We start from the raw sequence: 126008 nt of genomic DNA, 5'->3' as shown, positions 1-126008 counted from the left end.
ACAGGTTCAGCAGTGGCAAAGCCTAGGCTGATTCTTCTGGAAGGGTCAACCCCAATGGATTTCTGGATAGCTCATGGATTAGTATGTCCCCTTTATATAGAAAATCACACTATGAAAAGCCAGTGTACTTAACGGAAATAGAGTGTTGGAAATTATACAAAGTTTAACATTTTTTAAATGTAACTTTAGTCAGGTTAGTTCGCCTTTGTCCAGGGGAAAAGGGAATTGAAGTTTCTTCTCAAATGACTGTTTCACTGGGTGAAAACGGATGAGTTTAACACCTACATAGATTGGGAAGGGCAAGCAGGCGCAGATAGCAGCAGATAGGCAACCTTCAGTTAACGTTAAGGAACATCAACCATCAACCCCAGACACTGCCCCCTGGCATGGTTGGAGAGACCTGGTCTGGACAATATGGATAAGAGAGCCAAGAAATGAGGACCAAGTTAGCCTCAGAGGTAAAGAAATCTGTAAACAATAGGAAACCAAATGCTAAGAACTGCATAACTTGGGACTGATGCACATTGAACCAATGAATTTCTATGAGTTTGTGTAAAATATGGGGAAAATCTAGTAATCTGGTATGTCTCATGGAATGATTTTCTCTGCACATCTGGGCAATGTGTGGGTGAAATTTTTTCTGTTGCACATTCTGGCCAGAATCACAGAAGGTCTGGGTTGGAAAAGACCTTCAAGATCATCAAGTCCAACCCATGCCCTAACACCTCAACTAGATCATGGCATTGAGTGCCACATCCAGTCTTTTTTAAAGTCATCCAGGGATGGTGACTCCACCACCTCCCCGGGAAGACCATTCCAGTACTTTATCCTGCTTTCCGTGAAAAACGTTTTCCTAATGTCCAACCTATATTTTCCTTGATGCAGCCTGAGACTGCGTCCTCTCATTCTGTCAGTTGCTGCCTGGAGAAACAGACCAGCCTCAGCTGTCTACAACCACCATTCAGGAAGTTGGAGAAAGTGATAAGGTCACCTTTGAGTCTCCTTTCTCCAGGCTAAACAACCCCAGCTCCCTTAGTTGTTCCTCACAGGGATTTTGTTCCAAGCCCTTCCATCAGCCTTGTTGCCCTCCTCTGGATGCACTCAAGCATCTCAACGTCCTTCCTAAACTGAGGGGCTGGAACTGGACACAGCACTCGAGGTGTGCCCTGACCAGTGCCGAGTACAGGGGAAGAATGACCTCCCTGCTCCTGCTGGCCACACCATTCCTGATCCAGGCCAGGTGCCATTGGCCTTCTTGGCCACCTGGGCACACTGCTGGCTCATGTTCAGCCGGCTGCTGACCAGTACCCCAGGTCCCTTTCTGTCCAGGCACTGTCCAGCCACACCGTCCCCAGCCTATAACATTGCAGGGGGTTATTGTGGCCAAAACACAGGACTCGGCTCTTGGACTTATTAAATTTCATCTCATTAGACTCTGCTCATCCATGCGAGTGTTCCAGATCTCTGCAGAGCCCTCCTACCTTCCAACAGATCAACACATGCTCCCAGTGTCATCTGTAAATTTACTAATGAAAGATTCAATACCCTCATCCATGTCATCAGTAAAAATATTGAACAGAGCTGGCCCCAGCACAGACCCCTGAGGGACACCACTGGTGCCTGGCCCCAGCTGGATGCAGCACCGTTCACCACCACACTCTGGGCCCGGCCATCCAGCCAGTTCCTAACCCAGCACAGAGTGCTCCTGTCCAAGCCACGGGCTGCCAGCTTAGCCAGGAGAGTGCTGTGGGAGACAGTGTCAAAAGCCTTGCTGAGGTCCAAATAGACAACATCCACAGCCCTTGCTGCATCCACCAGGCGGGTCATCTGGTCATAAAAGGAGATCAGGTTGGTCAAACATGACCTACCCTTCCTAAACCCATACTGGCCGGGTCTGAGACCCTGGCCATCCTGTAAATTCTGTGTGATGATACTCAGTATAAACTGTTCCATTATCTTGCCAGGTACTGAGGTCAGGCTGACTGGTCTATAATTGCTAGGATCCTCCCTCCCACCCTTTTGTGAATGAGTGTCACATTGGCCAGTTTACAGTCATCTGGAACCTCGCCAGTGAGTCAAGACTAGTGGTAAATGATGGAGAGTGGCTTCACAAGCTCATCTGCCAGCTCCCTCATCACCCTGGGATGGATCCCAGGATGGATCTGGGCCCATAGATTTATGAAAATCCAAGCATCTCAGCAGTTCCCTGACTGCCTCCTCTTGGATAATGGGGGGATCATTCTACTCCTTGACACCATCAACCAACCCAAGAGAACAGTTTCCTTGAAGGCAAGTTGTCATCTCACTAAAAACTGAGGCAAAGAAAGCATTAAGCGCTTCTGCCTTCTCCTCATCTGCAATTACTAAGTTCCTTCCCTCATCCAATAAAGAACAAAGGTTGGCCTTACCTTTCCTTTTACCATTAATATATTTGTAGAAACAATTTTTGTTATGCTTTACAGAAGTCACCATTTTAAGTTCCGACTGAGCTTCGGCCTCTCTAAAGTAATGCCTTGACTCTCTAACACTAAAAATGGCTGTCGGAGAGTTTTTTGTTTTGCTGCAGTTTCGATGATGCGTTCATCCTTTCTATTTGACCTGAATTCTGAGGGTGTCAGCGGGTATGGAGGTCCTACTGAATTCTTCAAGCAGCCATAATCCTTTGAAGGACCCTTCTGTAAAATGAGTTCTTCTGTCTGAGTCCACTGCCTTCACAATTCCATGTTCAGAAATAATATTTTTAACTGATCAAAATGGCTTGAAATGCCTCTGGCCACCCTGCCAGCTGGCATACGACTACCAGAGGATATTTAAGCCCTCTTGCCCAGGGCATCTCCAATACACTCGACATCTCTGGAAGGACGTATAGCCCAGGGTCACTCCCCCTCCTTGCAATCCTTTGTAGTCTGGATATTAACTTTACCCAGGGACCCCTCAATAGCTCATTTTATAGCTAAAATAAAAAGACCTAAAGTAGAACATCTTGAGGAAGATCTCTGCCAGTCCTAGAGAGACCCAATGACTCTGCCCACAGAGATATTTTAACATTTGCAGGGTCAAAGCTCCTGGCATCTACTGTTTACAGTCCTCTGTAAATCAAATTTCCCCTATTTCTTCTGCCCCACCACCTTTAATCATCTCCAGTTCCTCTGGTGGGAAAGACAGCGCCACCACCACCACTTCCTCCTCGCCCCGGCAATGGCTGAGCCACAGGGAGCAAAGGGAGGATCCCGGAGACATCTGGCAGAAGTACTGTCTTCTGAACCTTTCCACTGGACAGTTGATTACCTACTGTCTCTTTTGAGTACCCTGTCTGATGTCCCCTAACATGTATTCTACCTCTTTTCGTAAATTTACCACCTCTGATAGGCAAGTAATTGAGCTCTCATGAGTGGACTTTTTTTTCCCCTGCAAGTTAACAAATCTCGCTCCCAGTATTCCAAGCTCAGGCACCACCCCACATACATACTTTTAATTTGTAATTATTCACTACCTTTCCTTGATAACACTTTGCAGGCTTTTATTAAGTCAGACAATTCTGTAGTCTCTGCTGATCATGTGCATGAGAGCTTCCCCTCTTCTTCCTATTATACCATATCCAGAACCTCATTTTCCTCCTATTACTCTTGAAGATCCATCAATAAATACCTTTCCCCATTTGGCCAAATGTAGATCCTGTAAATCTTCCCTAGCTCTGGTCTGGAGATGTGTTAGCTGGATACAGTCATGAGTTTCGTTTAGGTTTCCTTGCTTGGGACCAGTTAAAGGAGGCTGAGTTAAACCCTTACCCACTTCTTACTTCTAAATCCTCCTGTTCCATTAGACAGGTTTCATACTCTAACAATATAATGCTGGTCATCCATTTAGAACTTGATGCCAGACTTCAACAATCCTGCCATCAGTTACCATCGGTGCTGTGGCTGCACAATTCTGCAGACAACAGATACAATAGAGCAAACAGTGGGGCCGCCCCCTTGCCAATGGGTCAAATGTTTTAGCACCAGAATTCCATTGGTACAGCCCTGTTTAACATGCACATAAATTCAAATTGCTTTTCTGAGTCTGGCTAAAGATTTGCTCTCTCTAGTGTCCATACCACAACATTGGGGCTATCTGTGTTTTAAAAGTCACAGAATAAAATGTCCTTAATTCAGGTCGTACAATACCCTATTAATCTTAAAAATTGCCACAGCTCCCCTTCAGTCCTGGGCAATGGCACCTCCAAGATTTGCTGGACACTCTCTGGGCCAACACACTACAAGACTTCAGTCAGAACAGGCTCCAAACATTCAATTTTTCTTTCCTTCACCTCTGCCCTCCTTTCAGACACTCCAAGCCCTCCTCCTCCAGCCAGAAAGTTAAGTAATTTCACAGTGGCTTCCCCTACTACCTCCTCCAGTTCGCCCAACAAGAACAAGTCCTTCACATACTGCAATAACCTAATTCCTATGTATGGAGTAAATGCTTTTAATATCTTGCCCAAATATCACCAGTGCTTCCATGTATCCCTGTGGAAAGACCATCCATTTCTTTACTATTTTCTCTTCTCCCTCTTGTTCCCATGCAAAGGCGAAATACTGTTTACTATGCTCTGTAAGTGGGCATCCCCAGAAATCATCTTTTAAATCAAGGACTGAATAGTAGCAGTGTGAGGAGGAAACCTGGTTCAAGATGGTGTAAGGATCTGGGACTGCAGAGTGCCTGGCTTCAAAAGTCTCATTTATTGTTCTTAGATCCTGCACCATTTTATAGATTCCATCTGATTTCTTAACTGGCAGTGTCAGGAAAATTAAACCAGAAACTCCAAAGGTTTATGTCCAAAAAGGAGACAGAGGAGTCCTGTTACTTTTTTTAAATAAAGGGAGACACCATGGATTTGACTTCCAATGGGGTCTCTCAAATTTATGGAGGACACAGCCTCCTTTTTATCCTAATTTCCGGACCACATGTCCCCCTCTCTTTCCCAACTGGCTGAGATACTTGAGAGGTACCTACTTCCTGAAACACCTAATAGCTAAGACCCCCTTCTATGTACCCCCCTCCCCACACACATTTTGTCGTTTCCTTGTGTCACTCAGTTCCTCAATTCCTTATGCAATTTTTGGTTCTTCCCATTGTTTCTTCCTTCTCTCAGTATCCAATTTTATGTATCAGCAGACCTACAGTTTGTTTGTAAAGACTAACCTCTCTCATTCCATTCATCAATCAGTGGAATCCTTTCCATTGTTTCTCAGTGCTAGCTTTATGTACCAGCAGATCCAGAGTTCATTTATAAAGTCCCTCATTCCTTTCAGCAGGATAGGAGTGTTACAGGAAGGCAAACATGGCTCCAAAAGACCCCTCTTTAACCGGAACTCAATAACAGGCTGTAACCCCTTCCTTCATTCCCTTGAAAGGGGGTATTGCTTTTTAGACACCACCTTTGCTTCGGAGTAATTTGAAGAGGCTCCACATCCAGTTTTCCATATTGTCCTGGGACTGCCAACACTTTTGGGTTTACTTTAGCTTAAGCTTTATCAGTACCACAGTACTAGTCTCCTGATCACCCCTCATAACACTAACTTGCCCTCCCAACTGAGTCATCAAATCCTCTCCTAGCAAACCACAATCACAACTAGGAAAAAACAGAAACTCACACTTTTCAAACCCATCTCACATATTCACCAATAGCGGCTGAATAAAGTGCACTGGCTCATCTTTCCTACTTGCTCCCTGAATTGTTAAACTAACCCCCTTTGACATAAAATTCGAAGTAGATGGAGAGGCTCCCAAATCTACTAGGAAACACACTTCTTGGTTCAGAATCACCCTGCATGCTACTAAGGGCTCCAGTGTGGAGAGCCCCCAGTACAATAGGAGATCCTGATACTCTTAACAATCAATTTCTAATGTTCTATTGTTTTTTACAAATGGCACATTGATTAAAAAATGTGCCATTTTCCTTGCCTGTACCTTTACCTTTTCTGTGTCCCTTCTTACATATACCTGATGTGCCTTCCTAGACAACTCTTGCCAAGGGCCCACTCTGTCACCTCTCCAGCCAGTGCTCCCACTGTTTGTGGGCTCTCATGCTCCCAAAGCTACTGAACTCTGCAAAATTACTCACCTCCCTGGTGACCCAAACAAAATCCCTTCTTATATCAGGCCAGGCTTTGGTGACAGATTGTATCTTACACCGTATACCAAAGCCGGTCCCTGTCCTGCTGCAGTGTCCAGATGCACCCCCCAGCACACCCATCCAGGGCCCGGGCTGCTTTTCCAGCACCACAAGCTCTGTAAAACACCAGGTTGCAGTGGATGGACACAGCCGATGGTGCCACAGGGTCGGACAGGCGGACAGAACATCCCGCAGCCTCCTGGGGCCAGAAACCACTGCAGCCCCTGCCTGTGGGTATGAGCCTCACAACCCTGGCTCTGTCCCACACCTCCCGCACAGGTCCTCAGCCCCTGCCCCTAGTCCTGTAGTCTCACACCTGGCCTTGGCACTCCTCACCATAGAGAAGCGCCCTTAAGTCCTGAGCAGTAAGCAGACAAACACAAATCCTCCACTCTGGCTCCATAATGACCCAAGGAGGGGTGGGGGCATAGGAACAATATCTCCCTGTTTCTCCTATCCTGGAAGCTGGGAATACAAAAGACTTGGGCCCAGGTGTTAGACTGCATGTTTTGAAGGTAAGGTGAACATCCCAATCCTCACCGTTTCTCTTTTCTTTGCTTATCACATAGTCTCCCACTGCTGTTTGCCTTAACCATATTCCTTCACACTCCCCTTCAAACAATCCTTTCCCAAGCCAACACCATTGGTCACCTGTTGCAAAGACCCCTTCTCAACTGCCCTTATTGCCCCTTCTGGGTGTGGAGATTGCCAAGACCCTTTCTCAACTTTCCCTTACTGCCCTCTGTGGGCGTCCATCTCCTGTTGCAGAGACCCTTTTCTGATTCTCCTTATTGCTCCCTCTGGACATCCATGTTTAACTGCCTCTGGGAGAACATGCAAACCATGTCAACATTCTCCCAGAGAGCCCTTCGGAGGTATTTCAGGATTGTCATCCCTGAAGTCGAGATCCTTTTCTTGATTTTCCTTTACTGCCCTCTCTGGGCATCCTGCCATGTTTTACACCCTGAGGTTCCCACTGTACACATTAGTGAGACTTCCAGTGGTCTTTTCCTCTGGACTCTTCACAGACCCCCCTAGTCTACTGCTTGTTTGTCTCCCAAACAGTCTTGGGTGCCCCATCAATTGCCCAGTATCGGCCAGTGGTGGAGGGATTTGGTCACCTAAAAACTGTGTGAGGCATGCCTCCAGCTCCTCTTCCTGTGCACCAGGGCCAGATGGTGGAAGGACCCCTTGAGTCCCCATCTTGTATGGAAAATCATGCTATGAGAAGCCAGTGTTCATTAAGGAGAGAGGAGTCCTGTGACTTTATTTGAATAAAGGGAGTGAGGTAACTGGGGCAAAACCCACAGGGTTTTCTCTCTCCAGGTTCTGGAGGATGCAGCCTCCTTTTACCACAAACTCTTGGCCACATGTTGCCCTCTTCCCTTCCCCATTGGCTGAGGTACTAGGAAGGTAGAGCCTTCCTGAACTGTCTACCACATATCCCTCCTTAAACCGGTCATTTTCCCCTGAAGTTCAGCAGCTCTGGCTTGTGTGGACCCATTTGTCTATTTCAGGAGTCAAAACTAACCCTAGTCCAACTCCGTGTTCTATAATAAATCTACAGCTTGAAGTTGATATAGATATTAAGCCCCATTTCAAAGACATTAACACCCATCCTTCACCTATGGAATTGTTCGTGAAGACATTAGTACACATCTTTCCTGCCACCTTCACTGCCTCTCTTGTCACCTGGCCGTCAGCTCTGTGTCCTGTGTTCCTATCTTCCTCCTTTTAATAATACACCCTGGTTGCACTGAGGATCCTCAACCCTTCCAGGAGCAGAGACACACTCATAGTCCGTTTCCACAGTCTTGTGGTTTAGGAATGGTATTCCCCAATTTAGTGTTCACACTGAGATATTCCAAATTATGCACCATCCAGCGTGTGGCTGGAGAGGAGAATTGGAGGCACAAAAGGTAAAAATCACAGGCTGAGATAAGAATAATTTACTGGAAACAGCAATGAAATAAGAAACAGAACAGAAACGGTATTAATAACAGAGTGTACAGGGTGGGAACAATTCACATGTGAGTGCTCAGCATGTGGAATCTGTGTTACCCTGATCACATGCTTCACGCTACCCACCAAAAGAGACCCCCTTCCCCCACCCTGTACATAATATGAGGTGGTACAGAATAACCCCCAACCTGGCCATGCCCCCTGGGGCTACTGCAAAAATTAACCCTGTCATGGCTGGAATCAAGACACACAGCAATGTGCTCTCCATGTGTTTCAGAGAAGGAATAAATAAAATATAATTCCTGAGGCAAAGGCCTCATTTCAACCCACAAATCCATGGAGAGGTGAGGAGCATGTCACCACTTCACTGAAGCTCCTTTGAGATTCACAAAGTTGCCATCTCCACCTAGGAAAGTCTGTCGTGGTGCCTAATGCGTGGTCTTCCTCACGCTCGCTCGGGCTAGCTCCAGCACCGCGGTGTGGAACAGTACAGACAGCTGGCAGCGCCAGCTAACCCCATCCTGTGAGGTCTTGGCTCCCACGTGACCTCGGTGGCAAGCACAGATGGTACAAGGCAACGATGGCGGAGATAGCACAAGAGCTTATTGGAGCCCCAGTGCGGGACCTCCCCAGCTCCAGGAAACTGCCCAGGCAGAGCCCCCCAGGCTGCTTGCCAGCACCTTTTATTTGGGGGTGGAACAAGGGGAGGAGGCAGGGAGTCAGCAAATTTGGGATCATTAGGGAGGAGTCATACTGGTGAAGGATATTTCTTAAACGTAGATGATGGGGAGGGACCTCCTCTGGATCTGACCTATCACTCGACGCCCTTGGAAGAACTTTCTACCTCCAGGGGAAGGCCCCGAGATGACAGGCAGCTTCCAGAGGAGGAGGAGTTGGGGATGGACACGTAACTGTTGGAGGGGAGAAAAACAGGGGAAGACCATTACGGGGAACAAACAGGGGTACATAGGAGGAACATTCAACAAATTAACAGCACATATTACAGAAAACAAAACAAATCCCACACCACAACAAAAGTCTAAATTATACCTGAGCTTGACCCAAAAAATCTCTTTGTAGATTTTCACGGCCACAGCAGACTGTCCCGCCCTGACTGGCATGTCCAGCAGCAAGACATTTGGATCAGTGATGGCATTCACATGGTCCAAAAAGGAACTGACTTTATGGGTGTGAAAAATGGGATTAAAAAATATCCTACTGGTTTTCTTCTGAATGTGCAACAGCTGCTGTTGATTCAGACTTTCCCTGAAGATGCAGGGACCTGTGTCTCTTTGCTGTTTTTTGTGGCTCTGTCACCTGGCTCCTGTGGTGTCAGGTTGCCTGTTTGGTCTTTCAGTGTATTTTGTCCATTTTGGGTAAATAGGCTGGAGAGAAATGAGGGGAAGGTTCGATGTTGGGTTCATGTGGACGCCTGCAGTTTGCAGTAGCTTGTGCATGAGGACAGGCCTTTGCAGGAAGCCTCTGGAGCAGGAGAGGGGCAGACAGGTCTGAGGCATCAGCACTCGGGTGTGAGCCAAGGTCTCTTCTTCTAGTAACTTCTCACCAGGTGTGACGCTGGTTGTCCACTGCTGGCATCTGAGTCAGCCAAGCAGGGCAGGGCTGAGACTAGATGGTTCAGAGGGCTTCTTGCTGCTCTGGACTGTGGATTTTGCATTAAAAGGTCAGGATTTGCGTGCTAGTAAACCTGACTGCCCTTCAGTAGCAAAAGAAATCACAGAATCACAGAATGGTTTGTGTTGGAAGGGATTTTTAAAGGTTATCTAGTCCACACCCCCGCCATCAACAGTGACATCTTCCACTAGACCAAGTTGCTCCAAGTCCCATCCAACCTGGCCTTGGACTCTTCCAGGGATGGGGCAGGAACAGCTTCTCTGGGCAAGCTGTGCCAGGCCTTCTGTGTTCCTTATTTCCACTGAGTTGTCACCTGGGATTAGGTAGAGGTGAAAAGCTGGAATTACACCACCACAGAGCCCATGGGAAGTGAATTTAAGGTTGAACATAACCTTCTCCAAAGCACTCTGAGTAGTGAGAAGGTGAATTCTCTAGGAGAGCAAAGCAAGCTCTCGGTTGGGGCAGTCTCTCCCGTGGAATATGGGCTGGTGTTTATCTTCTGCAAGATAAACAGGCAACAAGGTTTTCATAAGTTGTTCTGGCACCCTATCAGGCTGCCCCTTCTCTTTGAGGCTTTGGCAGCAGAAAGGGGACATGTACACACACAGTGGAATGTTCTGCTTTAGGTCCCATGTGTGTCCTGGGGTTTGGGGTTCAGAGGGCATTGCAGGCTTCTGGCAGCCCTCCTGAGGGCTCAGAAACTGCCAGATCTGAAGGTGGCAACATGGGACCGTGAAAATTGCCAGACTTCACCATGCAGTGTTCTTCTTGCAAGGCTCACAGACCACATACTGGGATGGAGGTGGGTGCTGTGTAAGTCCCCCTGGTGTTTGATCACATCTGGAAATGACATCCTGAGGGATGACTGAGTCAGAGAGCTCTCCTGATGATCAGTCTCCTGGGTTATCTCTGAAGCACACTTTGCTATTAACCCAGCAGGCTAACATAATCAGATAAAATAGAATAGGCTAGCTCTGACCTCTTGCACCCCACCCCAGAGCAGTTCAGGTGATGGGCAGGCACAGCTGGCCAGCTCCTGTCCTGGTGAAGCAGAGCAGGGACAGCCATTGCTGACATCCACAGCTGTCAGAGGTGCACAGGGTTGAAAACTCTCCCAGGGAGCCCAGCTCTGACCTGCTGGGCTGTGATAGTGCCCAGGGGTCACCATAGTAGCTGGGAGGAATGTGGGGACAAGAAGAGGGTGGTGGTGTGGAGTTGGAGCTTGGGAAGTGAGAGAAGGATGAAGGATGCTAAAGAAGCAGAGGAACACAGGGGACTTTGGAGGAAGGGGAGAATTTGGACCTGTCTGGAGTGAGGTCTCCAAGGAGCTGGAGAGGTCCTGGGGGGGTGACAGGCTGAGGGATGGTGGATTGGGACTCCTAGGTCCCTATGGCTGCTGTACCTGGGAGGTGAATGAAGTAAGGGAGTGTCCTGGGGTGAGGCCCCTCCAGAGGGACCCTATTCAGAGGTTTTCTCCCAAATTTGCCCTAAACCAGGGCAGGGAGATGCACCTTCTACACAATCCTGGGCTGCACTTCCAAGTGGAAGAGGAATCTGGTGGGCACCTGGTCAGCCTTGCTGAGTTATAGGTTCTTAAGGCACCTCTGACCCTGCAGGTGGCAACCAGAATCAGTCCCAGGTTGCCTGCTCTGCCTGTGGGCATGACAGTGCCTTGTGTCCTGGTTTAGGGAAAATTCGGGAGAAAACCTCCAAATAGGGTCTCTCTGGGAAGCAAACCCAAACAGCCCCTCCACCCAAAAAGTCTCCTTAGAGAAAAGTGGAAGAAACTATTTATTTAACAAACAAAGTGCCCACAAGCATAAAGAATGAATAATATGAAACAATAAAACCTCTTGTTCTGAAGTGAGATGGCAAACTCAGAACGTCCTTGCTGTGTGTTGCAGCTCACCTCACCCTGTCTCTTATTATTCCGTCCAGCACTGAAAAATGCTGTCCTGGGTCCAGTGGGCTGCAGATGTGAGATCCAGGTATCTCTCTGGGTTTTTCAGTCCAGGACATGTTTAAACAGTCCCAAGAAAAAGAGAAAAAAAAACGGTCCAGGGAATTTCTCTGCCTCAGCTAGCTAAAATCTAATTAAAAGCAAGGAGATCTCTGTCCTGCTGTCTGTCCATGCTGTAGATGAATACAGTCCATGAGTGGAATGTGGAGGAGTCAGTGAGTTTCTGAAAACAAACTGTGCGCTTCTCTTGCCCCCTGCTTCACTCTCAGAACTAGTCTTAAAGGTACAGAACATAATATCCAACATAAACAGAATAGACAACTAGGGATACAAGCATCAAAGTTACCCCAGGACACCTTGCCAGGACCAGCAAAGGCCTGACCTGCTGGAGGCAAGGGGAGATGTCTGAGAATATGAGCAGCAGCCCCAGCACCAAGTGTGGTTCTGGCCCTGCTCCTTGCTCCTGCTGAATGGAACTAGGCTGGCATGGGCACTGAGCCCGTATGGCCCACCATCAGGGTCTGTCCCTCTCCTGGGATCGAGGGCAGTTCCTGCCGCATGATGTGGTGCTGCTGTGTGTAGTGCTGGACCCACACCCACATTGATCCGTATGCTGCAGTTCTGCCTTCCCCCAGCCCTGCAGTTCTCCTTCCTTAGGCGCCTCAGGTTCAGGTGACACCTGCCCTCTGTGCTCCTCGAGGAGGATCTGTCAGAGGTGTGCGAAGGCCAGTCACCAGTTCCTCAGTCTATGTCTGGAACAGGAAGATTTTGTCCTTTATGCCTCATATTTGTGAGAAGAAGCCATCCTTCAGCAATTTTAACCCAGTCTTCCCGATCCCATTAGCTGCACAAGTCCCCTCAGGTGCCAGTGTATACTCTCACATGTGCTGTGACTTCCACATCCTCCCCCATGACCCTGCAGCTCCAGCAGCCCTGCTCACCATGCTGTCAGTGAGGACCAGAGCATGACCAGACCTGATGATTCCTTCTCACACCTCCCTGGTGCACTCAGAGCCACAGCCACCTAGCTCCTTCCCTCCTGCCTGCACTCCTGGCCAGTGTCCCTCTCCAGGAACCACCCTGATCTGCACCCACTCCCCCGCCCCACTTTGGAAAAACCTTCACTCACCTCCCCCAGCCCACCCTGCACTTACATGTTGGTATCATGCACAGAAAGTATCTGGAGGTGATTTTGTGGTGCTGCAGGGTCAGGTCGTTCTCCATCTGCCTTTTGTTGTAGCGCAGCATTCCTGTTTAGGGGGCCTGGGAGGAGCCCAGTTCCTGGAGCTCCTGCATGGAGACACCAGTCCTGCGGACATTCTGTTCCGAAATCTTGATGACAATGCAGAATTGGTGGGGCTGTCAGCTGTGGTCTGCTGCTGTGCCATGACATCTGTCCCAGCCATCCCAGAAGATCCAAAGCTCTAGCTCTGTCACTTCCCAAGAAACTGAATGTGCTGGGTGACGTCAGGGTGATCCACTGTCAAAGCACCTTCATGTCCCAGCTGAGCGGTCCTTCTCCTGCCCATGACCCTGCCTGTACCTGCTCCCTCCCCTGGGCTGCTCCAGCCTCTCTCCCTTGTTCCCTTTCCCCTTCGCCCCCACATGAGGACTTCCTTCCCAGAGGAGGGCAGGGCAGGGCTGTGCAGGCAACGGCAGAAGTTTTCTTGCAAGGAATCATTGAAGCATAGACTTCAATCCAGCCTGGGAAGCAGGTCTGGGGACACTGGAGGCTCCACCACCGGGTTATGGGGTCACCTCAGCGCCTGCCCATCACCTTGTTCCCTGCATCTCCCTGGCCTCCCAGCGTGTGCCTGGGCTGGGCAGTCTCTGCTCTGCCCCAGGCTGCATGAGACACCCCCTGCCCTGGTCCCTACTGCAGTGGCATGATGAGGTGTTATTTTTGGGGTGGTAGGAGGTAAAGGGCTGCAAGTTGTCATCTCCTTGAGACCTGCAGAGATGGCAGAGAGCTAAGGGTTTGCAACACAGTGGGCAGCTGCCTGGCACTGCTGGCATGGCCCTGTCAGCCCGTATCACGGGTTGGCACAGTTTTGTTTTCTGGTTATAGGGAAATGTGAAATGTCTTTCCCTGCCAGGACTGCGGAGTGGTTTCCAGGGGGGAGGACAGGGACCTATCGGAATGCTAGCCAAGATATTGGCAGCTTGTTTGACCAATAAGGATGTCAATGTGACATTGGAAAGGACATTTTAAAACTCCAATCTTCAGCAGATCGGTCTCTCGCTTTGGAATCATGAGGTAACATCGTGGGCGGCCGGGCCGGGCCTGGGTCGGGCCCTGCTGCCCCTCTGGGCATCCGGGCCGGGCCCAGCCGGGCCTCCGAGAGCTGCTGCCCGCACAGGGAGGGCCTGGGCTGGCTGAGCCCTTTCCCCTGCTGCCGGCAGGGAAGAGGGGTGGCTGCAGCTCGGCAGTGCAGGGCCATGTGCTCAGAACCATGGCAGAAGGGGCCAAGCCATGGCCCAGCTTAATTGCTGCTGGCAGCAGAGAACGAAAGCCTGCAGCTCCATAACAACTCTGAGCCGAGCCGCCCTGGATGAGACCGAGGGGTGGGAAAAAGGACATTTACCATCCTCCTCCATCAGCACAGCTTTGCATTTTCTTCAGCCTCATGCAGCCCGGTGCTTGCACCTGGCCCTTGAGGCCCGGGTGGATTTAACCCTTCCCTAGCAACATGGAGCTTTTAAAGCACAACTCTTCCTTGAGAGAAAGAAGAAAGAAAACGTAAGGGTACATAGAACAGACACCGCGTGAAGTCAGTTAGATGAGAAGTGAAAGAACTAATAAGACTGAAATACAATTGAAGAAATGGACATTTTTAACTGGACTTCTCTAAGGTAAATGATGGAGAAATGAACTGTTCTTTGTAGCATCTCAGTGTTGTTGGGGAGAATGCTAATTCTAATCAAAATTGTGGACTGATGTGATTGAGATTTAATTGAGAACTTTAAAGCCCTCACTCCTGGGTTAAAAGGAGGTCTCAGCCTTTGAGACAAAGATGATTTTAGACTAGAAGAAGTATTCATAAATAGTACCCCAGATACACTGAGAGACCTTGCTGATAGAACATCACAGTCTGCAAAAACTCCGGGCGGCAGCAGATGTGTGACATTGGGAGCACTGGACTATTTTGTCTTGTGGCAAACATTTTAATAAAAAAATTCTTTACAGAGACTCTTCTCCTAAAGTAATGAGTGATTATGTCTAAATAGTGAAACTGACTGAAAATCACAAGTTGTGTCTTTCTATGTTGTTTAATAAGAAAGTTAATAGTTTGTAAGGGGAGAGAAGGGTGTTTTAAAGTGTCATTCTGTTTTAGTTTAAGTTTTCTTTTTCTCAACTTTTTTTTTCAACATTTTAGTGTGTGTTAATAAAACTATTTTTGTTTATTTTTAAGCTTAAGCCTGTTTTTTTTTGTTTGTTTTTTTTTTTTCTCCTAATCTCTCCCTCCCACAGAAAAATAATAAATACTAAAACCTACACATTAATTGGTGTTTCCATCCGGTTTCATTAAATTAAGACCATTACAGCCCTGCAGCATGGCACCACTGTCCCACTTGTGGCAGACCTGCAAGCTGGGCCCCAGAGCAGCAATTGCCACCAGCAGCAGCATGGCTGAGCAGCCCACCAAGCACCATGGGGTGACTGGGTCAGCTCAGGAGCTGGGTAGGACCTACTGGGGCAGGACCTACCGGTGACATTTCAGTGATCAACACTGCAGTGCAAGCAGTGCTCAATGTGGGAATGGTGTCAGGGTGATGGAGCTAGTGCCAGGAGCCCAAGAAGCAGCAATCATGGAGACATGCACCACCCAGCAGCTCTGAGAGGTTTATGGAGAAGGAAGGATCTCCAGCCACCCAACCCTCTGAGCTCCTGCCCAGTCATTTCACTGCAGGTAGAGCTGCATCTCTTTGCTGTTCCTGGGGCAGCGCAGCCCCACAATACTGCTCATGTCTCATAGTCCCATCCCTGGAGTGATGTGCACGAGCCCGTAAGGTGCAGCAAAACAACCCCAAATTTTGTTCACTTGTGGTGCCAGCTAAGCATAGAATCATAGACTGGTTTGGGTTGCAAGGGATTTTTAAAGGTCATCTAATCCACATCCCTGCCATTGGCAGGGACAACTTCCACTATCCCAGGTTGCTCCAAGCACTATCCTACCTGGCCTTGGATGCTTCCAGGATGGGGAAACCACAGCTTCTCTGGGAAACACTTGCCAGTGCCCCACCACCCTCACAGACAAGAATTTCTTTTCAATATCCAATTCAAATCTACCCTCCTTCAGCTTAAAGCATGGCAACACACAGCTTGTGATAGAGCTTGCTGTCAGGGCAATTTCCTGCAAACCCATTTGCTGTCTCCTTCCAAGGCTCATTCCTTGCTGTTTACTTGCCAGCTGCATAGGAGCAATTTTTCACACCACAGGTCAAAAATCCTGCATGCCAGGTAGGATAACGGATATGGTGGGTCTGCTAGGGGTCCCTAATGCCAGCAATACTACATCCCACGGAGCTCTGCAGCATTTCCCAGGGAGGCACAGCACCACATGCAGGGATGGTCCTCAGCTGTCTGCAGACACTGGACATGGGATCATTTCTCCTGCCTTAGAATTGAGGCAGCTCCATGAGGACCCACTGTCCATCTCCCAAGGCTCTGGAAGCACGTGGGTCCTTGGAAAGCTTCTATACTGGAACGCTTCATTCTTGGGGCGGTGTGTTTGGTTTTTTTTATAAACGGCATGGAGAACTGCAGATTAACAGCCCAGTTAAGCATCTCATCCCACTTGGAGCAGGGAACAGAAGCTGGATATCAAAGAGCAGTAAGCTGCCTGGAAAGCCTTGGGGATTGTATATTTGGGGTGCAAGAGAGCAGTGACTCGAGACAAACTATCCTGGGGGGGGCTTAACCTTCTTCTGTACCCAGCATAATCTCAAAAGTCATCCACTGAAAATGAAGAACGGATTTGTGGCATGTGATAGAAAAAGGCAGAGAGATGCTGACACTGCCAGATGGCATGATGCGGAAGGAAAGAGTTTTCTGGGGAAAGGAAAGGTTCCAGGCAGGCGGAACCGGAGGGTGGTGCAGACCTTTGTATTCGAGGGCGAAGCAGAGACGTGAATCCAGAACGAAAATGTAAAGCAAGTGACCTGGGAAGGGCCGGGCTGGGGTATTTCAGGTGGCCAGGAATATCCCCGACCGTGGCGGCTTCGTGGGACCAAGCAGAACCAAGTGTCCCGGTGCGCCCGGGGCCAGCGGGGACCCCCGGCCACGCGTGTACCGAGAGCAGGCAGGGCCGGCGAGCACCTCCCACTCCGCTCCCGCGGCGGGGCCGTGTCCCGCGCTCCGCCCCGCCCCGGCACCGGCCGCGCTCCGCCCGCCGTGCCGGCACCGCCGCTGCCGCCCAGGTAAGATCGAGGGGCGGCGGGGACCCGTCCCGGGGAAGGTGTGAAGCGAGGGGAGCTCCCACTGCAAGGCCCCTGTCCAGGACCGCACCGCACCTTCGGCCGGAGGGAGCGGTCGGTGGGGGCCGCCGCTGCCCCTAGGAGCGGGGGCACCGGGGGTATCGGGATTCCCGGGGCGCGGGGCGGGCCCGGGGGCTCCTCTACAGCCGGAGCTGCTGGCGGGGCCGCAATAGGAGCCGGGGGCAGGCGGTGCGGGAGCGCCGCATGTCTCCGCATCTCTCCTGAGATGCAGCAAATGCCCAGGAAATCAAAGCGGCATAAAAATGGGTCGCGGAGAAAAGCCGCGTTTGTCCTGAACGGGGTTTAAGCCCTGTGTCATGTCCTCCCACCAGCGTGTTCTCCAAGTTTGTTTCTCCGTGTTTCGGGGGACCATGATCTTGCCCGGACAGGGGTGAATGTCTTTAAGCTGAAGAAAGGTAGATAAGATTAAATACTAGGAAGAAATTATCCACTGTGAGGGTGGTGAGGCAATGGAAGAGGTTGCTCAGAGAAGCTGTGGCTGCTTCATCCCTGGAAGCGTCCAAGTCCAGGTAGGACTTGGAGCAGCCTGGGATAGTGGAAGGTGTCCCTGCCCATGGCAAGAAAGATGAACTTTAAGGTCCCTTCTAGCCCAAGCCATTCCATGATCCTTGTGTGTTTCTTCCAACTCATGACATTCTATGAACTGCATGGTCTCCTTTGAGAGGGAGCATCTGAATGTGATGGATAGAGCTGGACTGTGGTGTTGTACTGTAGCCGTTAGTCGTGGAAAACGTTGCCGGGATAAACTCCTTCTGCCCTGCTCCAGCTCCTGCGGGGAACGCAGATTGTTTTTGTGCAATGTGGACCTGACAGTGACAGCACAGCAGGGGATTGGCTGCCTGTGATGGAGCAAATGAGAATTAAAAGTCTCTCATGTTGTGAAATAATTTGATTTTTGCATCGAGCACTCTTCATTCGGGGAGAATTTCCAACATTTATGATTTTTATTGGCAAATTTTTTACGATCCGAACCAAATCCCATAATTAATGATTTCCACCTCACAGGGTTGTGTGGAGGGGTGGCAGTGACAGTGCTGCCGAATGAGCCTTTAACCTGGAGCTGGTAAATTGCTGAAGCAGCAGCCAGGAAAACAATCTTGTCTGATTGAGCTCTGACACGGCGTTCCCACTGCACTTATTCGGGAGCCAGCGGGGGGACATGAAACGGCAGCTTTGTAGCTCTCTGTGCTGCCGCTGACACAAACTCCTGGTGACAAGGTGAAGTCACTCCCTGCCCGCATCCTTCCCTGCCCGCGCTGACACGGGGCCGTGCAGCCCATCGCTGGGGCCGGGAGCTGCTCTCACCGTTTTGCAGTGTGACTCTTGCTTCTGTTTCTTGGGACCATTTAAAAGGAAATAACCCCGCAAAGCCAAACCCGCTGCTTTCTCCAGGTGGGTATAAAGCAAATCTTGGACCCCATCAGGAAGTGGTTAGAGAGGTAAAGCTTGGGCAGGGAGGGCTATGCTGAGGGGGGTGGGCAAGCAAAGTGGAGGACAGAACAGGAGGTGGAGGAGAGGTCCAGTGCTGTTCTAAGGTTGTCAGAGTCACCGTGTGTTGGCAGCTGGGGGCCCTGAAGCAAAAGCCAGGCAGCACGATTGGGATGGGTATGGAAAAGTCAGGAAAGTGGGAATGGGAGGGAAGGGGAGAGCTGTTAAGGGGGAAGAATGGGGTGAAAAGCTAGAGAGGTAAAGAGGAGGTTGGGGTGCCAGGGAGACAAGAAAATGGGGTTCCTGTGTGCCAGTCCCCTTGATTTTGGCTCACCTTCTCCATGGGCAGAGGGTGGGCACCAGCGCATTGCATGTCTGCACAAGCAGTGTTACCATGTCTTGCGTGCAGCATCTTCGAGGTGGAGGGACAAGAAGCAGTGACATGAACACAGGAGAGGTCCCCCAGCTGGGCACCCCATTCTGGAAGGCTGATCTGCTGGTCTGGTCTGGGAACCACCAGAGCAAGGGGTTGTGGGACTCTTTTCATATGTTGTAGTGTGGTTCTTGACAAAAATGTTAACTTCAGGATGGAGATCATCTGTTTTCATCCTCATATTGTTTTAAAAATACAAGCTGTCCCTGCCCTCAAAACATCATCTGCCGTCACGCTCTCTTCTGTGTGACTTGATTCTTTTCCCACTGTCTCCTTTTCTCTTGGCAGGCAAGCCCTGTGCCCCTCCCTGGGGTCAGAGCAGGGCTGCTTTGGGTGGTGTTGATAACACAGAGTGCACAGCATGGTCCATGGGGTGGGGGCAGAGCCTTGGGCCCCCCAGTGCTCCAGCCATGCCTGGGCTGTATTCAGAGTCCTGTGTCCAGTGGAGAGAGATGCTTTTTTTGGCAGCAGAGTCTGGCTTGCCCTGGAGACAAGTTTGATTTTGCTGAGCCAGACCTTGCTGGAGAACATGAGGGTTCCTCATTGAGATTGTGGGCTGTGGCACACAGGGTGTTGCAGCAGGTGGAGGATGGACCCCAGGGTGAGCAGAGAGGGGAGCTGCAGGCAACTCAGAGTGTCAGTAGGACTTTGTGCCAGTGGCTGCTGTGGTTTTTGGAGTTGATCTCTGCAGGGTGGTGAGGACAGCAGGAAGGTGCCTCTGGGCTGTGGGACACGGACAGTGTAGCTGTGCTTGGACAACAGCTGGGGCCCAAATACTCTTTCACCACCACTCTGCAGCATCAGGAGCCTGGTGTGTCCATTATGGTGTTTGTGCTGGCTCCTGCTCTGACAGGCTTTGTGGAGATGGACTGGGACTCTGCCACACCAGTGGAGACTGGCTGATTTTGGGGAGGGAAGGAGGTGAGCTGTGGGAGAGTGCTGGTGCACCTCTGGGCTGAAGCCTGGACCCTGGCAGGATCACTAGGGCCAGGAGAATACTGGACCAGAGGCAGGTGTACTCTTGGTGAACTGCAGGACTCTTGCTATCCACCTTATATATTTTTATTAATGCCCTCTGCCCACAAAGCAGCTGAAACTGGCTGAGGTGTTTGAGCTGGAAAGCATCACTGGTGGCTGGAGTTTCACCACTGAGAGGAGATGGTATGAGAAGTGAACCTGAGATTGGGCATGGTGGCACTAGTGTGAAACAAGAATGGGCCTTCAGGATATGATGGAGAAGGATAGTCTGGGTGTACTCATCAAGGACAGGGGTATGTGGACTTTAAAGTTTTTCTAATACTGGCACAGATGTGGAGGAACCTGGTGAGGGTGGTGGCCCACTGCTTAGTTCTGACTAAACACTGTGAGAGTCAAACTAGATCAAATCCCCAGAAAACTGAGAGAAGTGGGCAGCCCATTTCTCTGTGAGTCTGGTGCGTGGGGGAATGTGGCAGGGGTGTGTAGTGGGTCAGGGTGGGTATGTGTCTGGCTGGGATGGAGCCAAGGAGGGTGGTGGTGGGGCTGAGGGATGGGGTTCACTGCTAGGTGCCACTGTGTGTGGTGAGGAGAATGCTCTGCGTCCTGGTGATGTTCAGGACCAGGTGGACCAGAATCTTTGTGTCCAGAGACTAGAGCCTGGGCTGCCCCATGGGACAGACTGTGCTTTGTGGGATGGGATGGAAAGGCTGCGGTGGGATCTGTGCTGCAATTTGCTTGTAGGGTGTGACCAAAATAGGTCTGCTGCTGGGACTGTTGCATGGCTCCTGCTGACCTTGTGTTAAAGACAATATTTTGCATGTATGGAGAATTGTTGGCGCTGTAGTGGGTAGGGTACAGTTTGGGATGAGGGCTTGTTTTTTCCCACAGCAGGGACCAGAGTCAGAGCCAGCTCTTCCCTGCAAGCATGGAGGGTGACGCCAGATGCTCTGGGGCTCCAGCTGCCCCGTCCTCTTGCATCCTGCTTGGGGGATGTGGGAACCAGCTTGCAGAGATGGATGTTAAATGGCTAGAACAGGCACATGGTACCCTTCACTCTTGCAGAGCAGACAAGTTTTTCAGATATTGAGCTCAGTCCTTAAACAGAGCAGAAAAGAAATTACTTGACCTGGACTCTTTAGAAACATGTGTGAAAGATGTCTCAATAAGAAAGTGCTGAGCTCTTCAAATAGCTGTAACATCATTCTGAGTCCAAAAATTATCTATGGGAACTGATAAAGCTCCTGAAGGACAAAGTTCTCAGAGCAGAAATGGGCAAATGTTTGCAGATAACAGAACCCAGATTCAATAAAAAGAAAATTTTATTGTATGCAGGGGCAGTTAAAAACCAGCTGCTTCTGTTCAGCGTGGAGCTGTTGGACGTTGCCTTAGAAGACCTATGCTGCAAGTGACTGAAAACTAGAAAAACAAAGCTGCCATAGGGAAGAGAGGTGGAGAGATCACATACACAGCTGGACTCCTGGCCCTGCCGCAACAGGGAATCCCTGGCCAGAAACAGTCCTGAGGAACCTGGCAAGGGGTAATGTTCACAGCTGTAGAGGAAGGCAGAAGCCTCCTGGCGCTGTGGTAGAAGCCACAATCTCCAAGGGAGACCCTTCCTGACCTCAAACTGGCAGTGAGCTGTTCCCTGAGCATGTGAGCAACCCCTGTGCCCGACCCCTGCAGCTGTCATCACTCCAGGGCACAGCACAGCTGTCTAACCCCTTTCCTTCCTCTACTGGAGGCACCACAGGGGGGCTCAGCACCACAAAATACTCCAGAAGTGGAGTATCCCCAGAGCAAAAATTAATTTCCAGTCCCACCAGGAGACCATCAATGCTCCGAAGTGTTGAGGAAGTGAAATCTTTCAACATCTCCTGTTCCCATTTTTAATGAGTGCTGCATCTGGCAAATGTGTGGATGGGGAGGCCTGTGGTGATCTCCAGATGCCCAGAATGGATCTTCTTGTTCTTTGTAGACCACTGAATCTTTCCCACTGATACCCATCTAAAAAGGTGTGGTACCTTTGAGGACCCCCCAGATATTAGTGGGTCCTGTCACGATTAGTGTTGGGTCCATTCTCCAAAGCTTAAGGGAGGATTAGGGTTTGACCCAGGTTGATATGTCACCCTGCTCACAGCTGGAATTGGGTCAGATGACCCATTAGAGACCTCTTCCAGCCTAAATTCTTCTATGATCTTGGGCAGAAGGTGCAGAGCAAGAGGTGCCACCCTGATAGAAGATGAATACCATCATAGTCATGACCACAACTGCCTTGGGGCTGCCATGTTAATGCTCCCTGCATTAAAAGCTGCTGCGAGGCCCTTTGATCCCACCCTCTTTGGGAAACAGCCACCCCGGGGCTCACACTGCCCGCCTCTCCTTTGTAGTTTTCATTAGTTCTCCAGTACCAAGTTCTCCCTTGACCTTGGGGAAGCTCTCCTCCTCATCCTAACAGAATGTCTTTGGGAGATATCTCTTGTTGACCTTTGCTTTGAGATTCTGATGTGTGTCTGAGAAGAGACTTTCCTCATCCTCACTTGTGTGGACCTTGGCTTTTCATGGATCTGTAGCCCTTCTCCTTCAGACTGGTGATGTCAGTGAAGAGACAAAAGTCAGCTCCTTGGGGGCAGAGCAGGTCCCAGATGTCCCACTTGTTCACTGAATTCCAGTGGTTCTTCAGAAACCTCCTCAAAGGTCTTCTAGGTGCTCTGCCAGGTTGTCCCCAAACTTTCCTCCAGATTCTGCTGCAGACCACTGCAAAGGAAGCAGAGAGCTCACCTGTGTGAAGAAAAAAGTCTTTGGAGTCTGGTTTGTTGGACCCATGTCAGAGATCATTCAGGCATTTCCAGCTGTGGAAGAGAGCCAGTCCAAGCAGTAGTGCCTGGAAATCAAGAGAGGAGAAAGACTGGCTGAGCACATGATCCTGAGCTCCCCGGGAGAACGGAGGTTGGGGGCTGGTGATGGCAGGATGGGAGCATCCATTGTTGTCTGGTTTCCTTGGAATGATGGGCATATTCCTGAGCCTTGGGAACCTGAACTGTGTCCCCAGCAGATCTAGGGCTGGCTTAGGTCTGTCCCAAGTGGAGGACATGCCAGCAGAGGAGATGCAGCTGTGGGAGGACCAGGGCTGTGCAAAGCCTGGAGGATCTGGGATTATAAAACCCAGGGACTGAGATGTTTCTTATTCTAGAAGCCACATCCAGGATCCTCAGGAGTTGGCAGCTGCTCTAGCATCTTTGTCTCCATGCTTCAGACCCCGGGCAGGGTCCCTTCTCTGAGAGCATGTGGTGAGTTGTCACCAAGCCCCTGCTTTCTCTGGCCTCACACCTGCTAGCCCCTGGTGCCAGGAGATCATATCAATCATCTTGATGACACTGGGAGCTCCCACATCACTTAGGAGAGGAAATTTGGGTTCAGAGCTTGAGAGGAGGGGTTCAGTGGAATGGGGAGCGGACAGAGCTGCCTTGAGAAGTGGAGAAACTCCCTCTGTCTGTCAAGGGGACCAGGTGAGGGGTCTTGTGCTAGACTAGTGGGAAGGGAATGAGAAGCAGCCTTCTTGCCTCTTCTTCCTCTGGTGGCACCCAGGGCTGGTGTGGCCAGGGCAATGGGCATCAGGGTGATGTCCACAAAAAGGTGAGTGTGCAGCAAGAAGCTCAGTGAGGCATCTGGAGGAGCCTGGAGAGGCCACAGGGACAGCTGGTGTCCATGTGTACCAGGACTCCCTCACACAGCAGATGAATCATGGCTGAGGGGACTCAGTCAACAGTGGCACAAGTGTGTCTCTGCTCAGTGCTCCACAGAGGTCTCCAGCTGGAGCTAGCTGGGACTGCAAACTGATTCCTTGGGGAGATGTCCATGTCATGGGACATGGCTTGGTGCTCTTGTCTGTGCCAGAATTCTAGGCAGGTGATGCAGGATTATTTACAGCAGCAGGACAGATGCTGACAGATGCTGCAGCTGGATGGGAGGGACCTGGGTGCCAGGCAAGGAAATGATACTGGGGCAATAAGCACAAATTGATGCTCAGGGGAAAAACATTATTTACACCTATGATGTACTAATACAATTATATAGTTATACAGTTGCCACATTAGCTCTTGGAAAGGATTTTAGAGTCACAGCAGAGCACTTGATTAAAACAGGAGCCTGGGGCACTGCAGAGAGCAAAAGCACAATGCTAATAATAACTCTGCCAGCACTGCACTGCTCAGGAGTGGTGCAGGCTCTGGATCCTGCTCTGAGCCCAGTGGGAAATGTGGCCTGGAGTGTCCCTGCCTTCCTGCCCTGTTCCTGCCTGCTCATGGCAGATGGGTGCTCTTGGCCATGTTCAGGCAGTGAACACTGGGCTGAGCCAGGTGGGCTGTCTGGTCTGATATCCCTGTCCTGCAATGAAGCTTGATGTTGCCATATTTTACATATTTTGCTGCTGTGCAGGGGAAGTGCTCATGGTCTGTAGCACTAGACTGCTTCCCATGGTTCTCCTGTTGGATCATTTTCCCAGTTTCTCCTGTTTGGGAGCAGGCTGGTGTTCCTGGCTGTAGGCTCAGGCAGTGCTCTCTGTGGATGATGGAGTCCTGCAGACAGCCTGGTGTAAGGCTGGTTCCTCAATCACACTAGAGTTTTTAGGTATGTGACTAGTTGTTCCTCAGCACCACAACAGCTGCCTCATATTTTGGTAGCCCACTCCTTCTTGCCCTCTCTGAGTAGATGCTGGAGGTGTTCCTGTCCAGCTGTGTGCCACACAGTGTTGCTTTGCTCAGGGAACAGATGATGAACTGGTTTACTGAGCATGGACAATTTGTTCAGGTCAGGCTGTCACACTTCAGGACCTAGCAAGGTTTTATAAGTGATCCTGTATTCGCCTACATTGTGTTGTATATGGGCTTATTTCCTTCTCCTAACAGAACTTATGGTTTTGGCCACAAATCCTGCAGGAACCAGCTCCAGATAAATACCTCTAGATGCCACTAGCACACACATGGCCCTGTTGTGTCCCCTGAGCTGATCTGGCAGAGGAGGCTGGTGCCTTTCTGCAACCAGCTGAGTCTCAGGTGAATCTGAAGCATCTCCGCATGCTTGCTGGGACTGAGGCTGGGAGCAGCCAGATGGCTTCTCTTCTGATGGCATCAGCTGTAATCCTACCAAGAACCATTTTAGTTTTGCCTGGTGAACTCTAGGAGTGGAGAAGGGACACCTCTGATAAGCAAACACTTCCCTCTGACCCTCTTTGGGAGGTTTGGATGTCTCAGTGCCTTGGAAAGGCTGGAGGGACCATCAGTGGAGAAATTAGGAGATGTGAGGTGGGCTTGAGGGGATGGCTGCCGTTTGCTATCTTTAAGGTCCAAACAAAGCAAAGGCATCTCAGATGAATCGCTGACATTCCTGCATTCAGGAACTCTGGCATTCCCCCAAGTCCTTGTTTAAAACCAGCCAGACCAGCTAGAAACCAGTTCCACATCAGCATCTCTGGGAGGGTTGGAGAAGTTGAAGTAATTCTCTGGCATATTTGGGAGCCACCCTTCTGCCATCCAACCTGCCACTTGTCCAGGGGTCCCTGCTGTAGTCCCCCATATGTGCAGCATCCCAAGGGAGTGCTGCAATAGTGCCCGGGCACTGCTTGCCTAGGGCATGATCCTGTCTTGCTGTCACAGTGTCCACTTCTGCCACAAGAAATCCACTGCAAGGAGTTGATCTGGGTTAGCAGGGACTTGATTTGCTCTCGAGGTGACAGTGGCAGTATTTTATTATATTCACTACGTTGTTGTCCTGTATCACTGATACATTAGTGACTCAAAACTTGGTTTGCCTTGCACAAAGCCATTTTCTCTTTCTCTCTGCTTGTTCTGGCTAAGGGCCCTACAGCAGCTACTGCATGTGATGTCCCCACTCCATTTTCCCCCACTGCTCTGAAATCTTCCTCTACATTTATGCACCTTCTTACATGGTATCTTCTTTTTTGCATTTGCTCTTGCATAAACATTGTCATGCTACTTTCCTGGGATGCTGTTGGGAGAAGAGCTCTTCCCTCTGCATTTAATAATCCCTCCTTGCAGAGTATCAAATAACACATGCCTGCTTTGCACCATGGGCAAGCACCAGGCTTGTGTTCCTCTGTAGCTTGGATTGCTTATTCACTGTGATCCAGGCTCTGAAGCTGCTTCTGCAACACAGCTGGGGCTTGGCACTGGTGATGCTATGGATGGAAGGGGAATTTGAAGGTGTGTTTTGGAGGGATATAGCTGAAAACAGAGGGATACATCCTGATATTTTGAGTTGATGTTTAAGCTAGGAAGAGAAGGTGCTTGGTATCTCTTTCCTGGCACTTTTCTAATTTCTTCTTATTGTAAAAATCTTGAGGCATTTTCTAAGCTACAGAAAAATTTACTTTGCCTGTCTCAAAATAAAATTTGGAAATTGTTTTTAACTTCCTGCCCAGATCAGAGGGCTTTTTGAAAAATATATGGCAAAACCATAGTAAATCAGTTCAATTCAGGTAGGAATGAGTAAAATGAATGAAATATACTGTTTTATTGTGTGTTGGATGACACTGTGCTGTTTTCAGTCCTGGAATGGAACTGGGAATGTTTATCTGAATTCTTAGTCTGTACCAAATCTGAGAGCACCCCAACTCAAAGCTAATAAGAGAAACACAATTTGACCTTAAAAACTAAAAACAAACAAACAAACCCACTAAAACCCCCAGCAACAACAACAAACTGAAACAACAACAACAAAAACACCTAAAAAATCTCAATAGTGTAGAAAAAGGAGGTTAATGCAAAATGGTCTGATATCAAACCCCCTTTCTCTAAATAATTAATTGTTCCTAAGTCAATGGCATTTCCACGGGAATGAGCATAACTGGCATAGGGGAACTTGCAGGACTGTGTAATAGAACAGACTTCTTTTTTTTTCAATCTCCTAATAACACAAAAACCCCAACTGAAATGTAATTTATGTTTCAGTCATTGTATTTGGGCTGTGACCTGCGTGCTTAGAGCTTTAATTCCCGAAGGCAGGGCTTCGTGAAGTTATCAAAGTCTGGCCGTAAACGGTACGAATGTTTTTGTGATTAACTTTGATGACTGAATTTATAAACTCCAGCACTGATTTTAGCGGTGTGTCCCAGCCCGGTGACCTCAGCAGCTCGTTCTCCCCATGCCCCTCGGGTCGCCCGGGTGCCCGCAGCGTGTGGCCCGCAGTGCTGGCGGCGGCCGCGGGCACAGGCGGCAGCGCTGGCACGGCTTCGCTTCCCCTCCTTGCCGCACCGGCCGTACCAACTCTCACGGAGCTTTTCTACCCGACGCAGATGGGGATCGACGCGGGAGCTGGGACCCACGAGCTGGCCCTGTAGCATGCGAGGATGTGCCCGCGCCCTCGCTGAGCCGCCCGCCGCCGGCCCCGCTGCCCGTCCCGCCCGGCACCATGGGAGGATGCTTCTCCAAGCCCAAACCAGGTACTGCCCTCCGGCGCCAGGCCCCCGGCCCGCTGTCCCCGTGGGAGAAGTAGGTCAGCGGCGGACGCTGGCCGGGGGAATGTTAATGCTCGGCTCCTGCAGGGAGGATTACTGGGCTCTTAATTCCCCCAAATTCCTCAACGCTCTCACTCCCAGGCAGGGAGCTGTGGGGGGTTGCGGCGGTGCCAGGGAGCGGTAGGTGGGTGGAGGAGAACTCACCCTGTGGCATGACGGAGGTGTCTCTGCCTGGTCACATCTCCTTGTTCTTCACCACCCACCTGCTTCCACCTTTCTGCTGGATACGGAGCAGAGTTGCCCCCGTCGTGCGCCGGTGTGGGTTTGGGTGACAGCTGTCCCAGCGCAGACACATGGGGCTCCAGCACCTTCCTTCTGCCACAGCTTTGTCACTCACTGGCCACCCTTGTTTCTTTCCCTGTGGGAAATGAATGACTTGGGAAGGAGCAGGCCAGGTCCTGGAGCTGCTCTGCTGTTGGGATTTTGTTTTCTTGGTGAAGCTTGTCCATCTGTACTGCTTTTGGCGGGGAAAGCAGCTGCAGACACCTGGACATCAAGAATTCTTCCCTTGCCTGGTACATTCCTTCCATAGCTGGGTTGGGTGGGCTCCCTGCTCTGTACAGTTTGGGGAAGACTGGGTGTGTGTGCAAGGGGCAGGGGTTGAGGGGTGCGTGGTGTGGAAGTGTCAGTGCTCAGCCTTGTCCTGAGCAGGCTGGACATGAGCAGGCACTGTGTGGTCACCCATACTCATCACCCCTGGCAACACCTGCATCCGCTCCAGAAGACGATGGCAGGTCCTGTCAGTGTCCCCAAAGCTGCCATGCAGGAGTGCTCCCAGCTCCCATCCTGCAGCTTGTTTTGGCCACCTCAGAGGGAGCTTAGGGTGACCTTGTCCTTGTTACTTGCTTCTGCCCCAGCACAAAGGGAATCAGAATATGGTGATGATCCATCAGACCAGTCAGCATCCCTCTGTAGCCTTTGTGGGTGGAAAAATGTCTTTTGGGGACCTTTTCTTGGCAATTTGTCTTCACTGCTTGAGGCAGAAGGGATTTCAGGTTGAAGGACTAAACAGGTCAGAATGGAGATAGAAGTGACTCACTGAGCATCCATGGAGTGAGGTCTCTGCCTTTCTGCAAGGCACAGTGAGAAAATAAAGGTGGTTTTCTGTCCTTGACCTTTACTGTGATTATGTTATGGGTCACCACCAAGGTAATATGGCACTGGACACTCTGACCTGTAAGTTGTCTCTCTGAAAGCCCTGTTAATATGTTTCCTTAAAATGTCTGAGGAGTAAAAACACATCCAGGAATAAATGCCTTTGTTGACTAAACTTGTGACAAACTCTGCTATGAGCAAAATTAAGCCCCACTTAATTTTGTAGTCTATCAGTGAAACTGCGTAATCTTGGACCAGAGTTGGAACACCGATGCTCTGCGGGCATCTTTCCCGAGCTGCTGATTTCTGTGGAGAGCTGTATTTGCATAGCAGGGCCAAATGCCTGAAAATGCCATCCTGCAATGCACCTCCATCCCTCAGCTCTGGTTTGGATTAGCATCTTCAAAGGCTTTGCACAAGCCTTCCGCAGCCCCTGGGTAGCTCAGCACTGACTGCAGGGCTTCATCCCAGGCTTATAAAGCCTGCACAAGCAAGGAGGCAAACAGAGGCATTTGAGGATACTGATTGTTCTAGCAAAGGTTTTCATATGGGAACTGTACAGTATTAGAGCTGAGTACTGGACTTTGCTATTTGTAAGAATCGACCTGTTCTTTGTTAGAATAAGCAGGGATAGAATAGAGCTCTTTGCTTCATTAGTGCTGTTTCAACATGAAGGGCATATTTCAGATGCAGCCTGAAGTGAACAGAATTGATTCAGGCACTTTTTCAAGGTGTACATGAGGTTCTTATCTGCTCCATCTTCTTCATTACCAGAGAGACCCTCAGTTGCCCTGAGCACCCTCAAGATAACCTTGGCACTGTGCACATATCACCTCTTGATGGGCAGATGAGTGATACAAGAGCTCCGGGGAGTGGAGTCCTGGATCCCTAAATAGATGTGCTGACTGTACTGCCGGCCAGCTGTGAGGTCTGGCTGCTGCTGGAGCACCCATCTCCCTGTCCAGATATTTCAGTGTTTAATTAAGAGCTTACGTTCAAACAGTGAAGTAATCTGCTATTATCTCCAGCGCTGCAGTCCCGTGATGCCGGATCCTCTTGTGAAGGCCCAGTTCTCAAGCTCTGCATAATTTTCTTGTCGGGTTTGTCTCGGCTGTGTGATGCATTGGGGGTGAGCTGCCCAGCTGGCAGCCTGTGTGGTATCCCAGCACCCGCTCCCACAGTGCAGCCAGGTCAGGATAATGAGTGACAGGAACCATCATGAGCCAGTTCTGTGTGAGCTGTGGCAGCTCTGTCTCTGTGCTGGGTATGGGAGAGTGGCTTCAGAACCTGTCAGCTGTCATTCTTCTTCTTCTGCTGGGCTCAGTGTTTGATGGTGGGGCAGGGCAGTAGCTTCCCAGTGCATGGGGTGTCTGGGGGAACTGGCCCCAGACACATTGTGCATTGTACCAATTCAATTTCAGAATAAAATTTGGGTTTATAAATATTTCATTTAAATGTCATTTTCCCTTTTGGCAGCTGAACCAATTTGCTGGATCAGCTCAGGTGCTGCTTAGCCCTGGATTCCTGGAGGGATCATCCCTCCGGAATGCAGGTTTCAGGCCATAGGGACACCCCATGAGGGGCCAAGAAGCATGAGAAGGAGAAGATGGGGGTAAAAAGGACTGCTGAGAGGCAACTGGGATATGCCCCACACAGAGGCAAGCGGTGAAGTGTGGGACCTGAAATAGGAGAGGGAAGATTTTATAACTCTTTTTCTTTTCCTCTGGACATTTGTCCAGCAGTGTTGGTGGATGCCAAGTGGGGGTGGCTGAGTGCCAGAGACCTGCTGCTTCCTGCATATGTTTTTCTAACTGAGGAAGAAGGGAAAAGCTCAGAGCTACCATTTCCTTCTTCATCCCTGCAGATTCATTTACTTGTGAATCAGTGGACACTTCATGTGCTCACCTGACCCAAATGTGCTCTGGAAAACAAAGTCTGGGGGTATCAGCCAAGTGAGAGATGGGAGATGTTCCCTGCAGGGTGAATTCACTGATAAATCCATCTCCCTCTCACCATTAGGGCTCAGAACCACCAGCTTTGCCCAACCTTTGTCTCATCGTGCGACATGGTCTAGCTCCACAGTCTGGCTGCAAGGATGGACAGCCACATTTTCTGCATATTGACTGTGAAATTGTATGACATCAGCCCCCTGTTTCTTGGGCCAAAGATATTTCACTGGGACTGGCATAAATGGGTATTCATTATATTTCCAAACTCTCTTCTGGAAAATCCATGTCTGCTTTTCTCAATGCCCTAGGAAAATGGTGCTTATGGAGAGCAGCCTCTTCACTGGGTCCTGCAGCAGCTGGGCTGCTTCTCTAGATCTCCAGGAACAGATTTGCTCATAGCAGTGTGGGTTTTTTTAATGCATGGTGCTGGTCCTATTCATTTGCATTAACTCCTGCAGCTGCAAGAGCACAGCAGAAGGTGAAGTTTTCTATTGGTTCTCTGTTCATACACAGAAAATCACTTTCCTGAATCTGTCATTATCCCTTCTGAATCCTGCTGGGTGAGCACGGGGGTTTGGCACTTTGGCAAAAAGCCGTGGATCCCTTGCCTTGCTGAGCAGGCAGAAACAAACAAACAAACAGCATAAACGTGCAGGGCTCCTGAGACATCCGCCTGCCTCCAGGGCCTTCAGGGCCATGGCCACTTGTTTTTCTCCCTCCCAAAATGAACGACCTTCTCCCTGACTTGCTCTTCCATTGTTCTCTCAATATTCTTGCAATAAAATTTTGGGACAACAGAAGAGGTTGGAAAGACTCAGCATCCCTGTAATTCACAAGCCTTGCTGAAGGGCTTGTTTTTCTCCCTTCCTCTACCTTTCCTTAACCTGTTTAGTTCATGAACTTTAACTTTTATCTTCTGCACAGATTTTCCTGTTCGTGACATTTATAAGATGGGGAAAGCTCAATTATTTCCTATGTACTTGAGATACTTCACCAGTCTCTGGCACTTTCCCCTGGCTTGCTATAGAACTCCCTGGCATTTATTATATTAATGGCTTTAGCATGATGAAGTCCCTAGGAGATAAAGTGATGTTTTCCGCTTTGTGATGTGAGAGCTCATCAGTGGCTCCTGATGCTGCTGTGAACATGCTGGGCATGGTGTGGAGCACAGGGGTGTAGCTGGGTGGGCCTGTGGGGAGGGTGGGTGAGCATTGCCCTTCAGGAAGCTTGTCTGAGCACAGAATGACAGAATGATTTGGGCTGGAGGTCTTAAAGCTCATCCAGTGCCACCCCTTGCCATGGGCAGGAACACCTTCCACTATCCCAGGTTGTTCCAAGCCCCATCCAACCTGGCCTTGGGCACTTCCAGGGATGGGGCAGACACAGCTTCTCTGAGCAAACCTGTGCCAGGGCCTCACCACCCTCACAGTAACTTCTGCATGCCCTCACCTGGGTGGCTGAGGAGAGCGCCTTTGCTCCCCACTGTCTCTGCTCCTGTGTCTCCCTGGGTCCTCTGGTCCCCATTACAGGGATGATTTATTGTCAGACCTGTTCACTGGTGTACACATGAGAAAAATGGATTATCCTTGCTTCTCTCACCTATTGTTGAAGAGTCACACTACACTCAAAACCTCACGTGGAAATAATTTTGGATATTTCTAGTTCCTTATTAATAAGTCTCCATCTAATGAAGCAGCTTTATGCACCATGCAGTGTTGGCTTTCTCTTTCAGTTAACATCACCTACAAACAATTAAAGGGGTTTTTGAAGTCTGTCTGAGCCCCAGAGACCTTGGCATGCCTCATATGGAGCTGCCTGAAACTGTTTTCCACTGAACAGGACAAGAACTGTACCTGAGAGGTTGTTTTGCACTGACTCATGGCTGCTTTCAATAATATGTACTTTATGAATGCAAAGTGCCTGATGTAGAAAGAACAGAGGAATAATGGGCTCAGGTAATGTCCTAGGGTAACTTTATGATGCTTGTATCCCCAATCGTCTGTTCTGTTTGTGCTGTATATTGAGTCCTGTGCCTTTAAGACTGGTTCTAAGAGCAAGGAGAAGCGCGGAGTTTGTTTTGAGAAAACTGCCTGACTCCTCCACATTCTTCTGCGGACGGGGTGTTCGGCGAAGGCTTGGAGAGACTGCAGGACAGAGATTTATTTATTTTGCTTTTAGTTAGTTTCAGCTAGCTAGGGCAGAAAAATTCCCTGGACTGTTTTTTTCCCTTTTTCTTGGAACTGTTTAAACCTGCTCTGGACTGAAAACCCAGGGGAGCACTGGGGGCTGCACCTGCGGCCCACCGGGGCCTGGACCTCGGCATTTTCCAGCAGCACCGGACGGACTGGGACTGAGGAGAGACTGAGAGAGAGCCGAGCTCCACCCACGGCAAGGACTTTCTCAATTTGCCATCTCGCTTCAGAAGGAGAGGTTTTATTGTTTCATCTTATTCATTCTTTATACCTGCATGTACTTCATTAGTTTAGTAAAATAGTTTTTTCCACTTTTCTCCAAAGAGGTTTTTTTTACCGGACTGGTTGGAGGGAGGGGCCACTTGGGTTTGCTTCCCAGAGAGATCCTATACAGGGGTTTTCTCCCAAATTTGTCCCCAAACCAGGACATACTTCTAACTGGCGCCCACTGCGGGGCCCGAGAGAGTGAAAAAAACTTGTATTGATTATTATTAACTGCATTTTTTAATTGTCCTTTGTGTGGGGATTAAACAGTCAGAAACCATGTTGCTTCTTGAATTCCTAATGTCTCTTAAAATAGAGTCTTTTCTGCATTTCTGTTCCCTAGGCTTTTTTTAAGTCTTAATACCTTTCTAGTCCCTAAGTTTGTTTTCTTACCCAGAAATAGCTCCAATATTGTCCCTAACATACAGCTTTTACACTAATGATGCACAAATTAGAATAGTTATTTTGCTAGGTTCAGTAATTATAGTTTACAGGAAGCTTATAAAGATACTGAAGTTTGTTTCTGAGTATATTCAGTTTATAGTTTTTTCGTCCTACCCTGCATCCTAGTTCCAGCAGCATGTTTTGGCGATTTATCAATAATTGCACCCAGTTTGTTAGAGGAAGAGTAGGAGATGAGGCTCTTCAGCCTCTTCTTTCCCTCTTCTCTTTTTAGTCAGTCACATCACTTTTAGAGAATGTTCAAGGTCTCCTGAATGTTAAAGACACCACCTTCCTGGTATTTCACCTGGTGACTTTCCTCTATATAGTTTATAGCTTTTCTAGAATGAGTCGCACATTTCTAAACACTGTAGAGCAGCAGATAAAAGCAAAAGAGCAGGGGGATAAATCAGTCACTCAAGCTGCAGCCAACCCCACAGCTACTCAGGTTGCAGCTAAACCAGACAGTGAGGCTAAGACACCAGCAGTTGCTGCAATAAAGAAAGGAAAGAAGCACACGGACAAAACTGATCGACCAGTAGACGATGATTCAAGTAAAAGATCCTCAATGCCTCCTGACACCCAGTCAGGAGTCAAACCACCTGACACACAATCAGAAGCTGAAGCAACTGATGATACACAGTCAAAAGCTGAACCAACTGATACAAAATCAGAAGCCCAAGCAACTGGCACAAGATCGGGAGTCCAACCAACTATTACACGATCAGAAGCCCAACCAACTGCTACAAAATCAGAAGCCCAACCAACTGCTACAAGATCAAAAGCCTGACCAACTTCTACAAGATCAAGAGATACTATTGAGTCCTTTTCCCTGAAGAATCTTCGTAGCCTAAGAAAGGATTATACTCGACAACCTGATGAATCTATAATTAGTTAGTTAGTCTGTCTTTGGGATGCTGCAGGCGAGGCTACAATGCTAGATAGCACTGAAGCCAGGCATTTAGGATCCCTGTCACATAATCCAGTTATTGACCAAGAAATTATGAGGGAGGCTAGTCCTTGCAGTCTCTGGGAACGGGTCCTGGGAAGTGTGGCACAAAGATATCTGTGTGCCGACAATCTCTATATGCAGCAAACCCAGTAGAAAACCATTAAACAAGGGATCCAGCGCTTGAGGGAAATGGCAGTGGCGGAGATTGTCTTCTCAGATGACCTAAACACTAAGAACCCTGACTTAGTACCATGTACACCTGTGATGCAGCAAAAACTTGTACGACTTAAGCCACAAAAATACTCCTCTGCTTTAGCAATAATGAAGCGAGATGAGACAGAGGAGACCGTGCTTGATATGGTGAAGAAGCTCCAAACACATGCAGATGCCGTGCATGGTCCAACACATGCAAGAATCGCAGCTTTAGAAACACAGGTGCGAGAATTAGCAGACAAGATAGAAGAAAATCACAAAAAACTCAAGGAGGACATTCTCCAAATCTCTGCAGTACAAGTTAGAAGCTCTGGCACCACACACAAACGTTCCCTAGATAAAAAAGGAAAAAGCATCCCACAGGCAAAGCTGTAGTCCTTCCTGCGTGATTGTGGAGAAAACATAAAAAGATGGGATGGAGAATCTACTGATGCTATGACACAACAGCTACATGAATTGTTGGATGGCAAGACTATGAGAAGAAGTTCTAGCAAGAAGGAAGCAGCTCCAGTTACCCAAGGAAATAAAGATAATCAAGCTTAGAAGGGCCCTGCCTCTAGCCAGGTAGAGGCTAGGGAAAACTGTGTTTTTTAGACTGTGTGGGTTCATTAGCCTGGCATATCAGAACCACAAAAATATGAAGCCTTAGTTAACACTGGTGCACAGTGCACATTACTCCCATCAAGACATGTAGGAGAAGAATCTGTTTCCATTGCTGGAGTGACAGGGAGTTCACAAGAGTTTACTTTAGTAGAAGCTGATGTGAGCCTGACTAGAAATGAGTGGAAGAAACACCCTTTTGTGACTAGCCCAGAAGCTCCATGCATTTTAAGCATAAACTTCCTCCGAAATGGGTATTTCAAAGACCCAAAGGGATTTAAGTGGGCATTTGGAATAGCAGCTGTAGAGACAGGGGGTGTTAAGCAGTTAAATACCTTGCCTGAACTATCAGAGAACCCATCTGCTGTAGGTCTTCTGAAAGTGGAAGAGCAACAAGTAACAATTGCCACTTCAACAGTGCATCGCCAACAGTACAGAACAACTCAAGATGCTGTGATTCCCATCTACAAGATGATCCGTGAGCTGGAGACTCAAAGAGTAGTCAGCAAAACCCACTCACCCTTCAACAGCCCCATCTGGCCTGTGCGCAAGTCTGACAGAGAATAGGGACTAACGGTAGACTGCCGTGCCTTGAACGAAGTGACTCCACCATTGAGCGCTGCTGTGCCGGACATGCTGGAACTCCAGTACGAGCTGGGGTCCAAGGCAGCAAAATAGTACTGCCGCTGTATGTAGCTGTATATTGCATATTGTTTTTATATAGATGTATGTGTGTGTAGAGCTAGAGTATACATATTAGTTTTAGTAAATTAATGATATGGGGATAAGGGATGGAATGTCCTAGGGTAACTTTATGATGCCTGTATCCCCAGTCGTCTGTTCTGTTTGTGCTGTATATTGAGTCCTGTGCCTTTAAGACTGGTTCTAAGAGCAAGGAGAAGCGCGGAGTTTGTTTTGAGAAAACTGCCCGACTCCTCCACATTCTTCTGTGGACGGGGTGTTCGGCGGAGGCTTGGAGAGACTGCAGGACAGAGATTTTTTTTTTTTTTGCTTTTAGTTAGTTTCAGCTAGCTAGGGCAGAAAAATTCCCTGGACTGTTTTTTTCCCTTTTTCTTGGAACTGTTTAAACCTGCTCTGGACTGAAAACCCAGGGGAGCACTGGGGGCTGCACCTGCGGCCCACCGGGGCCTGGACCTCGGCATTTTCCAGCAGCGCCAGAGGGACTGGGACTGAGGAGAGACTGAGAGAGAGCCGAGCTCCACCCACGGCAAGGACTTTCTCAATTTGCCATCTTGCTTCAGAAGGAGAGGTTTTATTGTTTCATATTATTCATTCTTTACACTTGCATGTACTTCATTTGTTTAATAAAATAGTTTTTTTCACTTTTCTCCAAAGAGGTTTTTTTTACCGGACTGGTTGGAGGGAGGGGCCACTTGGGTTTGCTTCCCAGAGAGATCCTATACAGCGGTTTTCTCCCAAATTTGTCCCCAAACCAAGACAGGTAATCAAGCCAAGATTGATGTTAAATGTTTTATCTTCCAAGTGAAGCCAACAAAAAATATCTGTTTTGATGTCTGTTTCCAAGTTCAGGGAAGGAAGGAGTGATAGAACAGTGAACAGCAGCAAAACCTCTGGCTTCATTTTAATAAAAGTTTTGGGTTGTTCCTGCAGTTGAAGTAAAAATTGAAGTTGTGATACCTGAGAAGGAGAGAAGCAAGGAGGAGATGTCACCCAATGGAAAAGCCAGCCCTCTGATCTACAAAGTCAATGGGACTGCCCGGCACTACCACCTCGAGGAGCATCCAATTGCCAGCAACCCCTACCACAACCCAAAGGACGTGGTAGAAGCATCTGTGTGCCATGTGAAGGACCTGGAGAATGGACAGTAAGTGCCCAAAGTTTTTGCAGATTAAACTTAAGAGACCTTCTAATCTGATCTGGATGCCCCGTCTTGTTCTTTAGAGTTCTTGGAGATGATAATTTAACTTAGTTAACTTTTTTTTTTAATCTTAAAAAATTACATTATGGACAAGTGACAACTGTTTTTACCAGGTCTGCTCTTCTCTGCATGATCTGCACTGGCTCTTGTCTCAGAAAGAGGTGATGTTCTGTAGCAGAATTTCTCAGGAGGCTCGGCTCAACTTGCGTTAACCAACCTAGACATTTTTAAATAAATTTATAGCCTTAGTGATTTTACAAAACAGCAGGAGAAGTGCATGGGTGGAGCTGATGGGGTGGGTCATGTGCTCCGTCCTGTCTGCAGTGCCTGGCTCTTCCAGCTGAGCTCGTCAATTTGCTCTTTCACTAAGGACGCAGCTTTTCAAATCTCTTGCAAATGAGAACACACTTCAGCTGGGCACATTCAGTGCCCTGATTTAATTTTCTGAAGTCTAAAGAGTGTCCAGTCACTGTGCTTTACAGGTGCCTCCTTTCTAGGGTAGAACTACAGGTTCCGTTGACATCTCAGAGGGCTCCATCTGTATGTAAAAGAAAATAATTTGGAATAGCTTTTGTTCCAGTGAGGGAGCAATGTAAGGTTTGTGGGACACAGGAGACTGGCAGTGGTTTGCTTTAAATTGAAGTATTGCCTATGATAGTATCCAAGAACAATCCATACTATAGGCTACTTTGTGCTAAGGTTAAGGGACTTCATGGGCCATAAATTCATTTTCTTAGGTAAGTTCATCCAGGAATAAATGTGTTTTTTTTCATTGCAATGGGAATTATGTATTATACCATTCTACAAAGGGATGCACTAGACTGTTGGATTAAATCTTCACATGATGTGGAGCTGTTGAGGTTGCCTGGCTTGTATCCTGGTTCCAAACAGGACAACGTTAATTTTTGCCATAGCCAGGAGGTGCATGGCCAGGACCCAGAGGTTATTCTATACAACCTCATCTCATTGCTGGGGCAGGGGAAGGGAGTCTCTTGTGGGGAGAAGTGGTTCCTTGTGTTGAGTAACTGTGAGGGACGGAGCGTGGTGCACAGGATGGTGGGGTAATGCTGGTTCCAAGCCACAGGGAGTGGGGTGGTGAGCTCTGAGCTCTGGGTGAGCATTTTGGCATGTGGCTCACTCTCTCTTTTGTACACTTGTGTTGGGGGTTAAGTTTTCCTGTGGAATTTTTCCCCCCATAAGTTGCTAGGAGACTAAATACTGATAGTTAAAGTGTGCTTAACCCGTACAAAAGGAGCGGATCACTTAGTTTAGCGGGAGGGAAAGGCTCCTAGGATCTGAGGGTGGGAGTTCTTTTCGGCTCTTGGTTTTCCGGGGAGGACAGTCGGCGACTGGTAGCTGTGTGGATTCCACGGTTAACGGAGGGGTTCGGTCCTGAGAATTCTATCATCTGTTGGAGCGCCCAACAATTCGGAGTTTTTCGCCTGCCCTGCTGGATTTTGGGCCAGCCCGGGTCCTGCCACCGCGGCTTCTTCAGCACTGCTCACTTCGCTTGCCAGGACACCCCTCTGCCTGCTGGGGACAACCCACCATTTCCAGCCATCAGCCCCGAGTTTCCACCGTTTCAGTTTGGTGCTCTCGGGGTGCCGAGAGATCAGACTGCCCGGGACTTGTGAGACACAGCATCTCGGGGTTCTTGGTTCTGTTTTACTATTATTATAATTGCTGTTGTAGTTTGTCTGTCCTGTTATATTTACTAGTAAAGGACTGTTATTCCTTTCCCCATAGCTCTGACTGAAAAGCTCTGACTGAAAAGCTCTGACTGAAACCAAATTATAATAACACGGAAGGGAAGGGATTCCTAGAGAGGCCTGCCTCTCCCTAGCAGATACCTGTCTTTTCAAACCAAGACAACTTGTGTTATTAATATTCTTGCTGCTAGTCTTGGTTTTCTTCTCTCATTGTTGGTTCCAGTAAATTGTTATCTCAGCCTATGATCTTTGCCTTTTGTGACTCCAGTTCTCCTCCAGCCACCTACAAGTGGGGCGGGGGGGGAGGGAGAGTGAGCAGCAGCATGGTTTTAGTAGGAGCACTAAATAGGGGAATTCCATTCCTAAGCTGCAGCAGACTTATTTAACACCCAACATGGGGTGTGAAGGGTTGAGATATCAACAGATCTGCTCAGCAAGGGTTGGAAACAAAATTTGATCTAAGCTTTTGTTGTATTAGGTAGAGAGCAACTGGCTACAACATTGCTTGGTCTGTTCTTGTGGGTGTGGTGATGCCTTAGGAAGGCTGACCTGAAAGAGAGACTGGCCAGAGCTAGAGATTAAATGAGGTATTTATTGAAAGGCCTTTAGGATACACCTTGGGCAAGACAAAAGCCTGACCAGAGCTGCACCCAAGATAAACTTAGAATGGTCACAAAATGGCTGACTGGTCACGAGGTCTTACATTTTTATAAGTTTTGGTCCATTGGCATATTGGGGTTTAATTGTCCAATTACAGCTTCAGGTTGTGAGGTCCCATCCTTCTTGTTCCTCCCTTCAGTCCACCGTTGTTTATGCTTTTGGGCTTGAAAATTGTCCTTGGTCTTCAGCAGGAAAAGGATTTGTTTTGTCTACCCACTCTGTGAAGAGAGCTGACCAGCACTTAAAATGAGGCTCAGAACTGCACACCTAGGCAGCACAGAAACTGAAAAACATGAAAGCTAAAACTTAAGGCATCAACAGTACCTTACCCTGTCTATATTTTCATATATACTCTCTGTGCCCATCATAGTGCTCCTTTTGAGAGCAGGGAGGGGGATCAGGATCGCTCTGTTGGTGCACTGTGGGATATTGGTTTATGACATGTTAACACTGAGGACGAGGGCCATTTGGGATGTGTATTCAGTGTTGATTTCCTGCCTTGTTGTCTTAATTTAGGAAGATGGATGTCTGCCAGGGAAAGCTGGAGCCTCCCTTGGAATGGAGAATGTAAACAGCCTCCGTCTGAATTATTATAATTTTGAAATTAAAGGGCTTTCAGGCAAAGATATGGGAATAGGAATAACAGTTCTTTACTAGGAATATTAAAAATAAAAATGTAGTAGTACAAAAAAAAGCAAACAAAGAAGAAAAGAAAACACTGTCAGAGTCAGAATACAACCTGACACCCTGTTGGTCAGGGTGTTGGGAGCAGTTCAATTAAGTACTTCTGCAGTGACAGATGTTGTTCTGTTGGAACAGAGATGATCCTGTAGCAGGGCGTCGTTTCCTCTGAAGGTCCAGTGGTGGTGAGATGGGTCTGGTCTTCCACTGGGAATCCAGTGCACACAGGCTGTGCTGGTGTTCTGACTCTCAGTTTTTATCCAGGTGGGAATGCTGGGCTCCTCCTGCTGGGCGGAACATCTCCCAATGGATGATGTAACTGTATCAGCCATGCAGTGAGCCTCGATGGCCCATTAACAGCAGATATTGCTCTCGAGGGAGGATGGGTCCTGGAGGAGATAAAGAAAACATCTCCCCAGCTGGTTTAACGGATGGCAACAGAATACATACTTCTGGTTACATCTTGCATTGCAACCCAAGACACTTGTCCTTGGGTGCCGCCTCTGCGAGTCCATTAATAATTGTACCCAGTCTGTGGGGAGAACAGAGGAGGAAGATTTTTCCCAGGTTTCACCACCTTTTCCTCCTTCAAGCCTGTGACAACAGCTTTTGAGGATTTTGAATTTCCCTTGGATGTCAAGGAAAGCATGTTCTTGTTGCTAAGTCTTCCAGGTCTCCTCAGTGCAGTCCACATCATGTTTAGAGTTCCAAGAGATTTTTAGGAAGGTCATTTAGAGATCTACCCCAGGGGTGGATAGTCATGAGTGGCATGAAATGTGGCAGAAACAGGACTGTTCTGCTCCAGCAGTTTGGAAGTTCACCCCGAACAACTACAGGATCCTGATAAAGTGGGAAAATATTTGAAAGAAAAATGCTGTGGCAGTTCCAGAGATGTGCACTTATGCAATGTGTTGGGCCCTGGCTACTATTTATCAGACAGTGCTCCATACTAGACAGCACAGTTAGGGAGAGGAGGAGGAAGGCAGAGCAACAGGCACCATGGGTACTTCAACTGCAGCTGAACCAGAGGAACAGCCCACGCTGGGAGCACTTGCCTATATATGGAAGAAGACATCCAAGGCAAAATCCATCCATTTAGTGAGGGATGAAGAGGAAGCAGGGCTCTCACAACTGGAGGAAGAGGCAGGGCCGGAGACAATCACCCAATCTCTATCCCTGTGTGAATTGTGGGATATCTGAAAAGACTTTGGCTGCCAGTCAAGAGAGCCCCTGGCAACCTGGCTGCTCCAGTGCTGGGATATCATGACCAATGGTATAGAACTAGGTGGTAGTGAAACCAAGGAACTAGGATCCCTGTCCCAGAATGTACACACTGACAAAGTGTTCAGGGTTAGGATCTCTTTTTTTTTTTTTTTTTTTTTTTTTTTTTTTTTTTTTTTTTTTTTCTCATAGAATTTTAGAATAAGTTGCTAGGAAACAAGAATGACCAGAATAGAGACAAAAGAAATGACCAAGCTCAGGGGAGGAGGGCATCTCACTGGCTACATTTCTCTTACCTATCTCTCTGAGGAGCAGGGATACCAAGAGAATTCGCTTCTGCTGCCAGAGCCTAACCCAGTCCTGCTTCTTCTGCTGTGGGGTTAGGAGGAGGAGGAGGAGGAGGTGACGTGCTGAGGAGGCCCCATCCATATAAACAGCTGACTGAAAATGAAAAGCAATGTGCTCTCTTCACTGACAGTTCCTGCCTTATTGCAGGCATGCATTGAACATAGAAAGTTGCCATATGGGGCTCTACACAGCGAGTGGCAGAAGGTATTGAGGGACAATGTGGATCAAATCAGGTTGCAGATCTGAAAGCTTTCCAGCTGGCTTTCGATATTGCTGAGGGAGAGAAATGGCCAACACTCTACCTCACCAATGACTTATGGATGGTAGCAAATGCTCTGTGGAGGTGGCTGGAATGATGGAAAAAGGCCAACTAAGCAGCACAGAGAGAAACCCATCTGGGCTGCTGAATTGTGGCAGGACATCGCTGCAGAGGAGTTGGTTGTCAAAGTCCATCATGTGGATGCCCCTGTCCATAAGAGTCAGGCACTGAAGACCATCACAACAATGGACAGGTGGATTGAGCTGCCAAGATTAAAGTGTCTCAGGCAGATCTGGGCTGGCATCATAAAGGTGAGCTATTTCTGGCTTAGTGGGCCCATAATACCTCAGGCCATCAAGAAAGAGATGCAACATGGCCTCATGATTAAGGGTTGGACTTAACCATGGACACTATATCCTGGGTAATCCGTGATTGTGAAAAGTGTACTGTGATCAGGAAGGCCGAGTGGGTAAAGCTCCTGTTCTCTGGGGGGCTGGTGGTGCATGTAAGCAGGGGGAGACCTGGCAGATCGATTGCATCACACTGCCGCAAACCCGCTGCCAAGGCAAGCATTATGTGCTGACAACGGTAGAAGGCATGACTGGATGGCAGGAGATATACCCCATGCCTGGAATGTGGCATGGAGATATATCACTGCCTGGAACACCGTTTTGACCCTTGAAAAGCAAATCCTGTGGCAACATGGCAGCATTGAAAGAATTGAGTCAGACAATGTGACTAATTTCAAAAATATCCCTATAAACACCTGGGCTCTGTTAAAGTTTTGGAGGAACTGAGCTTATAAACACCGAACAAGGTATTTAGTGGGTGTACCATATTCCATTATGCACCAACCCCTGGGAAAATGGAATGGTACAATGCACTGTTAAAAACTACACTGAAATCAATGGGTGGTGGGATCTTCAAACACTGGGATCTATATTTAGTGAAGGCCATGTTCATGTTGTCAGTTAATGCCAGAGGGTCCCCCAAGTTGAGCTGGCCCTGCCCAGTCAAAACCTCTATGTACAGCAGAAGGAGATAAAGTTCCATGGTGCATGTGTAGAATGTGTTAAGGAAGTAAGTTTGGATCCATACTACCTCAAGCAAAGACAAATCCATCTCTAGGATTGTTTTTCCTCAAGAATGTGGGTACCTTTGGTGTGTGATGCAGAGGGACAGAGAAATACAGATATCCTCGAGGAGATTTGACATATGCAGGTGTGGTTGACCTACTACAACCTGTGAAGGTGAGTAGTGGCAGCGGGGCTGGAGAGGAGCAGAGCAGAGCACAGGCAGCAGCTGGGATTGCCTTGATAGTGGAGGGAAGAAAAAGAGGGAGACTGTCTTGGGAAATACTGGTTGCACAGGGAGGGTGCTGTTCCAGGGTCAAGATGCAGCCTCACCTGCATGGAAGGTGTCCCTGCCCTTGGCAAGGGGTAGAATTGGAGGGTCTTTAAGGTCCTTTCCTACACAAACCACCCTGTGATTCTTGAACAGCTAGATTGACTGGGGAACAGGGAATATGATAGACAAAGATGAAAAGATTTGGAGAGATCTTCTGGCTGCAGGGAAGGTGAAGAAAAGCTGGCTGCAGCCTGTGAGAACATACTTGGCTGCAGGTGGCCATACCACGGAGCTCCTCAGCTAAAGCCAGGGCTAGGAACTGGCATTGGTTTGGTAGCCAGTCCCATGTGCATCACCTGCTGCTACTTGCTATGAGTGTGACAGCAGATGTGCCAACACCAGACATTTTAGGTTGAGAATAGCTGTTTTCTAGCAATCCAGGTCAAGATAGGAGTGCTGTGAGAGGGTCCAAGAACTCATGTAAACAATAGGCCAATCCAAAGGAGTCCCCTTGTGCTGGTACCCAGAGGGCTCTTCTGGGATGATTCTCCCAAGGAGTTTGCTGGGCAGGGGTGTGCATGGGCATGGCAGCAGTACAGGGGGCTAGCATGAGGCTTTGGGCACCACTGCCTTGCATCAGTGGAGTCTGCAAGCACAGAGTATGCTTTCTGCCCCACCTTTATGTCTTTCTGCTACCAGCATGGCCTCAGCAGAACTGAGATGCAGAAAGATATTGGAGGATAAACTGGTGCTACTGTAGCCAGCCAGTCTCCCAGCAGGCTAACTGGAGGGACAGAAAACAGCCCCCCAGTACTCGCACAGCTCTTGAGCAAAGGTCCTTTGCAGGCCAGAGCTGAGATTTAGCTGTGCCTCCCAAGTGGGGAGAGGGTTGAGACAACAGGACAAATCCCCAACTGAGTAAATAGCTCAGCAGGGTGCAGGGTAGTGTAAAATCATTCTCTGGATTACTCTGGAGTGAGTGCAGGATGGGAGCTTTGCAGGTGGCTGTGTGCTGGCTTGAAGACACCGGGTCTTGTTTTTGACTCTCTCAACTCACACAGTTCCTTGGGTAAGCTGTAAATTCTTTAACTTATCTTATCATATCTTCCCAGGGAGTTATGGTTGCCATTGAACAGGTTTTATCAGCTGAGGAATGCAGCAGGACTTGTACTGCTCCATTTCCCTTGTGCAGAGGGAAGAGCTCCAAGTGCTGTGTCCTGCTTGGGGAGGGAGCAGAGCTGCATCTCTGAGGAGCAAGGTGGCCCAATTAATGGGGCAAAGGGTAGGTGTGGTGAACCCTGCTGGCTTTCACCCAAGGTGGCAAGGAAATTGAGAAATTGAGCATATGTCATTGGACAGTTGATGCTTGTGAAGCACTTGCTGAAAAGTCTGGCTTTAGGTGGGTTTGAGGGTGTAACAGAAATGTTGGGCTGAGCCCTGTTCTCATCTCCATGGCTTCAAAGCAGAGTGGGGCAAGTGACTGTAGCTTGGGGGCAAATAACAAGATCGAATTGGGATGTTATCTGAGAAGGAGTGAGGATGCAAATTCTGTCCCATTCTGAGACCCTGGAACCTAGCCTATATGCACAGCATTCCAGAATCATACATGGCCCCCCTTCCTTGGGGTTTGCTATGGCCATGGTGATATGTTCATCACCCCAAAGGCAACACAGGTCTCGCCAGAGCAACCAGGATTTCCAGATAAACATCAAGCTGTGTAGGAATAGGCTTTCTGGCTGGAAGAGGGGAAGTCTCCAGGGAACAGCAGCTCTGTGTTCCCTGTCCAGCTCCGTACAAAAGGAGGGCTCTCTCCTCAGTTCTTACTTTCCTCCATGGTTGGCTGGAAGACTCTTCTCTGGGGAAGCAGCTGCTGATAGTTGCATTGGAAAGAGGTTCAGTGCCTCAGGCAGACCATGGATTGCAGAGTGGATTGGGACTATTGGTTGGTAAGGGATCATCCAAGAGGTGAGAAGAGACAGAATGTGCTGAGAGGGAGGTCTGGTGGCCTGGTGGAGGCACAGAGAGTAAATGTCTGCTCAGTGCAGAGCTACATCAGTGTCACTCAGCAACGCTTGGGCACTGCTCTGCAAAGCTGTGGAAATGTCTTTGGCCAAGGTCTGGGCAGGTGGAGGAGTGGAGGCCTCAGTGCTGGAGCCTTCTGCACCCCAGCCTGCAGAGAGGATCAGTGAGCAGCCTCCGGGGAAGGATGGATGGTTGAAAGACTCGTGCTCCAGTAGATAGTGCCACTGACTGGTGTAACATGGATACCAACACGAGCCCAGTCTGTGCGCGGTCTGCAGCGCTTGGGAACTCTGGCAAGTATACGCACATGTTGAAGCTGCAATGCAGAGCCTGGGCCCAGTCAGCCTGCAGCAGGCAGAGCCAGAGCCGCTAGGCACCATGCAGGAGGCACAACATTCCTACATCCCGAGGAGATGCTGTGGACAAATTCACCTGCATGCAGCTGGTGCAGAGGTGTGTATTGCTCAGTTTATTCCCGGGACAGAAGGCTACAGAGCACCTCCTGGACAACCAAGGGTGGTTTAGAAAATCCAAGAAAGGATTTTCTAAAATGTTACTTTTCACTGCTAGAGGCATCATCATAATACAGCAGATGGGTGTGCTCAGTAGCTCTTTCTGGCTAGCAAACAAGGTGCATGATCAGCAAAGAGATGCTTTTGGCCAGGATGGGGCTGAATCTCAGCCTGGCTTAGCTGGTTAAGGAGGGATGTGTGGCCCAGTGAGCCTAAAACCTGCTCAGTATTGTAAACAATTCTTGCTGCACTAATCACACTTTGATCCAGGGTACCACACCATGGAATCATTGAATCAGAATGGTTTGGGTTGGAGAGGACTATTAAAGGCCATCCAGTCCAACCCTCTGCCATGGGCAGGGGCACCTTCCACTAGACAAGGTTGTTCAGAACCCCATCCATAGAACCACAGAATATCCTGAGTTTGAGAGGACTCACAAAGATCATCCCGTCCAACCCACAGCTCTGCACAGAGCACTCCAGCAATCCCACCCTGGGCATCCCTGGCAGTGCTGTCCAAAGGCTCCTGGAGCTCTGGCAGCCTCGGGGCCGTGCCCATTCCCTGGGGAGCCTGGGCAGTGCCAGCACCCTCTGGGGGAAGAACCTTTCCATAATATCCAGCCTCTCTCCTGGCACAGGCTTATGACATTTCCTTGGTAACTGCTCTGCACTTCCATTTACCATCAAAGTGTTTGGCTGAGGCATCAGTGAACCAGACGTCTTTAACTTCAGAGTATGATGTAACTGCAGGAACACCAAGTATAGCATTAGGGTTATGTAGCTGTTGCAAAGCCAGCATATCTGGGATCATGGCTGTCTGTAACTTTGCAGGTTTTGTTGGCCGCTCACCTATATCCGTTAGGCCTGTGACTCATGAGACGTGCACACCATTGGTGTTATCTTTGTGCAATCCCACCTTGTGGAGCACAGCCCTTCATAATATTGGCTAACAGGTTAAAAGGTCTTTGGATTTGCACAGATTGGTGCTATTGATTTTTTTCTACTGTTTAAGAGCTCAGTTCAGAGATAGTAATCCCTTTTCCCAGTCAGAGTATCTCTTCTCAAGATTTTTTAATGCTGCAGAACTGAACCCTAATGGTTGTTTAGGTCTGTGTGAACCTTTCTGGAATATGTTACAGTGAGTCCCATATTCAGCAAAACCCCATTCAGCTCTTATAGGATCATTGAAATGAACTGCCCCAAGTGATGAATATATTTTAACTCCTCTATTAGCATTTGTAAAGTCTTTTGTGACTATCAAGCCACCCCTAAGTCTGGCTTTTGCTCATTAATGCATGCAGTGGTCTTGCTCTATAGAAAATCCAGGAATATGATTTCTCCAGTATCCTGAAACGTAACCATGAAGAACATGTCTTTTACATATAGAAGTGCCATCCATTCATGTGCAGCTGCCTGCAGGGTGGCACTGAGACTGGCAGTGTTTGGGATGAGTCTTCCCATGTTGGCCTTCAGCCACCGATGATCAATCATTAAGCACCAGTTCATGTCTAGTTTCCTCACTGACCAAACAGGAGAATTATAGGGGGTATGTGTCCTAAATATAATACCCCTTTGTTCTAAATTTTTAATAGATTCATGTTCTATTTTTTTCCAGATATTTTATTATATGGAGTTTCTGTGGGTCTGGATGACCAAACATTCCTGTTGTGCAATTGCCAAACTTCTTTTAAGGATATCATATCCTGAAATGTTATCTTTGTGATTTGTGATTAGCAAATGTGTGTGCGGTCATTCATTTTTCCCCAGGTAACCATAATCAGACTTTGACAGTGGAATATATAATACTTGGTCCTTTGAATTCTGTTAGATAGACTCTTTTTCTTTTAAAACTTAAATTTATTTTTTCAGCATCTGTGGGGGTGATTGGAGATATTTGGGCTCCTGTAGTAATTAGAAAATTTAAATGTTATTTTCCTACTGGTAAGTAGATATGGGGCCCATCCTTATCAGACTATTGATGGGTAATAACTCACTTGGTGAGAAGGCCCAAAGTTCACTCAGAGCTTAGTATTTTTTTCCTTTTATGTTTCTGTTAACTCAAAAGGGTTGGTGGGGGGTGGTTCCTCTGGAGGTTTTCCATTACTTGTGTTCCCTCCATCCTACACCACTTTGACTAAGTCTGCTATCCTGCATTGGACTGTCCCCGAGGGCATCACAGGGGACTCCTAAGGGTTCTCTTGCTCCCACCAGCAGCTCCCTCAGCAGCTGGGAAGGTGCTTTGAGCTGCCTCTTGGCACAATGATGTATAAATTAGATGCTGCCACTCAATGGCCCAGCTTGGATGTGCCCCAGGCTGGGACAGCAGAGCCTACTCCAAAGCTGGCTTGGTGACAAGGAATGACCTGCATCTGTAGTCACCTGAAGCCAGTAGTGAGCAAGTTGAAGAAGGAGGGGAGCCTTGGTGGGACTAGGGCTGGATTGTAGGGTGGAGTGGTGGCATCTGCTGTAAGGTGGATGCTCTGCCACCTTTCCATATTCCTCCTCCCCAGGATGCGGGAAGTGGACCTGGGCTGTGGGAAGGCTCTGCTCATCAAGGAGAGTGGTGAGTTCCACGCCGTGGGACACAAGTGTCCCCACTATGGGGCTCCGCTGGTCAAAGGTCAGTCTGCATCACGTCCTGGAGAGCAATCAAGGGCATCACAGAGCAAAGGACAGCCCCTGACTGTGCTGCCAAGACTGCAGCAGTGCTGCACTGCACACTCAGCATCACCTGGGCATCTTGTGGCTGGGGAGGGCATGGGCTAAAAGCTGGAGTTGCACAAAACTCCCCAGAGCACTTTGCCAGCTCTGGTTTGCAGCTGCCACTGCTGATCACAGGGCTGGGGCTGCTTCTCTTTGAGGGGAAAGAGGACTCTGAGCTGATGGGATCCTTTCAATAACAAAAAGAATGTTGCTCATATTATTTACTGAAGTGGGATGAAGTGGAGTGGTTTCCTGTCTTGGGCACCGAAAAATATGCATTTTGGCACTTTCTCAGCACAGGCTTCAGGACCCAAGCCTAAGCAATGGCAGCAGACAGTGCTGGCCTGGCTGTGTACTGATTTGCATCACCAAAACTGGAGCTGGGAGGGCACTTTGCTGGAGAGATCCTGGGGAGGACAGGGGAGCATCCTTCTGAGTGACCTCTGGGCATTGCTGGCACAGCAGCTGTGCTGGGTGTAGCAGCCATGCTCTCAGCCCCTCCCCTGGGGTGAGCAGCTTGCTGAGCAGGGCAGAGGAGTCCCATGCTGCCCTGGAGGTGAGAGCTTACTCCCCTTTCAGAGACCTGTGGTGCATTCTTCAGACTGGCTGGCTCACAGGGATCTCTCTGGGGACTTTGCTGCAGCTGTAGGTTGCTGTCCCTGCACCTCACACGTGGTGGTGATGAAATTTGGCACGTGCCTGAGCAAGCAGAGACACGAGCTCAAGACCAGTCTATGGCCACATGGTGGCCCATGCTCTGCCCCGGCATTGTATCAGGGAACGCTGAAGTCCAAGGTAGCAGCCTCTGAGCCAACACCTAGAGAACTGAACACATGGCTTTAGACATGCCTGTGCCTTCCAGGCATGTGCAGGTGCCTTGCTGTGCCAGGGTCTGCTCTGGAACACACGTACTCTAAATCAGTGATGCTCTGCCTGAGGCACCGCTTGTTCTGGGTCATAGTGCGGCTTCTAAGGATGACCATGAGACTCTGGGGATGGCAGCCCCATCCTGGTTGGAGAGCAAGGTTACATCCCAGAGCAGACAGCTTTGGAACTCTGCCCAGAGGTACTGGAGGACCTTGCCATCCAGGGCATTTTAGAAGGAACTGCTCATATAAGATCCCAGTGGTCCCAAACATGCCCAGTGTGCATGTTGAGAAAACTCCAGTGTTGCCCATCCAAGTCCACATCAGCTGCTATGTGTCCTGTAGGAGAGGTGCCATCTCACAGGAGCACCAACCCTGCTCTGCCATGTTCCTTGCAGGGGTTTTGTCCAAAGGAAGAGTCCGCTGTCCCTGGCATGGGGCTTGCTTCAATATTGGCACAGGTGACATTGAGGACTTTCCCGGCTTGGATAGTTTACCCAGGTTCCAGGTGAGATCCTTGTCCTTGCAGTAGGGGAAACCATAGAATCATGGGATGGTCTGGGTTGGAAGGGACCTTAAAGCCCATCTCATTCCACCCTCTGCCATGGGCAGGGACATCTTCCACTATCCCAGGTTGCTCCAAGCCCTGTCCAATCTGGCCTTGGACACTTCCAGGGACGGAGCAGCCACATCTTCTCTGGGCAACCTGTGCCAGGGCCTCACCACCCTCACAGGGAACAATTCCTGCCCAATATCCCATCTAATCCTGCCCTCTGGCAGTGGGAAGCCATTCCCTCTTGTCCTGTCACTGCAGGCCCATATCCAAAGTCCTCTGCTCTTTTGGAACCCCTTAAGGCATTGAAAGTGGCTTTGAGGTCTCCCTGGAGCCTTCTCTTCTCCTGGCTGAGCAATTCCAGTCTTCTTTAGGGCTGCTTTTGATTCCTTCATCCCCCAGCCTGGACTAATAAGGTGAATTGCTCACATCCAGGTGCAGCAGCTTTCATTTGCCCTTACTGAACCTCATGAGATTCCCATTTGGCCACTTCTCCAGCCTGGCCACATTCCTCTACATGGATCCCTTCCCTCTGAAGCATCAACCACACCACTCAGTTTGGTGTCACCCACAAAATGCCTCTTTTTATTGTGATAAAAAGAATGTTCTATATGGCATGGAGTAAATACTGTCCAAGGATGTGCTGGTGTCACCAGTGGAGAGCAGCTCCTTCTCCAGCTTCTTCGTCCCTTGGTGCAGCTCCCTTGCACCCACCCACAGGCATCAGACACCTCCTGGGAACCTGGGGGTGCCCAGTCTGGGAGGTCTCTGGAGTAGGAGTGGGATGGGAATGAGAAACCATATGTCAGTTTGGGGAAGAAATCCGGTTGTATACTGAGCATCGGTGTGTGCTTGATACGAGGAGGAGATTCCACAGCCTCGAGCTGGCATGAGACCTGCTCTGGCCTGAGCTGCTCCTACAGGTGACCCAGTGCCACCACCCCTCCTTCCTTAGCTGTTGCCCAGAGGGAGCCCTTGCTACTCTGCAAACCAGCACTGTTCTCTCACCCTCAGGTGAAGATTGAGAAGGAGAAGGTGTACATCCGAGCAAGCAAGCAGGTGAGGGACCACTGACATCCAGAAATCAAGGCCAATGCTTTAATTTTTTACTGTATGTGCATGGGGGTGGGGAGAAATGCTTATCTTTGATCCTCTGGCCAGGGAAGAGGGATGTGTGAGTATCCAGTTTATATGGAGGTACAAGTGGAGCAGGGCAGAGGTGTTGAGTTCCCCTCTCACCTAGCCCCCTGCAGCTGCTGGACACCTGGCCTGGGCTGTCCATGCTTTCAGATCTTACAGATGTTTATCCTGCACTTGTCCTATATTTCCTTAAACTCAGAGCAACTTTTAATTTAACTAGTCCATGGAAAGAGGCCTCTTCCACCAGCCTTTTAGCCTTGTCTGAATATGGCATGGTAATGACAGAGGCCATTTGTGCTCCCTCTTAAGCCCACACCTCAGCTCCTGCTGGAGAGGAACCTGATGCAGGGGTAGAAAGGGCTCTCCTGCCCTGATGGATGCAGAATGAAGCCCACTCAGGCCACTGCCATCTTTCTTTCCATGAAAAGCCTTCTTTTGATGCATGGTTGTATGTACACGTGTAAATCCAGTGGCTCAGAGCCCCAATGGGCCCTTATAGCACTTGGGGTAGATCCAGAGATGTCACCTGAATGGCAGCGCTTCAACTCCAGCTGATTTGGGGATGTGATGAGGGGAAACTGTGTCTATTTGCTGTACCAGGAAGAGATTTTGGCCTTTATTGCCTGGGAACAGGGAATCTGTGCAGCAGGGCTACACTGGCACAGGTCCATGCCTGTGCTCTGGTCGATTGGACAAGTCCATCAACTTTGAATATCAAATGTACAAGCTCTGCTCAGCTTCAGGATAAAATTTCTGACAGAGCTTCTTTGTTCTTATCTCACCTTCGGTGCAGAATTGCACAAGGACACACCTGCTTTTTCTATTGCCCCACCACCACTCTACCTTCTGAGTAGCTGTATGGCTTTGCAGAAGGTGATGGATTTTTCTTTTGTACCTTGTAAGGGGTAGTGCACTGGACATTGGAATGGTATTTGGATGAGCAGGGGTTTGAAGTCCTTGTTCAGTACAGTGGTGTGGTTGTTACCTTCCTGCCCAAGCTGGTGTATGACACGACTGCAGTTGTCCCCACCCCTGCCTGTCTGCCCAGGGTAATGCTTAGTGAAGATAATTGCTTTTCTTCTTTTTGGCGGTGACACAGGCTCTTCAGACACAGAGAAGGACAAAGATGATGGCAAAGTGTATCTCCTTGAGCAACTACAACCTGAGCAGCACCAATGTGCTGATCATTGGCGCAGGTAGGGGTGGCACATACTGGGACCACTGTGTGTATCTCCTCGCAGGCAGGGATGCAGGGAGGGGGTGTCTGTGTGCCCTGCACCTTCTGTCACCCCTACTCCATTCCTCCCTGTGCAAAGGGTCACACCAGAGGGTCTTCCTGAACATTTTTGTCCTACATGCTCACGATCCAAAGGTGCCCTGTGGTCCAGTGTGTAGAGCTTTGTAGTTCTCTGTTGTCGTGCTTTGGAATGAACCCCGAATCCTCTTCTTGTTACTCCCTTCCCAGTTACATCAGCAAACCCTGATTTCCACAGATGATGAGTCTAAAGTCTTTTCAGGTCCCTGTGGTGTTGATACACCTTTTTCTGTTGGAGCTTGCACATCACTGTCTCATCCCATTGCAGTTCCAAAGTTTTCACCTCAAGCTGCTTCTCTGCAGATGAGTTCTTCCACCTTCCCAGCAAATATCAGATCCTTGACAAAATAGCAAAGCTGCCAAACTCCATCCCCTCCCCTCCCTATCACAGCTCTATTTGTGTATTGCCATTTTTGTAGAAATCCTGATGAGGTGGAGCCCGTCTGCTGAGTTTCTGGAATGGGTTAGATGCCAAGGCTGGGCCATGTTTTGGTGAAATGGAGGGTGGGAGGAGGACAGGAGTGTCTGTTCCTGGGTCTGGAGGAAAAATCTGCTCCTGGCACATGGATTGTACTTAATTCAGTCTCAAGGTCACCAGATCCGAGCTGTGGAAGTTAGGATCATCTAAGGTGCATCTCACAATCTGAGCAGAGGGGAAAACCAGCTTTACTGGCTTCTCCCATGCTGCTGGGTGACATTTTTTCCTTCCTTGAGTCCTTCCTTTTTCTTGACTGAATGCCAGGGTGGGACATGCTGCTCCCTGAGGTCCGCTGGAATGTCCAGGTGTGCTGCAGGTCTGGACAGTCATCGCAATCCTCAGCGAGGTCACTCCACAGACAGCGTTAGCTACTGCTGAGAAAACTTTCTCAGGCTTTACCAGATAAATTTACAGGTCTGTTAAAGACCAGAGTCTATTCTGGTGGACACCAAAGGAGATTTCAAAGCTGGATTTGTGGAAAAGTGTTGTGGAAAGACTGCCCATCCAGCCCTGTGTCAGGGACTGAGATCCAGCCATGCCCAGCAGAGCTAAGAGCAATTGACTGCAGTCCCTCGCTTATGTGAGGGTCACCCTGACATCAGCACAGCGTCAACTCTTGCTCAGGATGTTCCTGGCAGCATGCACAGGATGTTCACCCACCTATCTCTTCTCCCATTGTCCCCCAGCTCCATCAGTGGGAGTGTCTTGTTGGTCAACCAAACCATGATATGGTTCAGGTCCATCTTCTCTCAGTGGTGTTACAGAATCTGTGACTCTAAAAACACTTACCATGGAGTGAGGTTTCCTAGGCTGAGGATAGACTCCAGACTTCTCACCTGAGCTCTCCAGTCTCATCAGTTCAGTCAGGGAAAAAGGGACATGCAAGCCAGGCTGCCTTGCTGCAGTGGGACAGCATGTCCCAAGACAGCTTTTTGTTCAATTTAACCATTTTTACTGTGATTGAAACAAGTGAAAAAAAAAATTAAAGAAAAGCATGAAAAATGCTCTGCAGTGAGTCACACAACCAATCCCTTGACCATGGAGAAGAGAGGGCTCCCTGCTCTCCGTGCTTGGCTATAAATTCACCAGCAGCAGGGTGTGCAGACCCTTCCCCGACTAGAGAAGTCCAAGGTTCTGAGCAGCTGCTTGTGCCCTGGAGTTTGTGAGAAGGGTGTAGGCATTAGCAAACCTCCTCAGATGTGCTCTTTGTGAGTTTGTGACAGTTTAGGGACAGACAGGAGGATTAATGTCACAGTCCATAGACAAAGCATCCCTTCTCCAGCCTCGTGTATCTGCTCCAACCAGCTCCCCATGTGAAATGTTTGAGTTAGGAAGGGCTGTGACGTGAGTCCAGGGCTGGTGGAGATGGCGGTTTTGGAATCAGCCCCAGTGAGTTTGCCAGTAAAGGACACAAAGCTCGCAAGGCCACATACACATGGCTGTCACTGGTCTCCTTCTCCCTTAGGGGCAGCTGGGCTGGTCTGTGCAGAGACCTTGCGCCAGGAGGGTTTCTCTGACCGGATTGTGATGTGCACCATGGACAGACACTTGCCCTATGACAGACCAAAACTCAGTAAGGTTTGTATAACTCTGGGTATGCCACATTCCTCCCCAGTTCTAAAATTTGCTCTAGAACCTTTCCCCACTGTTATTCATTGCAGCAGCAAGGTTCTGTCATCCTGCCCCTGTTGCCCTTGAATATTCTTCCCTCTTTGTGACTGAAATATGGAACCAAAAAAAAAAAGGAGTTTTCAGACCCCATTAAGAGTACTCCAGCAGAAAAACAAGGGCATTCTTCCTTGTGTGGGTGGTGACACCCTGGCACAGGTTACCCAGAGAAGCTGTGGCTGCCCCTGGATCCCTGGAAGTGTCCAAAGCCAGGTTGGACATTGTGGCTTGGAGCAGCCTGGGACAGTGGGAGGTGTCCCTGCAAATTGAAATGAGATGAGCCTTTAGTCCCTTTCAACCCAAACCATTACATGATTGATATGCTGATTCTTCACAGATCTAATGGTAGCTGTCTTAGCCGCCTTGTACCTGAATGGGTCTTCTTAAAGTGTTTCTGGATCAAAATCTTTAAGGCAATGAAATGGAGCATGTGAAAAAATGGTGTCGTCTATCAGGGGTTTTATTAGTGCCTGTTTCTTGCTGCCCAGGGATGCTCTGTGCCATAATTACGATGATTCTCAGCTGTCATCACAACTAGATGACTTGATGGAAGTGCAAAGGTCATTTTTTCTGGCACACGTCCCATTTTGAATTCCAGTTTATAGACACAGGATGATTTTTAATCAGATTTTTTTTCTGCTGATTCCTGAGCTTTCTTTGATGTCAGACAGCAGCTCAAGTTGGACAGCAGCATTTGACCTTGGGGCTTGGAGATAGCATAAGGTGAGCTATGTGTTCATCCTCATGTCAGGAATGCTTACCCATGAGGACTAGTACAATCACAGCATCTAACTCTGCTTCCAGAACCCAGAAAAGGGATTTTCAAAGACAAGCAAACATGCACATGGCTTTTTGAGAGCATTCAGGCCATTTCTGTGCTTCTGCGAGTCCTGGCTGGGGTGAGGAGCAGCTTCCTGGTACCTGCATTCAAGCATCACAGGAGTTGTGCTGGGGAGCTCAGAGAATCTGAGAGTTCCTGTCCCAGCCAGACAGCTCTTCCAAACACTTATCCCCATGTATGACTCTTAGATTGGCTCTTCTTCTCTCTGTTAAATAGTAAGAACATTTCACATGCCAGAGATGTTACACATGGTTTGTTAAATCCTCCACTAAACACCTCTGACTACAGTTGCTCTTGGAAGGTGCACAAAGCCATGGAAGAGAAGGAAGAATTTTTGGGAAGAGGGTAGGAAAAAATGGAGTTTTTCTTAATCCTGTTGTGAGTGGGACTAAACCTGTACAAGCCACTGGAGGAGTGCTACCTCTGTAAGCAGCAGAGCTCTTGCTCCCTGAAACTGCAGCACTGCCCTTCTTCTGCCCTGCTGAATGCCTGTTATCAGTTTGTCCCCAGGTCCTGCTGAACTGTTTCCCCTTTGACCCTTTTGGACCATGATCTACTCCCTGTGTGTTGCCACACCTCTGTTACTGTCCCCAGAGCACCGAGCAGTAGCAAAAGCCATGCTGGTTGTGCACTGTTCTGCTTTGCCCTCCCTGCACACTGTCACAGGGGGTCAGGTGTTTCTCTGTAAATGTGGAGTATTCAAAGAATTTTCAGTGAAACCTGTATGACCCTGCCCCTGCCTCGAATCCTGTGACACCAGTCTCTCCTCAGCAGAGCATTGTCTGAAGTCAGAGTAAGGGAGTGTCTTGTTGGGCTCATTCCAGCCCCTGACCAGGCCACCTCCAGGAAGAAGGATCTAGCACATCCAACTCCATGGGCGAAGAGGAAAGTCCTTGATTCCTGCATCCCCTGTCACTCCTGGATCAAGCCCAAACACCATCCCTGTGTGGGATGAGTAGATGCTGCTGCTGAGCACTGTGCTGATGTACAGCAGGGCTTGACCATAGCATCCATGCCTGTTCCTGCTATGCTGCAGGCAGGGAGGGGTCCAGGAGTAGGGAGCAGCCTGCACACCCAGCAGGTCACTTGATGCTCAGCTTGTCCTCAGCCTGAGTCTGAGCTTCTGTCCACAGGGTCAGGAGGACAGATGAGCTTGGGCTCAACCCTGTGTGTAAAGAAGATGTATATCTCACCCCAGTGACCAGGGGAGGCTGGGAAAAGCAAGAACCTTTACTTTGCAGCTGAAGAAGTGCAGATATGGGCCCCACCCCCTTGCTCCAGCATTCAATGGAACTTGTGCAACATAACTTGGGTGCTTTTAAAAGTGTATCCTTGTGTGTTAATGCTGCTTGTTTTTACTGCTCTTCTAGCTTCCATTTGCCCTTGTAACACTGTTTTCCAGTTTTCCAAATAATCATAGAATGGTTTGAGTTGGAAGGGGCTTCTAAAGGTCATCCTGTGTCACCCCTCTGCTGTGGGCAGGGACTCCTTTTACTAAACCAGGTTTTGCTCCAGTCCAGCACTTTCAGGGATGGGGCAGCCACAGCTTCCCTGGGCAATCTGTTCCAGAGCCTCGCCACCTGTGTTGTAAAATGAAGCTTTTCTCTCACTCCCATGAACCTGTGTGTGCTGGGAGGGGCTGCAGTTATGCCTGCTTTGCTGACTCTGAAGCACTTGCTGTGGTCCTGCCTCAGGCACTCAGCACCAGCCCCAAGCTGAACCAGCAGAGAAGGCACCAGAGCCCAGACCAGCCTCTTGTGATGACTGCTGCTTGAACAGGCTTTCATTCCAGCCCTGTAGAGGCATTCCCTTAACCCATGCAACAAGTGCTGACTTGTGCTGGTAGCAGCAGTTTCTCCACTCATCTGTTCAACCCATGGCAGCTGACAGAAAAATAGCTTTTTTTGCAGTCAATGGATTCCCACCATGAGCAGATTGCCCTGCGCCCCAAGGAGTTCTTCTGCACCTATGACATCGAAGTCCTGACTGAAATGCAGGTAAGGAGAGTCCTGTGTGTGCCTGAAGGAAAGTGCTGGTATGCAGAGGCTATATTAGGGAATGTGGCCGCTGTCTCTGTTCTTGGCTCACTGGATGCCACTGTGTGAACGTTGGGTCTCCCCCAGTCCCCCTCTTTTTGCCCCACAGTGCAGGTTGCCTGTGGTTGTTCAAAACACAGTTAATAAATGCTCCTGTGACAGGAAGGGCACCCTTGGCTTGAGCATGATGTGGCCATCTGTGGTGACCACCATGTGTTACCTGCCATTCCTCGTGTGGATCTGGGGAACCAGGTGCCACTGATAAGGATAATCAGCCTTCAAACAGTGCAGACAGTGATGGCTTAAATATTTCTCCCCGTTATTTTATTTATATTGGGAGACCCTCAAGGATTTGTGAAAAGGCAACTAGGAATATTTAAGGTGTGGATTGGCTGAGTTGTGGACAGGGGAAACTAAAACAGGCTAACTCAAAGCAAGTAACTAACTAACTAATACTAACATGGAAGACTAAAACCTGACAGACAAGTTGATTGGGCTGGGACCTCGGTGAAAATCTGGGATTTCTTCCCTTAACATTATTTAGGAATGATTTTAGGTGGCGGCTGTGGATGTCAAGAGCAAGATAGCTGTGTTCAAGGATGGGTTTAAGATGGAATACAACAAGCTGCTGATAGCAACGGGAAACATGTAAGCTTCGGACAAACATCTTAAAGATCAAGAAAAAACTGTTTAATCTGAGAATGTGAGGAGCTTGTGCCTGGGGTTAAGGGATGAAATGTGGCAGGTGAATTTGAACACTGAATTTGTTTGAGTATGGAAAAGTCAAGGAACACAAAAGACATTAGAAATATCTGTATGTATCTACATCTATATATCATCATCTATTTCATATTTATCTACATGATACATTATAGAATTACAGAATTACAGGGTGGTTTGTGTTGGAAGGGATCTTAAGATTCATCCAGACCCATCCCAGGACAGGGAACACTTTCCACTAGACTATGTTGCTCCAAGCCCCATCTAACCTGGCCTTGGACACTTCCAGGGGTGGCACCAGGACCTTGAACGTATTTTCTTTAACAAAAGCTCCAAATTAGAAGTATTCTTATTTTTTTTAGAGGGCATTTTTGCCACATTGCTCTTCTTTTCACTCCTTATAATGAATGGTTTTATTAACACACACTAAAAGAATGGAAAATAAAGTTGGAAAAAAACTAAAACAAAACAGAATGAAACTCCAAAACCACTCTTCTCTCCCCCTACAAACTGTTCACTTTCCTACAAAACAACATAAAGAGACAAAACCTGTGATTTTCAGTCAGTTTCAGCATTTGAAAATAGTCTTTCACCAATTCTTTAGGAGAGGAGTCTCTCTAAGAGTCATGGATCCCACTGACAACCTAAAACAGTTCTCTAGCAGCTTTTAACTGTCACAGAAACAGCCACCCAGGGAAACCTGCTTTTGTGACCCCTCTCATTAGCAGTTTCCCAAGCTGCTTATGGGTCATGGGTCTTAGACTCTTGCATACTGTGGTGTCACCTTTTAAAGATGAATAACACCAAAGGCAAAGGATTCTTCATCTCAAGGAACAGAGATATCTTCTCACTTCTTCACTGGTGCAGAGGGCTTCTCATCTCTATCTCTGTTGAAGCATCTCATGGGATTAATATCACTTAGTCCATCACAAACACCTTTGCCCAAATCCACAGACAAATCTTAACAATCATCTCCCCAAATGCATATCTTTCCCATGATTTAAAGGGATAATCTAAATATAGAGTTCATTTCCATGGCTCAATAAGAAGTCCAGCCTAAAATGGAATGACTTGTCCCAATAGTCCTTTCACTCTCGCTCCACTGACTTCATGCTGTTTCCTCTTTATGTTCACTCTGTCCCTTTCTTTTCTCTCTCAGGGAATGGTTAGACCTTGGAAGCTTCATTTTACCAGGAAAGTGTTAAATCTGCCCAGAGTCTTTCTCTCTCTTGCTGCAGCTCATGGTGTCAGATGTTCAAAGCTGTGCTGGGGAGGGAGGGAAGAACTCTCGCAGAAAGATCAGAGATCAGAGGACCCGGGCAGTCGGGAATCAAAAAACCAGTCAGAATCATAAATGCCCTTTTTTGCCCACCCCTCAGTTTAAATCGGGGCGGGCCCCGGCCCAGCCAGGCCCATGGTTGGTATCAGGGGCCGGGCCAGTGGCCCTGCCCGGCCCCCCTTGCTGGCAGCAGATGGAGCCCGGAGGCACAGCCCAGCCAGGGCTGCTCCTCTGGGCCCAGGTAAGCCCAGCCCCAGCTGCCCAGCCAGGCTGGTGGGGCCCAGCCAACCCCCGGCTGCCATACAAATGTTACCTTTCTCTCTCTCTGGCCAAAGGGAAAAAGGGCTGATCTGCAGGAAATCGGGGTTTTTATATGGACACTTCCCGCAATTGACATTCTCAGTGGCCAAAACAGATGCCAATATCCCAAACTAGCCTTCAGATAGGTCCCTGTCCTTTCTAAAGCAATTCCAAGGTCCTGACCAAGAAAAACATTCCACATTCCTCCATAACTAAAAAACCAAACTGTGCCAGCCCGTGACACTCCTTGATAACACTCCGTCCTGACAACCAGATAATTCATCCCTCTGAATTTCTATCTTTCATTTTCCGCCATCTTTAAGATCTTTCTCAGCAATTACGGCTTAAGGCTTTGCTGTTGCAGCCTTAATTAGGTGTTGCCGTTGCCCCATTCTAACAGACCCTTTGGGAGCCTCGGCCCCAAGATAGGAATTTTCAGGACTGAACCTGGTCCAGCCATAGGGAAAGGTGATATTGATGTGCTGGGATGCTGAGTGTCACCCTGGATTGCTGTTGTCATTTGTGCCCTGGAAGCAGTGGATCAGTTTGTTTTCAGTTGGAGGTTTGTCAAAATTGGCAGTCAAAGCTGAAAATGAGGCGTCCTGGCTCTCCTTCCTTGTGTTCCTTACATCAAGCCATAAATTGAAGTAAGAGAAATGTAGCCCCTGCATAATTTATCATCTGGGGAAGGGACGCCGTAGAACAGCCAAAGAGGGACTCACACTGGGAACCAAGTGCCATCAGTCATAGCCAGTGCCACAAGGTGTGAATAGCTGGTACTAGGGTGTACAGCATTACAGCCAAAATGCCATGTGCACTAGCCACCCAATTAGGTTCAAAAGAGGATTAAGTCTTTGGCAATAATTTCAAAATCCTCATGCACAAGCTCCAGGTACACTGGGTAAATGCTTTTTAGGGCACCTAAATTATTTAGGATCTTCTGTCCTGTTTCCAGATGTGAGTCAGGTATGCAGAGACCAGATATTAAAAAATATATGGGCTCCAGTAAGTGCCTGTGGGGGGCTCAGTTAAGCTGCAACAGCATCAGCAGTGTGCCCATGGGAATGGAGAGTGTAGCCTGCATCTGCAGAGCCTTATCAAACTTGCAATATCTGGCTCCAAAGCACTGCTGGAGGACATAGTGAGTTTTCTGTGTCCCATTAAGCTTCTAAAATGTATATGACATGCCAGTAATTGAGCATAGGCTTGTAAAGCAATGCCTGTCCTGCGCTGGCTGCACTGCCCCAGGAAGGAGCTCCCCTGGACCTGTGGGTATACCAGTCCACGATGGGGTATGGGGTGGCTGCTCAGCATCCCCTGTTCCACCACTGGCCACCAGCATCTGGGTTTTTCCATGTTATGTCTCCAGCCCAGAGAAAGGTGAAAAAAGGAAAGTTGGAAATGTTCTTGGAGCCCTGGAAGGGGTATCTGCAGTCCTGACTGGGTGCTGAACCACACAGAGTTGAGAAAAGCAGCTGTATCACCCTCGGTGTTTTTCAGGCCCAAAACTCTCAGCTGCAAAGGCAAGGAGATGGAAAATGTTTTCAACATCCGGACACCTGAAGATGCCAATCACGTGGTGAAGCTGGCCACGAGCAAGAATGTGGTGATTGTGGGAGCGTCCTTCCTGGGTAAGTACTTGCCTGGCTCGTGTCCATGTCCCAGCTCTCCACCTCTGCCTGCAGATGGGTAAAGTCCCTTGCCCAGTTTGTCACTGCCCAGTTAGAGGTAACACCCCCATGAAATTGGACATGGGGTAGTCCAGCATCCAGCCCCAGGTGTGTATAAAGACATTTCCATGGTGAAGAAATTGATTTTTCAAAGAGGCTGGGCTGGCATGGGCACAGATATTGCTGTCCCAGTCTGAAAAGCACATGGCAAGACAAGTACTGGTGCTCATGTGGGTCTGAATCTGATGTGTCTAGAGTTGGCTTCAGTCAGGAGAGTCTTGTTGGTGGGTGGGAGCCTGTGGGCTTATTCTCTTTTACATTTTAGCTGTGTGGTGAATTTTTAAAATGCACAGGAAAATCTTGTAGTTGATGGCTCTTCCTTTTCCTTGATATAGTTCCAACAAAATTATTGTGGGTCCTAACAATATAAGAATGGGTCCTGCAAGCCTTAAACATAAATGGTTATTCCTCAGGGAATTTATTATAAATTTTTTTTTCTTCTTTTATAAAATACAAACTTGTTTTTATGGTTGAATCAATATGATGTACAGGAAAGCATGTGGTGTGGGGGGCCAATTCAAACTACAGGTCATCGAAAACATTCCTTTCCAAAAAACCCCCACAGACAGAAAATGTCTTGGTGGAGGTTCCCATGCAATTCCCAGCACCAAAATTGTACCATTCTGATGGGAGGAAACAGCGACTCCCAAGAGCTGTTTCAAACCACAGCTGAGGTTGTCTCAGCCGTAGGAGGAAGGTTTCCCTTGGCTGAAGTCCCTTGTTCCATGTTTTTCCCAGGGCACTTTGGAATTTCATGGCTAGTTCCTCCCTTTGGTCTTTAAAACCTACATCTAAGAACACCTGAATCAGTGTGATCCCTGGTGTGATCAGGGCTGTGGCTCCCCAGTTCTCCCAGGAGTGCAGCTCCAGCCTCCCCAGTTGGAGCGGGTGAGGCTGCTCCTTGTCTGCAGCCAGGGACACAGGGCAGTGCTGCGTGGGTTAATGTGGCTGTTTGGACCTGCTTCTCTTCTCAGGGATGGAGGTGGCTGCCTACCTTGCGGAGAGGGCCCACTCGGTGTCCCTGGTGGAGCTGGAGCATGTTCCCTTCAAGAAGTTCTTTGGGGAGCGGGTTGGCCGTGCTATCATGAAGGTGACCTTGCTTTCCCATCTGGGTGGATTGGTAACAGAGCAGGTTTTGCTTGTTTCACTTATTGCACTAATTAATGTACTTCACACTGATTGACAAAGCTGTGATGGCAACAGTCGGTGAGAATGGGCTGTGTTTTCCCTGTCATGGTCCATGTGCTGTGGGGCTCCTTCTAGAGCCGTGTTGGGGATTTGGGGCTGCTGACCTGTTTAGCAGTGTGGCTCAAGACAAGCCTGCAGGGTGGGCAAGGCAGTGCTGGGGGCAGCAGGACACCAGGACCGCGGTGGTTCAGGGTCCTGATGTCCCCTGCTCTGTCCCTTGTCCCCCTTATAGATGTTCGAGAACAACAGGGTGAAGTTCTACATGCAGACGGAGGTGTCGGAGCTGCGGGAGCAGGAGGGGAAGGTAAGTGGTGGGCAGAGGCAAACTGCTGTGACAGGGGCGAGCTGCCATTCCCTTTCCTAGTGGGATTTTGCTCTCCCCTCTTTCCTGTCCCCTGAAATTCATGTTCCTGGATTTGGTCCCCAGGAGCAAATGCATGCCTGTGTGGTGGCTTCATTGCTCCCACTCACCTCCTGCTGCTTTTCTAAGGAATTATGGTCAATTTGCATTTCGAGGTGAGCTGCTAGCTTGGCTTCCTGCTGCTATGGAGGGGTTTTGTCCCTAAAATAACTCTGATGTGTCTCCTGCAGCTGAAGGAGGTTGTGCTGAAGAGTGGGAAGGTCCTGCGTGCTGACGTCTGTGTCGTGGGTGTTGGTAAGGGTTGTGTGGGTGCAGAGCCAGGGAGGGAGGGCAGAGAAGAAGTTGGAGGGGACATGGCAGCAGGAGGACCCGGGCCTGGGTGGCCAGGGGTACTGGCAGTGCTCTGCCAGCCCTGCTGGACTGCCACACATGAGTCCGCATATCTAAAGAAGGCGTTTCTAGAGCGCTCACCCCAAAATGCAACTGAAAATATATTTCAGAAATAATATTTTTTCCAGGAAAAAAAAAAAACAACCCTTTAAAGCAGTTTCATCCTCTCAAGTTTTTTTAATTAAAGCTTCCCCAAACTGAATTTTTTTAATGTTTGGGTTGGTGGTTGTGGTGTGGGGGTTTTTTTTGGGTTTTTTTTTGGGGTTTTTTTTTTTGTTGTTTGTTTGTTTGTGTTGTTTTGTTTTGGTTTTGGGTTGTTTTTTTTTGATTGCTGCTTACAGCAACCAAAAATGTACTCCATACTATAAAATAAAATACCCCATAGAATATGATTTTTCTCTTTACACTTTGGGGGGGGAAATTCCCTTTCCTTCCCTCTTCAAAATGCTGTGGACTGGAAGAATCACAGAATTAATTTAATTCTGGTTTTGTTGTTTTTTTATTGACTACTCTGATTTTTGAAAAGCCTGGAGGTAAAAAAAAAAAAAGGATGAAAAAAGGAGAAGGAAGGTGAAGGAAATGTACAGACTGGGGGGAGGGTGAGGAGTCATGGCTGGAAACTCAAAGGTTCCCTTTTAAATATTTTTTTTTTTCAAAATATCTATTAAAAAAAAATGAAATTGAAAATTATCTCTGAGCACTAGAAAAGGGCGGTGGGTAGGTTACACTGATGGCTTGGGCAGGACAGGGATCCTGAGGGGCCAGAGGCTGTAGGGTACCTGGCCCTGCTCCACACCCCCAGAGCAAGTGCTGCCTGTCACTGGGGGCAGCCCCATTGTCCTGGCAGGAGGAGAGGCCTCAGGATCAGCCCCTAGGGCTGTGGGACACTGGACACTGCAACAGCAGCCTTTGGCTTCTCCCCAGGTGCAGTCCCAGCGACAGGCTTCCTCAAGCAGAGTGGCATCAACATCGACTCCAAGGGCTTCATTGTGGTCAACAAGGTGAGCGCAGGGGCAGCCCCTGTGGGAGGGAGAGCAGGAGGAGCTGGGCCAGCTCTTCTGATGGATGAGCTTCCCTGGGGCTCTAAACTGCTGCCACAGGGGCTTTTCACGGTCTTTTATCTGCCAAGATTAGTAGAATTGGATTTTTTGAATTTTTTAGGTTGGCCTGTGCAGGGCCAGGAATTAAACTCGATGACACTTGAGGTTGCCTTTTGTTGGAATGGTAAAAATTTAAGATTTTAGTGTATAGTAATACATACCAAAACCTTTACAGCCTTTCATCTCAGGATATCCTGTGAGATGCTGAGATTCCGGGAGCATCACCAGGAGTGCCTAGGACCCCCCTCTGCAAGTGGGGGTGTGCAAACCACAGACCTGGATGCTCTGGGTCTGACTCTGAGCTGTCCTGGAGTGGTATGGATATTTAGAGGGGAAAAAATTGAGATGGATCCATTTTTTCAAGGATCCTACCACCAGTGACTGCGATGGGAACAGTATTGGAGCTGGTGGGTGTTGGTGCCTTGGGCAAAGGAACGTGTCAGGAGGCTGGGGCTCAGTGCCATGGAATGCTCATCCCTGCAATAAGCTGGGCTCTATCTGCAAACACCAACAAACCCCAGACTTCTGAGAGGAGCCCCAGGACAGTGTCTTTTTACTGGCTAATCCACTGGCCAAGGGATACTGTAGGTCCTTGCATGTGTGTTCTCATTTGCAAGTGAATGAGGCTGAATGAGATCTCCCCTGGGGGTCCCACAGCCAAGCAAAGGTTCTCCCTGTGTTCTGAGGGACCGTGGCAGCTCTGGACCACTTCAGCTCTAGAGTTCCTGTTCATGTAGGGTGCAAACCCCACTAATGTCCACCTCTGTTTCCCCCTGCAGATGATGCAGACCAACATCCCAGGGGTCTTTGCTGCTGGAGATGCTGTCACATTTCCATTGGCCTTGAGGAATAACAAGAAGGTGAATGTCCCCCACTGGCAGATGGCCCACATGCACGGTAGGTACTTTGTAGAAAAGAACATTTTAAATTTCCAAACCTGCCAGGGCACGAATGAGACGACTGCCAACAGAGAGACTGGGTGGTTGTATTGAACACTTTGAAGTGTGTGTATCTTATGCTGCCTCTTGTGTCTTCACCTGTCAGCACTCTTGCTAAGCTTTGCCTAATTATGCCTCAGCAGCAGCACAGAGGAGCCCAGGGTCAGGCTTTCCCATATTCCCTTTGCTCCCTTGGCACGGCTGCAGGAGCCTGCTCTTCTCCTTGCCGCAGAACACTTAGGAGTTTGCATCCTAATGCCAGCGTGGGCTCAGGTTCTCAGCTGGGCTTCCCACACTGCCAGGCTGGCCTGGGAATGTTCAGCAGAGCTCTGACTCTTCTTGCCTCTGGTCAGCTTGGAACCCCTGGTGTGATGGGCTGCCCTCATGGCCACAGTCCCACGGGGAGATTTCCTGTGCCCTAGGTGCGAGGTTTTGGAACCACAGCTCCAAATCCAGCCTTTGGACACCTTCCTCATGTCCAGATATGCTTCTGAAGCAGGGACCATACCCCGACAGTCTCCATGCCCTCCAAGGGTTTGTCCATCCCATCCCCATCTCAGCAGGAGCCCAGCACACTCTCAACCCTGTCACTATTGCATGAGTTGGAAAGAGTCTCATGGGTACGTGGCGCATGGCAGTGGAGGTGACGAGCAGGAGCTGCACCATGGGGAGGGGTCTGAGCCCATCCTCGTGTGCTTCCTGCTTTGTCTTTGTTGCTGTGTGGGTTTTCTCAGCAACAGTTCTTCGTTTCCCTTGTACTCTGTGACTGCTGGTGTTGGTGCTGTGACCTGAGGGCAGAGCATGGAGCTTGCCCTGGAGTGGCAATTCCCCTGTCCCTGTGTTCTCTTACAGGCCGCATTGCTGCGCTGAACATGCTGGCCCATGGCACGGAGATCAGCACTGTCCCGTACCTGTGGACAGCTATGTTTGGGAAGAGCATCCGATATGCAGGTAAGGGGCTCCTTGGGGCTGCTGAGAGTTTGTGCTGGTGGAGGTGTCCTGGGATAGAGAAGCCAGGGTTGCCTCCTTCACAGTGAACCCTCCTCACTGACCTCTGCCACAGGGCTGCTCTCTTGCCTGGCTTCCAAGGGGTTTCAGTGTCTCCTCTGAAACCCATCTGCCACAAAGTGCACTTCTCTAAACAGGATGGAGAATTGACTTAAATTACATATTGTGAGGAAATTCTTCCCTGTGAGGGTGTGGAGGTTCTGGCACAGGTTGCCCAGAGAAGCTGTGGCTGCTCCTGGATCCCTGGAAGTGTTTAAGACCAGGTTGGACAGAGCTTGGACCAATATGGGCTAGTGAAAGGTGTCCCTGCCCATGGTAGAGGGTGGGAACAAGATGTTTTTCAAGATCTTTTCCAACCCCAAGCTTTCCTGTGATTGTGTGGTTTTTGGTACCTGCATCTCCTGGTGCTGATCTCTTGGTCACTGCAGGATGTTCTCCATGTGCTGGAATGAAACACGGTCTTAGAGCTGGATCTAGAGGAATTGCTGCTGAATCCACTTTTTTGCTTTCCAGGCCATGGGGAAGGATTCGATGATGTTGTCATTCAGGGAGATTTAGATGAACTGAAGTTTGTGGCATTTTATACCAAGTAAGTGTTTCTCTAGTTCATGTTCCTACACAGGCATGTATCTGAGATTACTCTCCTAGGCTGGAAAATATTTCTGCCAGAGCTTGTGTCAGACAGTTTTGTTTGCCTCTGCTGAGCTTCTGGGACACTTACACAAGGCCCTGGAGAAATTATGTTCTGATTGTGCAAGTTAAACTGGTCTTTAGATCTGGTGTCTCTGCCCTTTGTCTTCATAATCTTTGTGAGCAGATGATGGCTTCTACTGGCAATTTCTAGCAAATATTTCCTTCCCATCTCATCACCATGTTAATGATTTGTGACCAGTGCTGGACAGAGTGCTCAAGCATCACTGTTTCTGCTTCTGGTTTGACAAATTGAGCTCAAAAGGCTCTTCTGTCTATCACAGGCTGCGAAGGTTTGAAGGAATTCAGGAACTTTGTTACATCTGTAGTGAAACCCAGCACTCCCCCAGGTTGGGGGCCTACCTGTGAATGCATTCTTGAGATGTGTTGGCAGCTGGGATGTGTTGCCTAAGCTGTTCTAGAGCTGTGCTGGCTGTTTATACTAGAAAGTCAGTGCACCGTGAATTTATCCCAAAAATATTTGCTGCTGTTTATTCTTCTGTTGCCTCTGTCCATCCCAGATTAAAACCAGTAGCCGCAGAACATCCTCATGCTGGAACCAAAGGGGTCTCTCCAAGTGCTTTCTGATAGTGAGGATAAGGAGCGGGAAACCAGGGAAGCAAAGGGCTGCCCGGCTCAGCCACCAAACCACTTGCAGCAGCATCCAGGCAGGGATCAGGAGGGAGCTCAGGACAGAAGCTAGCTCCAGCTCTGCAGACATCATCTCACTGCCCCTCTGTTCCATCTCCAATGTACCCCATGCTTCTCCCTCCCTGAGGGTGGCTCACTTGCCCATGTTGCTCCAGAATGGAGCCTAGTGGTTGGATATGTGCATTGGGCTTGAAGTATGGGGCTCCCTGCATCACCCCAGGGATCCCCAGTGCTCACCCTTCTCCCCCTGGCACCTGCACATCTTGGGTAAACACCTGCTGCAGGGATAGGGCTCTAGCTGGCACCCAAGGACCATTGCACACTGAGTACAGCTCAGAGTGTGCTGGAACGTTGGTGAAAATTGTCTAAAGGGGTCGGTTTGTACCAAGGCACCACCTGTGCTGGGGAGAGCTACTGTGGGGGTGTTCTCCTCCTGCAGCCTTTCCATACGAGAGTCTTTTATCTTTTTATCCCAACCCTACTTAGAAAGGAAATGTCAGGTTGCTTTAATTAAACATCTGAGGAGGCTGTTCAAAGGGCCCTGAGCAAGGTGCATAATCCCTGCTCCATGCCAGGGCCCCACACTCCGTTGTGCCATGGTGGCTGCAAGGGACAGGGGCTGCCAGGGGACCTGGGCTTGGCAGGCAGCACTGGGGGTCCCTGCTGAGAGCTGTGTTGTTCTGCCACCCAGGAGGGTCTCCCAGAGATGGCGTGTGGGTACCAGGATGGCATTCCATGCTGAGAGCCGGAGGTACTGGGAAGCACTGGCTGGTGGGGGTCAGCCAGTGTGTCCCCTGCTGCTTGGCTTCCTGACTGTGAGAAACCACTGTAGCATTTCTTCCTCTTTCTTTCTTGGTGGTGGTTCTTCTAGTTGGTGCTAATGTTGGTGCTTTTGGACTGAAGACAGTCCCAAGCTGACCATTTCCTCCCGCTTCCTTCTGCTGTGCCCATCCTGTTGTTTGGACTCTTCTCCTTCTGGCTCTCCTTAGTTGTTGCAGGAATCACTGGTGGTTCCCGCTCCTACAGCCTGTCTTCAGCATTGGCTTTCACAATAAAGCTTCTTTTGCCGCAGAGTTTGAAGAGGAAAGCAGTTTTATCAGAGTTATGTAGAGGTCAATACAAGGCCCTGTGCTGGGAGGTGTAGGGGACAGCACTCTGCAAATGTCCCTGTGGGACACTGCTTTCACAACAGACTCATGTCTTCCTGCCCCTAAGATCTAGGAGATCAGGGAATTGCTGTGGCTGTCTTCTTCACAGTTCCTTGCCTCTGTTCCATTGAGCCCTATAAAGGAAGGGAAGACCACATCCACTGTGCTTCCCTCAGTCTTCACAAAGACTTCTGATTGCTCCAAATCCCAGCTTCAGGATGGGAATTCTTGTTGCCTTTGAAGACCTTTTGAAAAAGAGGGATTCCTTCTGGCTTCCCAATATGTCTGACAGTGTTCAAAAGCCGCTGCTGATGCAAGATGCTCCAGCTCTCCAGCACCCCATGAGTTATTTTGCAAAAGGAGCAGCTACCCCATGTCCTGCTGACAGAAATGTTTGGGCTGCATTTGCCTTCCTGGCTGGCCCCTTTGGGCATTGTCTGGGTTTGAGGCTGAGCCAGTGGGCAGCTGGTGGTTCCCTTGCACACCTTGGTTATTCATTGCTTGGAACAGCACATCTCCCCCGGTTATGATGGATAGGTCTCTCCAAACACTTTGTGTTTCCCAGCTGGGAGCTGGCTCTGCTCAGGAAGCTGCTCTCCTTGATTTGCCATGAGCTTATTTAGGAATGGGAGTTTTATGAAACAGTCTGTGATGGAGCTGCCTCATGGCTTTGTAAACAGATGTGAGATGGCTTTAACTCCCATGGCTGTAGAGGGCTGAGGTGTCCTCTGAAACATGGCTTTTGCTCTCCTTATCGCGGGAATTAGGCACACATTCCTCTACACCCTGGCTGCTCTTTGCTCTGTTGATCCCAGAGCTCTTTGGCAGTGGATTTAAGAGTAGATCTTGGTTTAGTGGGTGCTTCTACTCTTCAGTTTATTCAACAATATTATCAGAGTTTAAATTCTTGCCCACACATCCTCCCTGATCTCACATTGTGCATTCACTTATCTCTTCATGAGTAAGGCTTTGAAGGTTTACGTTTGGATCGACCTTAGCAAACCCCAAATGAGAAGCACCCTTCTTGTTTGCTTGTGACCTTTAGCCAAAGCTCCTCTGGCAGTTTTACGTCCTCTTCCTTCTGCTTTATTTGTTTTCCACTCAGCCTTTGAGGCTGTATTGGGATCCTGCTAGGGGAACAGTCAGCCAGCCTGGACATCACATATACATGGGGATTTCCTGGCTGGGGCTGTGGGACCAAGGGGTTGGACACCCCAGCTGTCCCAGTGCCTGTGGAGCAGCTCAGAGCAGGGCACCATGCCCATTTGGAGATGGGGATCAGGAAGGGGATGTGGCGCATCCCAACTGAGTGTTCCACAGGGAAATCCTGACCACCTGCCTCTACACTCCCTCAGCACAGGGCGCAGTGCAGGCATCCTTCGTGGGGTCCAGGTTTTTATCCACCATCAGATCTACCTTTGGTGGTGTTTTCCCACGGATGCCAGGGTGCCAGAAGTGTCTCCATCACCCAGGCACCCTAGTGATGCTCAACACATCATCGTGAACATCAGTGGGACCAGTGGGGCCCGCTCTGCCACTCTGTATGCTCTCCTGATCCTTGTTCCAGCCACTAGCACAGTCCCTGTGGTGCTCATACCTTGGGATCAGGCCTGGCTCTGGAGTGGGTGATCCTCTTTGCCTCCCTCTTCTCTCCGTCATAGTAGGTTTTGGGTGGTGGAGCTGTGGCCATGCAGGCTGCCCTAACTGCTCTGCTCTGCCCGGCCCTAGGAGTGATGAGGTGGTGGCTGTGGCCAGCATAAACTACGACCCAATCGTCTCCAAGGTGGCTGAGGTCCTGGCTGCCGGCAGGACGATCCGGAAGCGTGATGTGGAGTAAGTAGACAGGCAGTGGGAAGTGACCGTGCCAGGGCAGCGGCTAAGCGCAGCTGTGGGGTGCTGGACAGAGCTGAGCCTTTCCCACTGATCCCTCTCCATACCCTCCTTACACCTCCCTTCCTGTTCTGCTTCCTCCACGCCCCCTGTGCTGTCTCCCAGCTGCCTCCAGGTCTGGCATCCCCCACACATGGGGTTTGTCTTAAACACCAGGACCCAAATCCTTGCACAGACAGGATGGGATGGGGATACTCCCTGCCTTCGGGCACTGGCACATCAAGAAATCAATGCCTGATGCTGGGGTGCAGCTGGGCACCCAGTCAGTCAAGGAGACCTCCAGAGAGGGTCTGGGTGAGGCATAAGCCCCTATGCACAGCCCAGCCCAGAGAGCTGGTGGTGCCAGGATGCTGGCCCCTGGTGTCTCAGCCTCTGGTCCCTTGGAGTGGAGCTCATAGGCAAAGAGCATTTTTCTCCCTTCACTTTGTTTTTAAGTCCATGCGAAGGAAAGAGCATAGCTTTGTGCTGAGGGTGGGTGCTGGAAAACAAATGCAGGGAGGTGATAACAGCTGGGAAGAAGCCTTTAGAGTGGGAATCAGAGCTGCTGAGGAAATGTGGGTCTCTGTCCCAGGGCTGTTTCCACATCCGGTATAAAACCAGATCCTTTCAAAAGCTCAGAAAGCACTCCCAACCCCCAGGCAGCTCTGAGCCAGCTCAGACTCCCTGGACACCCCTGGGATGGGGAGCATGTCGTGGGCACCCCCAGTTGAGAGAGGGTTCATAAAATAACAGAACAGTTTGGGTTGGAAGGGACCTTAAAGCCCATCCAGTTTCACCCCCTGTCCCCTTCCCCCCACTACCCCAGGTCCCATCCAACCTGGTCTTGGACACTTCCAGGCATGGGGCAGCCAGAGATTCTCTGGGCAGCCTGTGCCAGGGTGTCACCACCCTCAAAGGGAAGGATTTCTTGTGCCATCACCCCAGTACATCAGGAAATAGTTGCTTGTGTCCCACTTTGTGGCTGGGAGGGAGGTGGTATCTTGTGGGCACCCTGGGGGCGGGGAGGAGCTGCTGGCCCTGTGGTGGGGCTTGGGGGCTGGAGGAAGCTAGATTCAATCTGAATGTCTTTTCTCTCTTTGTCTCCTGCTGCTTTCATAACTTTAGGCTGTTTGTCCATCATGGCAAGTACGTTTGGTTTGGGGTCTTGAGTGTGCTGAATGTGAGGGGCTGGCAGGAGAGACAGCTGGCCCCCTGACTGGGCCACATCCCTAATTCCCAGATGGGGACACTGGTTACATGGAGGGTGTCCTTGTTTTGCATCCCCCTCACATGGCAGACAATGTTGGGTGGTAGGGCTGGGGCTGCCCCTACCAGGAGCCACATCAGGCACAGATCCTGTTGGTTGGGACCTTGCTTGGCTGGGGGTTTGGTGACTTTCCATGGATTTTCAGCTGAAGGGCTGCTTTTAAGTATAAATAAATAAAATGTTTGAGCTCAGTTTTACACAGAATTGAGGATCTGGAGGTGACTTGTTGGACAGTTTAGTGACAGGTTAGTGAGGACAGAGGAGGGAGCAGGGTGCTGGGATGGACACCAAGTACTGAACTAGCACTGAGGCACACCAAGAGCATTTCCCTGCACACATTGAGAAATCCCTCACAGCGCTGTGGTTTTTCTCTCTTTTAGAACTGGAGACATGTCCTGGCTAACAGGGAAAGGCTCCTAACGCCACTGATGGTTGAGCCCTCCTGATGCTGCACTTGCCGTGGGGAGATGAAACAGCAGTTCCACAGCCCGCTGGGAACCCCATGGCTCAGCCGTTTCCCTTTGAGACCTGGATGAACCTGGCATTGTGCGCTGACCTTCCCAGGAGGATCTCACACATCTCCTCTGCCCCTGTGCCTGCTGGGCTGGGGCTCTGCTGTTGCAATTGCTGTGGAATGCTGGAAAAGCAACCCATAGAGAGCATGGGGTTTGGCAATGGGATGGGCATGGATGCCATATGACTCTGGATCCTGCCACTGGCTGAGGGTCCCCAGGCGGGTCTGCCCCACACATGGCCCTCACCCCCATAAGCAGCATGAGTGCCTTTGGTTGCTCCTGTGCTTTCATGCATGATGCTCCTCTCCAATTCTCTTTGCTCCCAGCACAGTTTCAATGTGCATCCCCGTGGAGCCTGACATCTGCTCCCTTCCTGCATGGCTGCGGCATTTGCCACAGCTTTCCCTGTGCCCACCCACCCCAGGGGCCGTCTGGGCAGACCAGGAGATGGGGTTACACTAGGTGATCTCTGTGCAGCTGGTCCTTGTGTTGTCCAGGCTAGTCCTGTGAAGCCCCACCAGCAGAGGTGGATCCCTGTCCATGCTGAGGGCTCTGGAGCTCATTGGTCCCCATCCCAGCATCTCCTGTCCTGGAGCAGCCAAGGGGCTGGGGTGCGTTCCCTGTCTCGCGGGGCTCGGTTTGGGCTGGAGCACTGGCAGCTCTTGGCCTGTTCCTGGGATGCGTAGCAGGGGTGCCTGAGAGCCGTGGTGGCTCAGCTGCAGCCCTGGGCTGGGTAGCCACGCTTCCAGCCAGCCTTGGGATATCTATCCTTAATGCTGTCATGGGATCAGTGCTGTCAGTGCTGCTGGTGAGGTCTTACTCAAGGAAAAGTAGCTGGGGGAGCATTTCTAGCGGTCCATTCTCTGGCATTTGTCCAGCGTAGTGACAAGGCTGCGTTTCCTAGCCCACCATGCCAGTGCTCTGCTGTCCTGTTTCCTGCCCCATGCTGAAGAGCCACGTCTCCAGCTCAGGAGTGGACTTGGCCAGCCACAGCCCAGTGTCCATCAGCCCAGCAGAGTGGGGCTTGAGGGTCCCCCTTGGAGAGACTCCAAGAGTGCTTTGTTCTGGGGGTGACTCCTTCCCCAGCAGTCAGTGTTTTACCCTGAGTCCCAAACAAGAGGATTTATATTTTCAGTTTGATTCACGCCCTATGAATTAAAGCAATACTATTCTTGGGGTCTGGGTCATTTCTGATTCCTTCCACGACCTTGGTTCACCTCTGCATGGCCAAGTTGTTCAAACACCTCTTCTCTGGAGACTTCCCACCTGTGTCCAGCTCACCTGTATTTCCAGTCTTTCAGATCTGAACTGGATAGAAATGCACCAGTGTCTATCACATCTCTGGCTGGTCTCTCCTGGTTTCACTGCAAAGTTTTTCCAGATGGAATGACGAAGAGGGATAGTAGCAGGATGTGCACACTCCAGCACGCGGTGATGAACAGGGATCATTGCGTGTCTGCTGGACCCACAAAGCGATGGCAACTTGCACGTCTCATCTCAGGTTCCAAAAGACAAATGTCAGTGTTCCTGTCCCCAGGTCCTCCTCTGAGGGCAGAGGTGGCTGGGGCTGCTCAGCTTCTGGTGCCCCAGGCAGGGCTCTTCCAGAGGGGTCTAGGGCCATGGGCACTGCCCAGGTGGAGGCAGCTGCCCAGGTGCTGCCTCAGCTCTGCCCACTACCCACAAAGATCTGGATTTGTATCCCATATCCTGCTGGTGGGATAGTTTGACTTGGCTTTGACAGCTTCCCAGGGGACCCAGCTGGAGTGCCAGGGGACTCTGAGGCACCACTGTGTGGCATTCCCTGGAGCCAGCCATTCCCTTTTCCCCAAGCTCTCTGTCATATTCTCCGTGCCGGGTGAGACTGGCAGCTCCCCCAGCACAATCTGGCTACACTGGGGACACACTGGCAGAGTGCTTTGTTTTTCAGGAAGATGCTTTTTGACCTCCTTTGCGTCTGATGGGGCCTCATCCAGTAATGGACATGAGCTGCATAAAGTGGGCATCACCTCCATGTTCACAGGGCTGAAGAGCATTCAGGGGCTGAGGAAGGTCCTTCTGCCCCAGTCTACTGCTGCAGTGGGGGTAACAAGTCCCATTCCCTGCTTTTTACAGAGTTATTTCAGCGAGGGCTGGTATTATCATGCATGACAAGAGAAATCCCAGTCACCACTGTAGCTTTCCTTGGGACATGTGCCAGGTCATGGCAGGGCTGCTGGCTCAGATGGGGATCGCTCCTCTGCACAGATGTGGGGTGATGTTGAACCTGGGACCCCCTATGCAGTGCCTTGGCATATGCTTCCTGGTGGTGAGTCTGTCCTGGAACTGGGAAAGGCTGGGTTATGCTCTCTACCATCTTTCCAGGCACATCTTGCAACCTCTCATGCGAGGACAGAAAGTTTCCATCTCCTTTTAAGAAACTGTGGGTTCCCATGAGGAATGAGAGACCAGCTGGGGGACATGCAATGACCCCCAGGTGCACTGCCCCATCTCAATTATCTTCACTAGACTGCCCAGGTATCATCTTGGCTGCTCACCTTGCCTGCCCATGCAGACTTGATGCTCCCAGATCCCGAGCCCTCCAACAGCTCCTGCTCCTCAGATTTTGGGCGGTGACTGTCACCCTGCCCATGTCTCACCTGTGTGCTGGCAGGACTTGGGGGACAGCTGGGGCTTTGCCTCTGCCCCATGCAGGTGAGACCCCACCTGGAGAACTGCATCCAGCTCTAGGGTCCCTGCACAGGACGGACCTGGAGCTACTGGAGCAAGCGCAGAGGAGGCCACAGAGATGCTCCCAGGGCTGGAGCCCCTCTGCTCTGGAGCCAGGCTGGGAGAGCTGGGGGTGTTCACATGGAGAAGAGAAGGCTCCACAGAGACCTCAGAGCCCCTTCCATGGACCAAGGGGGCTCCAAGAGAGCTGGAGAGGAACTTGGGCAATGGATGAAGGGACAGGACAAGGGCAGGTTGGGATATTGGGGAGAAGATGGGATATAGTGAAGAAACTCTTCCCTGTGAGGGTGGTGAGGCCCTGGCACGGGTTGCCCAGAGAAGCTGTGGCTGCCTCTGGATCCCTGGAAGTGTCCAAGGCCGGGATGGATGGGAATTGGAGCAACCTGGGATAGTGGAAGCTCTCCTTGTCCATGGCAGAGGGTGGGATGAGATAAGCTTTGAGGTGCCTTCCAATCCAAACCATACTGTGATCCTACAACTTCAGCCAGTCAGGTGTTCGTCTAACCATGCCTTCAGCCCCAGGTGGTTTGGTTTTGGCAGCATATGGCAGTGAATTCTGCAATTTCATTTTAGCTTTATCCAGAAAAAAATCATCTCTTCCTTTGGTTTCTTGTGTTCCTTAACAATTCCCGGCCCTTAAGGACTCCATTTATAGCACTTGCTCTGACTTTTTGAGGAGCTTCTCTGATGCACCTTATGGGGTGAGACCAGATCCATTGGGTAGAACTGACTGACACTTACAGAGTGTGTCCAGAGAAGGCAACAGTGCTAGGGAAAGGGCTGGAGCCCCAGGAGAGGCTGAGGGAGCTGGGAAAGGGCTGAGCCTGGAGAAAAGGAGGCTCAGGGGGAACCTTGTGTCTCTGCACAGCTCCCTGACAGGAGGGGACAGCCGGGGGGGGTCGGGCTCTGCTCCCGGGGAACAGGGACAGGAGGAGAGGGAACGGCCTCAGGTTGTACCAGGGGAGGTACATGTTGGATATTAGGGAATATTTCTTCATGGAAAGGTTTGTCCAGCTCTTACACAGGCTGCTCAGGGCAGTGGTTGAGTCCCCATCCCTGGAGCTGTTCAAAAAATGTGTACATGTAGCATGTGGGGACATGGCTTAGTGGTGGCCCTGGCAGTTCTGGGCTAATGATGTGACCTGATGATATTAGAGGGATTTTCCCACCTTACTAATTCTGTGATTTTAAACTTGAAGTTCCTGAAGAACCTTTTCCTGCCATTCACCTCTGGCTCAACCACCCCCTAACACATCATCCCCCACTGCCCTCCCTAGCACCCATAGGCCTCGATGAGTAAATTCTCCATGAACCTGGACACCTTGAAGAAGCATTTCAGGTGAAAAGCACCAACCTCTCATGAGGCATACTCATCTGTCAGGGGTCTTTAAGCAATTTCTGTTGATAGAGCCCAGTTGGGAGAGGGTGCAATTGCTGCGAGTCATGGTGACAGGTACAACCTGCTGTGACCCTCTAAAGGTGCTGCAGAGGGGAGATGCTCTGTGATTTGTGATTTCCTCGCAACTCCACCTTGTGGTTCCTGTGTGAGCTTCATGATCCAAGGCAGGAATTCTCCTTCCCCAGATGCTCCTTCCAGCTCAGCAACCCTACCCCCAGGGAGCCAATGGCCACGTGGCCTTGCGCATTAGCCTGGCCTGTCATCTCATTGATTCCCTCCTGGCTAATCCTGGCTGAGCCGGGCTGGGGTGAGCAGGGCTCAGCTGCTCTCCATGGCTGCATCCACCCCGCTGCCCCCCAGCCTGCGCCGGGGCTTGGTAGCCTTTAGTGGCTCCCTCTTCATCAACAACAAGACGTGGGATAGCGGCACTGCTCACGCCTACCAGCCAGGTAGGGGCAGAAGGGCTCTGCGGAGGGGACTTGGGAACAGGGGCTGTCCACCACCGTGGCCCTGCTCAGCACATCACCAAAGCACCTGGGTCCCTCTGAGGCAGCAGCACCCAAAGGGTCCCTGAACCCACCCACCACGGAGGGGAGGAAAGTAAGAGCATTTGCTGCAATCAGCTGCGTGTGGGATCCAGGGTCTGTTGCTCCCTTTCACAAAGCTGTGGGGGGCGGGGCGGGGGGGGGCGGTGTCCCTCTGGACACGGCAACCCTGGCACTGGTGAGCAGCCTGCCCATCCCTGCCTGTCCTGCCTAGCTCACGAGGTGCTGTCCAGCCTGCCGCTCCAGGTGATGCTCTACTTCAATGTCTACTACTTCCCGGTCTGGTGCCTGGCTGAGGGAATTATGCTGCACCTGAAGGTACCATCCCATGGGTCACGTAGGGGTGGGGTGAGCTGCTCCTGCTAAGTCTCCCTGGGCTTGGGTGGGGAAAAAAGTGGGCAGGGGACAGAGAAGCCTCTTTGGAATTAATGGATCCCCAAAATGCCCTGACCCCCATGAGAAAAGATTGCTCATCTCTGTCTGCTAGAGATGGAAATCATGAACTTTCCAGGCAGGAATGGTTAAAATGGGAGGGAAGAGTAGGCAGAGCTGGGCACCAGGATGGTGAGAGCTGGCAGAGCATGGAGAGAAGGTATGGGGAGGAGGGCACAGGGAGCTGGGCATGGAGAGCAGGGAATGGTGCACAGGGAAAAGAAACCTGGACATGGACAGCTGGACTTGGACAAAGCTGTGCCTCCATTACAGTACCACCTGCTGCCTTGGCACTACCAGTTCCTGCTGGTCACAGCCTTCCTCATCCTCTCACTGGCTGAGGGATCCCGCCTCTACCTGGGCTACCTGGGGAACCTCCAGGAGAAGGTAAGCACTGCCTGCCCAGGCCACAAAGCCCCCTGTGCTCAGTAAGGATCAGCCCAACTGCGGGAGCTGGATGTCCCCTCACTCAGGACCCAAGTGCTCATCACTGTCCTTTCTCAGGAGTTCTACCTGGAGCTGTCCCAGAAAAGAATTGTGGGTGCAGGCATGACCTGGAGAGAGGGAATGAAGGGGACCCACTTGCCCTCCTGCTGTATCTCTCCTGTGTAACCCTTCAGCAGTGGGAGGTTTGACAGCATCTGACCACAGCTCCATGTGGCAGGGACATCCCCAGGTCCCAAGGCTGATGCAGGAAGTTCCAGGGGCATAGAGGGTCCCCCCAACCCACCACTACCTCCGTGCCCTATCTCAGCAGGTTCTGATCCTGCAGGTGCCTGAGCTGGCTGGGTTCCTGCTTCTCTCCTTCCTGATCCAGCTGCCCCTTCTGCTCTTCCTGCTGACGGACAGCCAGGTCATCCACCTGCCGCTGGAGGTACCCATGCACAGCTTGTTCCTGGCCTTCCTCCTCCTCGAGATCGTGGCTGCCTTCCTGGCACTGAGGACCATGACCAAGCAGCTGGCGGCACAGTTCTACCTGCGGCAGTTCCAGGAGGGTGGGAGGGGCCGGCTGGAGCCAGGGGGCACAGGCAGCTGAGATGGGGTGATGCTACAGGACCCCTCCGCCCCACACAGCTAGTCCTGGCAGGGAGCATTAAACAGTGCCCAAACCCACATTGTTTCTGAGCTTTGTGGAGGAGCCCTCAGAGAAGCACCCAGCCCAGCTGATCCCTGTCTTGTACCAGCCAACAGAGCCTGGGAAAAGTGGGAGTGAGGTGTCAGTGCCTCTGAAAGGTTCCAGCTCACCCCAGGGCTGTGCCTGTCCTTGCTGAGCATCAGCCCTGGCAGGAGGCAGGAACCAGGGTTCAGGAGCCACTGCACACCCCTAGGAAATACCAGCCCAAGGCTGGAACCTTAAGCTTGGCTCCTAAACCTTCCCTGAGCTTCCCAGGGAGCTTCTGAGAATCCAGGTGGCCCAAATGAAGCCATGCCAGCTGGAAGGGTGCTGCGAGGTGCAAGAGCAGCACTCCACAACCTTACAGTGCCTCCAGGGCTAGAGACAGAGCAGAGCCTCCTCCTGCTTCCAGAACAGCTTTATTCCATTGCATTCCTGCTTTTCAAGGGAAATCAAGGCCCATAGTCACTGGAATGTGGAGAAATGCAAAATGCTTTAAGCCTCTTGTGCCAAGCAGGACCAGCTGGTCCTGAGCATGCTCTGGGTTCTGGGGCAGCGCTGTGAGCAGCTCTGCTCCAGCACTACCTGTCAGTGCTGGGAGCTGCCCCTGGGATGGCTTTGTGCTCCAGGAGCCAAGAGCTGCTGCTGCTGCCAGTGCTTCTCCAGGAAAGGCAGACCCTAACCCTACATGGGCCAGGACTGGCTCACCTCCACTTGGGCTGCAGCTGTGTCGCCATCATATCTACCTGGAGATGGCTCTGGAGGGAAGGGTGTTTGTGGCAGAGCATTCCTGATGTCCCTAAGCTGTGGCCTCAGGCTTACCTTTAGGGGGTCTTGCCTGCAAAATGAACAGGCACATCAGTATACAATAGGCATGGAGGCAGCCCAGCTGGCCCTCGGCTACTCTGTTTTGTTCCCTGCAACCAGATTCACTCTCCAGGACCCCCACTCCACCCAGGATTCAAGATCAGGTATTAGGAAAGTTTCCCCCCTCACAGGATGGTGCAGCTTTGGGACAGTGCACCAGAAGATGGGGGCTCTCAGTCTTCAGAGGCTCCAAAGACTTGGCCAGACAAAGCTGGAGATGACCTGAGGTAGGGCTGCCAGCTCTCCTGGTCTGTAGGGGCCTCCCTGTGACTCCCTGATTCACCAGGTCAGTGAATTCCCACAATGGAATCATGCTTGGCACATAAACCTGTCAATGAATCACAGAACAGGATGTGCCCTGAAGAGCTGACCTGTCTGCATGGAGTCCCAACAGATTCCACGTGGAGGAGGGTGAAAAAGCATAGAGCCAAAGTCAGTTCTCCAGGTAAGGTCCCCATGGTGACCCATTGATGTTTTGACAGTAGCTGAGGTCATGGTGCTGGTCCCTGACTCCTGACACCCTCTCCCAGTTCAGACTGGCAACCAAGCCCAAAAGTTAAAGACTTAAGAGCTTCTCCACGAGGTTTTTTCCTGATCTTGGGAACTGAGTTTTAACCAAAGGGCAGAAAATCATTAAATCCAAAAAGATTCATTTCCAAACCTCCTCTCTCCCATGTGGCCCTATCCTTACCTCCTCAAACTTCCCCTTCCAATAAAGGTCAGCCTTTTCATCCAGGTAGAGCAGAACCAGGTCACAGATCATCGTAGCCTGGAGACAGACAAACATTGAAGATGGGAAACTTCCCACAGGAATGCCTGCCTTCCATCCTGGCTCCCGCTGAGCCCTGCAGCCAGCTGTGGGCATTTGCTAGGGCAGTGAACCAGCCCTGCCTCCAGCCAGCTCCAGTGGCTCCTCTCTAACCCAACCCAGTCCCAGGAGCTGCACAGGAGGTCAGGATCCCCAGGCTGCAATGGATGGACAGGGAGGGCTGTTCCAGCACCCTCACAGTCACATATGGACTGGGATGAGCATGTCAGGGAGGAAAGGGGGGCAGGTGGGGGACCTCCCTTCTGCTGGAAGGGAAGAGCCACAGAAGGCTCTATGAGGGGCTGCCCCACCATAGGGACAGGACACTGGGTCTCTTCAATCAGAGGAGAAGCAGAGAGGAGCTGCCCTCTTCTGCCAGCAGCATCCCAGTGATGTTCTGTCCCAGGGTCCACACAAAAACCTGACCTCCATGAGACATGACCCTGACAGGACTCACGATCCCAATCCAGTGATGCCATTACTAATGGTCACAGGGAGACCAGAGCTGACACCCTGCCAGACCATCTTGCCTCTGTGCTGGCTGGCACTAAGGAAGCCTTGTGCCCAGGCAGGCAGGGAAACAACTGAGAAGTGGCAAATCTCAAGGCATGGATTGAAGGAAAAGAGTGCATATGGAGTACTCACGGCACCAAAGAAGGCGATGCTGGTGCCAAAGCTCACAGCAGTAGGAACAATGCTGAACTTCCCAGCCTGGTGAGAAACAGTGGAGGAGTGAGAAGGTTGTGGGCTGAGCCTTGCAGGGCAGCATGCTCAAAGTCAAGAGGTGCTGAAAGGATCCAGGGATATTTCCCCAAGCCCATTTGTCGGAACTGCTATTGTGCTGACTCCAACCCCCTTTGGCTGTCAAAGACGGGACTGAGGTGCCTGATGACTGGGAAGAAGCAGAGGTTACTGTGACCCACCTGCTTCTGCAGGCACAGCAGGAACCTCCCTCTTGCTGTAGCTGCCGCCCATGGAACCACATCCCAGTAAACACAACCCTGATGTGATGTGTCCCTCCCTTGACAAATGAGTCTGGTGGTTTCTCTTCCGGCTGTTACCTCCTGCTCCACAGCTCCTGGACCTGCTCTCTAAGCCTAGAAGTGGTACTCACTGTCCTGCACTGTGTGCTTCACCTTCTTCATGTGCAAAGGGCACTGCTGAGCACAAATGACTAGCTGTGGACATCTCCCAGCACAGGTTCCCTCTTTGGAAAGATAAGCACTGAGTTTGTGAGTGATACTGCACAGAGTAGCATAAAAAATAATGGAAACATGGAATAGTTTGGGTTGGAAGAGACCTTAAAGCTCATCTCATTCCACTTTCTGCCATGGCAGGGACACCTTCCACTATCCCAGACTGCTCCAAGCCCCAGTGTCCAACCTGGCCTTGGACACTGCCAGGGATCCAGGGGCAGCCACAGCTGCTCTGGGCACCCTGTGCCAGGCCCTGCCCACCCTGCCAGGGAACAATTCCTGCCCAATCTCCCATCTAGCCCTGCCCTCTGGCAGTGGGAAGCCATTCCCTGTGTCCTGTCCCTCCAGCCCTTGTCCCAAGTCTCTCTCCAGCTCTCCTGGAGCCCGTTTTGGCTCTGGAAGTGGCTCTGAGCTCTCCCTGGAGCATCCTCTTCTCCAGGTGAGCACCCCCAGCTCTCCCAGCCTGGCTCCAGAGCAGAGGGGCTCCAGCCCTTGGAGCATCTCTGGTGCCTCCTCTGGGCTCACTCTAGCAGCTCCAAATCATTCTGGTGTTGGGGACACCAGAGCTGGAGGTAGCACTTCACCTGAGCAAGGCAGAGACGCAGAATCCCCCTTTACCTCCTGCCCACAACGCTGGGGATGAGCCCAGGACACAGGGTGTTTCTGTGCTCTCAGTGCACATGGCTGGGGCATGTCCAGCCTTGATCACACCACAACTTTTCCCTCTGAGAGTACTTTTGATCAAGAAGGGATTAATTGTTCAGTAGAGTTCAGGCTGATCTTTGTCAGGGTGCTCCCATCATAAGACCCTCAGAGAGGGACATTCACAAGCCCAGACCAGCTCACCTTGCCTACTGAACACTTCACAGCCTCCATGTCAGACCCTCAGAGAGGGAAATCTCCCTCCTTAGGGCGTTACCAAAAGGTTTTTCTTCAAATGGAGAGACCGTTTTCTCCTGCTCTGCTTACAAAACTCTGGAAAGAGGCAAAGAGCTCCCCCGGGTGTGGAGAAGTGATGGTAGCAGAAATCACGGGGTGGAGTGGGAGCAGTGGTGCAAGGAGTCAGCCCTGGGGCTGAGGAGCTCACGCTACCTGGCCGTGCACGGAGAGGTCGAAGCGGATCCCATAGAGCTTCAGCAGGTTCCTGTAGAGCTGCCGCTGCGAGCCCCAGTAGTAGGAGGCAGTTCTGTGGGAGACGTTGGGCATGGCTCAGAAAGGCAGGGAGGGGAGGAAGGCATACCCAGTGCCATGGGGAGGGCAGCAGGGAGGGGAGGAAGGCATACCCAATGCCATGGGGAGGGCAGCAGGGAGGGGAGGAAGGCATACCCAGTGCCATGGGGAGGGCAGCAGGGAGGGGAGGAAGGCACACCCAATGCCATGGGGAGGGCAGGTGCCAGTGCCAAAGGAGTGCTGGGCCTGTGGGCTCCTGGGTGTCCTCCAGGCTGGGAACTGGGCATACACGTGCAGCAATGACTCACTGGCACCAACAGTCGGGCATCAGCATCCAGTCTGTGTCACTGGGAGTATGGAGCTCTCAGTGTGCCCAGTTCAGGTGGGGACAGTCACAGGTCCCTGCCCTCAGGCAGGTAATGCCCTGCTCAGCTCCAAACACAACAGAGCTAGCTACAAAGTGTGGGAACTGCCACGGCATCCCCGTACTCACAGGCCCTGCCCTGAGCTACCATTCCCCGTTGCCTTGGAATCACTGAATCTTTGGAAAAGCCTTCTAAGATCATTAAGTCCAATTAACCCAGCATTAATCCACAGCCCCAGGTGCCACATTTACACAGCTCTTAAATCCCTCCAGGAATGGGGACTCCACCACTGCCCTGGGCAGCTGCACCAGGGCTGGACAAACCTTTCAGTGAAAAGATTTTTTCTAACATCCAATCTAAACACTCCCTTAGGGCAACCTCAGGCCGTTCCCTCCAATAAGGCTCCCTCTGCCCGGGGAGGTGGTGGAGACACCATCCCTGGATGTGTTTAAAAAAAGACTGAATGTGGCACTTGATGCCATGGTTTAGTTAGGGTGTTAGGGCTTGGGTTGGACTCTATGATCTTGAAGGTCTCTTCCAACCTAGTGGTTCTGTGATTCTGTTGTTTCCTGGGAGCAGAGCCTGACCCCCCCCGGCTGCCCTCACCTTTCAGGGAGTTGTGCAGAGCCAGAAGGTCCCTCCTGAGCATCTTTTTCTCCAGGCTGAGCACCCCCAGCTGCTCCTGGGACTCCAGCCCCTTCCCCAGCTCTGTTCCCTTCCCTGGACATGCTCCAGCCCCTCCAGGTCTCTCCTGTCATGAGAGGCCCAGATCTGCCAGGACTGGAGGCACCCCTGCAGGGCCAGCAGAGGGGACAGGCACTGTCCCCTGTGCTGCCACATCAGGGCTGGCACAGATCAGGTGCCCTTGGCCTTCTTGCTCACCTGGGCTCATGTTCACCTTCAGGTCCTTTTCTGCCTGCAGCTTTCCAGCCACTCTGCTCCAGCCTGGAACATTCCATGGCATTGTTCTGACCCCAAGAGAGGACCTGGCACTTTACCTTGTTGAACCTTACACTACTGGCCTTGGCCCATGGATCCAGCCTGTCCAGAGCTTCCTGCCCTCCAGCTGATCCACATTCCCACCCAGCTTAGTGTTGTTTGTGAACTGAAGCAAAATTCCTGTCACTGCTGCTCCTTTCAGAGCATCCATCAGAACTGAAATCTCAAACAACTGCCATGTGCTGATCCCACAGGCCTGTGTGGCCACTGTCCCAGCATCCTCACCTGAAATTGTACTTCCTGTCCTGCAGGCTGAAGGAATACCGTGGCTGGCACTGGGAAGTGGAGTGGTCCAGGTCGCAGTTCCACTCAATAAGAACTCTAATGCTTCCCCCCTGCAAAACACATTTCATTCCAGGATAAGCATGGGATCAGATTGGCTGAGTCATTAACGGTTCAGACATTCCCAGAGTGAATATTCCCTTAGCATTTCAGGTCAGTCCCCTGCTTCTTGCTCACATCCTTTGGGAATTTTGAGTCATCTACCATAGTTATAAAAAAACAAGTACCAGGAGTGCGAGGTCTCCAAAGTTCTCTCCAGCTGCCTCCACCATGTCACGGACACGGAACACAGGACAGGAGGGGTTGAACACTGGATCATATGTGCAGCTCTTGAAATAGCTGGGGTCAGTGGTTTTTAAAGTGTTGCACCTGAGACAGGAGAGAGGTAAGGCAGGGGTGTGGGAAGTCATGGAGCCCGGCTGTGGGACTGCAAAGGGGACTCTCTCATTGGTCCACCGGTGCTCCTGCATCAGTGGGGGGACAGTCAATGCCTTGCCTAAAGCCTCAGACGGAGAGAGTGGAGAAAAACCAACCCAGAGGAATCTCACATGGAGTTATCCCCTATAGTATGTGCCATGGCCTTCCCTTCTGCCTCTTTGTGCTCCTTTGTTTCTTCCCAGCACCCAGCTCCAGTCACTGCTAGGGACAGCTCATGCCACGTCTCCTGCCACAGTAAGGCAGCACAGTGTGCAAAATCCACTTTGCAAAGACTAAAAAACAAAAATATTAGTTTCTCTTCCAAATGAGAGCTTGGGAATGGCTGATCTTGTTTGGCTCTCCGCAGTGCTCTATGTGGGCAGATGGACACCAGTCCCTGTCTCTGAGGTGTCCTCATCCCACCGCTCTTAGAGCTGCACACCCAGCACAGCTGAGGTGACCTGTATTCACCACAACACCTGTCCTGCCCTAAGTGCCCCAGAGCCACCTGCCCCAGAGCCACTGGGTCCATGAGTCCTTTAGCTCCTCAGCCCCACTGACCGGCTCAGTGCCAAGGCTGGACCAGGCTGCATGCTCAGCCCAGCTGGGAAGTACTGTACTTACTTGGAGAAGTTAAATTTGGTGAAGTGGACAGTATTTTTTATAAAAAGAGTGAAATTCTCCACCTCAGCCAGAAGAGATTTCCTAGGAAAAAAAAAACCAACACCAACAAAGTCAAGACTTGCACAGTGGCCCAGCCCCCATTTCACGACTCTGCAGTCTCTCCTGAAACCCTAGCATTTTGGCTACAATGGATAGGTGCAAGAAATGCTCTTGGGTGAAGTATTCTGAGTTTAACTGACCAGAAGGTCAATGTCAGAGGTCTCCCAGAGCCTGGCTGCCCCTTGGACAAGTGTGGTCAGACCCCTGGTAACACACAGGGAGAGAGCCAAAGCTCCCAATATCTGCTGTCTCCTCATGTGTGATTACCTGTGCAGGGTACCATTCTCCACAGGGCACCAACCATAGATCTCACAGGTGGAGTGGGTGGCATTGAACATCAAACATTTCCCAGTTTTTATCCCTAGAAACAAGACAATATAAGGCAGGATGAGAGAGTTGGGGTTGATCACCTGGAAAAGACTTTTGAGAGAACTTAAAACCCCTTCCAGCGCCTAAAGGGGCTCCAAGAGAGCTGGAGAGGGACATGGGACAAGGGCCTGGAGAGACAGGACAGGGGGGAATGGCTTCCCAGCAGCAGAGTCGGGTTTACGTGGGATATTGGGAAGGAATTCTTGGCTATGAGGGTGATGATGCCCTGGCACAGGGTGCCCAGAGCAGCTGTGGCTGCCTCTGGATCCCTGGCAGTGCCCAAGGCCAGGTTGGACACTGGGGCTTGGAGCAACCTGGGATAGTGGAAGGTGTCCTTGCCCATGGCAGAAAGTGGAATGAGATGAGCTTTAAGTTCCTTTTTCACCCATTCTAGGATTTCGTTTCTTTAGCAAAACACCCAGTACCGTTGCCATGAACCACAGGGTTTCCCATGGGACAATCTGCATCTTCTGTGCACATCCCGTCGAGGACAGAGGGGCTCTGGGAGGGACAGAGAGAAGTGCTGTCACTGCGCTGTGCAGCTGCCTGAGGCCCTGCTGTCACTCCCCACCATTGCTGCACTGCTGCTCCTACTTCTCCCAGTGCTTCCCAAACAGTTAGAGATGAACATTCACCAGTCTCTAGCCAGTCAGAGAGGCAGGTCCAAGAGGCAATCCCTCCTCTCCAGACCACTTGCATCCTGCTGCTCAGTGGCAGAGAGCTACCTCAGTCCTTTCAGATGGAACTGGGAACCAGCACAGAGGGGTTCAGGAGGACCCTAATGACTGAGCCCATTAAGCACCTTGTGAAGTACCATGATGAATTCCCTGGGGGAGAGCTCAGTAGACCCTAAATCCAGCATAACACAAGTTTTACAAGAGAAACCTTCACCCTTACTCTGGACCTACCTGATTGCCAGGAGCTGTAAAAAACTTATTCAAACACAGAGGGATGATGGTTGTTGGGGAAACACCACCAACACTTCCCCCAGCTACCCCAGGCCATGACAGAAGTCACCAGCTCATCAGAAACCCACCTCCCCAAGAGGCCCAAATGCAGGAGAGAATCCTCAGTTATGGAGTCAGAAGTGGGGGTCTGTTCAGGCCTTCCCTGGGCTGCCCCAGGACAGCCTCAGCCCCTCATTCAGGTGTAAAACCCACCAACATGATCTGAGTGGAGGAGCATCTTTGGGATGGGTGGGGTCTGCCTAGAGGTCTGGAGTCATTACAGGATGCAGGAGAAATCTGGGGATTGCACAAGGTGTTTAGGGAATGGGTTATCTAGGGGAGGAAGAGAATGTATGAGAAGGAGGAAACTTGGTAGCCTGAAAAGGAACACAAACACTGAAACATAAAGGCATAAAAGGATGCAAAGACTTAAGTGCATGTACAACTGCTGAAACAGCTTGGCTCTCACTTGGTGCTGCCTCTGGCCACAGAGACACTCATCTGCCAGCACCAAATACTCTGATTATCAAGAATATTAAGATAGGTCAAACTCCCTGCAAAGCCAAAAGCTGCCACTGCTAAATATTCAAAGCTTTCCAAATATGAATGTCATCTACAGCCCCAGTGCCAGAAACTGAGGAACTCTTGGAGACCAGCAGAGGGTGTAGGCTGGGACAAGCACCCACACACCCCCCAGCTCTGGAACTGAATGAAATCCTCAGGTCTGTGTGTCCTTGGCTTGCACACTGCAAACCCAGAATCTAGAGGTGCCCCTGGCTGCCCGTGAGAACCCTGAAATGCCCTACAGCACTTGTGTTCCCCCTGTTGGGACTTTAGGAGTTCTCAGCATTTTAGAGATGGATCATTGGTGCCATTCTCCCTGACCCAGACCAGCGTTTCTGCTCCCCTGCAGCACTTGGCCACAGCAGGAGCTGAAGGAACCATTAGGACAATTGGTGCTTGGCTTAGGTACAAAGTGCCAGCAATGGTACAGCTTAAAGGACATTTGCTCCCATCTGCTGAGCTGGGTCCAGCCTGGGAGAGCTCAGCAGAGGAGCTGGCCTGACTCCAGCCTTAAAGGGAAGATTTCTTCCAGAGAACATACACCATTAAGTGTTGGCTGGCTGGCAAACCATCTAGACCTTGTGCTCTGGTCCTCCCAAAAATAGGACACTAAGATGGACATCAGTCCTGCAGCAGGGAGTTACCAAGGAAGCATGACACAGGTATCCATGCAGTATGTATCAAGGCACCCCCTTGTTCAAGAGCGGCAGAAAGCCTGGAATGGTCATACAGTGCCACTACACAAAGAGCTCAGAGCTGGAGAGGCCCTATGTGCCCTGTACGGGCCACCACAAGCAGTTCTGATTGAGCATGTGGATACACATCTTGGCTTCCGCAGGTATGACAGAGCAAGTGGAGATGTGCTGGGGAGTGCTATGAAGCAGTGAGAATGAGGGGAATTGGGTTTCATAGGAGTATAAATCCATTTTTCATTTTATCTGGTCTTCTACTGGGTTCCACTGAGCAGCAGGACCACTGGCTCCATCCCACCCCCGTGTGGCTGGGCTGGGGCAGGTCCATTCACTCACCTCAGGGCAGGTGCCTTGGGCTTGCTGGATTGTGGCAATGAAATTGGTCACCAGGAAAAGCACATTTTCTCCCTGGGAAGCAAAAAGGTGCTGTCAACAGGGGGCTGACACCAGGATGGGTCCAAGGGGACACCCTGTGACACCATGGGCTGAACAGGCATTAATGGCCTTGCCAGGGCTTTGGGAGGCCAGAGGTAGCCGCGGCATCCCCTCGTCAAGATGACTCGCCGTATGTGTGACCTCCCTGCCCCCGCCCGGAGCGCGGCCGTACCTGCGGGGGCCAGGTGAGATCCGCAGCGTCCCAGAGCCGTCGGCCCGCGGCCTCGGCGGCCACCGCCCCCTTCACCTTGGTGACCACGGCGACACGCGGGGCCACGTCCCGCTCCTGGTACCCCTTCCGCAGCAGCAGCACCCACCTGCGGAGGGGCGGGGGGGGCTCTGAGGGACCTCCGGCCGGGCCCGAGGGCTGGGGCTACGTCCCTACCCCCGCAAGGACCGGCCACCCCGAGGGCAGGGTCCCTACCCCCGCAGGGACCGGCCACCCCGAGGGCAGGGTCCCTACCCCCGCAGGGACCGGCCACCCCGAGGGCAGGGTCCCTACCCCAGCAGGTAGCCGAGCGCGCTCAGCTGCAGCAGGCGGTGCAGCAGCCCCACCCGCCGGTTCCGTGTCAGCGAGAACTTGGCGGTCTTGTAGTCGAGCAGGGACCCGCAGGTTGAGCCCAGCATGGCGGAACCAGGGCGAAGGGCGGGAACAGGGAGGGTAGCGGTACTAAGGGGAAACAGGGGCACGGTGCGGATAGCGGCACCGGGAGGGAAGGGCGAGCACGGTAGGAAAGGCGGGCAGGGGAGGGAAAGGCGGGCAGGGGAGGGAGAGGCGGGCACGGCGTGGACAGCGGCACAGGGAGGGAAAGGCGGCACCGCGAGGGAAAGGCGGCACCGTGAGGGAAAGGCGGCCCCGGCACTGCCCGGCCCCGGCCCCGCCCCTCCCCGTTGCCGTGGCAGCCGCGGGTCCCTCGCGCCGCCTCGGGGCCGCAGCCCCGACGCCGTGGCGGCTGTGGGGCCTGCCAAAAGCCGGGTGAGCCTCTGCCGCCCCCGGCCACGGGCCCTCCCTACAAGGAGAATCACAGAATGGTTTGGGTTGGAGGAGACCTTAAAGCTCATCCTGTTCCACCGGTGCTCTGCCCGGGCAGGGACACTTCCCACTGTCCCAGGCTGCTCCAACCCCAGTGTCCAACCTGGCCTTGGGCGCTGCCAGGGATCCAGGGGCAGCCACAGCTGCTCTGGGCACCCTGTGCCAGGCCCTGCCCACCCGGCCAGGGAACAATTCCTGCCCAATCTCCCATCCAGCCCTGCCCTCTGGCACTGGAAGCTATTCCCTGTGTCCTGTCCCTCCAGCCCTTGTACCCAGTCCCTCTGCAGCTCTCTTGGAGCCCCTTTAGGCACTGGAAGGGGCTCTGAGCTCTCCCCAAAGCCTTCTCCAGGTGAACACTCCCAGCTCTAACAGTCTGTGCTATACCAGCACAGACACCCTCGACCAAAGGATGGGCAATTTGTCTTCCCCACTAACGAAAATTATGCCACTCCTCTGGATGTTGGAGCAACCCAAGTTTTACATCTAAGACATGTCAAGCACCCTTTCCAGCCTGCCCTGCTGGAAGTTCGGGGATCTACCAGAGCCCAGGGTTCACCACATGAGATGTGATGTTGGCCAGCAGTGGGGATTTGCCAGCAGACTGCTTTGAAGTGCTCAGGAACCAGACTCATCTCCTTCCCTGCATGCAGGTGGGACAGTGGGATACGTAAATGGGTCAGTACTCCTCTTCCCCGCTGGGCTGAGAATTTTTCCTTTGTGTCATCTCCCCTGGAGTACTCCCCATATTTAAATTTATCTTTTAAGGAAAAAAAACCATAAGCCTTCTGTTTTAAATTAATATTTTAAAATTAATTTTTTAGGAAGAAATTATAAACCTTCTGTACGTTCATGTCAGGTAGGCCCACCTGAATCTACTTTCAGCAGGCACAGCATCTTAGAAATGTGCAGTTTGTATCATAAAAGAGTACAGTCTTTCTTACTAATTTCTGCTGGTAAACATTTTTGTTAAGTTTATTTTGTCTGGAATAGTTCTCTGAGATCCTTTCCAGTTAATTTTCTCATCTCTGATATTTGTGGATGGAGAAAATAGTTTGATTTTGCAGTATCTTTTGTATAATCACAAGGTCATGGCCACGCTTCTGTTTAACTGTAAATATTTTTGAAACTAGAATTGCCACTGACAGAGAGGAGGATACTTGAGGCAATACAGGCTTAAATGTTGAATTTAGGATTCAGAGCACCTGTGAGTAAACTAAAGGGGCACTCATTCCAGGTGCAGTCATAGGCTGCAGGCAGAAGTGATGCCTAGGGAGGTACATTGTCAGGCACAGTGGGCCACAACATTTTCCTCTGCATCGTGAATAGTGACAGCAGAAGTATTTTTCATCATTTTAGTGGAAAGATAAATTAATCCTTTAAAAACATAATGAAATATCTTTAACTGTATTCAGTGTTTGCTTTCCTGGCAAAGCTTGAAATGATTTTTCAAGGGGAATCTTGTACTTATGTACACCCATGTCAGCCTGTGTCTGGGGACTCTCTTTGCTGGTGACTGGCTATTTCTTTTCTTGTTGGTCTTAGCCTTGTTACTGCTCTTTTCTTTTGGCTCTTGACTTTAAGCAGCTATTATTTAATCACACATCCCTGCATTCACAGCGCACCTGTGATGCTCCCCGGGCCTTCATCTGCACTGGTGTCACCAGGCTCACTTGTGCTTGGCTCAAGCTCCCGTCCTTTCCTCTGAACTCTCCACTTGTGCACATGTTTCTTGTGACATCATCACTCATCCCTGACTTTCCAGTCTTTAGGTTCCTTTTTGCACCTTCCTGGCACAGGCTTCACCTTCTCCATCTACAGCTGTCCTTGGGCATCCCCATCCATGCATATCTCCAGGATGAAGATTCACAGATCTCCCTACTCCTGGTCTCACCCTGCAGATGTGCTCCAAATCCCTCTGTTTCCAGCACTGCTTTGATGGGTACAGACTCAGAAAGGAGATACTGATTTTTTTCTCCGCCATGCCACATCCCATGCTGTGTGCCAGGTCTATGTCCTCCCTGGGTGGTGCCCTTCATAAAAAAGTCAACATCTACTCCATCCACTGTTCTACAATCCTCAGTCCTCATACTTCTCAACTGCTATAGCCTCCTCCTTGCACATCCCTTATGTCTTCAGTGGGCTTTTTTGGCTCACAGGAGAGAAAACAACCTTAATCCTCACCACTTCTGGCCACCAGGAACACCCCAGCCATCCGCCTTGTTTGTTCCAAGTTTCATGCTGCTTTTTTTCTCGTGTTTACCTTTGAAGGCTCCAGTGGCTGCTAGTCACCCCCCCTGTCCTCCTCACCTCCTGTTCCTTTCACAGTCCAACAGTTCTCCTCAGCTGCCTTGTCTTCAGGCATGGACACAAATTTCTTTTCATTTGTCCTGGTTGACACTCTCATTTTTTTCCTGTCTCATTGGAAACTCACAGAACAATTGCTAAACAAACCTATTCTGATTTCCAGCAGCTCTGGGAGGGGTTCCAGGACCAGGAGGCTGTGGGAGCTCCCTGGCTGCTCGGTGTTGGCTTTCAGGCTCCACCAGCTGCAGAATGAGTGGGGTTTGTCACAGCTGCACTGTGAGCACCAGCCCCTGGCTTTGTCATGGTGATTAGATTTTCAATCCCTCTTTGCTCTGTTGGCAACTTGAGGTCAAAGAACATAGATGCTTCACTGTCTGGCAGCTTCTGCTTTGGGTTTGTGGTAAATGAGGTAGAAAAAGATGTAGTTTTAATCACCTAGAGGTAATAGACAATTGCAGAGAAGTACATGAACTAACCCAAGCTTCCTTTTAACCAAAAACTGTTTGGTTTAATGTATTTTTTCTCAGGGGAGATTTTTGGAATGGCTATAGAAGAAAACATTGGATTAAACTTATAATCAGCTGGAACCATTTCTATAGCCAAGGGCAGCTGCCTCAGCCAAAGGCTTGGAGCAGGGAATTGTTTTCACTCCTGTTCTTACACTGTGAGAGCTCACATGAAGCTGATGTTCCGTTGACCTTGTGCCTGTCCAAGAGTCATCTATGACCTGGGATCACACAGACCTTGGAATTAAGAGAGAAAAATCATTCAGTATCTATGGATGTATGTCATGGGTTAGTACAGTTTAGTTTTTTAGTTATAGAAAAATGTAAAATAATTCTCCAGGTCAGGACCTGGGAATTGCTTTAAAAGAGACAGGGACCTATCAGAGAGTTAGTTAGAATATTGACATCTATTCTGACCACTGAAATTGTTAGCTGCGACTTTGGGAAGTACCATATAAAACCCCGGGAATTTCGTGTAGGTAAGTCTTTTTTCTTCTTCCTTTGGCCAGAGAGAGACAGGTAACATCGAGCTGGGCCTGCTGCTCCTCCCTTTTGGGGGGAGCTGGCCTGCGGCCTGGCCGGATTCCATCGGCTCCCGGGTGAGAGGGGGAGGAAGGAGAGGTTGCTGTTTTTTAACAGCTACTTTCTTCAGACTTCTTTAGAGCAAGGAGAAATCTCTGCGAAGCCCTGATGTGAGCTATGGGCACCATTTAAGCCGAGGCCACCCCGGGGCGGGGGCTGAGAAGGCATTTATGATCCTGCTTGTTTTTTTAAGATTCCAGGCTGCCTCAGTGCTTCAATCTCTGAGTTTTTCCTCCCTCATCAGCGCAGCCTTGAACATCTAACACCACGAGCTACAGAAGGAGAGACAAAGACTCCAAGCAGATTTAACTCTTTCTTAGCAACATGAAGCTTCCAGAGCTTAGCCCTTCTCTGAAAGAGTAAGAAAGGACAGAGTGAACATAAAAAACAACAGCATAAAGTCAGTAAAGCAAGAGTAAAAAGACTATTAGGACAGAGGGTTGAAGAGTTGGTTGTTCTGTTCTTACTTGAGCCATGGAAGTGAACTCTATATTTAGATCATTCCTTTAAATCATGGGAAAATTATGCATTTGGGGAGACGATTGTTAAGATTTGTGTGTGGATTTGAGCAAAGGTGTTTGTGATGGACTAAGTAATATTAATCCCACAAGATGCTTGAACAGAGATAGAGATGAGAAGCTCTCTGCACCAGTGAAGAAGTAGAAGATATCTCTGTTCCTTGAGATGAAGAATCCTTTTCCTTTGGTGTTATTCATCTTTAAAAGGTGACACCACAGTATGCAAAAGTCTAAGACCCATGACCCATCAGCAGCTTGGGAAACTGCTAATGGGAGGAGTCACAAAGGCAGATTTCTCCAGGCGGTTGTTTTTGTGACAGTTTGAAACCCACAAGGGAACTGTTCTTAGTTGTCAGTGGGATCCATGACTCAAAAGGATACTCTCCCCCTAATGAATTAATGAAAGACTATTGTCAGATAGTGAAACTGACTGAAAATTACAAGTTTTGTCTCTTTATGTTGTTTTGTAAGAAAGTGAACAGTTTGTAAGGAGAAGGGAAAGGGTTTTTTGCAGTTTCATTCCATTTTAGTTTTTTTTTCCCAACTTTCTGTTTTTCTGTTCTTTTAGTGTATGTTAATAAACTATTTGTTAATTTTAAAGTTAAGCCTGCTTTGTTTTTCTCCTAGTCTCTCTCTCACAAAAAGAGTAAGTATCAAGACCAAAATTCAGTGAACGTGAAACCGCTACACTAATTGGTGTTTCTGCCCAGTTTGAAATGAAAACTATGACAATGTATCACAGATATTTTCATTTCTCTGTTTCTAGTATTTTCCTTTTTAGAGTCCAAATTACTATAATGGATGTTTTGAATGGTTTAATTCCCAACTGATAAATCAATACAGATATTGTTTTGTAGTCTATATACTGTTTTCATTCTACTAAAATTGTACTCACCAAAAAAAAAAAAAAAAAAGTTTTCCCAGCCTCTGAAGCTGAAAGGGACCACATGTTTGTGGTTAGTGGTGAGTTGGCTGTGCTGGGTTAATGGTCTTAGAGGTCTTTTCCAAATGAAAAAGCCTGGAGAAAAGGAGATTCAGAGGTGACCTTATCACTTTCTACAACTTCCTGAAGGGTGGCTGTGGTCAGCTGGGGGTTGGTCTCTTTCTTCAGGCAACAACGGACAGAACAAGAGGACACAGTCTTAAGCTGCGACAAGGGAGATATAGGCTGGATATCAGGAAAAAGTTTTTCACTGAAAGAGTGATAAAGTACTGGAGTGGCTTGCCTGGGGAGGTGGTGGAGTCACCATCCCTAGAAGTGTTTAAAAAAAAGACTGGATGTGTCACTTGGTGTCATGGTCTAGTTGAGGTATTAGAGCATGGGTTGGACTCGATGATCTTGAAGGTCTCTTCCAACCTAAAAATTCTGTGATTCTGTGAAATGATTCTGTGATTCTATAAAGTTTATCTTCTTTATTTGAAAATAATTCTATGATTTACCTAGTGGGGTCTGTCCTATAAATGTGCAAATCATTTTATAGTTATGTGTCTAATAAATCAAGCCTCTCTTTTGGTCTCAGGACTGTCTGTCCAAACCCTTTGCATGTTTTAAGTATGGGCTCAATCTTTAAATCTGGGCTGTCTCTAAAAACATCAGAACTATCCTGACACCCTCTCAGTCTCCAGATGAAAACTTGGTGTTTAGAACACAGAAGCCTTATGAGGCTTGGTTTAAATCAGTGGAAGTGCTTATATTTTAAAATACTTTTCACCATTTATTGTTTCTGTTATATCCTTTGCCCCTAGGCCTTCCTGTGTTCTCCAAAGAGATGCAAATCAAAATCCTGTGAAACAGTACACTCCAAGTCTGTCCTTATTCACCAGCTGGAGAAGGTCCACTTTCCCATGTTTTGACACACATGGATTTGTTTGTCACTGGAGTCAGAGCTGTGTGGTTTTAGGCTCAATAAACCTATCAACAAACCATTTGTGAACCTAAACACCAGGCAATGTCACTGGGATAGGAACCTTGAGCATCCTGTTGTCCTGTGGGTTTGGTGAGGTGGCTGAGGGACATGGAGCACAAGCCCACCCTGTGCCCAGGTGGGATTTGCCTTCCCAGAGGGCGGCTGGGAGAAGAGGGAGCAGGCAGCTGGAGCTGGCAGCCTGGAGGTTTGTGGGGGAAGTTGGAGGGATTTGCTGTGTTTGGCGGCTGCTGCCAAAGGTTGTGAGGAATTAACAAGTAGGGAGTTACTCTGAGAACTGTAATTCTCTCAAACTGAAATACCACTTCTTCCAAATTTACCTACTGATCTCCCCAGCTGGAATCACTGTTCCTCTTTCCGCAAACTCCGTTGTGTTCTCTCTATGTTGGAAAGCAATCTTGGAATCCCTGTTCACAAGGGATTCAATGGTTCTAGTACTGAGCCTTTTTTTGTGTGTGTCCAAGCATCAACTCCATATCATTCCTTTTTGCTTTCTTTGCAAAAGTGCCAGATAGCAGTTGGATGCCTCATGAAGGTGTTACAGCACACCAGCACTGCTGCCTCTTTCCAAGTCCTGTCCCAGTCAGTGCACTGAGGTTACACAAATCCACATTGATTACCACTAATGGTATTTTTACAGAATTCTTGAGTAGCTCTCACTTTGCTCAGTGGCCTCTTGAAGCCTTGACTATCCTCTTCCCCTGTCACCTTTCGGAAGGAGCTGCCAGCTTGTTTTGCTGCATAGCTCTGGGACTGCTCCAGCTGCCCGTTTCTGGAAAATGAGCATTACTACTCTGGGGAAGCTCACTGCCTGATTCCATGTGGAACTTCTCTAGTGTAAGTTACACAGGTGATCCCAAAGTTCTAGCTGTAGCAGCTGCTAACTTTGGAGGCAGGGCTTGGCAGTGGAGCCTCCAGTGTGGCTCCAGCTGCTCCCCCCACACAGAAAAGGGGGTTTTGTGTTTTCTAAGTATTTTTCTTGAGCACTTTCATCTCCTTTAGGATATCAAGTGTGCTGCTGGGCTCAGAGGTGCATCGACTCTTGTCCCAGCAAGGACTGGAGCCCCCAGTGCTGCCCTAGAATGATTCCAACCTCACAAGAGAGGTGTGGGAAAATGAGAAATCAGCCATCCTGACTTCAGAGGCGCCGCTTGTTGCAGCTCCTTCCTGCCAGCATTTCACAGATGTTTCACAACCTCAGGCCAACTGTCATTGTCTCAGGAAGCATTTCTGGTCTCCTGCCTAGATCTCCCTCATGGCAGTTTCAGTCCACTGCTTCACTCCATGTCTCCTGTGCATGTGATTTATTCTCTTTTTATAGAATCTGTAAGGTTGGAAAAAAACCGCTAAGATCATCTAGGCCGGTAGCTGCAGTTTTCTGTCTGTGTGGTGTGTTACATGTGGGGAATCACAGAATGTGTAGGTTGGAAGAGACATTCAAGATCATCAAGTCCAACCCATGCCCTAAGAAATGGCTGTTTCCTCCCTTGCCCCCACAACAGATGCAGCGGATGCACCTGGTGTTGGAATGGGACCTCTGCCACAGGGTTGGGACCATGCAGTTTGTGCCCTTGCTTTCACAGGTCTCTGGAAGCTGCAGAGACAGGGAAGAGCTGTGGCTGCAGGGACTGCTGAGACACAGCACAAACACTCCTGGAATGAGCTGGGGACCCGTCTGCCTGACCGCCAGCACATCGTGCAGGGATGAGGGGTCAACAAGAACACCTTGCTCTGTGCCATCTTTTAATGCCCTGCCATTCCCCGGCTGGTGGTAGGAGCAGCTACACCGCTACTGGCATCCGGGAATGCTGCGTGATGCTTACCTCATCCTCGGGCTGGGTCAGCAGGAGGAGGAGGGGGGAGCTTGGCAGGAGAATGAGAGGATTACTTACAGCCAGCCTCCCTGAGCCCTGCAGCTCATCTGTGCTGCTTTCAGAGCCTTGGCGGGGGGTGGAACGAGTGGGGAGGGATAACTTAGGAACATGAGGCTGGGAAGTGATTTAATTAGGACGTGGAGCTGCTCTCTCCTGGGTGCAACCCACCACCCCCTTCCAGTGTTTCGGATTCTCCTTTTCCTCCCTCCAGCATGGACGGGGCTCAGCTATGCAAGCAGCTGCTTATTCCAGTTATTAACTGTGCACCTGTGACTCCGGGTCCCCTGTGCTTTCCCGAGGAAGAGCCCAGCAATCCCTGTGGGTTCCACAGCCGTGATCCCTGTAAGAGCTCCCACAGCCCCAAGATCTTTGCAGCTCCCACTGGTCCCATCCCTGTGGCTGCATGGGCTGCAGCACTGATCCTGTGCCCTGGAGACTCCAGAACCATCACTGGCTCAGTCCTTGTGTCCATCCCTGAGCTACACCTAGGGCTGAGGTCCACAGCTTTGGTTACTCACTGCCATTTAAAGGGAGTAGGTGGCAGCCCCAACACTGATTTTCTCTCCTGTACAAATCCCATGTTATTTCCCTCTGGATTTGCATTTCTCCTTGTCCTGATGCACCTGCTTTATGGGAACTGTTCTCCCAGGGCACAACAAACCAGCACTGCCCTGCCAGCTACTCTCTCAGTCCTCCCAGTCCAGCATCACCCCCGGAGAGGCTCAGCTAGCCCTGGCTGCTGCCTGTCCACTCCCACGGTGTGTGTGGCGATTATAATCCAAGACTCACGTTAACACCTTTTAGCCCAGCCCAGAGCACGTGTGCCAGAGCTGCTCCTGCCCCATGACCCATAAAGCCCTTCCCAGTTCCCGGAGCCCCAGCGCTGGCCACTCCAGCACTGATCCACATACCTCCACGCAGCTCTGGAAATAGATGGATTTCCTGCAGCCTGATTACAGCATTGCCATGGCTCCCAGAAAAGAGAGGGCTTTATGTATACTTGTAAGTTTATTTGGAGAAGAATACTGCTCTGGAAAATAGGTGTATGCTCAGCCACAGTGAAGCAGCAAGCAGCTGCTCCTGGAGCTCCATGAAACAGGGTTCTGGGAGCTGTGCATGGGAATGGTTTCATTTTACATCTGTTTGGAATCAAGGGTATGGATGGGGCAGCCAGTGTTTTCTCTTACAATTACAGGCTGTCACCTTAAAGCCCTGCTGATGCTGTTTAGTTTGGATTATTTTTCTCTGCTATTACAATTTGCAGGAACAAATTCCTGTAGAAGTGCTGTCTGTGTGCCAAGTGGCTGCTGTCATCCCCCCTTTTTCCTGTGTGCATTAATGAGTAGTCAATTAAAAATCAATTAATACATGTTCTGTGCAGAGCGTGTTACTGCTGTAGATTAGCGTATGACACATGAATTGACCGATTTTGTAATCCTGTTTAAAAGAAACCTCCACAAGTGTGTTTGAGACGCCCCACTGGCCCCCCAGCTGCTGGAGAAGTACACTCCAATCCTTTAATGCCCTGCTGGCTGCATCCCTGGCACCCCCTGCTCTGCTGGGGAGGACCCTGTGCTTTGTGTGCCACAGCCTAACAGGGATTTCTGTGCATTTTTAGAAATGAATGTTTTTAAATAGAATAAATATCAATGGTTACAAGGCTCATTCAATAACTCTTTGGTCTTTTGCAGCTTAAAAGGCTCATTGAGACCCCTGCTAGGAGAACTGAGAGCTGTGACTGCTGTTGACTTTCCTCCACAGGGGAATATAAAAGTTAGCCTCAGCCCATCCCTTTCTGTGAGGACGTTCCTGCCCTTTCCCAGCCCTGCGCTTCTCCTCCCGTGTCCCTAAAGATCTTTTTACTCGTCTTTGTCATGCTGACAATGGATTTATTACCGAGATTAAAGCTGAGTCACTAAGGAGGGTTCAGCCTGTGCCTCCCTGGGGGCCCGTTGAATGCTTGCTTTTTAATGAAGGACTCTGTTATCTCAGGAAGGACATTTCCCAAGAGAACAGCAGCGTGGGGATGGGGGTAACTGTGGGTTATAATTAAATTCCCATTAATTGCACAAATTCTCACATCATTTGGCTCATAACCTTGGGCAGCTTTAGTGACCCTGCCCTGGTGCTGGCTCATCACCGTCCTTGCTGTTCACAGTGGGGTTCAGTCCTGTCTGGGTCAATATCAGGGTATTTGTGTACTGTAAGGCTGAAGTCCCAGCCTACCCCAGTCCCGAGGGGTCCTGGTTTCTGTGGGTCTGGCTGGAGCTTGTCCTCCTGACTGGAACCCCAGTGGCAGCAGGGTGGCAGGGGGCAGCATGACCCTCCTCTTCCCCACTTTCTGGGGGTGCTTTCTGGAGCATTGACTGCGGAGCAGCTTCCCACCTCGAGTCTTGGGGACACAGAGATCACAACCAGACAGAGCCACCGCAGAAACAGTGTTTATGAGGATGACCAAATCAGCCCGTTGCTCACAAGCCACGACACAGAGGTGCCAAGCAGGGCCACAGCTCCAGTGGTGGCAGTGCGGGGACAAGACGGGACATGGAGCAGTGCTGGCAGAGGGGTTCACCAGAGCCAGCACATCCTACTGAGGATCCTCACAGCCTCTCCAAGGCCCCCCAGGGACTGGCCAGCAAGAAGTAATGGAACAGCTTGCCCACGGTTCCCAGCTCCTCACAGCATGCAGAGGATGAGGATGGAGTACGGTGTCCATGCTGCAAGGCCTGTCATGTTGGCAACCTCACGCTTGACTGACTTCCAAAACATGCTGAAACTCTCTTCCCTTCCACTTTAGCCTGCCCATGGGAAAAACACCCAGGGGTGGCTGCAGCAGTGCTGCTGGGGATCCCCACCCCCATGACACCTTTGCAGCTGGGGTGACCCCAGAGCATGGGGATAATTGCTGTGGAAGGGGACGTACCGAAAAGCACCCGCTGAGCCTATCCCAAGCCCCAGAGAGCCTGGAAGGGGCATCATAGGGGACTGAGTCCCCAAGGTGGGGCAGGTGGTGCTACTGGGGTGCAGAAGTGGGGAGCCAGCTCCAGGCAGATCAGCCCAGGGGTGCTGCTGGAGACCTCTAGAGACTTGGGGTCCTGAGCACCCATAGCCCACTCAGGGCTGGGGCAAGGAGCCTGGTGTTATCTTCCAGCAGGAATGGCCTACAGTCCACCCCTCTGACAGCAAATTCCAGCAGCTGGGAAGATGCAGCTGGCCTTTTGCCATGCTGGCCTCCACTGGCTTTGCTGGGGTACCTGCCCAGCCACCCACTCTGGCCATATCCCTTCTCCACATCATGTCTCCAGCTGCCCCTCAGCTCCCTCAGCGCCAGCCTTTGAGGAGAGCAGCCTTGGGAATAGGGATGGCAGGGGTGCCTTTGGGGATGCATGATTGGCCCCTGCCTCCTTCTGAAGGGGACTCTGTAGGAGGCACAGAGGTTGCACCCAAGATGAGGTTTAGGATGAGCAGCACTGGGCTGCCTGTCCTGGTTCCTGGGGAACCTCTGCATCCCCAGCTGCACGGATGTGCTGGCAGACAGGAGGTGTGCTGCACAGTGCCAGGGTGTGCTCGGGGAGAGGTGACAAGGACACGGCCCCTCATGAGCAGGGCAAGCACTGGGCTGAGACCCAGCTCCTGAGTGCAGGGGATGGGGAGGGAGGCAGCCTGTCCCTCCACACGCTGTCAGAAGTGTGTGGGGAAGGGTGAGCAGCCTCTCCAGGAGCAGCCCCACACCCAGGGCAGCCCCAGTGGCTCTGCTGTCAGAGGGACCAGGAGGAGGGGGGTAGGTCTCTGGCCTCACTGCAAGAGGAGATTCCGACGCTCCCATCTCCAGGTGCCCCCGCTGCCAGGGGTGTCATCTCTTGCAGTCATCGGTGTCAGTGTCTGGCAGGCCAGTGGCAGGCTGGGAGCTGGGCTGGACTGCCTGCACCCTCTCCTCCAGGCTGCCACCCGGGAACACCACGTAGCGGGCGCTGACACGCTGGGGCCGCGGCTCCCGCAGGTTCTCCTTGCTGTGCCAGATGCCATAGCCAAAGTAGACGAGCAGGCCTGCAGCGGGGACAGGGACAGCCTGGCTGCTGGCACCACCATGACGTGCATCACAATAGAATGTGGCACAGATGTGGCCAGCAACCCGGCAGAGAAAAAAGCTAAAGCACCATAGGGGCTTAACTGAGCTGCTTGCAGGAGGAAAAAAGTCCTGCAGCATGTTAAGAGCAAGGGCAGCACCATCAGTCCCTGGGAAAGGGAAGGACTTCCTGAGCCCCCAGGAGCTGCCTCAGGAGCAGGGCGTGGCTCTGACCCAGGGCTTTAAGGAGGGTCAATCTTTAACTGGAACAAGCTGTGATGCTCAGGGAAACAGAGAGGCTCAGGGGATAATGGGAGACCTTAGCTTGCATCTCCAAAGAGGTACTGGAGGCAGAAAGGGGTAGGACACGCTCCATAGACCCATAAGTGGGGTAGAGGAGCTGCCAAAGCCTGGAGAGTGCCAAGACAAACCCTGCTCCCCCTCCCTTGGAGCAGCTGTGGGAGCACTCACCTAAGAGGAGCCAGACAGCGAAGCGGAGCCACGTCATGTAACTGAGCTTCAGCATCAGGTAGATGTTGAGGATGATGCTCAGTGCTGGGGATAGGGGTACCAGGGGGATCTGCAGGAGAAAAGGAGCTGGTGGAGGGGAGACCTGCAGGACCACATTCTCCGTCTTTAAAATCATAGGGACAAAAGACAGCATTGGCAAATGTGTGGAACAAAGGGACTGTCACCTTGGGATTTCTAGAAGTGGCACTTTGTTTTAAGGAAAAGGAACAACAGAGCCAGGAGCTGGGAGCCAGGCTAGCAGGGTGGGCAGAAGACATCATCAAAAGGACCAAGCAAGCTCCTGGTGTGATCCTAAGCCAGTGTGGTCCTTGCTGGAGGAGCCAGGGCAGGGGCATGGCAGGGAAGTGGTATCACCACTGATGTTATGAAGCTGCAATGACTACATCAGGGCTCAGGTGGGCTGAAAACAGGAGAGGGGGAGCACAAGAGGCGTTGAAGTGGTTTGGAGGCTGAAAATGAGCTCCATCACATGGCTGGAGGGCAGCCAAAGTAAGGAGCTGAGACAAGAGAGGAGCAGAGGAATTGTGGGGCTGCAGAGATGGGAGCCCAAGGTGGACAGGAGTGATTCCTGGGTCCCATAGGATGGATCTCCATCCCATGGGATGGACACAGAACTGCTGGGGACACCTCCTCCTGGGGACCAGTGGCCACACAGAGTGACAGCAGAGGCACGAAGAGTCCCTACACACAGTGTCCACAAACACCCCCTTCCTCCTCCCCTCCCTCCTCCTCCTTCAGCAGTTGTGGTGCTTTCAACAAAGGGCTGTGCCTGGGAGCCCTGCAGGTCCATCAGAGCTGCTCCCACCTCCCCTCACCCCTGCAGAGGGATTCCCTGCCTGGGCCCTGGGCATACCTGGAAGGTCTGGGTGCTGTGCTGCTGCTCGTGTGCCCAGATGAGGAGGAGGCTAAGCAGGAAGCCCAGACTGAAGAGGACCAACAGCAGGGAGTAGCTCCAGGTGGGCAGGTGGAGGTGGGTGTTGCCAAACACTAAGATGGAGCAAAGGCATATGGCAGACACCATCAGGGTCACCACGGCCACCGTGACCACCTCACCTGGGTAGAAGTCACTGAGGAACTCCAGGTAGGGCTCAAACGCTGCCTTCAGCTGCCCTGGCTCCCGCTGCTCTTTGCTCTTGTTCCTGTCCACCAGCTGCAGCTTGTCAGAGAAAGACTCGTACTCCTTCAGCTCGCCCTCAGGCGGGCCCTCATGGGGTTCAGGGTTGGGCTGGCCGCTGGCCACCGGTGCTGGGACATCCCCCTTCTGCTGCTGGAAGCGCAGGACGATGATACTGGCAGCCACGAAGGTGTAGGCCAGCAGCGTGCCGATGGACAGGAACTGCACCAGTGCCTCTAGGTCAAAGACAAGGGCCAGCAGGGCCATAAGCAGCCCAAAGACCACGATGCCGATGACGGGCACCTGTGTGCGGGGGTGCACTCGGGAGAACACCTGAAAGAAGAGCCCATCCTCGGCCATGGCGTAGACGATGCGCGGCAGGGAGAAGAGGTTGCTCAACAGAACTGTGTTCATTGCTGAGGGACGGGCAGAAGAAGGAAGACACCGTCAGACCCAAAGCCAACCCGGGGATTGTTCCCAGCCCCCAAGGCAGGGGGTGTGGGCAGCTCCCTCCCACTGCTGCCTGTACTCACCACAGATGGAGCCAGCAGCCACCAGAAACCCTGCCCAGGCGTAGCCCCTCCTGTAGAACGCATCAGCCAGGGCAGAGTCAGGGTCCAGTGTGTGCCAGGGCACCATCAGCGTCAGCACAACTGACACCAGGATGTAGGCGCCGGTGGCCAGCCCCAAGGAGAAAGCGATGGCCCTGGGGACAGCCCTCTGCGGGTTCCTGGCCTCTTCACTGGAGGCTGCGATGACATCAAAGCCCACAAAGGCATAGAAGCAGGTGGCTGTGCCAGCCATGATGCCCGACAGCCCGTATGGGGCAAAGCCACCCTCCTGGGTGCTCCAGTTCTTTGGCTGTGCGAGGACAAAGCCCATAATGAGGATGAAGAGGATGACCCCTATGCTGATGGCTGAGAAGACGTGGTTGAGCCAGGAGGACACTTTGGCCCCAAAGGAGATGAAGGTGGTGGCTACCAGTAGGATGGCAGCAGCCAGGAAGTCTGGATAGCGGGCCAGGAATGGCACCTGCCAGGCACCCACATGGGTCTCGGTGAAGTTTTTGATCTTGTGGTTAAAGATGGAGTCCAGATAGCCGCTCCAGGCCCTGGCCACCGCAGCCCCCCCGATCATGTACTCCAGCAGCACGTTCCAGCCAATGAGGAAAGCCCAGATTTCACCCACGGACACATAGGTGAACATGTAGGCAGAACCTGTCTTGGGGACGCGGGCTCCAAACTCGGCGTAGCAGAGAGCAGCCAGGAGTGAGGCAAAGCCAGCGATGATGAAGGAGACGATGACAGCGGGGCCGGCAATCTCCTTGGCCACGGTGCCCGTGAGGACGTACAGCCCAGAGCCCACCATGCCCCCAATGCCCAGCAGCGTCAAGTCGATGGTGGAAAGGCATCTGTTAAAGGATGTCTCCATCATGTCGTCCTCCAGGGTCTTCACCCGGTTGAGCTTCTGGCAGAAGCGGATCAGGTCGGTAGAGCGGGGCAGCCATCTCGCCATCCTGGAGACAGTGGGCCCTGCCCTCAGCAGAGTGAGGGGTCCTCAGCAGTGAGATCCTGCCTGGAGACCTGGTAGAGGGGCAGGAAGGGGTGAACATTCCCTTGGTAGTGAGGTATCAGGTGCTGGGGACAGGGTGGAAAAGCCACCAGGGCATATTTCAGGTGTCCCTGGTTCCTCAGCCAGCATGGAGCTCAGCACAGAGTGCGTCCTCCTCCAGGGGTGGCACAGGACAGGGACATCTGCCAGTGTGCCAGGTGGCAGGCAAACCACAGCATTCCCTGTTAAAGCCCAAACTAGTCCACTCTGGCCCTGATGAAGGTTTCCTTGCTACCTCCTCTCCACCTAATCCAACATCTACCTCAACTTCACCCTGCTGTGCCAGGACCCCACCACGGGGGCATGCAGCATCTCCCTGCTCCCAGGATCCAGCTGCTTCCCCAGGGAAAGCTCAGGCATGATGCAGAGGCTGCAGCAGAAGTCCAGAGCAGCTCACATGGGAGTTCCCAGCCAGACCAAGAAACAGGCAGTGCCAGGGACCAGCCACGCTAGCAGCTGCTACCGTGACAGTAGGAGGACACTGTGGTAAGGTCCTTCAGGTGCTGCTTCTCAGCTGCTTCATGGGGTGATTGGTGACTTGGGGGAAAATCTCCCCTCTCAGTTGCCCTCCTTCCTGTGCCGGACACCCCACACCTATGTAAACAACACGTCCTGCTCGGAGGGCTGGTGCAGCCCCATTCCAGGGTCCGTATCTCAGAGGCCAAAAGGTCCTGGGAAGCCCACTGGGAGATGATGGGATGACAGGGCAGATGATGGCCCATGAGGACAACGTGCACAATCCGTGCTGGCTGAGACTCCCACCCCTGTACGTCCAGGTCTCCGCGAGCGGAGGCGTTGGCAGTCCTGGGGTCCCCAACCCCGACAAACGCAACAGGCGCAGCTGGGAGGATGCCGAGCTCGGCGCCCCCCGGACACGGAGCATCCCCGGAGTTCGGGGAGTGGCCGAGGCTAGGGACCCCCGGACCCAGGAGGGTGTGTGGGGGTTGCGTATTCATCCTGGGCGGGGAGAGGCGATAGTTTCGCCCCTGCTCAGCCCCGCCACGATGCCGGTTCCGGGCGGTGCCGAGCCCCGACCCCGATCCCCACAGTGCCGGTCCCAGCCCGGCTCCCGGTCCCAGGGGTTGTCGCTCACCTGCGAGGATGGCCGGGGGCCCCGCACCGGCCACGCACACACCTGCTACGCGCCGCCGCCGCCGTCCGGCTCCGCCTCCCCGGGCCCAGCGGAAGGGCTGGGGCCGGGCGGGGCCGGGGCCGGGCCGGGGCTGGGCGGGGGTCGGGCCGGGGCCGGGCGGGGGCCGGGAGTGGCCGGGCGGGGGTCGGGCCGGGGCCGGGCGGGGGTTGGGAGTGGCCGGGCGGGGGTCGGGAGTGGCCGGGCCGGGGCCGGGCCGGGGCCGGGCGGGGGCCGGGGCCGGGCGGGGGTCGGGCCGGGGCCGGTCCCCGTTCCCAGGAGCGTGGAACAGAGATTAGGGGGGTACTGGGGCTGCACCTCCAGCCCCTGGGAGGGGCAGGCACAGGGAGATGCCCACGGCCCCAGGATGGGCATCGCCCCCCGAGTGTGCGTGCGGCTGGAGCCGCACGGAAACGGGATACAGGGTGGTCGTGGAGATACTCCAAAGGCTGGAGCCCCTCTGCTCTGGAGCAAGGCTGGGGGACCTGAGGGTGTTCACCTGGAGAAGAAAAGGCTTCACGAAGACGTTAGAGCCCCTTCCCATGCCTAAAGGGGTTCCAAGAGAGTTGGAGAGGGTCTTAGGAGAAGGACCTGGAGTGACTAGGGGGGAACGGTTTCCCACTGCCAGAGGGCAGGGATAGGTGGAATATTGGGAAGGAATCCTTGGCTAGGAGGGTGGTGAGGCCCTGGCACAGGTTGCCCAGAGAAGCTGTGGCTGCCCCTGGATCCCTGGAAGTATCCAAGGCCAGGCCGGACAGGGCTTGGAGCAACCTGGGATAGAAGGTGTTCCTGCTCATGAACTTCTAATCCAAGGTCTCTTCTAACCTAAACTACTCTGTTACATTCTGTGATGGAGCAGTTATCCCAAATCCCATCCACTGGATGCAGTTCTGGATGGAGCAAAGGGCTTAGACCCTGCTCCTCTGCCTTTACTCACCCTGCTCTGGAGCTACTGCCTGAAGGGCAGGCACATCCTGTGTGCTCAGGTATTTGTTATGGAGAAACTGAGGTGTGGGGAAAACTGTGGGAAGGAGAGCTCCTGAAGCCTCTTCAACTCACAGTCCTGCCTGGCCAGGAGCACAAAACCTGAGCAAAAGCCTCTGGTGCTTCCACCTGGCTCTGCAGGGCAATGAAGGGGAATCACCTCTATCCATATCTAAGTCAAAAGGTGTTTCTTTTCCAGAAGTGCTTTGCCTCCTCTTGAGCCACCATAAACCTTCTGCCTCTCCAGCCCCCTGGAGCAGGAGTTTCCCAAGCAGTCACCTGTCCCACCCAATCCTGCTGCTCGTGCTCTATTTCTAGAGTGAAATCCCTCTCCATTCTCTCATAGTTTTATCTCCACCCTGCTCCCTCTCGTACCCCTTGTCAAAGACAAAGGAGTCCCACTCAGCTGGAAGGTGTTCCACATTCCTGGTGTCCCCAGGGCCTTTGCAGAGCTTGTTCCATTTCTACTGTGCCTTTGCCCGGATGAAGGGATTTGCATTTAGGGGCTTCACAGCAGCAACATATTTTTCAATTTCTTCTCTGATGCCCTTCTCATGTCTCATCTAATTTTCTGATAGCTCCTGGGCACTTAAGCTGACCATTTTCATGGACCTAGCACTCATCACCCCAAATGTCACCCTTGAATTGCACTCACAACTCAGAGCCCACAGTGCAACACTTGAGGGCTCCCACCTGAATATTCACCTTTATCCACACTGGGTTGGCCTCCTTATGTGGAGGGGTCCTTTCTCCTCTCCTCAACAGCCCAAAATATAGGAAAAGGAAGGAATAAACAGGGCTTGTCCCTTCCTGGCACCCATCACTCACCTTTCACCAGCTCCTGGGTGAACACAGGGCTGGCACAGAGCCATAGCTCTCCCGTTAGTCACCTTGCACTTGAACGGGGAACTTGATCCTAGGGCTGCATCCCCTCTCCATGTCACTTCTGGCACACACAGAGCTCTGAACAGGCACTTTCAGTCCAGGTCTGTGGATGGCTGAAGGCAAACACATGTTCCTGGGACACTGGCTGAGAGTTTGGGAGCTGCACTTGTCACTGAACCAAGGAGCTGAGACAGCCAAAGCCCAGCAGAACTTCCAGCACCCTCGGGTCACTCTCCCCAGGTCTGCCCCATGTTACCAGCAGTACCACAGCTGCGCTGGCTGGGGTACAGCAATGCTGTGGGATGGTGTCACCCTCTGGTGTCACCCACAATGACACTTGCTTGGAAAAATATGAGCATCCTCCATGTTGTTCAGTCCAGCTTCAGGGGCTGAGCAAGTGTTCTGCTGAAATCCTGCTGATCTGATCACAAGCCATCCCAGGGGCTTTGCTCCCTTTGGATAACCTTTCCCACCAGCTACCCACATCTAACCCCCTGCAGCTCTCCACCTTGGCCTCTCTGAAACCCAACCCGACCACAGGCATGGAAAATTTCAGCTTGGATCTGATCAGCAGCCTGGCAGAGCCATCTGCAAACAGATGGTGAAAACAGGAAGCCCGAGAGCTGCTGTTGTCATGGCAGTGCCAGAACAGCCCCTGTGATCCCTGGCACCGGCTCTCCTTGGAGACACAGCAGCAGTCCTGGATCACAGGAGCTCTGGACCAAGGTGGGCTCCATTCCTCACGCCACAGGGCAGCGCAGTGGGGCTGAACCCACTGGCAGTAACCTCGACCCCAGCTCCTCCAGCCACACCCTCACTCTGCTGCTGCTCCAGCCATTCCAGAGAGCTTGTGTAGAGGAAGGGGAAGCTTCTGGGAGGCAGTGTGACCCCCCAGCACTTGGGCATGCTTTCCTGCCAGAGAACCCATTGCTCATTCCTGCCGTCCCTATCCTCACCTCGGAAGCAATTTCCTTGCCAATCACTCTGGTCACAAACCTGACCACAGATGCTGACTTCACCCAGTCTGCACCAGTGGCTGCCCTGTGTCCTCCCAGAAGGATGAAGGTGTCTCCAGAGGGGAATGTTGCCCACCTTGCCCCTCACCATTGCTCAGCAGTGTAGCACAGAGCTCCCACCTGAGGGTCCAGTGGCAACACAGCTGCAAGAGCTCTGTGGGGACCATGCAGCAGTGCAGGTCCCATACCAGCCTGCTTTCCAGATGAGGACTTTCATCCAGGAGGTGAAGACTCCACACACGCAGGTCTTGTGTCCAGGTGCTGAACCACAGAATCATCCCCATGGGAAGGGAACACCTACACATAATGGAAATGGGAGGGGGCCTCAGCCATGAATTTCCAAAAGCCTCCTTGGTCGTTGTAGCTGATACTGTGTTTGTCTCCTCCAGCACCAGTTCTGCCCACCATAAGGCCACCCACGAAGTTCTTTCAACGCCTTGAAAGATCTCAGAAACACTCCAGGTTCCTCCACAGCTTCCATCTAATGCACAAGTCCCACACTCATCAACTGAGGACAGGAAAAACACAACTACTGACATTCAGAGCTGCAGATCCAGAAGGGGTTTTATTTCCCTTAATTTGGAAACTTGTTTAAAAGAACAAAGCAAAAGCTCTGCTTTCCAAGTCAGTGGGAACAAGGCAAATACCAGTCCAGTAACTGGGCTGAAATCCTCCTTTAATAGTGATAATGCTGGCCAGCATACAGGTAAAACTAATATAGGTAATGCTGGTACCAGCCTGGAAGAGACTCTGGGAAGGGTCTGTCTAAGAGGTTGTTTCTGCCCCAACAGCACACAGAAGCATCCTTGGAATTGTTTCCCCCCCAGTTCTATCATCTAAACACAGGGTCACCCTCACACATCAGGGCTCTGTGTGCTGCCTCGCTGCTCAGCCCAGCCCTGGCTCAGTGATGGCCTCAGCATCACTGCAGGACATTCCTGGCAAGTGACCATGCTTCATCAGCTCCCAGCTGAGCCAGATGCAGCTGACACTGCTCTGAAGATCAGAGAGCCATCCTCAGGCTTCCAACCACCCCCTGCACTGGGCTCTGCCTGCCCCAGCTCTAATCTAAGTGCCTTAGCAATTTCTTCTACTCCTGTAGACTCTTCCTGACACAATACAAAGCAAATGCATGGACGGTCTGTTGTTTAGAGGGAAGTCAGAGGAAAAACTCTCGGAAATTAACAGCAGATTTGCTCTTTCAGGAAAATTTCTTCTCAGCCTCAGCTTCCTTCTGCTGCAGCTTCCGAATCAGCTCCAGCAAATTCATCTGTAGAGTCAGCTCCTGCAAAGGGAGAAAGATGTTTGTGCAAGCAGATGATGCCATTCCCTGCTGCAGGAAGCAGGAAGGACTGGTGTGCGTGTACCACCTCCTCAAGAGCTTCTTGTTCTTAGGGAATTAAAAAAAAAGAAAATATCAACCAGGCAGCTAAAAACCAAATGCTTCATCTTGTTCAGGTGTTTCTCTAAAACATGCAGCAGTGACATCTTACTGGACCTGCTGCAAACTGTGGCTGTCTTAGGAATGCCAGTGCTTGAGGATTCCTTAAGGATCCAGAGAGGCTCTTTCATGTTCACCATGATAAATATGCTAGGGGCTATGAGGGCTGGTCAGTTCTGCAGGCTGAGGAGGGGCAGCAGCCCCAGAGAAGCTTCTCCAGGCCCCTCTGCACATCCCCCACAGCATCTCCAACTCCCTGCCCCCTTCCCAGCATAGAAGGGCAGGAAGAGGAGGGATCGCTTTGGGAACCCTCTAAGTGGGATCCAAGGCAGGTGCAACACATGGCTGTGCTGGTGCATCAAACTCCCTGCAGGCATTTCATTCTCTGTTCCTAGAAAACTCCCTTTTCCAGGACCACAATCAAGTGGAGACATCAACATTAGCTCACAGTTCCCCTGCCACCTCCTTGCTCTTTAGCTACATCTAGCTCAGAGGCAAGATAGTGGGGCCAGTAATTTCTGAGTGTAGGTCTGTGACTCAGCCCTGCAGACACAGAGCTATGGAAATAAAAATCTATTTTTGTAAAAATATATCCCCTGCAGAAGGAGGCATTTCATACAGACTGGAGGGGGAACACATCAGCTGATGGGAACTGCGTGAACAGATTCCAGCAGGGATTTCTTGGTGGCACTCATAAGCACATGCCAAGATCTGGGTTTGGCTTGGCACCTGTCCTAAAGTCAAGCATACAAAAACCCAGCAGAGAGGAACCCTAATAAGGATTATTACTTACAAAAACAATATAAAGGGCAGGGCAGGGGGGAGAGAACAGGCTGTCTGCATTATACAGCTAGGGAATGGCAACACTGAAAAAATGAGAGGCTTATTCAAGGCTCCACAACTGGGAATCATGTAGGTGGGTGTTAGAAAATGCCTGTTTAGCTTCATTTAAGCTGTCTTTTCTCAGCAGTAGGTCTTTATCAAAGTGACATTTAATCAGCTGAAAAAAAGAGAGTTAAGAACAGCCTGTCTCTGTGTTCCCTGCAAACTTGTATGGCTTTACAACAGGACTTGGGAATTTTGAGGTTTTTTTCATTCCTGCAGTGGCCTAAGGACAATGTGGACAAACTCAGGTGACTCTTCAGATGTTTTAAGAACAAACGCCTTGGGGAAACTGGAAACGGTTCTTTAATCACAGCCTGAGATCATCAGCTCCAGCAAGTCACAAGCAAGAATGAACAAGGTGCCTAATAAACAGTCTTGAAGTCAATTTTTATAGCTAAGCTGAATATAAATGCAGTAAATTAATTATTTTAGTGCTTTTCAGACCCATTTGAGAGTCACAGGACTGCAGGCTTTTGGCACAGTGTTTTTTCCCTCCACAATGGAAAAAAATACTGCAGGAAGTTGGGAATGCTGCCAAGAGGTACCTGGGTTTCTGCTTTTTTGTTATGAACTGATTACAAGGTCTGTCCAGTGCACATCACCCACCAGCTGGGAGTCAAAGGACGGATTGTTCTGACACACCCATCCCTGATTTATCTACAGCAAGATTAAAAAAAAACAACACCTCAAAGATATTAATCCAAGAGCACTGTCAAACAATCATGGAATGGTTTGGGTTGGAAGGGAATTCCCACACCCTACCATGGGCAGGGACACATTCCACTATCTCAGGTTGCTCCAAGCCCTGTTCAACCTGGCTTTGGACACTTCCAGGGATGGGGGAGCCACAGCTGCTCTGGGCAACCTGTGCCTTACCTGCCTTCAAGAGAAGAATTTCTTCCCAATATCCCATCTATCCCAGCCCTTTGTCAGTGAGAAGCCATTCCCCCTTGTCCTGTCCTTCCAGGCTCTTGTCAAAACATCTTGGCTGCCATGCCTGAACACCAACCTGGGGGTTGGTGGTGATGTAGAAGCCAGACACCCCAGCCTTCTCCAGGGTGCTCTGCTGGTCGATTACTTTTTGGTCCAATTCCAAGACTATCTTTTCATCCATCATTCGCTGCTCCTCTCGGATCTGTTGCTCCATAGCCTGGAAAACATAAAAGTCAATGGGAAAGTGAAATAACTGTGTTCTTCACAGCTTTTTCTCATCTCTAATTCTTTTACTAGAACCCAAGAACAAGCAGGCCTTAATCTCTCCTGATGAGTCCAAGGATAGCCATGGGCAATCAGCATAGCCTCAGGTTTTAACACCTCCACCTGCAAAGCTGCCACTCAAGAAAATGCAGGGAAGTCATAGGAACAGACTACTCTGAGTGTTTGGAGGCCAGGAAAGACCATGAGGAACCGATCAGTGTCCAAATCACTTTATGTGATAAGTCACCACCTGAGCTATGGCTGAGCTCAGCCCAAGAACAACGTGTCCCTCTGAGGTGAGGCTGAAGGGGGCCTTGGAGGAATAACTAAGGCCACTGAACGTTGCAATGATGTGGCAGAGGCAGGGAAGCAACATACACACATGAAGGTCATGCAGCAACAGCCAACTTTATTGAGACCTCTTCTTAGAGATCAGAAGGCACGGGCAGTCAATCCTCACTGGTTGAGTCAGCTGCCACCAGGCCAACCAGCAACAGCAGCCTGAACCCACAACGGCCTGGACCTGCTCTCCAACAGGCATTACTACTTGAGTTACATAATCAAGTTAATTATATCATCAACCATATTTCAGTTAGAAAGTTGGAATTACTTATAACTGTGAGGCCTCCAGGCCAGCTGTTGTCCACAACTGAAGCTCATCAAGACAGCTTCCTGGACACTAATATGGAACTGGAGCTATAAACCCTACACAGATCCTATTTATTTGTGAAAGGATCTGAATACTGAGCTCTATTTTTGACAGGTTGAGAACATCATGAAAGAAGGACTTTGCCACAAGAGCTCCAACCAGGAGGACATGGCTGCTTCTGCCTCACCAACATCTGCCCAAACTTCAGCAGACAGTCTCTGTGTTGCTTCCAGAGAGGACATGGAGCCCAGCAAACATGTGGATGACAAAGGCATGCTGGAAATCAGGAGTGGAAGCAGAGAACAGGATTGCAGGGGAGAAGCAGAGCACAGATCAAGTAAAAAGCCCCATGTGTGCAGAGGTGATAAAACCTCACCAGGCTGCACTGAACAGCAGGCTTCCTTTGCAAGCCACAGGGAACACCAGGAATCATCAAATCCCATAAAAAAGTAATGACAGGCTCATTTTTGTAGGGTGGACAGCAGAGTGAGTGGGCAGATTCTGCCCCTCTGGTCTGCTCAGGTGAGACACCATCTGCAGAGCTGCCTCTAGCTCTGAGGGCCCAGCACAGGAAAGACATGGAGCTGCTGGAGAGTCCAGAGGAGGCCACAGAGGTGTTCCAAGGACTGAAGCCTCTGTGTGACCTTAGAGCCCCTTCCAGTGCCTCAAGGGGCTCCAAGAGAGCTGGAGAGTGGCTTGGGACAGGGAATATAGTGATAAAACAAGGGGGAATGGCTTCAAAAGGAGAGGGAAAGATTAGATGTTGAGGGAATTCCTTCCTGTGAGGACGGTGACATGAAAAGGTTGCCCAGAGAAGCTGTGACTGCCTCATTCCTGAAAGTGTCCAAGGCCAGGTTGGATGGGGCTTGGAGCAACCTGGGATAGTGGCAGGTGTCCCCACCCATGGCAGCGTGTGGGACTGGATGAACTTCAAAGTCCCTTCCAACCCAAACCATTCTGTGCTTTTCTTGCAAGACGTAAGAAATAAATAAACCATTAGAGAGCATCCAAAGGCAGGCAATGGACATGGTGAAGGGATCTGAGAGGGAATCATGTGATGAGCAGCTGAGGATACCTGGTCTGTTCAGCTGGAGGAGACTGAGGGGAGACTCACTGAAATTACAACCTTCTTGAAAGGGGAAGAGGAGGGGCAGACACTGATCTGTTCTCTGTGGTGATCAGTGATAGGACCTGTGGCAATGACTTGAAGTAGTGTCATGGAGGGTTAGGCTGGATATCAGAGAAAAGTTCTTCCTTCAGAGGATGCTAGGGCACGGCCCAGGCTCCCCAGGGAACGGGCATGGCCCCAAGGCTGCCAAAGCTCCAGGAGCGGTTGGGATTGGGGGTTGCACAGGGTGGGATTGTTGGGGTGTCTGTGTAGGGCCAGGAGTGGGACTGGATGGCCCTTATAGGTTTCTTCCAACTCAGCTTACTCTGTGATTTTGTGAAAAGCACAAGTTTCAACATTTCATTCATGCCATGCTGTGCCTTTGTAACAGAGAATACAGGCACATGTTCAGCTGGAAACATCCACGTGGTTAAACTATCCCCACTGCACAGAATGGCAGACGTCACAAACCCCAGGATTTCCTACACCATTGGCTGGTGGTTAAAAAGGCTTTGGAGGGGAGCTGAATGCCTCCACCCTGCCACAATTCCTGGTGAAAATTCACAATTTGTGTGACAGTGCTCTTGGCCATGAAGAGTCTGGGGAAGGGCTGACCTGTGTCTGCAGCAAGGGTATCCATGGCTCTCTGCAAGAGGTGTTACCTAACAAAGAGCAGTTATCACTCACATGGGGTAGGAGCCTCATGGCTCCTCTTGGAACCTCTCCTGGATGCAGAGCCCACAATTAGCACATCAGTGAGAAACCTTCACAGAACCACCTGCAATTAAGGAGGATGCAGAACTTGGATCCACTAGATGACCATACAAAAGCTGCTCCAGAGAAATCCAGGGCAGGATCTCCTGGCAACAAATGGGAAGAAACTCAAGACAAGTCCAGCCCCAAGGCAAGGCAGAATGATGACTGCTCCTTCACCCAAAGGAACAAACCTAAGCAAGCTCTGTCCTCACACTTTCTTCAGCCCAGGGGTTCACTCCCTTTGTGGGAGATACAACAGATTAAGATCCCTCATTTCCCAGATTTTTCCTCCTCCCACTTACCTCAGTGTGCCATTGTCTCCTTCACTTATGGTGCTGGAGGACTGACTTTCTTTTGACTTGAAAAAAACAAGTGCCTCACATTGTTTAGTGTTGGCATCTAATTCTGGGTCAGAGAAAAGTGCCATATCTTGGACAAATCTGAGGCACACAAGTTTTGCTCCAGCCCTGGTGGCCACGGACCCTGCATGATGGGCTAAAGCTCTTCTTAATGCCATGGGTTCCACTGAGAAGCCAAACATCTGTAATGTACACCTTGCATTACCTGTCCTGGGAGCCCAATCCCAAGCTATCTCATGGGAGCTAGTCATGGAAACCTTTAAGCACAGAGTGCAGCTTCAATTAGACACATATTAGATATAACAGAGATGACCAATCTGTTCCCAAAATGCTCTACAGCAGAATTGTCAAAGAGGATAAACACAGAAGAAGTGATTCTATTAGCACCTGAGAGAGGAAAACAGAAGAAAGGCAGAGGGCAGCTAGGAGGAAGTTGCACAGCATGTAAGACAAGGTAAACTGAGACATATTTAGGCAATTTAATGAAATACTAGAAGCGTTTAAAACAGGCAGTAGAGATTACTGCTGCAAGTCTAAGTTACCCAGAGAAAGATTACAAGGACAGGTACCAGATGTCCCGTCTTTAATCACCTTGAAAGGAAATGAGGAACGTGGAAACATCAAAGAATCCAGCAACAGCAAGCACTGACGTGGTGCTTGCTATGGGCCAAGAGAGGAAACAGCTCTCTTTCACCAAACGTGGATCAAAGCAACTTCCCCCCAACGTTTCAACTCCACTGATTAACATAACCAGCTACTCGCCATTTTCTTACATTACAAAACTGCCTCTATCACCAAGAGGTGATAAAAAAAGTCCTCTGGGATTGAATATTTTTGAAATGCCTTGGGATGCTCTCAGAAACAATTACTGTAATTATGAAACTTGAGGTGTTTCCACCTTATGAGTGGCATTCAGTAAAATGCGATTGTTTTGAATATTGTGTACTTCTGACTTGTTACAATATCATGGCAGATCTCAGGTGCCTTCTTGCATGTTTTCTATCACTTGCTCACTATCCTGTACAGGCTTCAGTCCACCAGATAATGATGGATCATTCAAGTACTATGGAGACCACTGCCTTTGGAGCAGGCTCCTGAGCTTCCACAATTCTCAGATCACACCTGGGATGGCAAGAGCCTGTCCCCTACCTTGAGGGGACAAAAGGTAGAGGAAGAGGCCTCTAGATTGGGGTGGGGAACGTAGGTCTGTCCTAGCAAGACCAGCCAGCACAGCTGGTGTCTTCCAAGGCTGAAGGGCAGGAATAGCCAAACTGTCTGGAGATGCTGCAGTGCTCCTGCAGCAACGGGGCTGTAAGAGCCCTGGGGAAGGACACAGCTCTGCACCACCCCTCCATCTCCAGCCCAGCCCCCCTCACCTCCATCTCACGCTGCTGGGCTGCACGGAGCAGTGGCAAGTTGTGGGGCCTGCAGCACTGCTGGGCCTCCTTGTGCCGGTGGAACAGCTCCTGCTTCAGCCCTGCCATGGGCACAGAGGGCTCAGGAGGGCATGCTGCTTCCAGGTGCCCTGAGTGCCACCAGGGCCACCCCTCCCTCCCTCCCTCCCCCCACTGCCTTCCCCACAACCCGCAGTGTCATTCCCTATAGCTTATTCTCTTATGCCTTCACAACCCACTCACAGGGCCCCCCCAAACCTGCCCTTCCAGTGCCATCCCCAAGACCCCAACCTGTCCCTCCCAGCCCCGCAGTGTCCCCATCACAGTCCCCCAATGCCCTCTAGTGTTACCCCCCGTGTCCTCCACTGTCCCACAGTCTGCGTCCTCCAAGTCACCCCCTTGGCCCCTCACTGTCCCCCGAGTCCCCACACCACTCACCCCCCTCCCCCCCGAATGCCACCCCCAAGCCCCCACTGCCCTCCCCAGCCTGTCTCCCTGGTGTCCCCCCACCGCCCCCCGAACCTCTCCCTCACCCCAGAGATGTCCCAGGCCTGTCTTCCCTGAAGTGCTACCCCCATTTCTCCTGAGCTGGCCACCCCCTCAGTCCCCCCCCAGAGCTCCAGGACGGCCACCCTTGTGCCCCTCGCCCCTGTGCTCCCCTCTTCGGCCCCCCAACGACCCGGGACTACTCCCACGGTGGCCCCGGTACCGCGATGCTCGCTGTGCAGCTGCCGCCGCTGGCTGTACAGGTTCTTCTCGGTGAGGTGTTGGATCTCCAGCAGCCCCTGCACGATCTCGAACACGGTCCCGTCCAGAAGCGCCAGCGCCAGCTCCGACAACGTCGTGTACGAGAGGCGCTGCTGGCAGGCACTGCGGGCACAAACCGGGTAAGCGCCGGCACCAGCAGCGGCTCCTAGCCCCCCTCGGACTCCGCTAACCTGGGCAACGCCTTGACAAGCGCCTGCAACTCGGCCAGCAGCCGGTAATGCCGCTCCTGCTGCCGGGACAGCACCTGCTGCTGCTGCTGCTCGGCCGCCTCGAACCCGCCCGGCCGCGCCATCACCGCCGCCGCACTCCCTCACTCTCCACTCTCGAGCTGCGCCTGCGCAGGGCCGCAAACCCGCCCCCTCCTGCCGCGTTTTGCGCATGCGCGGAACCGCCCCACGCCTCATGCCCCGCACGCCTCCATCGTCCCCCCCCGCCCCCGAGCAGCTCAAACCTCGCCCCTCCGGCCTTCACAAACCGCGCCCCGGAACGGCCAATCCCGGCCTGGTCCCCTCCCGTGACCACGCCCATTGCCCCCCAAAATGCCAATCCCGGCCCGGCCCCCCGTGACCACGCCCATTGCCCCCCCAAATGCCAATCCCGGCCCCGTCCCCTCTCGTGACCACGCCCATTGCTCCCCAAACTGCCAATCTCGGCCCGGCCCCCTCCCGTGACCACGCCCATTGCCCACCAAAATGCCAATCCCGGCCCGGCCCCCTCCCGTGACCACGCCCATTGCCCACCAAACTGCCAATCCCGGCCCGGCCCCCTCCCGTGACCACGCCCATTACCCACCAAACTGCCAATCCCGGCCCGGCCCCCTCCCGTGACCACGCCCATTACCCACCAAACTGCCAATCCCGGCCCGGCCCCCCCGTGACCACGCCCATTGCCCCCCCCAAATGCCAATCCCGGCCCGGGCCCCTCCCGTGGCCACGCCCATTACCCACCAAACTGCCAATCCCGGCCCGGGCCCCTCCCGTGGCCACGCCCATTACCCACCAAACTGCCAATCCCGGCCCGGGCCCCTCCCGTGACCACGCCCATTGCCCAACACACTGCCAATCCCGTCCCGGGCCCCTCCCCGTGACCACGCCCATTGCCCACCAAACTGCCAATCCCGGCCCGGGCCCCTCCCGTGGCCACGCCCATTGCCCACCAAACTGCCAATCCCGGCCCCGCCCCCTCCCCATGACCACGCCCATCGCCCCGCCCCTGCCCCTCCTTGTGCTCACTCCCATTGCCCCCCCGTGCTGCCCCCTCCCCTCCCCGCCCTGTCCCGGCGATGCCGCTCGCCGTTCCGCTCGTCCACGCTCCCTGCCACTCCCCACAGCCCCGGGACCCCCGCGCCGGCCCCCCGAGCCAAGCCGGAGATTTCCAGATGGTTCCACCCCGGCCCATCCCATGATGGGATACACGGGGAGGAATCTCGGAGTGTCCCCCTGCTCCAGCTTGGAAGCAGCTACAGATGTTTTAAATGACTTTATCGGGAGCGTTTCAGACGTAATTTGTCTCCTTTGGAGTGGATGAGTCAAAAGTGGATGACAGGATGACTTCAACCACGGCCAAAAATGTGGAGCATCACCAGCACTGGTGGGATTGCCCTCTGTGAAGTAATTCCAGCCTGTGAAATGGAGAACATCCCCTATGGACACTGTGCTAGGGTCATGCTGGGCAATGTTTGTGCGTGCCCTGGGAAGGATGAGGCCGCACGGCTGCCCAGGTCTCTTCCAATCCCTGAGAACACACAGAGTGTCGCATGCTGGGATGGTGATGGGTCCTTCCTCTGCATGCTGGGCTATGGGAGGTGAGAAATGGAGCAGGATGAATTGTGCATTCATGGCATCAGAGCACAGGAAAAGGTTCCTGTCTTGAATTAGTAAGAGGAAAGGTTCATTGAAATGGATTAAAAATGCCTTAAAAATACTGGATTTAATAGGAGTTCAAAGCCTACAGGAGCTGCACTGCTGCTCAAGGGGACTCGAAATGGCAGAGAGAACACAGAGCATCTCCAGCAAAATGTGGTACCCTGAAAACATCCCTGAATGGAAATGACTTTTTTTTTTCCCGCAGTCCAATGCCCCAAATTTCCCTGCAAGGATCTCCAAATCCCCAGTGGGTTGACTTGCAGATCTCTCTACATCTGGGCTGCTTAGACCTTATGGAGATAACCCACCCAAAGCCTCTTCAGCACTGGGGATTTGGAGACCCTTGAAGGGAAATTCAGGGATGTTTTCAGGATACCACATTTTGCTGGAGATGCTCTGTGTTCTCTCTGCCATTTCCAGTCCCCGGTAATGAGTTAACCCATATCCGTCTGTCCAGCCTGTCCCCTGCCCATCCTTCCCCCAGCCTGGTAGCAACACCTCCATGGAATGATTTTGTCAGGAACCACCGCGAGGTTTCGCTGTGCAAGAGCGGCCAGAGGCTGAGTGCTGCAGCCTCTGCTGAGATGTTGGGTAATGGGAAAAAAAGGGTCCTTTAAACAGAGCTATGAGTTGTGCTGCCCAGCTTCGACTGGGGCAACAGTGTGGATCAGGATGAAAGCATCCCCAACATTTTGCCATACTCCTCCATGAAGATTTGATGGCAGCTTTTGCTAAATATCCCCTTCTGTGTGTCACCTGCTGTCACACAGTTTTGCTGTCCCAGGGAATATCCCCAGCAGCACAACCCAAAATCCCACTGATAACCAGTGATGCTCAGGTATGGTGATGAAGGTTGAAACACGACCAGACCATCTGCCTGCCCCTGACATGGTGAGGACGTAAATGCCGCTGGTGAGGTGGCATTTACACCTGCCTTGTCCCCTCCAAGTGTCACAGCCTCATGGGCATGGCACAGTGCAGCCTCTGCCTTGACTTTGATCCTCTCATGGCTTCGCTGGGGTTCTGCTCCTTGCTCAAGGCTGTTTTGAGGGGCTTTCGAGCCTGGAGGTGTCTGGCTGTGGGGACCCTGAGCAGCAGCAGGCTGGAGGGAGGAGGCCATGCAGGCAGTGGCCATGGCTGTGGCCAGTGGCCGTGGGGTGCCTGTGGATCGCTGTGGGTAGAACGGGGGTGGCCGGGCAGCTGAGAGGCTCAGCCCAGGGAAGAGGAGGGCATATGCCCAGGGACACTCCAACAGTGCCAGCAAGGGAGCAAGCACGATCTGGTGCCTGTGCACCCTTGTGAAGGTGGAGGGAGGGAGGGGGCAGCCAGGGCCTCTTCTCTGCCGCAGACATTCCTCTACCTTCCTTTGTGCTGCAGGAAATCTGCGCTTCCTCCCTTCCCAGCACCGCTCCCGGCTCAATCGCTACCAGATGTGGGTCCCATGCATTTCTCATTAGCCCGGCAGCTCTGGGCGCTGCCTCTGCAGCCTGCAGGGCTGGCGACACAAACGCCGGGATTTTGAGGCTCCTGGGGCAGGGATCTGAGCTGGTGTGTGCTCCATGAGGTACCTGGCCATACTCTGCACTGGGATCATCATTGCTGGGCTAGGTTGCTGCTGGGGGTGCAGGGTGAGTGTGGTGATAGAGCTGGGACAGGGTCCTCTGCTGGGACCCACACAAGCACCATGGGGACAGAGGGACATGAGGTTTGTGTTGGAGAAAGGAGCTCAGTGAGCTGGACTGCAGCTGAGTCAGCCATTGGGGACAATCTGCAGCCCCAGGCTGGGTCTGGGAATGTAGGGGAGGTGCTGGATGGCACACATGGGAACTGAGGCTAGAGGGCACAGTGACCTGGGGTGTCTCATGATCTTTATGTCCAGGCAGGGAGCACATCAGGGTGTGGATGTGCAGGAGGGTCGTGGGGGCTGGGTTCAGGCTGAGTTGGGGCAGTCCCTGACCAGCTAACAGTGTTTGCAGTGCTCCCACAAGCAGCTCAGGTGACACAGCATGGGTAGAGGAAGCACAGGTCCTTCTTGAACTCCCTAGAACATGCCAGCACTGAGGATGAAACCATGGCAGCTGGAGCCAGGGTCTTGAGAGCAGAAACAACCATGCAGTTGGGTTGTGATGCCCAGGAAGAACCTTAACTTAGCTTGGATTGAACTATGAAGGGACAGAAAGACCTGAGAAATCTCCCCTGTCCTTCCTCACCCTGTCACCCCCACCATGGAATGAGAGAGTGGCTGGGGAAGAGCCCGATGGGACTCTTCCTGCTGGGCAGGATGAGGCCACAATTGGGTGCTCATGGGCATGGGACCTCTGCACTGGGAGAGTGCGATGTTCCTTGCCTTGGCATAGGGGAATCTGTGGCTGATCTTGTCCTGTTGCTGCTTCTTGAGCCTCCAAACCAGCTGCAGAACTTTCCCCATGCTGCTGGTGCAGAGGAGGATGGGTAGAAGAAGGGGGACAAGAAATACAATAGGAGTGGGGTTTCTGTGGAGCATGGTGCATGTGGGCATATTGCCATGGGGAATAATCCCTGAGAACCCCAAGTACACACCCTCCTGCAGGAGATGTCTGTCCAAGCCTGGAGTCCCTGGGAGACCTGCCATGTCACCATGGCTCTGAGTCACCACTCCAGAGCTAGGAGTGGCCCCCCCAACCTTTGGTGAGTGTGGTGTCAGGGGGCAGCTAGCTGTCACTGAAAGTGGCCAATGTTCCACCAATTCTGCACCAGACATGGCTTTACTGCCTTTACTGTGGAGTCAGGGACAGATCAGCATCGTCTGGGGCTTGGGCTGAGAGCTGGTGAGCATCCCAGCAGTGACTCTGCTGTCCGTGGCATTGGCGTGGACCGAGATGGCCGGGGCCGGTGGCTGGACAGCAGCTCAGCCCAAGCCATGGTGCCCACATTTAGTCCCTGGCTGGCATCTGAGCCAGGATTGGAACCAGGGTTTTCCTGAAGCAGCAGGCCCCCTGCAGGGCCAGGTCTGGGGAGCTCCTCTCCTCAAGGCTGGATCTGTCTCCCCTCAGGCAGCTTGGCTTGGATGGTTTCCTCAAGTCTCCTCCAACTCCACTTTGGACCCTCCAAGAGCTGCACCAGCCCTCTGGGGCAGGGGCTCCAGCAGCAGCCCTTTGACTCCACCCTGCACTGGCTGCGTGGTCCTCTACCACAGTGCCTTGCCACCTGTCCCCAGCCTTGCCCCCTCCTTTTTCAGGCCACTTTAATCTTTTGTGAGCCTTCACCTCATCCCCCAGGCAAGGGGAGGGCACGGCTGGGACTGCCAGAGCCTTAGCCTCAGACTCACCGGATTTATTCCAATTTAAACACTACAGAGTAAAAGTGTTTCCCCTGCTCTGGCCTCTGGAGCTGAATATCTGAACGGGAATTTCACCCCTGAGCTGCAGCTAAAATAAGACCTGGATCGAGGTGGTCACTGGCTCTTGGTGGTGCCAGGTGAAGCCTCCATGCTCTCTTGCCAGCTGGCTGCTGGTGTATCTAGGAGACCAAGGGCTGCTGAGCTGGAAGGGCAGTGTGCATCATTGGAAACATGTTGGGAAACATGTCCAGGCTTTGGTTGTCTGGGCCAAGCTCTATGAAGACTCAGAGGAGATGCTGCAGCCATGTGTTCTGAGTGCACATCATTCCTGGGATGGGACACTGATGCTCAACCAGGGCAAATTCATGTGGGTTGTGGCGCAGCAGCCCAGGAGCACCTCATGCCTTTGCCACCTGCAGAGAGAAGGGTGTCAGGTCTGTTTGAAGTGAGGTGACAGATCTATATCACCCCATGGACAACACCCAGCCTGGGGAGCCTGGGCAAGGGGCAGGAGCTGCTTCCCCTGGACCTGCTGGAGAGGCTCCTGGCTGGCTGGTGCAGGTGCTCCCAGGACACTGCACAGGGCCTCAAAACCAAGAATGACCTCAGATGAGACAGATGTGTGTGGGCTTGGCTGGGAGTTGTGTGCAGGGGCCACGGGCTGCAGGGGGTGAGGGCAAAGGATGAAGGATGCAAGGACACAGCAGGCTGCAGGAGACACAAAAGATACAGTGGACATAAGGGATTCAGTGAGCTGAGAAAGATGCAAGAGATGTAAGGAATGTAAAGGATGCTGAAAGGGCTGCAAGGCTATTAAGAATGCAAGACATGCAAGGAGGCTGCAAGGGATTCAGAGAGTGCAAAGAGACGTAAGGGTTGCAATAGGATGTAAAGGATCCAAGGGAGGCAAGAGATGTAAAGGATATGACTGTATGCAGGGGTTGAAGCAGCCTGAATCCAACCCCTTCTATCTCTTGGCTGAGGCTGTCCAGTTGGCATCCGTGTCCCTCCGTGTCAGCAGCCTGACTTTGGGCAGGGGCAAGGGACCCAGCTCGTAGGTCCTGGGGTCCCCTTGCTGTGCCCCTGCTGTCACCAACTGAGCAGGGGACAGCTACAGGCTGCACTCCCTTCCCCTCAGGATATTTTCGGGGTCTCCAAGCCCCTCAGGGGGACAAACCACCCGTCCCAACCAGACGGCTGCAGCTCCTGTGCTGCAGACAAGGGGCTCATTCAGCCCCGTGCCGCGAACCCCGCCCCGCATCCTGCGCGGCTCCTCGGGGGGAGCGCGGCCAGCCCGCGGCAGCAGCCAGGGCCGATCATGTGGCTCCTAATGAAATCCAGATCCGGGCAGAGCGATGACATCGCGCAGTGATTTGTGCTCCCACATAGACTAAACACGGGCGGGCGCGATGGGGCCGGGAACACAGGCTGGGGGTGAATCAGGTACCCGGAGCCTCCGCCTGACTTCCGCCGGCTTATTCCTCCTCTCCTGCTCAAAAGACTTGGGTAGAGTGCCCTCGTTCTTTCCCTGCAAAAATACGGATTTTCCCCAAACGATGCTTGCAGAGGCTGAAATAAAGTCTCAGGCTCTTGGATTTGCCCAGCGACGGCTCCGTGCGTTGGAAGTCCCTTTGCTCTGTGCGGCTCATTGCGGCCAGGGATTAACTGGCGTTCTGGATCAGGTGGAAACACTTCCACTACTCCATGGGGCGAGGGAGAGCCTTAAAACGGAGCTGAGGTGGGTGTGCTGGGGGCGCAGCCGGGGAGGTGCGGCACACAGCCCTGTGCCTGCGAGCGGGGGTCGGGCTGCACCCCTCCCCTGCGCAGCGCTCAGGGCGCTGCCCTCTGCCCCGCTAAGGGCACATCCATGGGAACCCCATCCCTCAGGCTGGGCGGGTGGGGAGCCAGAGGCGCCCTGGGGGTCTCCATGCGCTGAAGGTGCATCGCTGCTTTGAAACACACGCAATGCATTGCGGCGCAGGACAGGGCAGAGGAGGTGACTGTGGCTTTGCCACGAGTGCCCATCAGTGGGGCAAAATGGCTTTAGAGGGGTGCCAGGTCCTGCTTGCAGAGCCTGGTGCTGCTGCTGGGATGGTGCTGGGAGGTGAAGTCCCTGCTGGACATCCTGCTGCCCTGCTTCCCTGTGAGTCTGTGCTGGAGCCCCCCGAAGCCCAGATCCTCAGGGAAGTACCCAGCACAGCACTTGCTGGATTCAGCATCACAAAACCCAGTCTGTGGGCACGGTGTTGAGAGGTGCTGGGTGGCACTGCCATGAGCCCATGGGGCTGGCACCTGGATGCTGTGGGCAGACTCAGCCTGACCTCAGTGTCCTCACCTTCAGTTCCTGGAGCTTAGAAAAACAGCTAAGTATGTAAGTGTGTATATATATATGTGTGTGTGTGTGTGTGTGTATTTATTTATATATATATATATATAAAGGTAACTGTATACATAAAACTGTAGAAGTGTATAAATCTATGTTACATATTTGGAAGTATACATACCATGTACTCTGGAGTATATAGGAGAGTGTAGGTGTCTATATACGAAAATAAATATAGAAGTAGAAAACCATTTACTCCTGGAGTGTGTAGGAGTGCATACAAATACATTCTTATATTATGATATATTTATATATATATATAAATTATATGTAACATACACTCCCATACATCCCAGAAATAAATAAACAAAATATATTGACTTATAAAAAGTATGTATATAATATATACACACACACATTTTTGAGTGGGTGCATATACTCCTGGAGTATGTATTTTTTATCAATGTCCTGTGTTTTGTGGCATCTCGGGCATAGGGTGCAGAGAAAATCCACTCCCCACCCCCTGCCCCATTTCCTCATGAGGAAAATGCCCACCCAGAGGCTCCACCATGCCAAGACAAAGCCGTGGGTGCTGGATCAAGGTGTTCATGCCGTGCCAGGGCTGGTGGTGCAGGGCCCCAGAGCCACAACCCATGCTCACAGGGACCTCTGGGGCACAGCTTTCTCCTTCCTGCTAGGGGCTGATGCTAGAGCTGCCATCCCACAGGAGCACAGTGCCCATCTTTGGCTCAGCGGGTTTGGTGCTACCTGCATGGAGTGGAGCTGGTGGGCACTGGGAGAGCACACAAGCAGCAGCTGATGGCCTGCAAAAGGCTTCTATTTCTTACCACTGAAGCACCACCAGAGCCCTCCTCAAACACCAGCCGTCCCCAAGAGATGTTGATGAGGTCGCCAATGGCTGTGGTGAGGAATGGGAAATGGTTCTGGGGGTGTTGCAGTGACTGCACCTCTTTGAGGTCCCAGCTGGGGTGATCCATGCAGCCTGAGTGGAGAGCCCAGTGCCAGCTGGATGGTGGCTGCATGAGGACATCACCCATATGGCCTGGGGACACGGCAGCGTTCCCAGCCTGGCCATCCCTGGAGCCAATGTCCTGG

General features: G+C 51.3%; 5 protein-coding genes across 12 annotated transcripts; 2 read left to right on the top strand and 3 right to left on the bottom strand.

Annotated features, from left to right (window-relative positions):
* Positions 1 to 27358: 27358 nt before the first annotated feature.
* On the top strand, positions 27359 to 73875 carry AIFM3 (apoptosis inducing factor mitochondria associated 3). Of its 4 annotated transcripts, none has more exons than XM_040080829.1 (20): positions 27359 to 27505; positions 36919 to 37132; positions 48456 to 48565; positions 49913 to 50022; positions 51082 to 51126; positions 52307 to 52403; positions 54466 to 54578; positions 57420 to 57506; positions 58102 to 58193; positions 61345 to 61475; positions 62549 to 62664; positions 62995 to 63066; positions 63354 to 63417; positions 64438 to 64514; positions 65393 to 65510; positions 66404 to 66502; positions 67073 to 67148; positions 70777 to 70881; positions 72043 to 72063; positions 72565 to 73875. In XM_040080829.1, the coding sequence occupies exons 1-20, from the start codon at positions 27475 to 27477 to the stop codon at positions 72602 to 72604; spliced, it is 1818 nt and encodes a 605-aa protein (XP_039936763.1). In that variant the 5' UTR covers positions 27359 to 27474; the 3' UTR covers positions 72605 to 73875. The 4 variants fall into 4 exon arrangements, with proteins under 4 accessions (XP_039936763.1, XP_039936760.1, XP_039936764.1 ...); XM_040080826.1 differs by lacking the exon at positions 72043 to 72063 and adding an exon at positions 68592 to 68651; XM_040080830.1 differs by lacking the exon at positions 72043 to 72063.
* Positions 58546 to 89539, bottom strand: P2RX6 (purinergic receptor P2X 6). 5 transcript variants are annotated; one of them, XM_040080832.2, is made up of 13 exons: positions 89253 to 89539; positions 88923 to 89067; positions 88652 to 88723; positions 86538 to 86613; positions 86011 to 86104; positions 85645 to 85725; positions 84831 to 84972; positions 84547 to 84656; positions 82880 to 82973; positions 81237 to 81302; positions 80475 to 80552; positions 80006 to 80111; positions 79328 to 79754 (listed from the first exon to the last, which is right to left on the bottom strand). In XM_040080832.2, exons 1-13 carry the CDS (start codon positions 89375 to 89377, stop codon positions 79741 to 79743), a joined length of 1203 nt encoding a protein of 400 aa, XP_039936766.1. In that variant the 5' UTR covers positions 89378 to 89539; the 3' UTR covers positions 79328 to 79740. The 5 variants fall into 5 exon arrangements, with proteins under 5 accessions (XP_058278802.1, XP_039936768.1, XP_039936766.1 ...); XM_058422819.1 differs by lacking the exons at positions 79328 to 79754; positions 80006 to 80111 and adding an exon at positions 58546 to 59531; XM_040080834.2 differs by lacking the exons at positions 79328 to 79754; positions 80006 to 80111 and adding an exon at positions 63811 to 64533.
* LOC120760426 (transmembrane protein 17B-like) lies at positions 76330 to 78838 on the top strand. The gene is made up of 4 exons (XM_058422813.1): positions 76330 to 77274; positions 77585 to 77688; positions 78076 to 78189; positions 78575 to 78838. Exons 1-4 carry the CDS (start codon positions 77157 to 77159, stop codon positions 78836 to 78838), a joined length of 600 nt encoding a protein of 199 aa, XP_058278796.1. The 5' UTR covers positions 76330 to 77156.
* Positions 89540 to 98491: 8952 nt separating the features above from the next.
* On the bottom strand, positions 98492 to 105987 carry SLC7A4 (solute carrier family 7 member 4). The gene is made up of 5 exons (XM_040081203.2): positions 105908 to 105987; positions 103737 to 104786; positions 102943 to 103619; positions 102030 to 102138; positions 98492 to 101539 (listed from the first exon to the last, which is right to left on the bottom strand). The coding sequence occupies exons 2-5, from the start codon at positions 104716 to 104718 to the stop codon at positions 101346 to 101348; spliced, it is 1962 nt and encodes a 653-aa protein (XP_039937137.1). The 5' UTR covers positions 104719 to 104786; positions 105908 to 105987; the 3' UTR covers positions 98492 to 101345.
* A 3387-nt stretch (positions 105988 to 109374) lies between these two features.
* Positions 109375 to 117733, bottom strand: LOC120760699 (protein DGCR6). Its single transcript, XM_040081211.1, has 5 exons — positions 117556 to 117733; positions 117327 to 117487; positions 116600 to 116700; positions 112164 to 112304; positions 109375 to 110113 (listed from the first exon to the last, which is right to left on the bottom strand). The coding sequence occupies exons 1-5, from the start codon at positions 117675 to 117677 to the stop codon at positions 110030 to 110032; spliced, it is 609 nt and encodes a 202-aa protein (XP_039937145.1). The 5' UTR covers positions 117678 to 117733; the 3' UTR covers positions 109375 to 110029.
* Between the last annotated feature and the right edge of the window lie 8275 nt (positions 117734 to 126008).

The sequence above is a fragment of the Hirundo rustica genome, chromosome 17, assembly GCF_015227805.2.
Source record: "Hirundo rustica isolate bHirRus1 chromosome 17, bHirRus1.pri.v3, whole genome shotgun sequence".
Lineage (NCBI taxonomy): Eukaryota > Metazoa > Chordata > Aves > Passeriformes > Hirundinidae > Hirundo > Hirundo rustica.
Note: the sequence above shows the minus strand (reverse complement) of the source record. Positions and strands in the feature narration are given on the sequence as shown.

Bases quoted from the DNA above. Each gene is read 5' to 3' on its own strand.
- LOC120760426 (XM_058422813.1), top strand. From the start codon at position 77,157: ATGGCTGCATCCACCCCGCTGCCCCCCAGCCTGCGCCGGGGCTTGGTA. The intron at 77,275-77,584 runs GTAGGGGCAGAA...TGTCCTGCCTAG, and splicing joins TGCTCACGCCTACCAGCCAG to CTCACGAGGTGCTGTCCAGC. The intron at 77,689-78,075 runs GTACCATCCCAT...CCTCCATTACAG, and splicing joins GAATTATGCTGCACCTGAAG to TACCACCTGCTGCCTTGGCA.
- LOC120760699 (XM_040081211.1), bottom strand. From the start codon at position 117,677: ATGGCGCGGCCGGGCGGGTTCGAGGCGGCCGAGCAGCAGCAGCAGCAG. The intron at 112,305-116,599 runs GTGAGGGGGGCT...TATGTTTTCCAG, and splicing joins CCCAGCAGCGTGAGATGGAG to GCTATGGAGCAACAGATCCG. The intron at 110,114-112,163 runs GTTGGTGTTCAG...CTCCCTTTGCAG, and splicing joins ACATCACCACCAACCCCCAG to GAGCTGACTCTACAGATGAA.
- AIFM3 (XM_040080826.1), top strand. From the start codon at position 27,475: ATGGGAGGATGCTTCTCCAAGCCCAAACCAG. The intron at 64,515-65,392 runs GTGAGCGCAGGG...TTCCCCCTGCAG, and splicing joins GCTTCATTGTGGTCAACAAG to ATGATGCAGACCAACATCCC. The intron at 67,149-68,591 runs GTAAGTGTTTCT...TCTGCCACCCAG, and splicing joins TTTGTGGCATTTTATACCAA to GAGGGTCTCCCAGAGATGGC.
- SLC7A4 (XM_040081203.2), bottom strand. From the start codon at position 104,718: ATGGCGAGATGGCTGCCCCGCTCTACCGACCTGATCCGCTTCTGCCAG. The intron at 103,620-103,736 runs GTGAGTACAGGC...CCCGTCCCTCAG, and splicing joins GGCTGCTGGCTCCATCTGTG to CAATGAACACAGTTCTGTTG. The intron at 102,139-102,942 runs GTATGCCCAGGG...TTTCTCCTGCAG, and splicing joins ACAGCACCCAGACCTTCCAG to ATCCCCCTGGTACCCCTATC.
- P2RX6 (XM_040080831.2), bottom strand. From the start codon at position 89,377: ATGCTGGGCTCAACCTGCGGGTCCCTGCTCGACTACAAGACCGCCAAG. The intron at 86,614-88,651 runs GTGAGTGAATGG...TGTCCCTCCCAG, and splicing joins CCCAAGGCACCTGCCCTGAG to AGCCCCTCTGTCCTCGACGG. The intron at 84,657-84,830 runs GTACTTGTTTTT...TGTGTTTTGCAG, and splicing joins TTGGAGACCTCGCACTCCTG to GGGGGAAGCATTAGAGTTCT.